Below are 144,179 nucleotides of genomic sequence, written 5' to 3'. Positions count from 1 at the left end.
GGTTCAGGAACAGCTTCTTCCCTGCTGTGATTAGACTGCCGCGTGGACCTCCCTACTTCAAATCTAATGTTGATCTTCCTTTGTCCACCTCCTGTGTAACCCTGCAAGCCTCACTCTATCCAAGCTGAAAAATGTGTTTCTGGAAAAGCGCAGCAGATCAGGCAGCATCCAAAGAGCAGGAGACTCGACGTTTCGGGCATCATGCTCCTTGGATGCTGCCTGACCTGCTGCGCTTTTCCAGCAACACATTTTTCAGCTCTGATCTTCAGCATCTGCAGTCCTCACTTTCACTCTATCTAAGGCTCTGTATGTCCTTGCTTGCTATGGTCTCCCTGAACTGCTCACAAAACAAAGCTTTTCACTGTATTTAGGTACAAGCGACCACAGTAAATCTAATCCAAATTGAATCAAAATATCCCTCAGACAACTAGACAAATAACAGATCATCTGGCCACGATCGCATGTGGGAGCTATGTACAAATCAACATTCAAGAGTTCTCAAGAGTTCTCACCATCCCCTCCCACCGCTGTCACGTTCCTCCGAAATCTGAGCAAACGTGCTTTGAGGTGGAGTGTGTTTGCGTCAGTGTCAGCGAACCCAGTCCCTTCGTCGTGTGGAGCGATGAGCTGAGATTGGTCTTTTGTTTCCACTAGCTCTGGAGTGTACACTTCGACCAGTCTTTGGAAGCCTCCACAGCACAATGCACTTTCGAACCCAACCCCACCCAGTGACGTGTTAAGAGTTATGGAGTCACAGAGTCACAAAAGCACGGAAACAGAAGTCCAACCAATCCATGCTGATCGTGTTCCCAAACTGAACTAGTCCCACCTGCCTGCGCTTGACCCACATCCCTCCAAATATTTCTTATTCATGAACGTTTCCAAGTGTCTTTTAACTGATGCACTCGCATCCACCACTTCCTCTGAAAGTTCATTCCACACACGAACCACCCTCTGTGTAAAAGAAAATTTGCCCCTCCTTTTAAACTTTTCACCTCACGCCTTACAAAATGGCTCCCTTATCTTGAAATCCCCCACTCGAGGGAAAAGACGCCTACCATTCACTTTCTCTGTAGGCCTCGTGATTTTAAAAGCCTCTATAAGTTCACCTCTCAAACTCCCACACTTCCGTGAAAGCAATCCCCGTCTCTCAAGCCTCTCCCCTTAACACAGACCTTTCACTCCTGGCAATATCCTTGATGAGGCATTTCTGAACCCTCGCCAGAGTCACAGGGTCAAAAAGCAGAGAAACAGACCGTTCAGCTGAACTCATCCATGCCGACTGGATTTCCTAACCTGAGCTAATCCCATTTGTAGAGTCATAGGGTCATACAGCACAGAAAGAAACCGTTTGGCCCAACCAGTCCATACTGACCAATTTCCCGAACTAAACTAGTCCTCACCAGCCCGCGTTTGGCCAGTCCCATGTGAGCAGGAAGATCAGCGTTTCAGGCCCATGTGATCTAACCTGACTAATTAGCCTACCATATGGAACCTTTCTCAAAGGCTTGACTGAAGTCCATGTAAACAATGCCTTCAGCTCTGCCCTCATCAAACATTTTTTGTCGCTTCCTCAAAAAACTCAATTACATTTGTGAGACACAATTTGCCCATAATCCCTCCAAACCCTTCCTATTCACATACCCACCCAGATGCCTTTTAAATGCTGTAATTGTACCAGCCTCCACCACTTCCTCTGGCAGCTCATTCCACCCACGTACCACCCTCTGCGTGAAAATGTCGCCCCTCAGGTCCCTTTTAAATCTTTCCCCTCTCAGCTTAAACCTAAGCCCTCTAGTTCTGGACTCCCCTACCCTGGGGAGAAAAGACCTCAGCTATTCACTCTACCTATGCTCTCATTGTTTTGTAAACCTCTCTATAATGTCACGCCTCAGCCTCCAGTTATATAGGGAGAAAAGTCCCAGCCAATCTAACCTCTCGTCATAACTCAAACCGTCCAGTCTTGGTAACATCTTTATAAATCTTTTCTGCCCCCTTTCCAATTTAATAACATCCTTCCTCTAGCAGAGCGACCAGAATTGCATGTGTTGCTCCAAACGTTGTCTGAATAATGTCATCTACAGCTGCAACATGGTGTCCTAACACCTGTACACAGTGCTCTGACTGATGAAGACCCATGGCTTTTTCCCCACCTTGTATACCAGGCAATGCAATCTCACAGGACCATTGGAAAACAACAGTGTGATTAGGCCATTAGCCCTTTGGGAGCCTGACTCTGTCACTCAATAGGAGTATGGCTAATCATCCAACGCAGCCCTGCTTTCGCCCACAGATTTGTTGATCCCTTTAGCCTAAAGAACAATATCCAACCCCTGCATTTGATTTTCTATCTTCTGTGACAGTTTCCAACATCTGTGGTTTCTGTGTCTGTATTCTGAGCCAATTTAAGCAAATGCGTTGGACCAATCACAAGGGAACTCTGACCGAACAACAAAGGCATCAAAGCACCAGTGGATGTGTTTTTCTTCGATTTCTCCGATCTTTCCATCACTGCCTCGAACGTTCTCTTTCCCCCGGAGGGAAAGGGTTTGCATTTATATAGTGCCTTTCCTGATCTGATTTGTTTCCCCCCCCCCCCCCATTAGTGTTGCAGCCTGGGAATGAGAGTAGTTGAAAATGTGTTGCTGGTTAAAGCACAGCAGGTCAGGCAGCATCCAAGGAAGAGGAAATTCGACGTTTCGGGCATAAGCCCTTCATCAGGAATGAGGAGAGGGTGCCAGGCAGGCTAAGATAAAAGGTAGGGAGGAGGGACTTGGGGAGGGGCGATGGAGATGTGATAGGTGGAAGGAGGTCAAGGATAGGCTGGAGTGGGGTGGGGGCGGAGAGGTCAGGAAGAAGATTGCAGGTTAGGAGGGCGGTGCTGAGTTGAGGGAACCGACTGAGACAAGGTGGGGGGAGGGGAAATGAGGAAACTGGAGAAATCTGAGTTCATTCCTTGTGGTTGGAGGGTTCCCAGGCGGAAGATGAGGCGCTCTTTCTCCAACCGTCGTGTTGTTATGTTTTGCCGGTGGAGGAGTCCAAGGACCTGCATGTCCTCGGTGGAGTGGGAGGGAGAGTTAAAGTGTTGAGCCACGGGGTGGTTGGGTTGGTTGGTCCAGGCGTCCCAGAGGTGTTCTCTGAAGCGTTCCGCAAGTAAGCGGCCCGTCTCCCCAATATAGAGGAGGCCACATCGGGTGCAGCGGATGCAATAGATGATGTGTGTGGAGGTACAGGTGAACTTGTGGCGGACATGGAAGGATCCCTTGGGGCCTTGGAGGGAAGTGAGTGAGGAGGTGTGGGTGCAAGTTTTACATTTCCTGCGGTTGCAGGGGAAGGTGCCGGGAGTAGAGGTTGGGTTGGTGGGGTGTGTGGACCTGACGAGGGAGTCATGAAGGGAGTGGTCTTTGCGGAACGCTGATAGGGGAGGGGAGGGAAATATATCCCTGGTGGTGGGGTCCGTTTGGAGGTGGCGGAACCAACCCAACCACCCCGTGGCTCAACACTTTAACTCTCCCTCCCACTCCACCGAGGACATGCAGGTCCTTGGACTCCTCCACCGGCAAAACATAACAACACGACGGTTGGAGGATGAGCGCCTCATCTTCCGCCTGGGAACCCTCCAACCACAAGGAATGAACTCAGATTTCTCCAGTTTCCTCATTTCCCCTCCCCCCACCTTGTCTCAGTCGGTTCCCTCAACTCAGCACCGCCCTCCTAACCTGCAATCCTCTTCCTGACCTCTCCGCCCCCACCCCACTCCGGCCTATCATCCTCACCTTGACCTCCTTCCACCTAGCACATCTCCATCGCCCCTCCCCCAAGTCCCTCCTCCCTACCTTTTATCTTAGCCTGCTGGACACACTTTCCTCATTCCTGATGAAGGGCTTATGCCCGAAACGTCGAATGTCCTGTTCCTTGGATGCTGCCTGACCTGCTGTGCTTTAACCAGCAACACATTTTCAACTGTGATCTTCAGCATCTGCAGACCTCATTTTTTACCCTGGGAATGAGGGTAACCCATCAGCGCACAGTGAGTTCTCACAGACGGCAACAGGGTGAAGAACTATGGCACTCTCACGGTGCTCAGGGAGCTGTCGAGCCCGCTGTATCCGCACTGTCTCCCGAAGGAATTACTTAGTGCCAATCTCCATCCAGTTCCCTGTAAACCTGCCCATTATGTTTATTCATTTAGTGTTGGCTTGGATACTTCAATTCAATCTGCCTCCACCATACCTCTGATTAGGCCAGACTCTAACTCATCACGGTGTGAGAGTGTTTCCTTTCCCATGTTCTGCGATATCCTTTAAATCCATGCCCTCTGCTTCGCAACCCTTTTACAAATATCTCCCCTCTCCAAATTAGATTAGATTCCCTCCAGTGTGGAAACAGGCCCTTCGGCCCAACCAACCCTCCAAAAAGTAACCCACCCAGCACGGCCAATTCACCTGCACATCTTTGGACTGTGGGAGGAAACCGGAGCACACCCACGCAGACACGGGGAGAACGTGCAAACTCCACACAGTCCGAGGCTGGAATCGAACCTGGGTCCCTGGGGCAGCAGTGCTAACCACTGAGCCCCCGTGTCGCCCCTCTCAGGCTTTGGAAAATCCTCTATCCAACCTCCACTCAGTCCTCTCTCTCTCTCCAAGAAATGCACCCCCGACCTAGAGCTATGGAGTCAGAGAGATGTACACCATAGAGGACCCTTTGGTCCAACTCATCCATATTCTGAATTAATCAAGTCCTATTTGCCAGCATTTGGCACAAATCCCTTCCTGTTCATATACCCGTTAGGGATACCTAGTGCTATTTTTGTCAGATTATTGTGGGAGAAGATTTAGATTAAATTACTTACAGTGTGGAAACAGGCCCTTCGGCCCAACAAGTCCACGCCGACCCGCTGAAGCGCAACCCACCCAGACCCATTCCCCTACATTTACCCCTGCACCTAACACTACGGGCAATTTAGCATGGCCAATTCACCTAACCTGCACATTTAGGGACTGTGGAAGGAAACTGGAGCACCCGGAGGAAACCCATGCAAACATGGGGAGTTAAGATCTGCCACCCTGCCTACCCAAAGTAGGACCACACGGAACATTGGAAAGAAAAACTTAGCCAAACTATACCAGAAACACCCAGAATGCCTCAGCAGTGACCAAACAGGCAGGCAAGTGAAACCAGACAGCACTCGCAGACAAAGGAATACACTTCCCAAAACGCACTAACAATACCTGGTCAACACAGCTGTCCCAAAGTCCCGAGGGCAATCTCATAACACAGCAATACCGAAGCCACACAAAGGACAGGTCAGACGGAGAGGCACCACCAAGGACCTCACTCCCAGGACAGGAAGCACCTTGCTGTTTCAAAAGAGACATTCCCACCTACCAGCAAAGAGACCTGGAATCTCCTGAACCCGTTGATGTTGCATTGTATCGGGCATCAGGTCATTTTCCCCATAATTGTTCTCCAATTACCATCATTGTAACTGGATTACTTAATTTTCCAAATACATTGTATCTTTCCCCATTTTAACTAACCTTATTGTACAAGATTCCTATCAAATCTGCCTTTATCCTCTCAGCTGGAGGAAGAGATCTCTTGACCTTCCTGCACAGCCTGTCAGTGCTGTGTCAGCCTCGTCAGTTTCTCTTCCAGCCATATGGCTTGTAATAAACAGCTTGTCAATTTCACCCAATCTGGTTTGTGTGGTTTCTGCTTTATTGGGCTAACTTCTCTGACAGCTATTAATCCAGAGACCCAGGGCAGATGGTGGAATTTGAATTCAATTAAACAAAATGTCTGGAAAAGTAAGAATCTACTGATGACCATGAAATCATTGTCGAAAAACCTTTCTGGTTCGCTAATGTCCTTCAGGGAAGGAAATCTGCCATCCTTAGCTGGTCTGGCCAACAGAGGTGGCATGGTGGCTCAGTGGTCAGCACTGCTGCCTCACAGCGCCAGGGACCCAGGTTCGATTCCAATGACTGTCTGTGTGGGGGTTTGCACATTCTCCCTGTGTCTCTGTGGGTTTCCTCCCACAGTCCAAAGATGCGCAGGTTAGCATGGATTGGCCGTGCTAAATTACCCCATAGTGTTCAGGGATGTGTAGGTTAGGGTGGATTGGCTGTGCTAAATTACCCCATAGTGTTCAGGGATGTGTAAGTTAGGGTGGATTGGCCATGCTAAATTGCCCCATAGTGTTCAGGGATGTGTAGGTTGGGGTGGATTGGCTGTGCTAAATTACCCCATAGTGTTCAGGGATGTGTAGGTGAGGGTGGATTGGCCATGCTAAATTACCCCATAGTGTTCAGGGATGTGCAGGTTAGGGTGGATTGGCCATGCTAAATAACCCATAGTGTTCAGGGATGTGTAGGTTAGGGTGGATTGGCCATGCTAAATAACCCATAGTGTTCAGGGATGTGTAGGTTAGGGTGGATTGGCCATGCTAAATTACCCCATAGTGTTCAGGGATGTGTAGGTGAGGGTGGATTGGCCATGCTAAATTACCCCATAGTGTTCAGGGATGTGTAGGTTAGGGTGGATTGGCCATGCTAAATTACCCCATAGTGTTCAGGGATGTGTAAGTTAGGGTGGATTGGCCATGCTAAATTACCCCATAGTGTTCAGGGATGTGTAGGTTGGGGTGGATTGGCTGTGCTAAATTACCCCATAGTGTTCAGGGATGTGTAGGTGAGGGTGGATTGGCCATGCTAAATTACCCCATAGTGTTCAGGGATGTGCAGGTTAGGGTGGATTGGCCATGCTAAATAACCCATAGTGTTCAGGGATGTGTAGGTTAGGGTGGATTGGCCATGCTAAATTACCCATAGTGTTCAGGGATGTGTAGGTTAGGGTGGATTGGCCATGCTAAATTACCCATAGTGTTGGGTGAATCATTCAAAGGGAAATGGGTCTGGGTGGGTTACTGTTCGGAGGGTCGATATGGACTGGTTGGGCCGAATGGCCTGTTTCCACTCTGTAGGGAATCTAATCCGATCTAAAAAAAATGACTTCAGACCCACAATGATGTGGTTAATTCTCAACTGTTCTCTGAAATTGCCTAAGAAGCCAATTGTGTATCAATTGTGACAAAATCTGAAAAAAAATCCAATGTCTTTTAAATGCAATAATGGACCAGCCTCCACCACTTCCTCTGGCAGCTCATTCCATACATATACCACCTTCTATGTGAAAAGTTGCCCCTTAGGTCCCTTTTATATCTTCCCCTCTCAGCTTTAACTTATGCCCTCTAGTTTTGGACTCCCCTACCCTGGGGAAAAGACCTTGTCTATTTACCCTATCCATGCCCCTCATGATTTTATAAACTTCTATAAGGTCACCCCTCAGCCTCCAACGCTCCAGGGAAAACAGCCCCAGCCTGTTCTGTCTCTCCCTGTAGCTCAAACCCTCCAACCCTGGCCACATCCTTGTAAATCTTTTCTGAACCCTTTCAAGTTTCACAACGTCTTTCCTATAGCAGGGAGACCAGAATTGAACACAGTATTCCGAAAGTGGTCTCACTAATGTCTTGGACATTCCCTCATAACTGGCGATTCTTTTTTTTTAGATTACTTACAGTTTGGAAACAGGCCCTTCGGCCCAACAAGTCCACACCAACCCGCCGAGGCACAACCCACCCATACCCCTACATTTACCCCTTACCTAACACTATGGGCAATTTAGCATGGCCAATTCACCTGGCCTGCACATCTTTGTGACTGTGGGAGGAAACCGGAGCACCCGGAGGAAACCCACGCAGACACGGGGAGAACGTGCAAACTCCACACAGCCAGTCGCCTGAGGCGGGAATTGAACCCGGGTCTCTGACGCTGTGAGGCAGCAGTGCTAACCACTGTGCCACCGCGCCGCCCACAATCCAATCTTATAGATCCATACAGCACAGAAACAGGCCCTTCAGCCCAAATAGCCCATGCTGACCAGACTTCCCAAACTGAATGAGTCCCATTTGCCTGTGTTTGGGTCATATCCCTTCAAACCCTTCCCATCCAAAATGCCTTTTAAATGCTGTAATTGTACCAGTCTCTGCCACTTCCTCTGGCAGCTCGTTCCATACGTGCACCACTCTCTGTGTCAAAAAGTTGCCCCTCAGGTCCTTTTCAAGTATTTCCCCTCTCACCTTAAACTAATGCCCTTTAGTTTTGGCCTCCCCTTTCCCTATCCCTGGAAACATTTGTGTAAACCTCTTTAGCACTCTCCCCAGTGCATTCACGTCGTTCCTACAGTGTGGCACACAGAACAGTACAGTGCACAGTACTCCAACTGAGGTCTACCGAGTGCCCTATTGAATTTTGTCATAATCTCCCTGCTTTTCTACTCTATGTCCCTTGTGGTTATTTTGATTGGAGATTAAATGTTGGTCGGTGGACTGGGGAGACGGTAATATGTATGTGATGATAATATGGCTTTAAGAGGTGCATTTTGTCCTGTTTTTTAAGGAAGAAAGGTTGAGACACAGGTACTAAACAGTCTGCTCCAATACCAATAGAGTAAACAGTTTGTGAGGCCCTGAGTGTTTTTTCAAGCTGGAACAATAGAAGCAGCCTGAATGGGTGAGGTCAATCTCTGCCAGAACCAGGCTGTTTAGTTTTAGTTTTCTGCCGTTGCTGGGGTCTTGAAGCTGGATGTGGAAGCTCCTATCCCTCTCTCTGTTACAGCTAAAAACTGGGGTTCTCCTCCTGCTGCAAGAATTGCATGTGAGACAATCTATCTTACTGAATTCGCCTTTGCCAAGGGCGTGTTTATGGAATGTTTCGATGTTTGAATAGTTCATTAGTAATAGTTACTGCATCTATTATTCCGTTAAGTATATTAGTAGAGGTACATTTAAGGGAGAAAGTGAGGACTGCAGGTGCAGGAGTTCAGAATCGAGGACTGTGGTGCTGGAAAAACACAGCCAGTCAGGCAGCATCCGAGGAGCAGGAGAGTCGACGCTTTGAGCATAAGCTCTTCATCACACCGCCCCCCTTTATTTTCATTCAAGGCCCTAAAGGAGCCTTCCATATCCGTCAGAGATTTACCTGCACTCCCACATACATCATCTACTATATGTGTTGCTCCCGATGTGGTCTCCTTTACACTGGGGAGACAGGAAGTCAACTTCAGAGAACATCTCCTGGACACACACACGAAGCAGCCCCACTGCCCCATGACTGAACACCCTTTCCATTCCGTCAAGGATATGGAGGTCCTAGGTCTTCTTCTCCGTCAAATGCTAACCACCTGATGCTGGGAGGAAGAACCCCTCATCTTCCACTTTGGGACCCTCCAACCATATGGGATCAATGTGGATTTCGCCAGTTTCTTCATCTCCCCTCCCCCCGCCTTATCCCAGATCCAAACTTCCAACTCGGAACCACCCTCATGACTTGTCCTACCTGTCCATCTTCCTTCCCACCTATCAGCTCCACCCTCCTCTCTGACCTATCACCTTCATGCACCTATCACACTCCCAGCTACCTTTCCCCCAGACCCACCCCCATCTCATTTATCTCTCAGCCTCCTTTGGGCTGCCCCCTTTATTCCTGCTGAAGAGCTTATGACCGAAACATTGACTCTCCTGCTCCTCAGATGTTGCCTGACCGGCTGTGTTTTTCCAGCACCTCACTCTTCGACAGGGATAGAGTTAAGCCAGTTCTTTTTATTTTGTCTGTATTTTAATTATAGTGAAGGAACAAAGTATGGCTTCAAGCCTTGTAGTTTGACCAACCATTTGTAAGCCTCCAAGTCTTGTGGTTTGACCAACCATAGAGTCATAGAGTCATATAGCACAGAAACAGACCCTTCAGCCCAACCAGTTCATGCCAAACATAATCCCAAACTAAACTAGCCCCACTTGCCCTGCTCCTGGCTCATATGCCCCTTAGCCAAATGTCTTTTGAACATTGTAAGTGTACCCACATCCACCACTTCTGCAGGAAGTTCATTCCACACCCGAACCACCCTCTGTGTAAAAAAGTTGCCCCACACGCCCTTCTTAATTCTCTCTCCTCTCACCTTAAAACACCTTGCGCTTACCTTTAAAATAAGAATACGTTGGCGTCTGGATTGTCTTCTTCTTCAAATATTTTGAGGGCGTGTCATTAGAGCTTTTCCATTATCCTCAGAGAATAGATAGAGCTTCGAAAGGTAATGCTGCGAGCAGGGCCACTTTATCTCGGTCTTACATTGGCATTTCAGTTCAAGGCTCCTGAGTGGGAATTGAACTTGCAACCGTCTGGCTGGGAGGGGCGATTGCTGTCCATTGGGTTGTCCAGTTAATGGCTGGGTTGCATTGTTCCAGGTGCCATTGGCCTTGCCGCTCACTTTCAAGAGAGAGAGAGACCTCCTGCCCAGCCAGCCGCCCAGCCCCAGACAAACACATGGAAGGAGGATGGAAGCCAACATCAGATGAAGGAAGATGGGATGGAATATCGATGTATTGTTAAGGGGGTTTCTCTTGAACTGCAGTCAACCAACTCTCCGTCCCGTGGTCAGTTAGTTTAGACCGCTGGTCCACAACACAATATAGGAGACAGTGAGATGCTGGAGATCAGAGCTGAGAGTGTGTGTTGCTGGAAAAGCGCAGCAGGTCAGGCAGCATCCGAGGAGCAGGAAAATCGATGTTGGGCTCCGAGCTGAAACGTTGATTCGCCCGTCCCTCGGATGCTGCCTGACCTGATGTGCTTTTCCAGCAACACACACTCTCAACCACAACCCAATGTGTCATCCACAGCATGGGCTCAGTTCCCACAGTAGGTAAGGTCACTCACCATCAGGCTATGTGAGACCAGGAGTATGGCAGCTTTCCCTTTGAATAGTCCTATGGCCTTTACTCAGTCTTCAGGCAGTGCAATAGAAGTCACATGCACAAGCCCAGCCTCATAGTTAGCATTATTCTTCTGGATAGGAAAGGTTTGGAGGGATATGAACCAGGAGCAGGTCGGTGGGACTAGTTTAGTTTGGGCTTATGGTCTGCATGGACTGGTTGGACCAAAGGGTCTGTCTCCGTGCTCTATGAGTCTACAAAGTCACCTTCAAATCGTTTGGAATGAGCTGCCAGTGGAAGTGGTGGACGCTGATACAATTACAGCATTGAAAAGGCATTTGGATGGGTACGTGGATAGGAAGGGTTTAGAGGGACACAGACCAAGTGCTAGCAAATGGGACGAGATTGGGTTAGGATTATCTGGTCGGCATGGACAAGTTGGACAAGGGTCTGTTTCCATGCCGAATATCTCCATGACTCTAAATAATCCTCATTCCTGTTTTCCCAATCTCAACACACAGAGACCGGAGTGGGACCATTCAGTGTGGCCGGCTTGGCGTAGACCCATTTTGGTGCCAACCCTTTTCGGCGCAGACCCATTTAGCGCAGACCTGTTTTGTTGTTATTCAGTAGTTGTTAAAGTAGCATTATTAAAATATAACATATTAATATACAAACTACTAAAATAAAATAAAATCCGTTAAAATGCCATCAACAATTTTGTATTTGCCTTACTTCTTTCATTTTTATTTTCTTTTTGACATTTTCACTGAAGAGGATAAACATTATTTTTCTTTTTATTGCTTTCATTAATGCTTGTAAGTAAGCCTGAATAGGAATAAATAAGAGCTGTGCCGAATTACCCACGCCAAAGTGGCTGCGCCCCACAGAGATGAATGAAACAAGTGGACTGCCACCTCTGGTGGAATAGTGTAATTACTGTGACGTGTTTACATAGGAAATTTACATTAAGCACAGAAATAGGGGCCTATAGTTGAAATCAAATGCAGAAATGCATGCTATGAGTCCTCTATCTGCTCCTGATAGAGCTGAGGTGAAGACTGAGTGTGATGTTTGGGTGTACGGAGTCCACATGATAGTGCTGTCAACATTGCACTTAACATGGGGAAATCCAGTCAAACGAGGAGAAAGTGAGGTCTGCAGATGCTGGAGTATCAGAGCTGAAAATGTGTTGCTGTAAAAGTGCAGCAGGTCAGGCAGCATCCAAGGAGCAGGAAATTCGACGTTTCGGGCATAAGCTCTTCATCAGGAATGAGGAAAGTGTGTCCAGCAGGCTAAGATAAAAGGTAGGGAGGAGGGACCTGGGGGAAGGGCGATGGAGATGCGATAGGTGGAAGGAGGTCAAGATGAGGGTGATAGGCTGGAGTGGGGTGGGGGTGGAGAGGTCAGGAAGAAGATTGCAGGTTAGGAAGGCAGTGCTGAGTTCAAGGGATTTGACTGAGACAAGGTGGGGGGAGGGGAAATGAGGAAACTGGAGAAATGTGAGTTCATCCCTTGTGGTTGGAGGGTTCCTAGGCGGAAGATGAGGCGCTCTTCCTCCAACCGTCGTGTTATTATGGTCTGGCGGTGGAGGAGTCCAAGGACCTGCATGTCCTTGGTGGAGTGGGAGGGCGAGTTAAAATCGGGATTCCTGATGAAGGGCTTATGCCCGAAATGTCGAATTTCCTGTTCCTTGGATGCTGCCTGACTTGCTGCGCTTTTCCAGCAACACATTTTCAGCTCGAAATCCCATCAAACAGCAATTCTCCCTGAGCCTGGCAGGCTGTTTGATCATGAAGATCATCATAACTGAATCTGGAGGGAAGTCCACATCTTCACTTGCCACTGAGAAACTTTTGTCGATGATTGCCTCAAGTTGGGCTCTTGTTCTCTCACAAACCAACAGTACGGAGTTTGTAAAAGCCACTTATTTTCCTTCCTTTGAGTTATAAGTTGAGTTAGAGGTTGGGCTGGTGCACAGCTGAATATCCAGAGCAGGTTTGCAATTTGAGGACCACGTGCTGCGTTCCGAAGCAGTGAGGGGAGGATTTGAGACTGAACTGCACCGAGAGCTTTTTCAGTCCAGGGAAGTTTGCCTGATGACAGTCCTCTGATTGGGTGGAGAGTTAAAAACTGGATGGGGCAACAGAGAAAGGAACATTGAGTCTGTAAACAGAGAGCAACCCATGTCACACTCGCGCTCTCCTGCTCTCTGTGTGAGAAAAAGACAGAAAACCAGCAATGTGAGGCAGCACGGGGGCTCAGTGGTTAGCACCGTTGCCTCACAGCGCCAGGGTCCCAGGTTCGATTCCAGCCTCAGGCAACTGTCTGTGTGGAGTTTGCACATTCTCCCCGTGTCTGCGTGGGTTTCCTCCGGGTGATCCGGTTTCCCCTCATAGTCCAAAGATGTGCAGGTTCATGTGGATTGACCGTGCTAAACTTGCCCATAGTCCCCAGGAATGTGCAGGTTAGGTGGACTGTCCATGGGAAATGCATGTTTAGAGGGATGGTGGAAGGAGGTGGGTCTGGATGGGATGCCCTTCAGAGGGTCGGTGTGCACTTGATGGGCTGAATGGCCTGCTTCCACAATGTAGAGATTCTATGAGTTAAGCTTGCATTTCAAACACTCCCAGGAGAGGGACAGCGTGGGATTAGATACAGAGTAAAGCTCCTTCGACACTGTCCCCCATCAAACACTCCCAGGACAGGGACAGCACAGGGTTAGATACAGAGTAAAGCTCCCTCTACACTGTTCCACCAATAAACAGTCCCAGTACAGGTACAGCACGGGATTAGATACAGAGTAAAGCTCTCTCTACACTGTTCCCCCATCAAACACTCACAGGATAGGAACAGCACAAGGTTAGATACAGAGTAAAGCTCTCTCTACACTAACCTCCATCAAACACTACCAGGACAGGGACAGCACGGGGTTAGATGCAAGGTGAAGATCCCCCTACACTTTTAAGCTAACAGTAAAGTTCCTTTGACACTGTGCTATGTGGGTTAGCCATAGGAAATGCAGAGTCACAGGGATGGGGTGGGGGGGTGGGGGGGGGGTGGAGGGGGAGGGGGTGTGTGTGTGTCGGGGGTGTGGGTCTGGGTAGGATGCCCTTTGGGGGCTTGGTTTGGCCTTAATGGGCCCATGGGCCTGCTCCCAATCTGTGGGGATTCTACCTTTCTCAGTTTGTCAAACATTTGATGCTGCAATGAATTCTAACTCTGCCTCCCAACTCTTTTGAAATGTGGCCCTTTAATTCTGAAATGTCGGTGAAAAATATCAGCGTTCTGGTTTTGAACTGATCAGGGCTGCTTTCAGACTGCTAATTTTCCTTTTGGGAACTGCTGAGGTGGTGCGCGTACCGTCAGTGGAATCGGTTGCACAACGCGATGATTTTGTGAAAAAGGACTGAATTCCTTTCCCAGACACAGTTTTCGATGTTGTGCTTGTGATCCTGAGCCAAGGTGCTGCCTTCCAGGCATCCTCTGTCTGTGTCTGAGTTAGCCAACACTTGGCACCCAGTGTCAGCTGAGGACCTGAGCCACAGGCTTCTGTGTCCAAGTCTGACTCCACCCATGCTTTGGATCAGATATTAAACCCAAGTCATGTCTGGACTGGTATAAAGCTCTTCTGCCGCTAATTCAGCAAAGGCTTGTGCTATTATCCTCAGGGCCCTGGGCAATATTTAGATTAGATTAGATTACCTACAGTGTGGAAACAGGCCCTTTGGCCCAACAAGTCCACACCGACCCACCGAAGCGCAACCCACCCATACCCCTACACTTACCCCTTCACCTAACACTACGGGCAATTTAGCATGACCAATTCGCCTAACCTGCACATCTTTGTGACTGTGGGAGGAAACCGGAGCACCCGGAGGAAACCCACGCAGACACGGGGAGAACGTGCAAACTCCACAAAGTCAGTCGCCTGAGGTGGGAATTGAACCCGGGTCTCTGGCGCTGTGAGGCAGCAGTGCTAACCACTGTGCCACCGTGCCGCCCTCAAAGTTTGGGAGAAGATTTGTAGCTCGGGTGCTCGTTGTTGTGGTTCTGTTCGCCGAGCTGGGAGTTTTTGTTGCAAACGTTTCGTCCCCTTTCTCGGTGACATCCTCAGTGCTTGGGAGCCTCCTGTGAAGCACTTCTGTGATCTTTCCTCCGGCATTTGTAGGACAAACAGGAAGACAGCTAACAACCCGCATCCATGAACACCAACTAGCCACGAAACGACAAGTAGTAGCCACACACGCAGATGACAAACAGCATGAATTCGACCGGGACAACACTACTATTATAGGGCAAGCCAAACAGAGAACAGCCAGGGAATTCCTAGAGGCATGGCACTCATCCACAGATTCTATCAATAAACACGTCGACCTGGACTCAACATACCGGCCACTGCAGCGGACAGCAACTGACAACCGGAAGCGGCAGAGACAAACCACTATAAATGCCGGAGGAAACATCACAGAAGCACATCACAGGAGGCTCCCAAGCACAGAGGATGTCACCTGGACAGGGGACGAAACGTTTGCAACAAAACCTCCCAGCTCGGCGAACAGAACCACAACGATATTTACTCTTCAATCAACATCGCACAGTTGAAAGTGAGCTCACTCCAACTCTGAAGAAGGCTCCCAAAAATCCAGCACGGTCATCAAAACCAAGCTGATCATGAAGGTCTGCCTTGTGTAAACAAATAGCGGCGTGGAAAATACAACAGGTTCATGAGTCAGAGGACAATGGGATCAATTATCGGACTGTGCATTCTTGGTGTTAAAGACTAGGCCAGACCCCCTCAAAACATTTCAAGAAGGTAGCCTAACGTTTCTAGTTGCTTTAAGCAGGTGTAAAGTGGATAGTCCAGGAGTGATGCAGCTGACCTAACCACTGAGTTTTAAATGAAACAGAAGACTACTGAATGAAACACAAGCAAACGCGAAGAGAACTTACAATAAACGACTGTTTGAAAACCTGACCGACGCCATGTCCCCTGCAAGTTAACAAAGAGCTTTTTCATTTTCCTGCACCATCTCATAAACACATCCCCTTGGCATAAAGGTCTTCCTCAGAGAGTAGTAAGGGTGTGGAACACGCTGCCTGCAACAGTAGCAGACTCGCCAACTTTAAGGGCATTTAAATGGTCGTTGGATAGGCATGTGGAGGAGAATGGAATAGTGTCGGTTAGATGGGCTTCAGATTGGTTTCACAGGGCGGTGCACCATCGAGGGCCGAAGGGCCTGTACTGTGCTGCAACATTCTATGTTCTATGTAACTTCAAACCCAGGTTTTTAGAGAGGTTACAGAGAGGATCAGCCAGGGATCATTGGCTGAACCATGGAACCTCTCTTATTGCCCCAGCAGCTTCCCGGGGTCCCCAGCTAAAAACTAAACCAAATTAGAAACATCCCTGAACTGAAAGAAGTGACCACTCCCCTTTCATTGTACACGCGTTTTTAAAAAAACAAATCTGAAAGTCCTTTTCCCTGATTGTTGTTTGAGACAGTGTCTGTCCGCCATAATCAAAGTGGCTTTATCACAGACACACTGGAACCTCTGGCTTTTACAACCCCTTTTGGAAAAAAAACACCAAGGACAACATAATCTTGTTAAAGGAGCATCACATTGGTTAGGCATGACTTACAGACTGGAAAGGCAAGCCACTGCAGATACTGGCAGTCTGAAACAAAGGCAGACCATACCGGAGAAACTCAGCATCCAGGGAGAGGGAAACAGAGTTAACGCTTTGAACGATGTCAACTTGTGAGTTTTTCTCCCAGAAGCCCATGCCAGCTGCTGGTCAGACATGCTTGATGCAGAGTGGAGTCTCTCATGCTAACATTTCAGTTCCAGGAAAAGTATTTTTCACAATGCAATCATATATATTGCCTGTCTCAAATCTCTCTCTAGATGAGTACAGCCTTCTAAGAATTGTAGGCAAACGTTAAATTTGAGATCAGTTCAAAACATTGGCTTGGTGTGTTGCAACTCAACACATTTGTATTGACTCATTTCCTTTGTTGATTTGTTCCACAATTGTGCTTCCATTGAGAAACCTTCATTAGCCCAATCACTTTCGATGCTTGCAAGGGCTGATCCATTTTCAAGGGAGGAATGACTTACAGAGTGTAAAGGCAAAATACTATAAATATTGGAAATCACCCATCAATGCTGGATAAACTCAGCAGGTCTGGTAGCATCCATAGGGAGAGGACCAGAGTTCATGCTTCGGCTACGGTATGACTCTTCCGCGGAACTTGTTACAACTTAATCAGGACGTTTGAACCAATAATCGTGCCCCCAATTTTTTCACAAGTGGTCCCAAAATGTATGCAATCCCCAATTAATCCTGTGCAGTGGCTCAGTGGTTAGCACTGCTGCCTCACAGCGCCAGGGGCCCGGGTTCGATTCCACTCTCGGGCGACTGTCTGTGTGGAGTTTGCACATTCTCCCTGTGTTTGCGTGGGTTTCCTCCGGGTGCTCCAGTTTCCTCCCACAATCCAAAGAGGTGCAGGTTAGGCCATGCTAAATTGTCCATAGTGTCCAGGGAGGGTTCAGAAAAGATTTACAAGGATTTGAGGGGCAACCTTTACACGCAGAGGATGGTGCGTGAACTGCCAGAGGAAGTGGTGGAGGCTGGTACAATTACAACATTTGAAAGGCACCTGGATGGGTATATGAATAGGAAGGGTTTGGAGGGATATGGGACGAGATTAATTTTGGATATCTGGTCGGCATGGACGAGTTGGACCGAAGGGTCTTGTTTCCGTGCTGTGACCCCATGACGAGTGACCCAGGAGCTGTCAGACACGGTTTGGGTGTAATGTCTGATCCACAGCCTGGCGAAGCGAGATTTGAATCTAGAACCCTGTGACTCAGAGATCAGACCCTCAGCTGTTTCTGGGGCGCTTGGTGCTGTTTCAGTGAGCTCAACACAGAGCATACCTAGCGTTTCACTGTGCTGGAAGTTCCCTTTCCCTCGAGTCTGAGTGAGTTCAGAACATAGTTTAAACTTAACGCATAAGTGGGGAGTGAAGATTTACTTGTAACTGTCACTCACTGATCCTACTTAAATGATTATGTGCTTGTCCGCACATCAAAAACTTAAACAGACTCTGGGAAGGGGAAGTGTTGCCTCACTTGTGTTTAACCAACCCTTTTCAAATAAACGTGATGAATTGCAAGGACTTTTAAAGAGGTGTAAATCTCTGTGAAGGGTGTTGCAAACATTTTGCTCACGAGTAAAAGGGTCACCCTCACCATATTCCTTCACCATGACACTACCATTGATGTGAAGTTGCCACCGTTCTGCTTTCATGATCCGTGACAATTAAGCAACTGATCGGGGTAACGGTTGGCCAGGAAGAAAATGACAAGACAGTTCCTAATCTTATATTTTGTGTGTGTTTGGAGCTATAAAGGTCTGAGACTGCTCCTGTGTGCTCAATTATAACCCCTCAAAGCCTGCCCACGGGCTCAGGGGGATTTTTTACTTGGCATCGCTGATCAGGTCAATATTTATGACACATTCCTAATTGCCCCGTTGCTATCCTATCTTCCTGCGACTCCACTTTCAAGGAACTATGAACCTGCACTCCCTTTGTTCATAACACTCCCCAGGACTTTACCATTCAGTGTAAAATTCCTGCCCTGATTTGCCTTTCCAAAATGCAGGGCCTCACATATATCTAAACTAAACTCCATCTGCCACTCCTCAGCCCATGTCAAACAGCCTTCTTGAACAGCTATGTGGTGCATAGATACCCGCAGAGTGCTGTCGGGGAGGGAGTTCCAGAACTTGGACCCAGCGATACTGAAGAGACGGCGATGTATATCCAAGTCAGGATGGTGAGTGGCTCAGAGGGGAAATTGCAAGGGGGTGGTGTTCCCATGTATCTGCTGCCCTAGACAGTAAGACTTGGAGGGCACTCAAAAAAAGTTTTGGTAGGCTACGATGTGGAAGAGCCGGTGTTCGACTGGGGTGGGCTAAGTTAAACACCAGGTTATAGTCCAACAGGTTTATTTGGAAGCACTAGCTTTCGGAGCACTGCTCCTCCATCAGCTCCTTCAATTCATCTGAGCTGGGATGTCACGATTTTTTATAAAACCTTAAGTTTTCTCGAGAATGTGATTTGAAAGAAGTTCTGGGTTTTACATATTAATGAACCGAAACCTGCAAACCATTCTAAAAGATGAAAAACTTAACAACAACCTTGGTTTTTTCAATATATCATTTCAGTTGCGTGACACTGTGATCTTTTGTTATAAATTCTGCGTATTAAATTAGACTCCCTACAGTGTGGAAACAGGCCCTTCAGCCCAACCAGTCCACACCGACCCATTACCCTCTGACTAATGTACCTAGCACTATGTACAATTCAGCATGGTCAATTCACCTAACTTGCACATCTGTGGACTGTGGGAGGAAACCAGAGCACCCGAAGGAAACCCACGCCAACACAGGGAGAACATGCAAGCTCCACACAGACAGCTTGCCTAAGGCTGGAATCGAACCTAGGACCCTGGCGCTGTGAGGCAGCAGTGCTAACCGCTGAGTCACCGTGACACCATCTGACGACCCTCTCCCAGAACCACCTGATGAAGGAGCAGCGCTCCGAAAGAGCGTGCTTTCAAATAAACCTGTTGAGACTATAACCTGGTGTTGTGTGATTTTTTTTAACTTGGTGAGTCACGTCAGAGTTTGGTTTGTAATCAGATATATTTCTGACCTTCAAGTGGTTTGAATTGCTCCCGGCCTCTGGCTCTGGATGTTGGACTTAGCAATTTGGATGTAATGTAGAGAAAGTAGACAGAGGTTTAGGGGCAAAATAATCTCTGCATTTATTTTGATACAAAAAGGGAACAATAATAGAAGAAGGAGGTAATTTGATAACTCAAGAAAATCGACACAATTGAAATACAGGTACAGGAAACAGTAGTACTTTAAAATACACTATTAATCAGATTACCACTATTAGAGTCACAAATACTTGCTATCACACAGAAAAGATGCCAGTATTTAAATACATTAGTGATCAGAATTCCTACCCATAGAGTCTCGATGAACTGATACCACCCACTCTCATTGCTGACCATGTTGGGGCCTCAGCACTCAGAACAGGGTTTTGAAGTTGGCCTGGCTGCTCTGGCTTGCCGTACCCAGAGTGTGGTTGAGGCCTTTGAGCCTATAGCCCTGCATCTCCCATGGCCAATTCACCTTAACCTGCACATCTTTAGACGTTACTGGGCAACTTGGCATGGCCAATTAATTTAACTTATTGTGGCTCAGTGGTTAGCACCGCTGTTGGAGGAAACCGGAGCAAACCCATGCAGGCGCGGGGAGAATGTGCAAACTCCACACGGACAGACAGTTGCCCGAGGGTAGAATTGAACCTGGGTCTTTGGTGCCGTGAGGTAGCAGTGCTAACCACTGAGTCATGATGAGTGAAATGAATTGGCCATCCCAAATTGTCCAAGGAGGTGTCAGCTTGATGGGTTAGCCGTGATAAAGGCGGGGATAGATTGGGGTCTGGGTGGGATGCTGCTCAGAGGGTAAGTGTGCACTCAATGGGCCAAATGGCCTCCTTCCACACTGTCGAGATTCTCAGGTGACTGAGTGAGGTGGGGATTAGTGTTTTGGCCATCATTGTGTCAAGAGAGACGCAGGATTGATCTGATCGAGACTGTGTGGGCCAAATCAAACAGACCCACTTGGTCCAACAGAGAGAAACGTTTATTATTTTACACACCAGACTTTTAACATCCAACCGCTTCGAGTGAGTAAGGTGGCACGAATGGCTGCTAATGAACCAAGAGCCAGTGCATCTTCATTCCTGACTATTGCTGGGACTGGGAAGGAAATTTGGATTGTTTTGGATCCCATTTTTCACTCCCAGATTACACTCCCACGTCACTCCAGTTTTCCTTGCTCCCCTCTTGACTATTGCCTGGATTTGGTCAAGTGACAGTTCTTCATGGGTGAGATACGGACAGTGTGAGGATGGCTGGGGTTGTGGGGTGGGGGGAAGGAGTCACTGAATGGGGTGGAGAGTAGTAATCCACCGATCCCCGGTAGTAATCCACTGATCACTGGTAGTAACCTACTGATCCTCGGAAGTAACCCACCGATCCCCGGTGGTAACACACTGATCACCGATAGTAACCCACTGATCTCCAGTAGTAACCAACTGATCCCCGGTAGTAACCCACTGATCCCCGGTAGTAACCCACTGATCCACAGTAGTAAGCCACCGATCACTAGTAGTAACCCACTGATACCTGGTAGTAACCCACTGATCCCCGGTAGTAACACACTGATCCCCAGAAGTAACCCACCAATCCCTAGTAGTAACCCACTGATCACCAGTAGTAACCCATCAATCCATGGTAGTAACCCATTGATCCCCAGTAGCAACCCACTGATCCCCAGTAGTAACCCACCAATCCCTGGTAATACCCCACTGATCACCAGTAGTAACCCACTGATCCTCAGTAGTAACCCACTGCTCACCTGTAGTCACCCACTGATCACCAGTAGTAACCCACCAATCCCCGGTAGAAACCCACCAATCCCAGTAGTAACCCACTGTTCACCAGTAGAAACCCACTGATCACCAGTAGTAACCCACCAATCCCCGGTAGTAACCCACTGATCACCAGTAGTAACCCATTGCTCACCAGTAGTAACCCACCAATCCCTGGTAGTAACCCACTGATCACCAGTAGTAATCCACTGATCCCCAGTAGTAACCCACTGCTCACCAGTAGTAACCCACCAATCCCTGGTAGTAACCCACTGATCACCAGTTGTAACCCACTGATCCCGGTAGTAACCCACCAATCCCTGGTAGTAACCCACTGATCACCAGTAGTAACCCACCAATCCCTGGTAGTAACCCACTGATCTCCGGTAGTAACCCACTGATCCCCAGTAGTAACCCACCAATCCCTGGTAGTAGCCCACTGATCACCAGTAGTAACCCACTGATCCCTGGTAGTAACCCATCAATCCCTGGTAGTAACCCACCAAGCCCAGTAGTAATCCACTGCTCACCAGTAGTAACCCACCAATCCCTAGTAGTAACCCACCAATCCCTGGTAATACCCCACTGATCACCAGTAGTAACCCACTGATCACCAGTTGTAACCCACTGATCCCCAGTAGTAACCCACCAATCCCTGGTAGTAACCCACTGATCTCCGGTAGTAACCCACTGATCCCCAGTAGTAACCCACCAATCCCTGGTAGTAGCCCACTGATCACCAGTAGTAACCCACTGATCCCCGGTAGTAACCCATCAATCCCTGGTAGTAACCCACTGATCACCAGTAGTAACTCACTGATCCCTGGTAGTAATCCACCAATCCCTGGTAGTAACCCACTAATCACCAGTAGTAACCCACTGATCACCAGTCGTAACCCACCAATCCCCGGTAGTAACCCACCAAGCCCAGTAGTAATCCACTGCTCACCAGTAGTAACCCACCAATCCCTAGTAGTAACCCACTGATCACCAGTAGTAACCCACCAATCCCCGGTAGTAACCCAACGATCCCAGTAGTAACCCACTGCTCACCAGTAGTAACCTACCGATCCCCGGTTGTAACCCACCGATCCCTGGTAGTAACCCACTGATCCTGGTAGTAACCCACTGATCCTCGGTAGTAACCAACCGATCCCCAGTAGTAACCCGCTGATCCCAGTAGTAACCCACCGATCCCCGGTAGTAACCCACTGATTCCCGGTAGTAACACACTGATCCCGGTAGTAACCCACCGATCCCCAGTAGTAACCTACCGATCCCCGGTAGTAACTCACTGATCCCCGGTAGTAACCCACTGATCCCGGTAGTAACCCACCGATCCCCGGTTGTAACCCACTGATCTCCGGTAGTAACCCACTGATCCCGGGAGTAACCCACCGATCCTTGGTAGTACCAACCGATCCCCAGTAGTAACCCACTGATCCCGGTAGTAACCCACTAATCCCCGGTAGTAATCCACTGATCCCCGGTAGTAACCCACCGATCCTCGGTAGTAAACTACCGATCCACAGTATTAACACACTGATCCCGGTAGTAACCCACCGATCCCCGGTAGTAACCCACTGATCCCGGTAGTAATCCACTGATCCCCGGATTGGTAGTAACCCACCGATCCCCGGTAGTAACCCACTGATCCCGATAGTAACCCACTGATCCCTGGTAGTAACCCACCGATCCCCGGTAGTAACCCACTGATCCCGGTAGTAACCCACCGATCCCCATTGGTAATGGCTCAGGTGGGTTTGAGGACGCCAGCAGATATGTTAGAACGGGAGCGTGGGAGAGCTCTCCCATGTCCTGGTCAATATTTCTCCCACTGTCAGCATCAATAAAACAGACGATCTGACCATTATCACTTTGCTGTCTGTGGGATCTTGCTGTGTTTCTTAGGTCGCAGCAGTGACTTCACTTCAAGAAATACCTCATTGGCTGTTGAGTGCTTTGGGATGCCCCAGGGTTGTGAAAGGTGCTGAGTAAATGCAAAAGTCTGTCCATCTTCCCTCCCTCGCTCCTTCCCATCCCAACTCCCTCCCATCCCTAGCTCCCTCTCATCCCAACTCCCTTCCATCCCTACCTCCCTCTCATCCCAACTCCCTCCCATCCCTACCTCCCTCTCATCCCTCCCATCCTCTCATCCCTACCTCCCACCCTTCCATCCTTATCTCTCTCCCATCTTTCCCATCCTCCCATCCCTACCTCCCTCCTATGCCTATCTCCTACTCTCCCATCCCTACCTCCCTCTCATCCCTCCTATCCTCTCATCCCCACCTCCCTTCCATCCCCACCTCCCATCCTTCTTCCCTCCTCCCATCCCTTCCATCCACCCAACCCTACCTCCCTCCCATTCCTCTGTTGCTCCCTTCCACTTTTGATTTCGATACAACCTTTTGGGGTTGGCTTCATGTTTACTGACAGCTCCCAGGGCGTTAGTCATAGGATGCCACTTTATCACAGATGCATTGTGGGTCCTGGGCTCAAATCCAGTCCATGTCAATAGCAGTCAGCGCTACTGTTTACCCTAATGTGCCTTACCCATGCATTTGACCTGACCCGCGCCAGGAGACATCAGGGGTAGGAAGTCAAGGAATGTCACAGAGGGTCAGCCATGATGGGACGGTGTAGAACACAATGGGAAGAGGTGTGGGTCATTGGAGCTACTCTGCTATTCAGTCTGATCATGGTCACAGATTCCCTTTCCACTCTGCTGCTAACCTTTGACCCCTCTGTAGGCCATGAATCAATCCGTCCTAACCTTGAGCAGGTGTTCAGCCCCCTCAGTTCGCTGTGGAAGAGAACTTAAACATTAAACGACTCTCTGAAAGAAGATTTTGCTTCTCATCCATTTTCACAGGGTGAGCATTAGCCTGAAATTCCTCCATAAGGGAAAATATCCTCTCAGCATTTACCCTGTCAGTCTCCTTCAGCATCTTGGAGGTTTCAATAAAGTCAGCTGTCATCCTTCTAGGTTGGAATGGATAAAGGTCCAACCTTCCTCACAAGAACACCCTTTCATCCCAGGGACTAGAGAATCTCCTTCAAACTGACTCGTAATGGATGAGATTCTTCCTTAAGATAAGGAGACCGAAACCATCTATAACACTCTCACCAATGCCCTGGACAACTGAAACATAATTCCTCTACTTTTAGCCTTTCCCACCCTTTCAATAAGCAGCAACAAGTCACATGCACTTATTTGCTGGAACTGCATGCTAACTTTTTGTGATGCATTACAAAGTCACCCAGATTCCTCTGTACCACAGTCTCTGTTCAACTCCATGGTATTCTGCTTTTTCCATCCTTTCAGTCCAAGTGGATAACCTCAACTTTTTCCCAAGTGTGCTCCGTTTGCCAAGTGTTTTCTCGCTTACTTAACCTGTTTCTCCTCCCTCTCCAGACGTCCTGCCTCCCCCCCTCCTCACAGCTACCTTCCTCCTCCAGCCCTCTTCTCATTGTCAGCACCGTTGGCTACACCCTATGGGCAAGTGTCGAGAGAGCGATGCTGGAAAAGCACAGCTGGTCAGGCAGGATCCGAGGAGCAGGAGAACCGACGTTTCAAGCAAGAGCCCTTCATCAGGAACGTCTGTTCTCCTGCTCCTCGGATGCTGCCTGACCTGCTGTGCTTTTCCAGCACCATACTCTCAACTCTGACCTCCAGCATCTGCAGTTCCCAGTTTCTCCTGGTTTGTTTGGGCTAGCCAATAATTATGGTTTGTGAACACTACAGGACTCATCAGTGACCTCTGTGACACTCCAAGTCACAGCTTGCCGACGTGAGAATGACCATCTCCCCAACCCTGTTTCCTCTAATTACTTAATTCTTCATTGATGCTAGTCTGTCACCCTCCAGTCTTCTCCAATGCAAAAACCTTTCATTTTAATGTGATAGTTTTTTTCAGATGGCACCTTATTTTAGATTAGATGTGGAAATAGGCCGTTCGGCCCAACCAGTCCACACCAACCCTCTGATGAGTAACCCACCCAGACCCACTTCCCTCTGACTGATGCACCTAAGACTATGGGTAATTTAACATGGCCAATTCACCTAACCTGCACATTTTTGGAGTGTGGGAGGAAACCGGAGCACACCCACGCATACACGGGGAGAATGTGCAAATTCCACACAGACAATTGCCCGAGGCTGGAATCAAACCTAGGACCCTGGTGCTGTGTGGCAGCGGCGCTAACCACTGAGCCATTGTGCCTCCAATACCCTTTTGATAATCCAAATGCACCATATCTACTGCTTCCCCATTGTCTATCCCACTCTTTATAAGACTTTGGCGAGGCCACACTTAGAGTATTGCGCTCAGTTCTGGTCGCCACATGATAGGAAGGATGTGGAGGTTTTGGAGAGAGGTTTACCAGGACGAGAGAGTATGAGCAATAAGGAGAGCTTAGAAACACTCAGGTTGTTTACTCTGGGGGCTGAGGGGAGACTTGATGGAAGTCTATAAAATTATAACATGCACAGATAGGGTTGACGGTCAGAATGTTTTTCCCAGAGTTGAAATGTCTAATACCAGGGGGTGCGCATTTAAGATGAGAGGGGGAAAACTCAAAGGAGGTGTGAGGGGTAAGTGTTTTTACCCAGAGAGTGGTAGGAGTCTGGAACGCGCTGCCAGGGGATGGTGGTGGTGATGGTGGCAGATACGATAGGGGTGTTTAAGGGACTTTTAGGTAAACCCACATGAATATGCAAGGAATGGGGGGGATATGGACCAAGACCAGGAGGAAGGGATTAGTTTAATTAGGCATCACACTTAACACATTGTCATCTGAAAAGTCTGTTCCCGTCTGCACCTCAAGGAGCTCTTAATAAGTCTTCCACCAAACCAGATTGACTCTGCCTGATTATATTATGAATTTCCAGATGTCCTGTTGCTATTTCTTTAATAATGCATTGCTGGATTTTTCGAATGGATGATACTTGTTTAACTGATGTGCAGTTCTGTTTTCTGTCTCCCATGTACTGATGGCTTGCCAATCCAATGGAATTTTACCTGAATCTAAGGAATCTTGGAAGATTGAAACCAATATCTTTGCAACCACTTTCCTTAAGACTCTGGGATATGAGGATCCGGTCTGGTGGGCATCTTACACTGTCAGAGTTACTATTTCCTTGGGGAATTGGAGACAGATGCTTTCTGGTGATTATCTTTGTTTGATGTGCCTTAATATCACCTGATTTCCAAGTGTTCTGGTTTAGTTGTTTATTCAGATGCTTGTGTTTTCCATCATGCAAACAGCTCAAAATATGTTTGCTCAAAGAATCTGTCATTTCCTTTGCTCCTGATGTTGTGAACCTAGAAAGGGAGGTCATGTTGCAGCTGTACAGGACATTGGTTAGGCCGCTTTTGGAATATCGTGTTCAGTTCTGGTCTCCCTCCTATCGAAAAGATGTTGTGAAACTTGAAAGGGTTCAGAAAAGATTTACAAAGATGTTGCCAGGGTTGGAGGGTTTGAGCTACAGGGAGAGGCTGAATTGGCTGGCACTGCTTTGCCTGGAGCATCAGAGGTAAAAACAATGACTGCAGATGCTGGAAACCAGATTCTGGATCAGTGGTGCTGGAAGAGCACAGCAGTTCAGGCAGCATCCCAACGAGCAGCGAAATCGACGTTTCGGGCAAAAGCTCTTCATCAGGAATAAAGGCAGTGAGCTGGGAGCATGGAGAGATAAGCTAGAGGAGGGTGGGGTGGGGAGAGAGTAGCATAGAGTACAATGGGTGAGTGGGGAGGAGATGAAGGTGATAGGTCAGGGAGGAGAGGGTGGAGTGGATAGGTGGAAAAGAAGATAGGCAGGTCGGACAAGTCCGGACAAGTCATGGAGACAGTGCTGAGCTGGAAGTTTGAAACTAGGATGAGGTGGGGGAAGGGGAAATCATCAGAGGCTGAGGGGTGACCTTATAGAGGTTTATAAAATCATTTTACAAAGACAAATTTAAAAAGTTCTGGGATTTACATATGAAAGAACTGAAACCAACATGGTCATTCTAAAAGATGAGAGACTTAACAAACAAACCAGGTCTTTTTCAATATATAATTTCAGTTACATCACACTGTAAACTTTTGCTATAAATTCTGTGCCTTACAATCATATACTCCACAACCACCTGACAAAGCTAGTGCTTCCAAATAAACCTGTTGGACTATGACTTTGTACACCCCAATCCAACACCAGCACCTCCAAATTATAAAATCATGAGGGGCATGGATAGGATAAATAGACAAAGTCTTTTTCCCTGGGGTGGAGGAGTCCAGAACTAGAGGGCATAGGTTTAGGGTGAGAGGGGAAAGATATAAAAGAGACTTACGGGGCAACTTTTTCACACAGAGGGTGGTACGTGTATGGAAAGAGCTGCCAGAGGTAGCGGTGGAGGCTGGTACAAATGCCTTTTGTCTGTCTTCCTCCTTCTGATTTTGATCTTTTTTCCCCTAAAGTTCCAAAACAATGTAACAGCTTAATAAAACGATAACTGCAATTTGAGGAAATCACCTCCAACACCTAAATTAAAAAGGGGCAGTTCTTACAGCTACATTTATTTCCTGGTGATCTTACAGAGGTTTATAACATCATGAAGGGTATAGATAAAGTGAATGGCAGATGTATTTTCCCTCAGGGGTTGGGGATTTCAAGACTAGAGGGCATACTTTTAAGGTGAGAGGAGAAAGATTTTAAAAAGACATGAGGGGCAATTTTTTTTAACACAGAGTGTGGTTCACATGTGGGATGAACTTCCTGAGGAAACGATGGGTGTGGGTACAGGTTCAATGTTTAAAAGACACTTAGATAAGTACATGAATAGGAAAGGTTTGGAGGGATATGGGCCAGGAGCAGGCAGGTGGGACTGGGCTAGTTTGGGATTAGGTTGGCATGGACTGGTTGGGCCGAAGGGTCTGTTTCCTTGTTGTATGACTCTCTTGATATGACTACGGCGTATTTTGACTTGTGCAGTGAATTGAAAAGGACGGGTAATTGGTAACACCACTGGACCCAGGCTAGTTCAGGGACATGGGTTCAATTCCCATCATGGCAGATGGTAAAATTTGAGCTCAGATCTAACATTGATTCTTGTTTTAAAAACTCCACCTGGGTCACTAATGCCCTTAAGGAAGGAAATCTGCCACCCTTACCTGGTCTGGCCTACTCCTGACCCGCAGCAATGTGGCCAACTTTTTACTGCCCCCTAGGCAATTAGGGATGGGCAATAGATGCTCATTCCTAACGGGTGGTGCAGTAAGAACAACATGTTGAAGGTGAACTCCAAACTAGTTTCAAAACAAACACTGGCTGATTCCTGACATGAAAAGGAGCCATGGATAAAATGGAGTTGAGATGCAGATTGGCTGTGGCCTGATTAAGTGATGGAGCATCCCCAAGTAGGCCGAATGGCCTCTCTGTGTTCCTTTGACCCCTTGAGTTTTCGAAGGCTATGAGCTGGTTGGCGATCTGACAGATATCCAAAGGTAGATGTCACCTTTGACCCTAGTGCCTTCCACATTGCGATAAACAAGAGATACAGGATAGTCACTCATAATTCCAATAGGAAATTCAGGATCAACCTCTGTTCAGGGAGTGGCTGAGGTGAATCACATGGGAGTTGGACACACACGCAGGACAGAGTATGGATTACAGGTTATGCCAATAGAGTGAGATGAAGATAAATGAGAGGAATTCCACATGACATGTAACAGCATTGGGCTGAATGGCCTCTCTCTGTGCTGTCTCCATTATAAGCTCATACGCCTCTGGTAAAGCACTTTATAAAAGCAACCAACACTTTTCCCAGCACCAACCGTTCTGAAAAAATAACCAAAAAAATCTGTGGAGGCCGGAAATCAGAAACAAAAACAGAAATTGCTGGGAAGACTCAGCAGGTCAGGCAGCACCTGTGGAGAAGAAAGCGAGGACTGCAGATGCTGGAGATCAGAGCTGAGAATGTGTTGCTGGAAAAGCGCAGCAGATCAGGCAGCATCCAAGGAGCAGGAGAGTCGACGTTTCGGGCATGAACCCTTCTTCAGCCCTGAAGAAGGGCTCATGTCCAAAACATCGATTCTCCTGCTCCTTGGATGCTGCCTGACCTGCTGCGCTTTTCCAGCAACACATTCTCAGCACCTGTGGAGAGAAAGCATCTCAGCTCCAGACACTCCTGTTTGGAAATTAAATGTTTCAAAAAAAACTGAGACAGAAGGTAGAATCCAATTTTGGCAGTGGAAAACGTTGAAGGAATATTCCAGAATCATTGGAATGACCTCCTGACCTGAACCTTCCTAACACTGACAGAACACTCACTCACTCAGTTGAGGAAGGGTCCCATCCCCATTCCATTGGACAGAGTCAGGGACTCAAAATGAAATGGAGCAAACGCTGGATGCAATGGCGCTGTCAGCAGATGGCAGAATCATGGTGCATGTGGCAATGTCACTGTGGGAGTGAAGCAGTAACTCAAGATTCTGGGTGATGGGTTCAAATCCCACCACAGCAATTTGACTAAATTTCTGAAAATTAGTTCCAAACAGTGAACATGATGGTAATAAAAATCGAATCCAGTTCACTAGTGCTTCTTAGCCAAGGAAATTTGCGGTCCTTACCTCGTCTTCCCTATTTGTGAGGCGAAAGTGAGGACTGCAGATAGCGGGAAATTTGAGTGGTGCTGAAAAAGCACAGCAGGTCGGGCAGCATCCGAGGAGCAGGAGAATCGGGCAAAAGCCATTCAGGCAAAATTCCTAATGAAGGGCTTTTGCCTGAAATGTCGATTTTCCTGCTTCACGGACACTGCCTGACCTACTTTCCTCTGTATGACCCCAGGCCCAGAGCAAAGTGGTTAATGCTCAAGGTTAGTGTCATGGCGCCAGGGACCCAGGTTCGATTCCCACCTCGGGCAACTGTCTGTGTGGAGTTTGCACGTTCTCCCCGAGTCTGTGTGGGTTTCCTCTGGTTTCCTCCCACAGTCCAAAGATGTGCAGGTTAGGGTGGATTGGCCATACTAAATTGCCCATAGTGTCCAGGGACGTGCAGGCTAACCATGGGCTGATAGGGTAGGGTGTGGGGTTGTGTCTGGATGGAGTGCTTTTCGGACCTGAAAGGGTTCAGAAAAGATTTACAAGAATGCCTCCAGAGTTGGAGGGTCTGAGCTACAGGAACAAGCTGAACAGGCTGGGAATGTTTTCCCTGGAGGATCAGAGGCTGAGTGGTGACCTTATAGAGGTTTATAAAATCACGAGGGGTGTGGCTAAGGTAAATAGACAAGATCTTTTCCCTGGGGTGGGGGAGTCCAGAACTAGAGGGCATAGGTTTAGGGTGAGAGGGGAAAGATATAAAAGAAAACTAAGGGGCAACATTTTTACGCAGAGGGTGGTGCGTGTATGGAATGAGCTGCCAGAGGAAGTGGTGGAGGCTGGTACAATAACAACATTTTAACGGTATCTGGAAGGGTATATGAATAGGAAGGGTTTAGAGGGATATTGGCCAAGTGCTGGCAAATGGGACTTGATTGGTTTAGGATATCTGGTCAGTGTGGATGATTTGGACTGAAGGGTCTGTCTGTATGCTGTACATCTCTAGGACTCGATGGGCCAAGTGGCCTCTTTCTGCACTGTGGCGATTCTGTGACAATCAGGAACCAAATGCTGGATTTCCGAGCAATACACACCCGTAAAGAAATAAAGTGTAAAGAAACTGAGACAGTGGATAAAATCCGATTTTGGCAGTGAAATATGTTGAAGGAATATTCCAGAATCATTGGATGTTCAAGTTTGGGTTATGCTCTTAGTAGTTGGTGACAGGAGGTTCCAGCTAGTCCGATCTTTGTCAGAATATCACAATGTTAGTGAGTTTTGAGAAGATTTGTTGCTCAGGTTGAGGTTCTGGATGTAGGTTTGCTCGCTGAGCTGGAAGGCTCGTTTTCAGACATTTCGTCACCATACTAGGTAACATCTTCAGTGAGCCTCCGGATGAAGCACTGGCGGTGTAGCCCACTTTCTATTTACATGTTTGGGTTTTCTTGGGTTGGTGATGTCATTTCCTGTAGTGACATCATTTCCTATGGTGATCCTAGAAGCATGGCATTCCAACCAGCACTCCATCAGCAAACACATTGACTTGGATCCCATTTATCACTGAGAAAAAGAACAGGAAATGACATCACCATAGGAAATAATGTCACTACAGGAAATGACATCACTGACCCAAGGAAACCCAAACATATAAATAGAAAGTGGGCCATGCCACCAGTGCTTCATCTGGAGACTCACTGAAGATGTTACCTAGTATGGTGACGAAACATCTGAAAATGAACCTTCCAGCTCAGTGAGCTAACCTATATTCATATCACAACGTGTTTTATAATCGAAATTTCTCAAACTTTCATTGCCAGCTGGGACTAATAAGGTGTTTCTGCCTCAATTCAGATGACCATTTGCTGAGCTTAAAGTGCGCCTCACTCTATCTAATCTACTGTATTCGATGCTCACAACGTGGTCTTGTCTACGCTGGTGAGTGGAAGTGTAGACAGGGCGACCGCTTTGCAGAGCACCTACGTGCTGTCAGCAGAAATGAGCCCTGGCTTCTCCCTGTCACTTTAACACACCACCCCGTTCCCCTGGCCAAAGCCTCTGTCCCAGGCATGCTGTTGTGCTCTGGTGAAGCTCAGCACAAGCTGAAAGAACAGCGCCTCATTTTACGCTGGGAGACTCTGCAGCAAAGGGCACGGTGGCTCAGTGGTTAGCACTGCTGCCTCACAGCACCAGGGACCCAGGTTTGATTCCAGCCTCGGGTGACTGTCTGTGTGGAATTTGCACATTCTCCCCGTGTCTGCCTGGGTTTCCTCCCACAATCCAAAGTTAGGTTGGATTGGCCATGCTAAATTGCCCATTGTGTTCAGGGACATATACGTTGAGTGCATTAGTCAGGGGTAAATATAGAATAATAGGGTAGAGGAATGGCTTTGGATGGGTTACTCTTCAGAGACTTGTTGGGCCGAAGGGCCTGTTTCCACCCAGTAGGGGTTCTATGATTCTAGCCTCTGGACTCAATATCGAATTCAACAACTTTAGGGACTTGAGGCATCTTCTCTCATGTCCTTATGCCAAACGGCCACACACCAGGTCTTGTTATCACATGGGCTGCAACCACACATAACCCATTATTAGTCACTAACATTCCCCATTAGGAGATATTCATTCCCCCAGGCTGACCTTTACCCTACTCCTTTGTCTGCTCAACTGTGTTTTACTCTCTCTCTGCCCTTCATCTCCACCCATCATTTACCCCTTCCCCCACTCCATCTTCAGTACACATACCCACCTTTTCCCAGCTACAATCAGTTCCGAAGAAGGGTCACTGGACCCAAAACATTGACTCTGTCTCTCTCTGCACAGATGCTGCCAGACTTGCAGAGTTTTCCCAGCAATTTCTGTTCTCGTTAAGGTCTGAGCTGCCCAGTGACCCTCAGCAACGCTGCTGTTCTTGATATTAGCCTAGACAGTGTACTGATGGGCTATGCAAGAGACAGGTACAATTGCAACATTTAAAGGGCATCTGGATGGGTACACGAATGGGAGGGATGGGGGCCAAGTGCTGGCAAATGGGGCGAGGTCAGATTGGATGAGTTGGGCCGAAGGGTCTGTCTCTGTGCTGTATGTCTCTATGACTCTGTTCAACTACAGAGTGCCTTGTGCTGTATTAGTCCAAGTATCCTCCTGAGATTGCCATCACTGAATCACAGGAAATTAGGAATTAGGAGCAGCCATTTGCCCATCAAGCCTACTACACCACTCACTTGCACTGTTCTAGCCTCCCCATGTTCCTGTACTATCTCCATTTCCCTTGTAATATCTAGATACCCATCCATCCATCTCTCTCTCTTGACCATGAATGAGTCGCCCCAGTCCCTCTGGGACACAGCACTCCACCACCCCCTTGAGTGTGGAAGTTCCTCCTCATCTCAGTCCAAAATGGCCGACCCCTAATTTCAAGATAATGTCCCCTCTACAAACTACCCGCCCGACCAAACGCTGGCCCCTTGTACCACCTCACCATCACTCAGCCAAAGGGAAACATTCAAAGTTTGTGCAAAGATTTGTAGCTCGGGTGCTTGTTGTAGTGGTTCTGTTCGCCGAGCTGGAAGTTTTTGTTGCAAACGTTTCATCCCCTGGCTAGGAGACATCATCAGTGCTCTGGAGCCTCCTGCGAAGCACTTCTTTGATGTTTCTTCCGGCATTTATAGTGGTCTGTCCTTGCCGCTTCCGGGTGTCAGTTTCAGCTGTCCGCTGTAGTGGTTGGTATATTGGGTCCAGGTCGATGTGTCTGTTGATGGAGTTTGTGGATGAATGCCATGCCTCTAGGAATTCCCTGGCTGTTCTCTGTCTGGCTTGCCCTATGATAGTGTTTTCCCAGTCGAATTCATGTTGCTTGTTGTCTGCGTGTGTGGCTACTAGGGATAGCTGGTCGTGTCGTTTCGTGGCTAGTTGGTGTTCATGTATGCGGATTGTTAGCTGTCTTCCTGTTTGTCCTATATAGTGTTTTGTGCAGTCCTTGCATGGTATTTTATAAACTACATTAGTTTTGCTCATGTTGGGTATTGGCTCCTTTGTTCTAGTAAGTTGTTGTCTGAGCGTGGCTGTTGGTTTGTGTGCTGTTATGAGTCCTAGGGGTCGCAGTAGTCTGGCTGTCAGTTCTGAAACGCTCCTGATGTATGGTAGTGTGGCTAGTCCTTTTGGTTGTGGCATGTCCTCGTTCCGTGGTCTATCTTTTAGGCATCTGTTGATAAAGTTGCGCGGGTATCCGTTTTTGGCGAATACCTTGTATAGGTGTTCCTCTTCCTCTTTTCGCAGTTCTGGTGTACTGCAGTGTGTTGTAGCTCTTTTGAATAGTGTCCTGATGCAGCTTCGTTTGTGTGTGTTGAGGTGGTTACTTTCATAGTTTAGGACTTGGTCTGTGTGTGTTGTTTTCCTGTGTACCCTTGTGGTGAATTCTCCGTTCGGTGTTCTCTGTACTATCACGTCTAGGAATGGGAGTTGGCTATCCTTTTCTACTTCTCTCGTGAATCGGATTCCTGTGAGTGTGGCGTTGATGATCCGGTGTGTTTTTTCTATTTCCGTGTTTTTGATGATTACGAAAGTGTCATCGACATATCTGACCCAGAGTTTGGGTTGAATTTGTGGTCGGGCTGTTTGTTCTAACCTTTGCATAACTGCCTCTGCTATGAGTCCCAAGATTGGTGATCCCATGGGTGTTCCGTTGATTTGTTCGTATATCTGATTGTTGAATGTAAAGTGTGTAGTGAGGCATAAGTCCAGTAGTTTAAGTATGCCGTCTTTGTTGATAGGTTCCGCCTCCTGTTTTCTGTTATGTATGTCCAGTAGGTTGGCTATTGTTTCTCTGGCTAGGGTTTTGTCAATCGAAGTGAACAGTGCCATCACGTCGAATGAGATCATGGTTTCTTCTTTGTCTATGTGTGTATTCCTGATGGCGTCCAAGAATTCCTGTGTTGATTGTATGGAGTGTTTGGATCCGCTGACCAGGTGTTTCAGTTTCTGTTGTAGTTCTTTGGCCAGTTTGTATGCTGGTGTCCCTGGTAGTGATACTATGGGTCTGAGTGGGATGTCTGGTTTGTGTACTTTGGGTAGTCCATAGAATCTGGGGGTGTTGTTGCTTTCCGGTTTCATTCTTCGTAGGTCCGCTTTGGTTATCTGTCCGTTTTTTTGTAGATTCCTTAGAGTGTTATTTATTCTATTGGTGAGTTGTGGTGTGTGGGGTCCGAATCCTTCATTTGGTAGGTGTTGGTGTCTGCTAGTAGATGTTGTGCTTTTTTGATGTAGTCTGATTTATCTAGGATGACAGTCATTCTGCCTTTATCTGCTGGTAGTATGATTATGACTGGGAAAACACTACTATCATAGGGCAAGCCAGACAGAGAACAGCCAGGGAATTCCTAGAGGCATGGCATTCATCCACAAACTCCATCAACAGACACATCGACCTGGACCCAATATACCAATCACTACAGCGGACAGCTGAAACTGACACCCGGAAGCGGCAAGGACAGACCACTATAAATGCCGGAAGAAACATCAAAGAAGCGCTTCGCAGGAGGCTCCAGAGTACTGATGATGTCTCCTAGCCAGGGGACGAAACGTTTGCAACAAAAACTTCCAGCTCGGCGAACAGAACCACTACAAAGGGAAACAGTTCCTGCATCTACTTGGTCAAACCCCATGAGGTTTTAGTACCTTCACAACATCAGGATGTGATGTAGAAATACAGAGGAAGCTCGATTATTCGCCATTCGATTATCTGAATTTCAGATTATCTGGCAAGATCGCAAGGTTCCGATGTTTGGCTAAACCATGTTATCCGAAATTCAATTAATCAAGTGAAATACTCCCTGCTCCTGTCCTTTAGATAATCGAGGTTCCTCTGTATAGGAAATAGGAACAGGAGGAGGCTATTCAGCCCATTCAGGCCTGTTTTCCCCATTTAATATGATCATGGCCGCTTATCTGACTTCATCCCCTGTTCTCCCCATACTATTTGATCCCTTTAGTCCCAAGAACTATATCTAATTCCTTACAATCATAGAATCTTACAGTATGAAAACAGCCCCGTCTGTGCCAATCACCATCGATTTACGCTAGGCCTCAACTGCTTCCTCTGGCAAAGAATTCCGCAGGCTCCCCCCCACTCTCTGGGTAAAGACAATTAGGTAAAAGGAGATTGAAGGGAGACCTAATTGAGGTTTACAAAACCATGAAGGGTGGATAGAGATAAGCTTTTTCCCAGGGTGAGGGATTCAATAACGAGAGCGTTCAAGGTGGAAAGTTTAAGGGGGATACACGCGGAAAGTACTTTACCCAGAGGTTGGTAGGTGCCTGGAACACGTTGCCAGCAGAGGTGGTAGAGGCAGGAACGGTAGATTCATTTAAGATGCATCTGGACAGATGGATGAGTAGGTGGGGAGCAGAGGGATACAGATCCTTAGGAATTGGGCATTAGGTTTAGACAGTGGATTTGGATCGGCTCAGGCTTGGAGGGCCGAAGGGCCTGTTCCTGGGCTGTACATTTTCTTTGTTCTCCTCATCCTCAGCCCTAAACGGCCAGCCCCTTATCCTTCAACCCTGATTCTGGATTCCTCAGTTATCTGAAACATCCTTCCTGCCTTTGCCTTGTCTCGTCCTGTTCGAATTTTATAGGGTTCCATGAGATTCTCCTGCCTCATTCCTCTTGTTGTAAGAACTTTGGATTCAATTATACAGTGAACAAAAGCCTCTCTTTGTACCTCTGTTCTGCCATCCCAGGAATCAGTCTGGTAAACCATCGCTGCCTTCCCTCCATCGCCAGAACATCCTTCCTCAGATAAGGAGATCAAAACTGGACACAATACTCCAGGTAACTAAAGCTGAAAATGTGTTGCTGGAAAAGCGCAGCAGGTCAGGCAGCATCCAAGGATTTCGGGCATGAGCCCTTCTTCAGGAATGAGGAGGGTGTGCCAAGCAGGCTAAGGTAAAAGGTAGGGAGGAGGGGCTTGGGGGAGGGGCGATAGGTGGAAGGAGGTTAAGGTGAGGGTGATAGGCCGGAGTGGGGTGGGGACGGAGAGGTCGGGAAGAAGATTGCAGGTTAGGAAGGCGGTGCTGAGTCCGAGGGTTGGGACTGAGATAAGTGGGGAGAAGGGAAATGAGGAAACTGGAGAAATCTGAGTTCATCCCTTGTGGTTGGAAGGTTCCTAGGCGGAAGATGAGGCGCTCTTTCTCCATTCTCACTCTTTCCAAATAATTAAGTCTGATGGTGATGGCTAGTGTGAGGTGACATAGCTTTAAATTGAGGGGTGATAGATAGAGGACAGAGGTAGTTTCTTTACTCAGGGAGTAGTAGGGGTGCGGAACACACTGCTTGCAACAGTAGTAGACTCGGCATGTTTAAGGGCATGTAAATGGACATTGGATAAACACATGGGGTGGCACGGTGGCTCAGTGGTTAGCACAGCTGCCTCACAGCGCCAGGGTCCCAGGTTCGATTCCAGCCTTGGGCGACTGTCTGTGTGGAGTTTGCACATGAATTCCAACGTCTGTGACCATCTTTCTCCTCATGAAAGTATAACTTGATTCGCCAAGCTTGAACTCTGCAAATGTCTCCTCATGATTGACACCATTTGGCTAATGGTTTCAATTGAGGTCACAAACAGATGGGGGGAGCTAATTGAACAGTTACCTGAGCACATACAGGAATTGCCCGCTTTTTGAAAGTTCGTTTTACGCCACTTAAGACCTACATTACTATCTGTTTTCGCTAACCGAAAGAAATCCAAAGAGGATTTTCACTTTTACAAAAATAATGTTTCCCATTCAAATTAATGCTCTGTGCCATTTCGGCCTACAAAAGGTTTTCAAAGGAAAGGACTACTTTCAGATAGCGGAGGGATACCTGTATTAAGATGGAGGAGTTAGGAGGTATATACCTGTACCGTTTCACTCAGTGAATCAATGTGCACCACGTGACTACTGGATCTAACTTCTGCCTCCTTCACAACCTGGTTATCAGGAGTAAAATGACACGTGCTGTTAAATAGATTCCATGTGAGAGTCTGAACTAGTGACAAATGGGTTGCTCCAAGTGCTAAGACTTGTCACAGAGAGAGGTGGGGAGACACACAGAACCCAAACAGCTGAAGGACGGACTGCACGCTGTAGACCATGGGACCAGAGTTGGAAGGACATTTGAGGGATTAGACAATGGCTCCCATGTGGTAGGAACATTGGATTCAATTATGCAACAATCTTATCTCTATGTTGGTCTCCAACAAACTGACATCTTGCTCCCTATTCTATTCATGGGAATTGGCTATCCCTCATCAAGGCCAGTCTTTCTTGCCCATTTCCTGCTTGGATTGAGAAGTTTAACAGGATGTTTTCGGTTGAGGCTGTGGGTCATGTGTAGGCCCAGACCGGGCTAGCACAACAGATTTCCCTCCCTAAAGGACACTGGTGAACCAGAACAACAATTGGTGATCAATTGAAAAAAAAATCCAATAACCTGAGGGGAGATTGAGCGAATATTTACTCTTTTCGGAGATTTTTAAAGCTAATGGCCACTGTTTAAAAACTCAGAGGTGACCCGCTAACCACAGAGGCAAGGAATTGGGTTTTCTCTCAGAAGATGATGAAAAGGCAGCTGAGGAAGGGTTTTTGAGGCCCTGTTATAGGAAGGATATTATTAAGCTGGAGAGGGTTCAGAAACGATTTACAAGGGGTTGGAGGGTTTGAGTTATAGGGAGAGGCTGAATGGGGCTGTTTTCCCCTGGAGCTTCGGAGGCTGAGGGGTGACCTTATGAAGGTCTATAAAGTCATGAGGGGCTTGGATAGGGTGAATAGCCAAGGTCTTTTCCCTTGGGTGGGGGAGTCCAAGACTAGGGGAGATATTTTGAAGATGAGAGGAGAAAGATTGAAAAAAGACATGAAGGGCAACTTTTTTAACACAGAGAGTGGAATGAACGTCCAGAGAAAGTGGTGGATGCAGGTACAGCTAAAAGCTTTAGATAAATAGGAAAGGTTTGGAGGGATATGGGCCCGGAGCAGGGAGGTGGGCCTAGTTTAGCTTGGGATTATGGTTGGCATGGACCGAAGGGTCTGTTTCCTTGCTGTATGACTTCATAAGGTGGGTTTGGGGTGGGAGGGCAGTGTGGTTATTGATGGCGTGGGGGGAATATGGGTTGATCATGGTCTTACTGGAAAGCAGACTGGGCCTGAGGGGCGTATTTCTACTCCTACCTCATATTGGTCTGGGATCTTTCACACCCTTCAGAGTGTGGGGGTGCTAGGTTTAAAGGGTCGGGGGGGGGGATAGGATTGGGAGAGTGCAGCACTGTCTCAGCACCACAGCGGGAACTCAATTCTAGATCATGTGTCGAAACAGGCCCTTCGGCCCAACAAGTCCACACTGACCCGCCACCCACCAATTCCCCTTTTACTTAACACTACTGACAATTTAGCCACCTGACCTGCACAGGTATGTGACTGTTGGAGGAAACTGGAGCACCGGAGGAAACCCACGCAGACACGGGGAGAACGTGCAAACTCCACACAGTCAGCCGCCTGAGTCGGGAATTGAACCCGGGTCTCTGGCGCTGTGAGGCAGCAGTGCTAACCACTGTGCTACCGTGCTGCCCATTATGAGCATCGGAGAGAGATGGGAACTTGAAAGCTTTCTGACTGTTTGCACTGAACTCATCCAACCCCACGCTTCCCAGATAACTGAGCCTGAATGACGATTACTTCCTTTTGTGTTCTCGTGTTGACTATCATGAGATTAGCTTTATAGCCCAGATTAATGAACTGAGTCTAAATTTCAACAGCTGGCGTGAGATTCCAACCCATGTCGCCACAGCATTAAACAGGGCTTCTGAGTTCCTTTCTTCTCACGTTGGTCATCTCCCTCCTCCATGGTGCCCCAATTTTAGCCCGTCGCCTCATCAGGATTTCATCCAAACCTAACCCCAGCTCTGGTGGCTGTGCTGTTCCCAAACTCTGGAATTACATCCCTGAACCCCGTTCACTTCCTTTGATGCAGTTCCTCTGAGGAACCTTTCCAAATATCTCCGACAACAACAAATCCAAAACAGGAGAGGTAGAGAGTGGGGATGGAGGATTCAGGCTCTCGTGGTTTTCAGTACAATTGTGGCTGACCTCAGGCCTGAATTCTACTTTCCTGCCCACTCCCTGCATCCTTCACTTCCTCAAGATCTCTCGTAGCTTTAAGTATTCAACCTGGACCCTCCTGGTTGGGGGGTGGGGGGGTATGAGAATTCCTAACATTCACAATCCCCTCTGAGTGAAGCCATTTTTTTCCGTCTCAGTGTTCAATGAGCGACCCCTTAACCTGAAATTGTGCTTCCTGGTGTTTTACGTTCCCCGCAACCGTTTTGGCTTGGCCGTTGGTTTTTAATCTGAGTTCCGTGAGGTGCCTTTCCCGATGGTGGGTGCGTCCAGACCTAAGGGACGCAGTCTGAGGATTTGGGGTGAACCATTTGGGATGGGGATGAGGAGGGATTTCTTCACCTGGAGCCTGTGGGATTGATTACCACAGAAAGTAACTGATGCCAAAACATTGAATGTGTTTAAGAGGCAGTCAGATATAGTACTTGGGGCTAAGGGGGTCAAAGGTTATGGGGAGAAAGCGGGATTAGGCTATTGAGTTGGACGATCAGTCATGATCATGATGAATGATGGGGCAGACTCAAAGGACTGAATGGCCTCCTCCTGTCTTCTATGTTTCTACTTGGCTGTCGTAAAGGTGAGGTCTCACTGCAAATGGTTGGAGGGTGCGCAATCCCTGAAGTAGTCACGATGATCGTGGAAGCTGGCCAAATGGCCTGAGCTGAGTTTGGGACAAGATGGCGTCTCCTGTTCTGCACCTTCAATAGAGTGAACGGGGTGCATTCTCCAGAAAAAAAAAACACAGCCCATCTGTGAAGATGTGTATTGGACTGGGGTGTACAAAGTTAAGAATCACATGACACCCGGTTATAGTCCACCAGGTTTATTTGGAAGCACTAGCTTTCAGAGCGCCGCTCCTTCATCAGCTGGTTGTGGAGACACTGTCAGGGACACTGTGAGTTTAGACACTGGGACAAACACTGAGTCCAGACACTGTCAGAGACACCGTGAACCAGTTAATGCCACAGACACTCCACAACCACCTGATGAAGGAGGAGCTCTCTGAAAGCTAGTGCTTCCAAATAAACCTGTTGGACTATAACGTGGTGTTGTGTGATTTTTAACCACATCGGCAGGAACAGCAAACTAACAGTGATCAGCTCACGCGCTACGTATAAGCTTAAAAAATGACTGTTTGCTCACACTTTCCATTCACTGTGAACTTGTTAACTCCCTTCAACAACAAGAAAAAACATGATGCTTAGGGTTTAAATGTTTGGAATGGTAAGCGATCTAATGCTGTAAGGTCACTTTCCTTGTTAAGCATTTTTCGAATAGAAAGTACAACAAATTCAGCAATTAACCAATATCGAGAAACATTTTTGACGTTGATTTAAATATAAATATTTCAAATTATTTCTTAACTTCTACTCTGACACAAGATAAACTGAAGACGTTTTATAGTTTAAACATCATTTTCTGCAAGAATTGGTACAATACTGATCACATCACAGCCACTGATCATAGTCACAGAAAGACCACAGAAATATTACAGACACTGAGAGATCAGGCACATGTGACAGTCGCTGAGGGACCAGACGGAGGGTACAACCAGACAATGACGTTTTCACTGAGAGCAGACACTAAGGGATCAGAGATATGTCACAGCTACTCAGAGATCATACACTGTCTGGGACGCTGTGAGACCATACACCGTCAGGGATGCTGTGTGATCAGACACTGTCAGGGACACAGTGAGACCAGACACTGTCTGGCACGCTGTGAGACTAGACACTGTCAGGGACGCTGTGCGACCAGACACTGTCAGGGACACAATGAGACCAGACACTATCTGGGAGGCTGTGAGACAAGACACTATATGGGAGACCGTGAGGCCAGATACTGTCTGAGATGCTGTGGGACCAGACACTGTCTGGGACGCTGTGAGACCAGACACTATATGGGAGACTGTGAGGCCAGATACTGTCTGAGATGCTGTGGGACCAGATACTGTCTGGGAGACTGAGTCCAGACACTGCCAGAAACAGTGTGAGTCTAGACAGTATAAGGGGCACTGTGAATCCATACACACAAACACACACACACACACACACACACACACACACACACACACACACAGACACAAATGCAAACACACAGAGACACAGACATAGACAAAACACACACACACACACACACAGACACAAACACACACAGACACAAACACGCGCGCGCGCGCACACACACACACACACACACACACACAGACATAGACAAAGACATACACACACACACACACACACACCCCTTGCCCGCAGCATGTTACAAAGAGAGTTCCATTCAAAATAAGCAGTCATCTCACTATTTCAGAATCTTGCTGAACATCATGACGCTGAATCTAAGACTCCAGAATGTTAAACTCATCCTATCTTACATCTCGATATACAATTATGTTTAATACAAAGGAGATGGCTGTGTTTATTGCAGGATAACTACCTCAGGTGCAGGAATAACTCAGACTTAGCTTTATGGAGTGCAGACCCCCCCCCCCCCCCCCCACTACCCAGTGGGAGGTATTGGTTGATGATTGAAGTGTTCCATTCACAAACTCCTCAGATACTGATAACTCTTTCCTGCTCACAGCGGGACCTAGACAATGTTGGGCTGAGTTAAGTCACACAAGTCTCACCACACGAATGGCATCTCCAACAAGACAGAATCTAACCATCTTGCCTTCGCATTCAAAGCCATGACCATTGTTAAATACCCCATGATCCTGTTGGGTGGGGAAGTGCCCAATGCCTGTCCATTGTCTGTACCCATTGATGGGATAATCGCTGTCTGCCTGGATTAGTGTGACACTCTACACAATCCAGTCAGAGTATCGCATTCAATGAGGAACCCAGCCAGCCACGCGCATTGGCGTGTACCATCTACAAGATATCCTCCGTTTACTGGCCAAGCCTCCTTTTCACCGCACTTTGTTGACCTCTTGACCTCTAACACCGAGAAGGACAAGGGGCAGCAGAGTCATGGGATCACCACCCTCTGCAAGTCCCCCACACACTGCAATGGCTTTACAAATATCACCCCCTTATGGTGACCAAATTCTGGGACTTCCTTCCTAGGGGCATTGTGGGTGTCCATCCGCTGTATGGACTGCTGTGGGTCAAGATGGAAGCTCCCCACCATCTTGAAGATTAAAAGAGGGGAGGCCAGCGAAGCTAACAGATGAATAAAGAAAACATTGTAAAATATCCGAGTACCATAATATTTTCCAGCATTGTGCTCAGGGCATCATTTTATAGACATTATTAACATCGCCTCCCCCACCTCGGTCCATTATAAATTAATTCAGTCTGTATGACAGTTAGCTCAAGAGTTTGATCCCCATTTCAGGTTGAGGTAGGCTTGGGTTGTACCATCTGGGAGGCTGAGAAACAGAGTTAAGGCATGAGGGTGATGGGGCGAAGGCCAGAATAAAGCCCCCTCCCCCATGCCCCCGTCATTTTCAAGGGTCAAAGGTTGCAGGGTCACGGCCAAACATGCAACAGAAGTTACTGGAGTCAGTCAATATTGGGTGAATGTCCTCTTCTCCACCCTTCACTGAGCCAGTCTCAACGTGGCCGGTAACCACCATGGTGCCTCAAGTGCCCATCACCGTCCCTCGCTCGCTGGGTGCCTCCTCATTCCCCTTCGTCAGGCCTTGAGGAAAATCTATCTCTCACTCTCTCTCTTTCCCAAGCCTTCCTCCCAGGGCCTTCGTCAACACAGCGAGATGCTCTGCTGTTTCAACGGCTCTTGGAAGGTGTTATTGCTGCTGCTGCGCAGCGACATCGAGAAACGGCAGCAGAGGATCCTCTGAATGCTCCGGAACACGGACTTGCGAAGGATGATGAAGAGCCAGGGATCAACGATGGGGTTCAAGGCGTAGAAACGGAAGGCCATGAGGTCCTTCTCTTCTATATTGTCGGGTCTGATCGCGTTGATGAATCCGCGAATCTGCAGGAACGAGAGGGAATAGAAAAAGACACACGATGACCATCAACATCCATAACTTTGCCATTAGAAGTCTGATTCTGAACAGCCAGAAGTCACACAACACCAGGTCATAGCCCAATAGGATTACAGATATCCCCCGTTTCTGGAAAGTTCACTTTATGTCACATTGCTTTTATGAGGGACCGACATTAGTATCTGTTTTGACTAACCAAAAGAAATCTGAAGAGGATGTTTGCTTTTAGGAGAAGAGGTGAAATTTTTCCCACAAAAATGAATGCTTCTTCGCTTGACGCCATTTCGGCCTACGAAAGGTTTCATAGGAACGCCCTACTTTTGGATGGCAGGGGGGAATACCTGCATTGAAAATCACAATCTTTGGGAGCACTGTCCCTTCGTCAGGTGAAGTGACATGTGATTTCAAATCAACCTGTTGGGACTATAACCTGGTGTTGTCTGACTCCTGACCTGGTCCAGTCCTGTTCAACTCTGGCACCTCCACAACATAATTCATACAGAGCATCACTGGGCGCGCCCAACATTTGCTGCTCATCCCAACTGTCCCTTGAACTGATTGATTCTGAACCGTCCCCTGAAATAGCCTAAAGAACATCCAAGTATGATGTTAATTGTTTATGAAATGGCAATGGTGGATTGATATTTGATATTTCCCATTTTTTAAATAGGTATTCATGTCTAACCTTAACGCCTTGGAGTATTAAGGTAGGGAGGTCTTGCTAAAATTTTGCAAGGCTTTAGTCAGACCACAACAGTTTGAATCCCTATGGAGTGGAAGAAGGCCATTCGGCCCATTGAATCAGGTGTCACATGTAGGCCAGACCAGGTAAGGATGGCAGATTTCCTTCCCGAAAGGGGATTTCATCGACCAGATGGATTTATAAACAACAATCAGCAACAGTTACATCAAAATGAAACAATATTTTAAATTCCAGATTTTGTTGAATTCAAATTTCACCATTGGGTACGGTGGGATTCAATCCTGGAGCTCTGCTTCACAATTAACCCTTTGCTACCTAGCTCTTCAATCACATGGCAATTGGTGAATGACATCAGAAAGAGAGGTCCACGATTCCAATCAAATCTCTCCAACATTTTTGAAATTTAATTGCAGTTTCATTGCTTGCTCTTATGAAAAAAAAGAGAAATTATGTCATTTGAGAAATTTAACTTTGTGCATGCTTATGTCCTGAGTCATGCAGGTAAAGGAAGTGATTAAGACTGCAAATGTTAAGTTGATTTTGATTACAAGAAGATGGGTGTAGTCAGGTAAAGGTATTTGATGTATCAAACAGACAGCAGCAGTAGCGCAGGGTGGCTCAGTGGTTAGTACTGCTACCTTACAGCATCAGGGACCCAGGTTCAATTCCAGCCTTGGGTGACTGTCTGTGTGGAGTGTGCATGTTGTCCCTGTGTCTGTGTGGGTTTCCTCCTACACTCTAAAGATCTATAGCTTAGACAGACGGACCACGCTACATTTCCGTGTAGTGTGCAGGCTAGGTGGGTGAGCCATGTCGGGTTACAGGGATGAGGTAGGTTTGACTGGGACACTCTGCAGAGGGGGGGGGGTGGGTGTGGAACTGATGGGCCAAATGGCCTGCTGTACAGATTCTATGATATCAAAGGAAGGAATCAAAAGTGCTGTGGTCTGACTAATGCCTTGTAGGGTTTTAGCTACGCCTCCCGACTATAATACTGCAAGGCGTAAAGGCTAAACACGAATATCTATAAAAACATGGGAAATATCAAATATCAATCCACCTTTGTCCTTTCATGAACGATTAACATCCACTTTAGGTTTGAGATTTCAATTGAAATGCTCATTAGCACACTGTGTTCCTGTCACTTGAGGAGATATGGTATCAGAGAGATTATTTTGCTGGAATAATCACACGGAAAATTGGTTTCAAATCCCACCCTCACTCTCGTGACTTTTATATTTACTTACTTAACATTTAAAACATAAATAAGACTGTTTTGGGTTAACAACCGAGTGAGAGTTTGTTTCTGTTTGAAAGAAACAGGTTCGATGGGATTGGTGATTTAAAGAACAGACAGTTACTGAGATGTGGAACTTTCTGGTGATGATAACTTGATCTGGAAAATTTGGGCTGCTTGGAATGATTAGTGGTTTTCACCTGATGTGACGGGGGTGGGGGGGGGGGGGGGGGGGGGGTGCGGGGGGAAGTGAACCTGATAGACACCTGGGAAACACTGTTCATATAATCCTTCACACCTCCTGGATGTGAGGCTTTGCCTAAGAGTTACATACGAAGTGTAGAATCCCGACAGCATGGACTGAGGTCACAAAAGTTACAAAATCGTTGACAAAGTACCTTGCAAGAACTGTAACAAACACTACATTGGACAAACAGGCAGAAAACTAGCCACCAGGATACATGAACATCAACTAGCCACAAAAAAATGACCCTCTCTCACTAATATCTTTACATACAGATGAGGAAGGACACCACTTCAACTGGGACAACACATCCATCCTAAGACAAGCCAAACAGAGACATGCACGAGAATTCCTAGAAGCATGGCATTCCATCTGGAACTCCATCAACAAACACATTGACTTGGATTCCATTTACCACCCCCTGAGAAAAAGATCAGGAAGTCACATCACCAAAGGTAATGAGATCACCTTAGGAAATGACATCACCAACCCAAGGAACCCTAAACACATAAATTTAAAAAAAAGGGCTCAACCACCAGTGCTTCATCCGGAGGCTCACTGATGATGTTACCTCATATGATGACGAAATGTCTGAAACAGAACCTTCCAGCTCAGCGAGCAAACCTACATCCGGAGAGATCTTTGTTTGATTGGTAGGATTTGACAAGTGAAGTATTGCTGGGATATCAATGACTTTGTTGAGGGGAGTGGAGGGCACAGCAGCTAAATTTGCAATGGTGACCAAGATAAGGAGGAAATAGTCTTGACGAAGACATGAGGAAGTTGTCGATGTATCCACAGGGTTAAGGGAGTGGGCAATAACCTGGCAGATGGCGTATAATGTGGGAAAGCATGTACTTTAAGACCAAGAATTGTTATGGCCAGGCCAGACCCTCCCACAAAGTATTTTAAGAAAGTAGCCTTAACCCTAACATTTTCTTAAAGGTAGATGTGAAGTTTCTGTTCTCAATGCAATGCGACTGGTCAAACTACCCGTAGTTAAAATATATCAAAGAAAGAGGAATTTAGAATAAATTTATTGGAAAACTTAACTGAATAATAGATACGGTAATTATTACTATTACTAATTATTACTATTGTTACTAATTAACCATTCCAATATTGTAAAATCCCATAAACACACCCCTTGACAAAAACAAAATGCAAATTCAGACAAAGATTCTTACATGCAGTTCTCTAATCCAGGAGGGGAAAAAAACTCAAGAGAAAATTCAGAGACTAGCAACCAGGAGACATTCACTGAAGATTCCAACTCCTCTGAGACCCCAATAGCTTCTGCTTAAAGCTAAACCAAAAAACTAAACAAAACTGGCCTGTGAAAGCTGACCACACCCATTCAGGCTGCATCTATTGTTCCAACTTAAAAAAAAAGGGACCTGTCCAGTCCAGTAGTTCTGGTAGACTGCTCAGTGTCTCTGTTTTACAACCGCTCTTCAAAATAATCAGGAGAAAATAATCTCTTCAAGTCTCAGCATCATTACAGCTTTTTTAAAAAAGCGAGGTGTTACTTCAGTAGAGAACAAGGGTAGAATTTCGTAGAGTAGACAGCTTTGGGACTACTGCTACATGAGTAAGCAGGTGTAGCACATAATGGAGGAGGCTAAGGCAATGTCACACTTTATTAATGAGTGGAATTAAACATTAAAGTAAGGAGATATCCCTTTATAACAGGCATCAGTGACACAACAGTGCAGACATTGTTTGTAGCAGATAGTAAGGACTGCAGATGCTGGGAATTAGAGTCAATAAAACGTGGAGTTGGAAAAACACAGGGTGGTCAGGCAGCATGAGAGGAGCAGGAGAGTTGACATTTCAGGTCAGGACCCTTCATCAAGACTAGGTGCAATTTTCCCTATATTGAAGGAAAGGTACCAATGCTTCAGAGGTGAGGTTGACTTACTCGATACCTGGAATAAGTGGGTTGTCTGAGGAGGAAAGGTTGGATAGACTGAGCTTGTTACCACTGGAGTTTAGAATCCTTGCAGTGTGGAAACAGGCCATTCAGCCCATCGAGTTCACACCACCCCTCCGAAGAGCATCCCGCCACACCCTGCATTTCCCATTGGCTAACTTACCCAGCCTGCACATCCGTGGACACTGTGAGCAATTTAGCATGACCAATCCACCCTGATCTGCTCAGCTTTGGATTGAGGGAGGAAGCCGGAGCACCCGGAGGAAAGCCGGGGGCAGACAGGGGGAGAACGTGCAAACTCCACACAGACAGCCACCCGAGGCTGGAATCGAACTCAGGCAGTAGTGCTAACCACTGAACCAACCCAAAGGAGAGTTAGGGATGGCTTAATTGATGTGCGTAAGATCCTGAGCGGACTTGACAAAGTTGGATATGATAGGAACGGTTCCTTCTGTCCAGGATTTTGGAGCACCGTTTTAAAATTCGGGTCCCTTCATTCAGGACAGCGAGGAGAAGCAGTAATTTTCTCTCCGAGGATTGTGGGTATTTGGAACACTCTGCCTCAGAAAATGGAGGAGGTTGGGAAGGGGTCACCGAATAGTTTTAAGACAGAGGTGATAAGAGTCTTGTCAGGCAGAGGATGGAATGGTTATTGGGGATAGATCAAAATGTGGATATCAAACCAGAAACATAATTGTGTGGTGCAGACAAATAGGCTCCTACTTCATATGCCTGCAAGCTCATAATTTTGTTGTTGTAGAGGTGTACAGCAGGGAAACAAATCCTTTCCTCCACTCGTCCATGCTGACCAGCTATCCTAAATTAATCTAGTCCCACCTGCCAGCACCCGGCCCATATCCCTCCAAACCCTTCCTATTCATATACCCATCCAGATACCTTTTAAGTGTTGCAATTGTACCAGCCTCAGCCACTTCCTCTGACAGCTCATTCCATACACGCACCACCCTCTGCATGGAAACGTTGCCCCTTAGCTCCCTTTTATATCTTTCCCCTCTCACCCTAAACCTATACCCTCTAGTTCTGGACTCCCCCACCCCAGGGAAAAGACCTGGCCTATTTATCCTATCGATGCCTCTCATGATTTTATAAAATATAGGTTGTGTTTAATGAGTTGGTTAATTTACCTGTTCTTTAAGTTGATCAGAAGTCACATCACCACATCAGGTTATAGTCCATTGGGTTTATTTAACAGGTGCTGCCCCTGTTGGAGTGTGGGACTTCACCTGACGAAGGGGAGGCGCTCCGAAAGCTTGTGATTTCAAATAAACCCGTTGGACCTGGTGTCGTGTGACCTTTGACCTTGTCCACCCCAGTCCAACCTAGGCACCTCCACCTCATGGCTTTAATTTGACGCATTAATTGCTGGTTAAGTAATATCTGATCGCTTTTGGCTTGTCTGTTACAGTATTTATGGGCATTTAAACGGGCATGGGATAGGCACATGGAGGATAGTGGGCTAGCGTAGGTTAGGTGGGCTTGGATCGGCGCAACATCGAGGGCCAAAGGGCCTGTACTGCGCTGTATTTTCCTATGTTCTATGTTCTTAAGATGAAGTGGAAAGTTTGCTATTTGATCCATTCCGTTAATCACTGGGAAGACTAGTTCTTTTTAAATGTGATAAGTCTCCTTAGGGATTTTAACAATGCACAGAGGGATTTCAGACAGACAAAGACGCGAACTTTTATTATTATGCAGAGATATTCCAATGCAATCTTTCCTCACTCCCCCTCAGTATGTTGTAATGCTTAACAGTTCCTGACTAGGCAGCCATATAATACATGGAGCTCAATCCTGCTCTTGTTATTTCATGGCAACTACAATAACAACGTGCATTTAGATAACACCGACAGCATCATAAACCTCACGAGGCACTATACCTGGATAAAATTTGACAGCGAGACGAGTTAAGTTCAGGCCATCTCTGACGGGTGGTGCTAAGGAGGTTTGAGGAAGGAAGAGGAGTTTAAAAAGGACCCGGATAACCGAAGGCACACAGGGTGATTGGGAGGTCGGAATTAAGGAAGCAGAGAGACCTTGGAGGAAGTTTGGAAAACAAGCTAAAGAACGGTTTGACCCAACATCTTTCCCAATGGCGATGTTTAATTTGCACGTTGTCTCCAGGATTTTCTTTACTGCTTTGTTGTAATTTGAACGCTTTATTGGAAGTTGGAAGGCTCAATTTCAGACAAGCCTTTTTTTCCCCCGCAGTACAATTGCAAACTCTTTATGGCTTTGATTGTAAGAGCTCTGTTTACTTTTCGAGACTAATAAAACTAGTTCAAAATCTTACGATTCAATTATCTTCAGTGGAACAAAACAGGCACGGAACCCAATTTCCCCTCATGTCCCTGCTTGTCAAAGATAATTCTAACCCAGAGTTTTTTGAAAAGCTACTGTCAAATATGATGAGGTCACCTCTCTGCGGTTTATTTCTGTGAATTTTGTGCGTTAATGAGATATGCTAATATTGATTAATGCGATTTTTTTGGCAACTTGTACATCACATGTCTGCTTTCGGCACTCCCTTGGATTACGCAGAGTACACTTCCAGGATAGGTATAGTATGGGACTAGACACAAAGTAAAGCTTCCCCATCTCTTTTAAAATGAAAGTAAAGCTCTCTCTACACTGTCCCCACTAAACAATCCCAGGAGGGTACATTGTGGGATTAGGTACAGAGTAAAGCTCCCTCTACACTGTCCCCCATCAAACACTCCCAGGGCAGGGGCAGTACAGGGTGAGATACAGAGTAAAGCTCCCCTTACACTGTCCCGTGAAACACTCCCAGGACAGGGACAGCACAGGGTTAGATACACAGTAAAGCTCTGCCTACACTGTCCCTGTGAAACATTCCCAGGATAGAGACAGCATGGGTTTGGATACAGAGTAATGCTCCCTCTACACTGTCCCCAGGAACTATCCCAGGACAGGGACAGCACTGGAATAGGTACAGAATAAAGCTCCCTCTACACTGACCCCCATCAAACACTCTCAGGACAGGGGCAACACTGGAATAAGTACAGAGTAAAGCTCCCTCTACACTGTCCCCATCAAACACTCTCACGGCAGGGACAGCATGGGGTTTGATACAGAGTAAAGCTCCCTCTACACTGTCCCCATCAAACACTGTCACGGCAGGGACAGCATGGGGTTAGATACAGGGTAAGGCTCTCTCTACACTGTCCCTGTGAAACACTCCCAGGACAGAGACAGCATGGGTTTAGATACAGAGTAAAGCTCTCTCTACACTGTCCCTGTGAAACACTCCCAGGACAGAGACAGCATGGGTTTGGATACACAGTAAAGCTCCCTCTACACTGTCCCTGTGAAACACTCCCAGGACAGAGACAGCATGGGTTTGGCTACACAGTAAAGCTCTCTCTACACTGTCCCTGTGAAACACTCCCAGGACAGAGACAGCATGGGTTTGGATACACAGTAAAGCTCCCTCTACACTGTCCCTGTGGAACACTCTTTTGCACTGTATCAGTTATTCTCAGAAGGGGATGATGTGTAAAACACTGCTGGTCCAGGAGTGTTGCTGCCTGGATGTGGAAGCTGTATTCTGTTCGGCAATAGTTTGCACAGGAAATATTAAAAGGAGTACACATGAATTCAACCCTGGGCTTATCTGCCCCATCGAGCTACTGGAACCTAACTCCAGAATTGTAATGCTCTGCTGAAGCTCTCTCTGCTCCTGTGAGTGTTGAAATCCTCTGTTCTCTAGTGTAGGAGAGACTAATATAAACATGCTCACTTCGCTTTGTTCACAAAACACATGCCATGGCATCTGATCAATATTATTCTGACCAAATAATTCAGGGTCCCTCTCTCTTTATTAGAACCAGATGGATCACCAAAACTGCTCTGGAAAACAAGCCCATTGTTTCCTAGTTCTGGAACTCCAGTCGTTCATATCAGGTCATTTTAACTCCAGCCCCTGCTCACTTTGTTAATTAACGCCCTTGCGGCCTGGTCAGAGGCATAGAGACCCCCCCCTGACTCTGCTCCTCTCGGTCTGCAGGCGAGTGTCAGTAACATTATGGAGACACAGGTCAAGGTGACACGCCTGGAGCTGATGCAAGTTTAAGTTTAACTGCGGACTTGAAAGCTAGTCTAAAGGGTGACCGTGACTCTGGACAACGTTGGGGAAGCTCAGTAAACAGTGGAGAGAGAGAAAAACAGCATGAATGTTTCAGACCTGCTGAGTTTCTCCAGCTCTCTGTCTGTGTGGCGGTTTCAGATTTCCAGCACCCGCAATATTTGGCCTTTGACTGAGAATACTTGACTGAGAATGAATCATTGTGAAAACCCACCTGGTTCTTCAATGCCCTTTAGGGAGGGAAATCTGCCAAACCATACCTGGTCTGGCCTCCATGTGACTCCAGTCCTGCAGAATGTTTTGGGACCATGTAGTATTTCAGGGCTCAACATCAAACTGAAAACCGAACACTTTCTTCTGTATCATTTACTCACCTCCGCACTATTCATAGGACCTGGGTGTCGCTGGTCAGGCCAGTATATTTAGCCCATCCCTAATTGCCCAGAGGGCAGTTAAGAATCAACCACATTGCTGCAGGTCTGGAGTCACGTGTAGGCCACATCAGGTAGATTCATAGATTCCCTACAGTGGAAACAGGCCCTTCGGCCCAACAAATCCACACCAGTCCTCTGAAGAATAACCCACCCAAATCCATTCCTCTACCCTATTACTTTACATTTCCCCCTGACTAATGCAGCTAATCTACACATCCCTGACAACTATGGGGCAATTTAGCATGGCTAATCCACCCTACACTGCACATCATTGGACTGTGGGAAGTAACCAGGGCACCCGCAGGAAATCCTTGCAGACAAGGTGGCGACTGTGGGTAAGGATGGCAGTCTCCTTCCCTAAAGGGGCATGAGTGAAGCAGCTGGGATGTCCCAATGACCAGGAGAAAGTGAGGACTGCAATACTGGAGATCAGAGTCCAAGAGTGTGGTGCGGGAAAAGCACAGCCGGCCAGGCAGCACCTGAGGGGCAGGACGATTAATGATTCAAGCAGAAGCCCTTCGTCATCAGACAGTGATGCCCACATCTCAAAGACGGGAGAAGAAAGGTTCTCAATAAACGGCAGGGTGAAAAATAACCAACTCATCTGCTCATACTGCCAGTGGATCCAGGCATTGCTTTGACATGGAATAACCTGACAGTCTTCAGCGGCTACTGAACAGAATGTTAGCTTTAATCTCTCAGCCAGCAGATGGAGTCCATGAGAAGACAGCACTCCTTCAGTACAGCAGTAGTGTCTGTGACAAGACAGCACACCTTCAGTACAGCAGTAGTGTCTCTGACAAGACAGCACTCCTTCAGTACAGCAGTAGTGTCCCTGACAAGACAGCCCTCCTTCAGTACAGCAGTAGGGTCTCTGACAAGACAGCACTCCTTCAGTACAGCAGTAGTGTCTCTGACAAGACAGCCCTCCTTCAGTACAGCAGTAGGGTCTCTGACAAGACAGCACTCCTTCAGTACAGCAGTAGTGTCTCTGACAAGACAGCACTCCTTCAGTATAGCAGTAGTGTCTCTGACAAGACAGCACTCCTTCAGTACAGCAGTAGAGTCTCTGACAAGACAGCACTCCTTCAGTACAACAGTAGTGTCTCTGACAAGACAGCACTCCTTCAGTATAGCAGTAGTGTCTCTGACAAGACAGCACTCCTTCAGTATAGCAGTAGTGTCTCTGACAAGACAGCCCTCCTTCAGTACAGCAGTAGGGTCTCTGACAAGACAGCACTCCTTCAGTACAACAGTAGTGTCTCTGACAAGACAGCACTCCTTCAGTACAGCAGTAGGGTCTCTGACAAGACAGCACTCCTTCAGTATAGCAGTAGTCTCCCTGAAAGACAGCACTCCTTCAGTACAGCAGTAGGGTCTCTGACAAGACAGCACTCCTTCAGTACAGCAGTAGGGTCTCTGACAAGACAGCACTCCTTCAGTACAGCAGTAGTCTCCCTGACAAGACAGCCCTCCTTCAGTACAGCAGTAGTGCCTCTGACAAGACAGCCCTCCTTGAGTATAGCAGTAGTCTCCCTGACAAGACAGCAATCCTTCAGTACAGCAGTAGTGTCTCTGACAAGACAGCACTCCTTCAGTACAGCAGTAGTGTCTCTAACATGACAGCACTCCTTCAGTACAGCAGTAGTGTCTCTAACATGACAGCCCTCCTTCAGTATAGCAGCAATGTCTCTGACAAGATGGCCCTCCTTCAGTACAGCAGTAGTGTCTGTGACGCGACAGCCCTCCTTCAGTACAGCAGTACTGTCTCTGACAAGACTGCACCCCTTCAGTACAGCAGTAGTGTCTCTGCCATGACAGACCTCCTTGAGTATAGCAGTAGAGTCTGTGACAAGACAGCACTCCTTCAGAATAACAGTTGTGTCCCTGACAACACCGACCTTCTTCAGTACAGCAGTAGAGTCCCTGACAAGACAGCACTCCTTCAGTACAGCAGTAGTGTCTCTGACAAGACAGTTCTTCTTCAGTACAGCAGTTGTGTCCCTGACAAGACAGCACTCCTTCAGTACAGCAGTAGTGTCTCTGACAAGACAGCACTCCTTCAGTACAGCAGTAGTGTCTCTGACAAGACAGCACTCCTTCAGTACAGCAGTAGTGTCTCTGACAAGACAGCACTCCTTCAGTACAGCAGTAGTGTCCCTGACAAGACAGCACTCCTTCAGTACAGCAGTAGGGTCTCTGACAAGACAGCACTCCTTCAGTATAGCAGTGGTGTCTCTGACAAGACAGCACTCCTTCAGTAAAGCAGTAGAGTCTCTGACAAGACAGCCCTCCTTCAGTACAGCAGTAGTGTCTCTGACAAGACAGCACTCCTTCAGTATAGCAGCAATGTCTCTGACAAGATGGCCCTCCTTCAGTATAGCATTAGTGTCTCTGACAAGACAGCACTCCTTCAGTACAGCAGTAGTGTCTCTGACAAGACAGCCCTCCTTCAGTACAGCAGTAGTGTCTCTGACAAGACAGCCCTCCTTCAGTATTGCATTAGTGTCTCTGACAAGATGGCCCTCCTTCAGTATAGCATTAGTGTCTCTGACAAGATAGCACTCCTTCAGTACAGCAGCAGTGTCCCTGACAAGACAGCCCTCCTTTAGTACAACAGTAGAATCTCTGACAAGACAGCCCTCCTTCAGTACAGCAGTAGTGTCTCTGACAAGATAGCACTCCTTCAGTATAGCAGTAGTGTCTCTGACAAGATAGCACTCCTTCAGTATAACAGTAGTGTCACTGACAAGACAGCCCTCCTACAGAATAACAGTCGTGTCTCTGACAAGACAGCACTCCTTGAGTATAGCAGTAGTGTTCCTGACAAGACTGCACTCATTCAGTTCAGCAGTAGTGTCTCTGACAGGACAGCACTGCTTCAGTATAACAGTAGTGTCTCTGACAATGCAGTACTCCTTCAGTATAGCAGTAGTGTTCCTGACAAGACTGCACTCCTTCAGTCTCATCGTGTTACTCTCAAGACCGCCCTCCTTCAATATAGTAATGTCTCTGACAAGACATCTCTCCTTCAGCATTACTGTAGTGTCAGCCTTCATTTGCTGCTGTAGATATAAGTATGACAGCAACACAGGCTAACATCTGGTGTCTTTACGTTTCTAACTCTAGCTGTGGCATACAGAGCAACTGTAGATTGATTCCAGGACAGCACAGTAGCTCAGTGGTTAGCACTGTTACCGCACAGTGGCAGCGATTGTGTTTGGTTCCGCTCTTGGTGACTGTCTGTCTGGAGTTTGCACATTCTCTCTGGGTCTGTGTGCATTTCCTCTGGGCGCACTGGTTTCGACCTGCTGTCCAAAGCAGAGTTGCAGGTAGATACGATATTGAAGATGATGTTTGGTATGCTTCCCTTTGTTGGTGTGAGTATGGGAGATCATGTTGCGGCTGTACAGGACATTGGCGACGTTACTTTTGGAATATTGCGTGCAATTCTGGTCTCCTTCCCACCGGAAGAATGTTGTGAAACGTGAAAGATTCACATATATGTTTCCAGGGTTGGAGGATTTGAGCTATAGGGAGAGGCTGGATAGGCTGGGGCTGTTTTCCCTGGAGTGTCGGAGGTTGAGGGGTGACCTGATAGAAGTTTATAAAATCATGAGGGGAATGGATTGGGTAAATAAACAAAGTCTCTTCTCTGGGGAGTCCAGAACTAGAGGGCATAGGTTTAAGGTGAGAGGGGAAAGATATAAAAGGGACTTAAGGGGCAACTCTTTCAAATAGCGGGAGGTGCGTGTATGGAATGAGCTGCCAGAGGAAGTGGTGGGGGCTGGTACAATTGCAACATTTAAGGGGCATCTGGATGGCTATATGAATGGGAAGGGTTTGGAGGGATATGGACCAACTGCTGGCAAATGGGACTAGATTGGGTTGGGATATCTGGTCAGCGTGGACGAGTTGGACAGAAGGGTCTGTTTCCGTGCTGTACATCTTTACGACTCAATGTGCTGATTAGAGTAGATTGGCCATGCTAAATTGCCCCAGGGATGTGCAGGCTCGATGGGTTAGCCATGGGAAATGCAGAGTATCCGGGGATTGGTGGGTCTGGGTGGGATGCTCTTTGGAGGGGCAGCCTGGACTCGATGGGTTGCTTCCACACTGTCGGCATTTGATACCGTTGTGTCAGGAGAGCGGTTATTATAATGGTTGAGTAAAGGGCTCAGGTGTAAGGGAATTATTTGTTGGAACAATCAATCCGGCATCTTGATTCCGTTTCTTCCACTCACGGAGAAGACCTGGGCGAGAGATCAGCCAAGCTGAACAAATGAGACCAGATCCCTACCCTCTCTGGTAAATCCCAGTCACTCTGGTGCTCAGACTTCGGAATTACTTTCCAAAGTCGCATTCGGCCAGTCTATCCATGACACTGTAACAGGACCAAGGCCCTCTTCTGAATCCTCTCCAGCTTAATAGTGTGGAGTTTGCACACTCTCCCTGTGTCTGCGTGGGTTCCCTCCGGGTGCTCCGGTTTCCTCCCACAGTCCAAAGATGTGCGGGTCAGGTGAATTGGCCATGCTAAATTGCCTGTAGTGTTAGGTAAGGGGTAAATGTAGGGTATGGGTGGGTTGCGCTTCGGCGGGTCGGTGTGGACTTGTTGGGCCGAAGGGCCTGTTTCCACACTGTAAGTAATCTAATCTAATAATATCCTTCCTATAACTGGGCGACCAGAACTGGACACAGTGTTTTACAGAAGTGGACTTGCTGTTGGAAGATTGGAAACGTAGTGCACCAACAGTAATGTGATCACAATCTGATTTTAAGCTCATTTGTGAGATTGATTGAGGGATTACTATGATCTTGCCTTTGCCTCCTTGCCTGAGGCGTAGTGGCTCTCAGTTTACACCGCCTCTAGCTGTCTCTCTCTAATGAGAGGTGAGGGCTGTATCTTTGACTTAAGTATTGGGTCGAACAGCAAAGGGGAGCGAGTGAAACGCAAAAGAACTGCAGGACAGAAACAAGGGCGGAAATTGCTGGAAAGGTCCAGCAGGTGGGGAGACATCAGAGTTAACGTTTCTGGTCCAAAGATCAAACAGAAGCACTTGGTAAAGAAAGCACAGCCTCTACTTTCTCAGGAAGGCTACGGGAATTCAGCATGTCGCCAAGGACTCTCACCAATCTCTATAGATGCACCATAGAAAGCATCCTGTCTGGATGCATCATGGTTTTTATACAGCAACTGCTCTGCCCGGGGCCGTACGAAGCTACAGAGAGATGTGAGCACAGCCCAGTCCATCATGCAAACTCCAATCGATTGATTCCATCCACACGTCCCTCAGGAAGGCAGCCAACATCATCAAAGACCCCTCCCGCCCCAGTTAGAATCTCTTCAACCCTCGTCTGTCAGGCAGGAGATACAAAAGCTTGAACACAGGGGCTATCAGATTCAAGAACAGCTTCTTCCCCACTGTTGTCAGATTTCTGAACGGACCTCTCAAATTTAACGTTGATCCCGTTCTTTGTGCACTATCTCTGCAGCGGTAACACCGAATTCCTCAATCTGTTCTATGACCCTAACGCACTTTGTATGGTATGATCTGCCTGTACTGCACGCAAAACACAACTTTTCACTGTACCGAGGTACACGGGACAATCATAAATCAAAAATCTGCTCCTCTTCAAAATACCACCAAGGAATAGATCCAGCCCAGCAGCTCACCCGAAAGGCAGCCCCACAGACAGAGCGGGCTTTCCTAAGAGCGACTGGGACTGGACCCAGGATCCTTCAATTCAGAAGCAAGAGGGCTCACTGCTGCCTCTGCTGGCAAGGAGATGTCAGTAAATGCCAGGAATTCCAGAAATTTGGCAGCTGCTGCTACATCCATGCTGCGGCTGTGCAGGACAGTGGTTAGGCCCTCTTTTTTGGAAAGCCGTGTTCCATTCTGGTCTCCTTCCTGTCGGAAGGATGTTGTGAGACTTGAAAGGGCTCGGAAAACATTTACAAGGAGGTTGCCAGGGTTGGAGGATTTGAGCTATAAGGAGAGGCTGAACAGGCTGGGGCAGTTTTCCCTGGAGTGTCGGAGGCTGAGGGGTGACCTTATAGAGGTTTACAAAATCTTGAGGGGCATGGATAGGATAAATAGACAAGATCTTTTCTCCAGGGTAGTGGAGTCCAGAACTAGAGGGTATAGGTTTAGGTTGACAGGGGAAAGCTATAAAAGGGACCTAAGGGGTAACTTATTCACACAGAGGGTGGTACGTGTATGGAATGAGCCGCCAGAGGAAGTGGTGGAGGCTGGTACAATTACAGCATTTAAAAGGCATCTGGATGGGTATATGAATAGGAAGGGTTTGGAGGGATATGGGACAAATGCTGACAAATGGGATTCGATTAATTTTGGATATCTGGTCAGCATGGACGAGTTGGACCGAAGGGTCTGTTTCCATCTCTATGACTATATGACTTGAGGGCAAAGTGAGGAGGTGAGATTCAGTGGAAGGGAGATTTCGGGACGGAGGCCAGGGTGGGGATCGTAGGGTTTTTGTTCATCCAATGTTGGCCAGACCATTTCCCAGTCAGGGCGCTAAGGTGTTTACTTTAAACTCAGCTTCGTCTTCCCACTTTGAGAGAATGAGGAGGGAGACAGCAAGTCAGTGTTATTGTATTTAAACAGGCAACCTCAGATACCAAGATAAGGTTTAGCTGGGTCATAGAGTCATAGAGATGTACAGCACAGAAACAGATCTTTCGGTCCAACCCGTCCATGCTGACCAGATATCCCAACCCAATCTAGTCCCACCTGCCAGCACCCGGCCCATATCCCTCCAAACCCTTCCTATTCATATACCCATCCAAATGCCTCTTAAATGTTGCAATTGTACCAGCCTCCACCACTTCCTCTGGCAGCTCATTCCATACGCGTACCACCCTCTGTGTGAATAAGTTACCCCTTAGGACTCTTTTATATCTTTCCCCTCTCACCCTAAACCCATGCCCTCTAGTTCTAGAATCCCCCACCCCTAGGGAAAAGACTTTGTCTATTCACTCTATCCATGCCCCTCATTATTGTGTAAACCTCTGTAAGGTCACCCCTCAGCCTCCGACGCCCAAAGGAAAACAGCCCCAGCCTGTTCAGCCTCTCCCTGTAGATCAGATCCTCCAACCCTGGCAACATCCTTGTAAATCTTTTCAGAACCCTTTCAAGTTACACAACATCCTTCCGATAGGAAGGAGACCAGAACTGCACGCAATATTCCAACAGTGGCCTAACCAATGTCCTGCACAGCTGCAACTTAGTCTCCCAACCCCTGTACTCAATACTCTGACCAATAAAGGAAAGCATACCAAACGCCGTCTTCACTATCTGAACTGTGTTGGAATGACCTAAAAATAAAGATCAATTTTGGGAACTGAGGCAGGTTCAAGGCCACAATGCATGATCTCATAGGCCACAAAAAGACTGGCAACTGAGAAGTGATTTAACAGATGATTTCATGCAAGGAATTCCAGGAATTTTAAGAGGAAGATCATGCTTTTGGGTCTTTCCAAAATTATAAGGTCCTGAGAGAAGGGAGTGAGGAGTTACAAAGCCCAAGACAGACTGACATTTATAATCGCAATCTGTCTCACAAGAGGATTTACTCATTCTCCCTCTCAGATAATCGGGACCATTCGAGATAAGGAACACGTTCAGATGTAACTTGCTGGCTAATTCTCCGCTTAAAAAAAAGTAACCCTTACTTTGCTGAACAACAGTTACAGAGTGAGCAATCCTTAACAAATACTGACTCCCGATATACAGTTACACAGAGGAGTAGATCAGAAGATACAGGAGCACAATTGAGCCATTTGGCTCATCGAGTCTTCACACATTCGATCATGTTCCTCAACCCCGTTCTTCTGCCTTCTCCCCTTAACCCTTGATCCCCTTTGTAGTTGAGACTCGATCTATTTCTGTCTTAAATGACCGGGCCTCTCCAGCCTTCTGTGGTAATGAGTTTGACAGAGTCACCACCCTCTGGCTGAAGAAATTCCTCCTCATTTCAGTTCTGGAGGGTTGTCCCTCCACTCTGAGGCTGGGCCGTTACATCTGATTCCAGCTTCTCCCGCTGAGACTGCAAGGTGAACTCTCTCATATTATGGTCACTGCTCCCTGAGGGGTTCCTTCACCTTCAGCTCCCTGGTCAAGTCTACTTCATGACACACCACCGGACCCAGAATTGCTTGTACCCTAGTGGGCTCTACCAAAGCTACTTTGAAAACCATCTTGCAGATAGCCCACAAATTCCTCTCCTATTGCTACCAACCTGAATTTCCCAGTGTACCTGCACATTGGAGACTCCATGATTATTGCAACAATACCTCGGATTGCCTTTTCAATCTCTTGATTTATTTTCAGCTCCTAATGCTAGGAGGAAGTGAGGACGGCAGATGCTGGAGATCAGAGCTTAAAAGTGTGTTGCTGGAAAAGCGCAGTAGCATCAAAGGAACAGGAGAATCGACGTTTCGGGCATAAGCCCTTCTTTCAGGAATCTGCTAGGAGGCCTGTACATAACCCTCATCAGGGTCACTTTTTGCCCTTGCGGTTTCAAAACTCTACCCGGACACTAATTCTACGCCTTCCGACCCTATTTCATTTCTTGCTATCAATGTTATTTCACTTCTGACTCACAAAGAACTCCAGGGGAAAGTGAGGACTGCAGATGCTGGAGATCAGAGTCAAGATTAGAGTGGTGCTGGAAAAGCACAGCAGGTCAGGCAGCATCCGAGGAGCAGGAAAAAATCGATGTTTCGGGCAAAAGCCCTTCATTCATTCCTGATGAAAGGCTCCTGCCCGAAACATCGATTCTCCTGTTCCTCGGATGCTGCCTGACCTGCTGTGCTTTTCCAGCACCACTCTGATCTTAACAAAGAACTCTGTCCATCTGCCTGTCCTTTCATCGAGATGTACAGCACGGAAACAGACCCTTGGGTCCAACTCGTCCATGCTGACCAGATATGCTAACCCAATCTCGTCCCATCAGCCAGCACTTGGCCCCTACCTCTCTAAACCCTTCCTATTCATGTATCCATCCAGATGCCTTTTAAATGCTGTAATTGTACCAGCCTCCACCACTTCCTCTGGCAGCTCATTCCACACACGCACCACCCTCTGCATGAAAAAGTTTCCCCTTGTGTTCGCATGGATATTTAGTTCCCAGACCGTTCCCCTTACAGTCATGCCTCTGTGATACCCACATTGTACCTGCCAGTTTCAATCTGCACTTCAGTCCATTTATCTTGTTCTGTGTACTCCGTGCAATTAAACAAACACGGCCAAGACTTGCGTTGACTACTGCACTTAGAACATAGAACAACACAGCACAGAACAGGCCCTTCGGCCCACGATGTTGTGCCGAACATTTGTCCTAGCTTAAGCACCTATCCATGTACCTATCCAATTGCCGCTTAAAGGTCACCAATGATTCTGACTCTGCCACTCCCACAGGCAGCACATTCCAGGCCCCCACCACTCTCTGGGTAAAGAACCTACCCCTGACAACCCCCTATACCTTCCACCCTTCACCTTAAATTTATGTCCCCTTGTAACACTCTGTTGTACCCAGGGAAAAAGTCTCTGACTGTCTACTCCATCTATTCCCCTGATCATCTTATAAACCTCTATCCAGTCACTCCTCATCCTTCACCGTTCCAATGAGAAAAGGCCTAGCACTCTCAACCTATCCTCGTACGACCTATTCTCCATTCCAGGCAACATCCTGGTAAATCTCCTCTGCACCCTCTCCAAAGCTTCCACATCTTTCCTAAAGTGAGGCGACCAGAACTGCACACAGTACTCCAAATGTGGCCTTACCAAGGTCCTGTACAGCTGCAACATCACCTCACGACCCTTGAATTCAATCCCTCTGCTAATGAACGCTAATACACCATAGGTCTTCTTACAAGCTCTATCCACCTGAGTGGCAACTTTCAAAGAGCTATGAACATAGACCCCAAGATCCCTCTGCTCCTCCACCTTACTAAGAACCCTACCGCTAACCCTGTATTCGGCATTCTTAACTGTCCTTCCAAAATGAACAACCTCACACTTGACAGGGTTGAACTCCATCTGCCACTCCTCAGCCCAGCTCTGCATCATATCTAAGTCCCTTTGCAGCTGACAACAGCCCTCCTCACTATCCACAACTCCACCTATCTTCGTGTAGCTGTACTTCTTGCAGCTGTCCGCTTATCTCCAGTGCCTGAAGTTAATTCCTGATCCTTTCCATCCTCTCTATTCCATCACTTTTTCTGGAGGCTTTAGTAACCTCTGCTCAGCCTTTCCTCCTGTGCTCTGCATCTCACCCTTTAAGTTAGTTTAAAGTCACTGTGACCTCAATTTGCACCGTCAGTTCATAAACCTTATTCTGAACGCCCCGTGCATGAAGATAGAAAGCATTCGATTCTATTTTCACTTTCCTGACCTTGCTGAGTAAGTTCACTCTGTTGCACAGTGATTAATTGTCAGAGTCAAAAAGGGTGGTGCTGGAAAAGCACAGCAGGTCAGGCAGCATCCGAGGAGCAGGAGAGACGACGTTTCGAGCATAAGCTCTTCATCAGGAATGAAGAGCTTATGCCCGAAACATCGAATCACCTGCTCCTCAGATGCTGCCTGACCGGCTGTGCTTTTCCAGCACCACCCTTTTTGACTCTGATCTCCAGCATCTGCAGTCCTCGCTTTCTCCAAGGATTAAATGTCCTGCTTACATTGGCTCAGAGCGTACGGTCTTGGTCTCTGTACCTAAGGAAGGGTGTCCTTGTCAGGAAGGGAGTGTCATTAAAGTGGAGCGGCCTGTGTCTTGGACCGGCAGGCTTAGACTCCCAGGAGAGATTCCAGAGGTGGGCCTGTGTTCTCGAGGGTTTTGAAGAACATCAGCTAATCGTATTGAAGCATGCAGGACTCGACACAGGTCGTCCCTGGGCTGGAGGATGTCTACAACACAGTCTCAAAACAAGGGGGAAGGCATTTCGGACTGAACTGAGGAGAAGAAAGATTCTTACTCAGCTAGAGTCGTGCAGCACGGAAACAGACCCTTCGGTTCAACTTGTCCATGATTTCCCAAACTGAACTAGCCCCATTTGCCTGCATTTGGCCTTTTTCTATTCATGTATCTGTTCCAAACGTCTTTTAAATTTACCTCGAGCATGCACGCACCACCCTCGGCCTGCCCCTCAGGTCCCTTTTATATCTTTCCCCTCTCACCCTAAACCTATGCCCTCTAGTTTTAGACTCCTCCAGGGAAATGACCTTGGCTATTCTCCCTATCCATGTCTCTCTTGATTTTATGTACCTCTGTAATCCATGGAATCCTCTGCCCCTGAGGGATGTGGATGCTTCAATTATTGAGTATAGTCAACGCTGAGATTTTGAGATATTAAAGATTTACAGATTCATGGAGATGGTGTGAAAAACTGGGGCTGAAGTAAATGATGAGCCAAGATGTCCAGGAATGAGTGTCAAATCAGATCAGGTGAAAGTGAGGACTGCAGATGCTGGAGATTAGAGTCAAGGTTAGAGTGGTGCTGGAAAAGCACAGCAGGTCAGGCAGCATCTGAGGAGCAGCAATCCTGATGAAGGGCTCCTGCATGAAACGTCGATTTTCCTGCTCCTTGGATGTTGCCTGACCTGCTGTGCTTTTCCAGCACCACTCTAATCCTGAGTCAAAACAGAGCAGCCACGCTCACATTGAATGGCAAACAGGCCTGAAGGGCCGAGTGGCCAGAGTTGAATGGTGGAAGAGTCTCAAGGGTTGAAATATTCTCCTCTTGCTCCTATATCCATGGACAGAGCGAATAATCTTTACCCCAACCATAACTCTGTAAATTTACACATTGAGAAATGGGAAGTATAATGATGGAATGATAATTTCACTGGGCTCATGATCCAAAGGCCTTAAGGGATGAGTCTGGGGGTTCTAGGTTCAAATCCCACCGTGGCATCTGGTAGAACTCAAAGGCAATTCATGAATCTCAGGAAATGTGAAACCATCATCAATTATTGTAAAAGGATATCTAGAGAGCTATTAATTTCAAGGGGCAACCAGGGATGGGCAAGACGTGGGTGGTATGGTGGCACAGTGGTTAGCACTGCTGCCTCACAGCACTAAGGACCCGGGCTCAATTCCCAGCCTCAGGCGACTGTCTGTGTGGAGTGTGCACATTCTCCCCGAGTCTGTGTGGGTTTCCTCCCACAGTCCAAAAATGTGCTGGATTGGCCATGCTGAATTGCTCCATAGAGTCCAGGGATGTGCAGGCGAAGTGGGTTAGCACGGTTTTAAGGGAGAGTGGTGGGTCTGCGGGAGGGTAGGTGTGCTTCGGAGGGTAGGTGTGGACCCGATGGTCTAAATGGTCTACTTCCACACTGTAGGGATTCTCTGATTAAATGCTGGCCTTGCTCATACCCCATGGAAGATTAAAGGTGAAAAACAAATCCTTATTGCATTGAATAAGAAAGAGTTGGATAGAGCTCTCAAAGATAGTGGAATCAAGGGTTATGGGGATAAGGCAGGAAGCGGATACTGATTAGGAATGATCAGCCATGATCATATTGAATGGCGGTGCAGGCTCGAAGGGCTGAATGGCCTACTCCTGCACCTATTGTCAATTGTCTAATAAACAGTGACTTTGTCCAGTTCTGTTTTAAGTCATCTTTAACCTGCTCTACATATGCAGAGAGTAACCAGCTGAAGAAACAGTGATGGTGGTTATATTGTAACAGTGACTACACTAACCCCAATCCTCATTTCAAGAGCACCTCATTGGCTGGAAAGCCCCTCGGAACACCTTGGGGAGAAAAAAAGGGACGTGACAGGCACTATATAAATGCAAGTTCTTTCCCTTGCTTTTAAATTCCTGTGGAGCAAAAGGAAAACACTAAAAGATAGCTGTTGCTTCCTGTTAATCCTTTAAATAAAACAAGGAAGTGGGATTTTGATTTCATCAATAATTGGACATAAATTGTCCTGGTGTCCGAGGGCAGATTAACTCCATTTTCTTAAGACACAAGTCAACTTTTTTGTCTCAATCTGCTTTTTTTTAAGCTGGTCCGAATCTTTTCTGCAGCTAAAGATGACATTAGGTCCATGGTAAATATTCCACTCAGTGTGATACTGCTGGACAGTTAGTTCAACTGAGTCTGTGTGTACTAGAGTTTATAGTAGAGACTATAAAATTCTCACAGGGTGGAACAGACTGGATGCAGGGAGCATTGTTCCCCTTGGTAAGGGAGTTTAGAAGCAGGGGACACAGTCTCAGGATATGGGGGAGACCATTTAGAACGGAGATGAAATTCTCTACCACAGAACGCTATGGAGGCTGAGTCATAGAGATGTACAGCACAGAAACAGACTCTTCGGCCCAACCCATCCATGCCGACCGGATATCCTAAATTAAACTAGTCCCATTCATCAGCACTTGGCCCATTTCCCTTCAAACTCTTTCTATTCACATACACATCCAGATGCCTTTTAAATTTTGGAACTGTACCATCCTCCACCACTTCCTCATTCCATACACGCACCACCCTCTGCTTGAAAACGTTGCCCCTCAGGTCACTTTTAAGTCTTTCCCCTCTCACCCTAAACCTGTGCCCTCTAGTTCTGGACTCCCCTACCCCAGGGAAAAGACCGTGTCTATTTATCCTATCCACATCCCTCATGATTTTACAAACCTCTATAAGGTCACCCGTCAGCCTCTGATGCTCCAGGGAAAACAGCCCCAGCCTGTTCAGCCTCTCCCTGTAGCTCAAACCCTCCAACCCCGGCAACATCCTTGTACATCTTTTCTGATCCCTTTCGAGTTTCACTGAATTTATTTTTATAAATGTTTAGATATAAAAGGCATCAAAGAGTGTGGAGAGAGAGTGGAAATGTGGCATTCAGACAAAGGAGCAGCTGCAAAAAAATTTGATAAGAATATTTGGATAAGTTCATGAATAGGAAAGGTTTGGAGGGACATGGGCCAGGAGCAGGTGGGTTGGACTAATTTAGTTTGGGAACATGGTCGGGATGGACTGATTGGGCCAAAGGGTCTGTTTCTGTGCTGGATGTATCTATGTCTATGATTCATCCCAACATGCCCTCCCACCTATTTCTGTATCATCAGCACATTTGGATACATTACATTCCATCCCTCCTCCCGATCATTAATGTAGATAGGAAATAACTGACCCCAAGGGACTAATTCTTGTGGCTGCCCACTAGTTTAACCTTTCACCTTAGAATCTCTACGCTGTGGAAGCAGGCCATTTGGCTCATCGAGACCATACCGACCCTCCGGGAAGCATTGCACCCAGACGCGCCCTATAACCCTGCATTTCCCATGGCTAACCCACCTACTCCACACATCCCTGCACTCTACGGGGCAATTTCCCCATGGCCAATCCAACCTGCACATCTTTGGACGGTGGGGGGAAACCCAAGCAACCTCACACCATATTTCCCATGGCTATTCCATCTAGCCTGGGCACTATGGGCAATTTAACATGGCCAATCCACCCTAACCTGCACATCTTTAGACCATGGGAAGAAATCCACGCAGCCACGGGGAGAATGTGCAAACTCCACACAGTTGCCCGAGAGTGGGATTGAACCTGGGTCCCTGGCGTTGTGAGGGCCACTGAACCACTGTGCCTCAAGAAACTTCAATCTCAACCTCCCCGCCTTCTCAACCTCAATCCTCAACCCATGCTTCACCCCCAAAACCATGACCTTCTACCTCATGCGATAAGCATTTGTGTGGCGCCAACTGAACGTTTTCTGGGCATCCAAACTCTCCCCTTCAACAGCTATGTTTGTTTCATCCTCAAAGAACTCTCTACCAAATTTGTCAAACAATTTCCCTTTGACAAAACCAAGCTGACTCTAATTACATTAAATATCATGCTTTTTCATCATTAATAATGGACTTTAGTATTTTCCCAAGGCCGATTGTTCAGCTAACTACCTATGTCGCTAAAGCTTCTAAATTTCTCAGATCTAGCTGATATAATATTCTTTCTTCTGGATTTACCATATCACAGGAATAAATGTAAATTCATATGATGAGAGAATAAAGGTCTGGAATAGGCAGCACACTTAATATTCCCAAGTGTAGTTAAGTTACAAATCCGCAAATAAATGTTTTTATGGTGCCGTGCTCATGAATGTTTAGTCAAGTATGTTTTGTTTAGCTTTACAATTTCAGTTTGTTTGTTCTGTATTGTTTGGCATTTATTGCTTGTTCCTTTACGTTGTCGCAAGTGATATTTAAAGAGCTTGTGCAATACTGTGTAAAGCTTCCACAATATTGTTTCTTATAAGAATCTGGATGAAAGCAACAGATAAAAACGTTTTACAAACACACACAGAATGTGCTGGAGAGACTCGGCAGACCTGACAGCATCTGTGGACTGAGAGAGAGAGAAACGGAGTTAATGTTTCAAGTCCAGTGACTCTTTTTCAGGACTGGCAGTTTTATGCTTTTGTTTGTTTCAAACTTTCAGCGTTTGTGCAGCTTTGCTTTATTTTTGCCAAATTCTTTGTTCCTGTTTGTCAATGTCCGCAAAGAGATAGGGCCGAGTGACCTTTCTTTGGGTTCAAAACATTAACTCTGTTTTCTCTCTCCCCAAGATGCTGCCAGACCGGCTCAGTTTCTCTAGTAATTTCAGTTTCTTGTTTATTTCAGATATCCAGCATCCTCAGTCATCGTCTGTTGATAGTTCCTTCAAATTCTCTCCACTCCTCCATGCAATTCTCTTACTGATGCTCTTCGGTGTGGACTCAGTGGGCTGAATGGCCTGTTTCCACACTGTCGGAATTCTATGAGTAATCTCAAACGGATAGGTTTGTCACTTGCACATACCTCAACAGTAGGATCAGTTAGCTCAGTTGGCTGCTCAGCTGATCTGCAACACGAGAGAGTGTGGGGACTGCAGCTGTTGGAGAGTCAGAGTTGAGAGTGTGGTGCTGGAAAAGCACAGCAGGTCAGGTAGCATCCGAGGAGGAGGAGAGTTGAAGTTTCGAGCATAAGCTCTTCGGCTGCTGCCCTGACCTGCTGCGCTTTTCCAGTGCCACACTTCTGAGCTGCCACTCAGTGGGGGTTCAATTCCCACCACCGGCTGAGTCACCATGAAGGACTCTCCTTCTCAATCTCCCCCCTCACCCGATGCGCAGTGACCCTCAGGTTAAACCCACCACGAGAGAGCAGTCCAGGAAGATGACTTCACTTTTTTAATAGTCCACGGAGAGGCTTGTTTTTATACCACCTCTCATAGTTTCTCAAATCACTTTACAGACAATGCAATCCTTGTCTGAAGTGCTGTAGTGCAGGAGATAGGGCAATCAATTGACACATAGAAAGCTCTCCGACGTGAGAAAGAAACGGGAATCCTGGAGGCTAGGTGGAGTGGGTTGGAAGGACGGTTATTCTGAACTTTTCATTCCTCCATTTTCTAATTTAGTCCTACAATCTGTAATGCTTGACTTTTTATTTCTAATTTTTTTTCTATGAACCCACCCTGAAGATTCTGTGCCTAGGTACCCTGTACCTGTGATGACACAATAAACGGCGACTTGTGAACTTTTATTGTACTCCTGTGAGCCCGTCGGACAACAAAGCTAATTCTAATTCTGCTTTTGTGATCAAAAGGTAAATATTGGACTGCCCTGTTCCTCTTCTGAATGGTACAGTCTTTTGGATCTAGATTGAGTGGACAGGGAAGTCTCAACTATGAGGAGAGATTATACAAATGAGGTCTGTTTCCTTGAGAATTTAGAAGGTTAAAGGGTGACCCGAAGATATTAATTTGGAAAACACGGGATAGATAGAGATAGGCTATTCCCATTGGTTAGAGCTTCCAGAACTAGGAGGGCCTAGTCAGAGAATGAGGGCCAGAGCATTCAGGAGAGAGGTTAGGAAACACTTCCAAGCACTGAGGGTGGGAGAGGTTTGGAGATCTCTTCCACAAGGCAGTAGATGCTGGATCAGTTACTAATTTTAAATCTCTGAGAGATAATTTTTTAGTTAAGTAAAGGTATTCAGAGTTCTGAGCCAAAAGGCAGGTATATAGAATTCAGCCACAGAAGAGCCACAATCTCACAGTATGGTGGAAGAGGGGCCAAATGGCCTACTCCTGTTCCTATGAGATGCCATAATAATGCACATTTAAAAAAAAAATCTTCCTCCTTTTCTGTTCATTGGTGAGGCTGCACTTGGAGTATTGTGTTCAGTTTTGGTCACCTTGCTATAGGAAGGATGTTATTAAACTGGAAAGACCATGTAAGAAATTTACAAGGATGTTGCCAGGACTCAAGGGACTGACTTCTAGGGAGAGGTTGGACAAGCTAGGATATTTTTCTTTAGAGCGTAGGAGACTGAGGGGGGACCTTATAGAGGTGTATAAGATCATGAGAGGCATGGATACGGTGAATGCACTCAAGTATTTTTCCCAGGGTTGGGGAATCGAGGACTACAGGGCATCAGTTTAAGGTGAGAGGGGAAAGAATAAAAGGGAACCTGAGGGGCAACTTTTTTACACAGAGTGGGGTACGGGTATGGAATGAGCTGCCAGAGGAAGTGGTTGAGGCGGGTACATTAACAACATTGTAAAGGCATTTGGACAAATACATGGATAGGAAAGGGTTAGAAGGATATGGGCCAAGTGCAAGGGTTAGCATGGACGGACATTTTGGTCAGCACGGACCAGTTTGGGCTGAAGGGCCTGTCTCAATGCTGTAGGGCTTTATGACTCCAGCCCTCGATTCCATACTTCCTCTCTCCTGGAGGGACATGAGGAACAGGAGCAGGAGGAGGCTGTCGAGATTAGGCTGCTGCTGGAAAAACACAGCAAGTCAGGCAGCATCTGAGGAGCAGGAAAAGCGACCTTTCGGGCAAAATCCCCTCGCACCTGCTGCGCCATTCGCGAAGATCATGGCTGATCTTTCTCATGGACTCAGCTCCACTTACCCCCCGGCTCAGCAGGAGTTGGTTTCTGGTGTGTCACTGGGTAGCCATGGATACCAAACCGTACTGACAACCCAAGGACGAAAGAGTTAACAGAAAGAAGAGAGTTTCTGTTTTCTGTCTCCATTGAGTGAGGCCTACAGTTCTGGAGGGACAGCAGGATATACCGAGGCGAATAATCTAGAGACGCGAGGGGCCGAATGGCCTAGTCTAGTTCCTATGTTTAATTTACCATGCACTTCAGACAGTGCGGCACTGCCTAGATTTGTTCACATCTCTCTGGGCATGGAGTCACCTGACCTAGAGGTCAAATTGCTCCCCACCGATCCACAGTTCAGTTCCATTTTTCCAAACTGTGAAAGTGTGTTGTAACCTGCCTGGGCTGTTTTCTCTGCTGACACGATCTCTACACGCTGTATGTAAAACCTCCCACAACTTGGAACAGGGAGGTGTTATATTTTAATACCTCGAAGCATTGCCCACATACTGTGAACCAGTCTCTACGTGCTCTTAACAAAAAAGGCAACATTATACCTTGCACAGCACAATACGCCAGGTTTTTTGCGCTGAGTGGATTCATGCAAAGATCCATAATCCAGGGTTGTGGCTGAGATAGTTTCTGGACCTTAAGGTGTTCCTTTGAAATGAAACGCAACAGCACGCACACACACGCGCGCGCACACACACACACACACACACACACCCCAAGGAAGATGAGTAGGCCTCAAGCCTGCACTGCTAGTTTCGAATAGTTTTTTTCACCAAAGCCTTGCCTTCCTGTAGTGCCTTTCCACAAAAACAAACTGCTCTCGAAATGCAGGTCCAAGAGGCAAGCAAAGGTGTAGGGTCCCTGTCTCTGAGGCAGACCCTCTTGGTTCAAGTCCCACCCCGGGGCTGCGTGACCAGGAATACCCTTCCATAACGTGGTCAAAGTTGAAAGCCACCTGACGAAGAGGCAGCACTCCTCAAGCTTGCAATCTCAAATAGACGCTGACAGACTATGACCTGATGCCGTGTGTGACTTCTGACTCTGTCCACCCTCGCTCCCAGTCCAAAACCGGCACCTCCGCCTCATATTGTGGCCAAATCAATTTGAAGGTTTTCCCAACACCTTGCCAACAGGAAGTGACACGGTGGCTCAGTGGTTAGCACTGTTGCCTCACAGCGCCAGGGACCCAGGTTCAGTTCTCGCCTCAGGTGACTGTATGGAGTTTGCACGTTCTCCCAGTGTCTGCGTGGGTTTCTTTCAGTCCAAAATGGTGCAGGTTAGGGTGAATTGGCCATGCTACATTGCCCATAGTGTTAGGTGCATTAGTCAGGGGTAAATATAAGGTAAGGGAATGGGTCTGAGTGGGCTACCCTTTGGAGGGTCAGTGTAGACTTGTTGGGCCGAAGGGCCTGTTTCCATGCTGTAGGTCATCTAATCAAGACTGGAAGATGTTCCCGTGGCAGCGAAGAAATTGGAACCTCTGACATTCCCAGCCGCAGTTTTGGACCAAGGCATATTTGCGGAGAGGTATACGTTGCTATGGCAACCTGGGCCCTGAGGCAGCCTGTTTGAGTGGGCCTGGATCAGCCTGGTGCCAACAACATGGGGGCCTGATTCCCATTCCAGCGAGACCGGATTTGGGAACTTGCCATGTCAGTGGGATGGGGAACAGAATGGAAGAAACATCAGAAGCACAGCGGTCAATTTGCTCACAGTATCGGGCAGGTCATTCATGTGATATGGATGTTACCACCTCGGCCAGTATTTATTGCCCATTCCTAATTGCCCAGAGGGAGTCACATGTGGGCCAGATTGGGTAAAGATGGCAGTTTCCTTCCTGGAAGAGGCATTAGTGAACCAGATGGGTTTTCCCAACAATAGGGTTCCTGGTTAATCATGGCTATCTTAATACCAGATTTTTCCTGAATTCATACTCCACCATCTGCCGTGGGTGGGATTCGAACCCAGAACATTCCCTGGGTCTCTGGATTAACAGTCCAGCGATAACACCACTAGGCCATTGCCTCCCCCTACAGCGAGCTCCTCCAGACAGCAATGCCGGTGGGATCGGATTCCCATTTTCAAGTTGAGGGACAAATGTAGGGCCATTGCTTTTCTGCAAAATACTTCTATAGGATCCTTTGGTGCCAAGAGAGAGGGCACGCCATTGTTTTTTCATTCTTCCAATGACGTGGGCATCGTTGGCCTGGCCGTCCCTAATTGCCCATGAACTCTCTGCCTTGCCCAGCCATTTCAGAGGGCAGTCTCTGGCCGGGCCCAGCATTTATCGCCCATCCCTAATTGCCCAGAAGGCAGTTGAGAGTCAACCACATTGCTGTGGGTCTGGAGTCACATGTAGGCCAGACTGGGTAAAGATGGCAGCTTCGTTCCTGAGAGGGGCATTAGTGATCCAGATGAGTTTCAAACTGAGAGCTTCACAGCTACATTTACTGAATCGTGTCATATCAGAGAACGCAACATTGCAGTTCCTGTTGTGCAGTGGTAGTGTCCCCGCCTCTGAGTCACGAGGCAACCAGGGTTCAAGTTCCACCAAGTTACCAGAGATGGGTCATAGGTCACATTGACCATTCACAAGTTCCCGAATCATAGAATCCCTATAGTGGGGAAGCAGGCTGTTCGGCCCATCCAGTCCACACTGACCCTCCGAAGAGCATGCCACTCAGGTCCACCCTCCTACCCTACCCCTGTAACCTTGCATTTCCCACGGCTAACCCAGACATCCATGGAAAAGACAGCGCTATTTAGCATGGCTGAATTACAATGACTTGAGGGGCATGCACAGTGTTAATAGCCAAGGTCTTCTCCCCCAGGGTAGGGGAGTCCAAAACCAGAGGGCGTAGGGTTAAGGTGAGAGAGCAAGGATTTAAAAGGGATAGAAGGGGCAACTTTTTCATGTAGAGGGTGGTGCCAGAGGAAGTGGTAGATGTTGTAATAGCAGTTACAACATTTAAAAGACATTTGGACAGGTATATGAATAGGAAGGGTTTAGAGGGATATGGACCAAGTGCTGGCAAATGGGATGAAATTAGGTTCGGATATTTGGTTGGCATGGACAGGTTGGACCGAAGGGTCTGCTTACATGCTGTATAACTCTATAACCACAACGAGAGTGATTAGCAACTTGCACACAGGAAATCTTGTTTCGTATCTCCAAACGTGAACTGAGTGATGTAGATTCCCTTGAAAGAGTGACATTTCAATTCCTGGAGAATGTGGGCGGCAGAATTACCATGTGGTGTAAATGCAACAAAGTTGTCAACTTTTCCGATTTCGACTGATAACATCATCTTCCTTTTGCATTTACAGAACGGGTGACTGTTTGGAGGGAGAAACACAGTCGAGTGAATCCAATATACAGCTAATACTCTTTATCTCTCCCCCAGGTGTACTGATCCTGGGAGTGATAGGTGGGACAGTGTTGAAAGAACATTACTTTCAGTTTAAAAGGGTAGAGAGAGCATTTCTGTGCATTAATCCCATGGTGTCCCTGTCCTGGGAGAGTTAGTTGAGGATAGTGTAGAGAGAGCTTTATTTTCAGTTTAAAAGAACTTCTTTCTATATCTAACCCTGTGCTGTCCCTGGCCTGGGACTGTTTGATGGGGGACAGTGTAGAGAGAGCTTTACTCTGTATCTAACCCCGTGCTGTCCCTGTCCTGGGAGTGTTTGATGAGGACAGTGTAGAGAGAGCTTTACTCTGTATCTAACCCTGTGCTGTCCCTGTCCTGGGAGTGTTTGATGAGGGACAGTGTAGAGAGAGCTTTGGGAAAGCAAATCTTAGCAGGACTTATACAGTTAATGGGAAGATCCTAAGGAGTGTTGCTGAACAAAGAAACCTTGGAGTGCAGGTTCATAGCTCCTTGAAAGTGGAGTCGCAGGTAGGTAGGATAGTGAAGAAGGTGTTTGGTATGCTTTCCTTTATTGGTCAGAGTATTGAATACAAGAGTTGGGAGGTCATGTTGCAGCTGTACAGGACATTGGTTAGGCCACTGTTGGAATATTGCATGCAATTCTGCTCTCCTTCCTATCGGAAAGATGTTGTGAAACTTGAAAGGGTTCAGAAAAGATTTACAAGGATGTTGCCAGGGTTGGCGGATCCGAGCTACAGGGAGAGGCTGAACAGGCTGGGGCTGTTTTCCCCGGAGCGTTGGAGGCTGAGGGGTGACCTTATGGAGGTTTACAAAATAATGAGGGGCATGGATAGGATAAATAGATAAAGTCTTTTCCCTGGGGTCGGCGAGTCCAGAACTAGACAGGGCGTAGGTTTAGGGTGAGAGGGAAAAAATATAAAAGAGATCTAAGGGGCAACGTTTGCCCACAGAGGGTGGTACGTGTATGGAATGAGCTGCCAGAGGAAGTGATGGAGGCTGGTACAATTGCAACATTTAAGAGGCATTTGGATGGGTATATGAAGAGGAAGGGTTTGGAGGGATATGGGACAAATGCTGGCAAATGGGATTCGATTAATTTTGGATATCTGGTCAGCATGGACGGGTTGGACCGAAGGGTCTGTTTCCATGCTGTACATCTCTATGACTCTACTCTGCATCTAACCCTTTGCTGTCCCTGTCCTGGGAGTGTTGGATGGGAGACAGTGTAGAGGAAGCTTTACTTTGTAGCTGACCTGTTCTGGTAAACAGTGAACCTGCTTTGTGCGAGAAACCCCATCTGAGAGCAACGTTCACTCTGGTGATTGGCACCCGTCCCACAGGGCAGTACTGTGGAGGATTGATATAGAGGGACGTTGGATAACAGGAATGAGAGAGCACGATGACATTACTCTGACTGAGCCCTTTCATCACATGGTGTTTTATTATCAGAATTCTGGTTCCATGCAATCAGCCTTGGCTCAAAATAATTACCCTGGAGATTTCCCAGCGGTTACACGGCCTTTGGTTGTTCTGCAACATGTACATTATCAGTTCCGAGATGTCCTCCCTACATTTTTATGCATTGGGTGACCTCTGACATGTTGGAAACCACAGCAAGAAACGGCTCATTGTTTCCATCAGGCTTTCAGTGGGGATTATCACACTGAAGCTCCAGACCTCAAGGAGGACGGACTGGCCCTGGAGCAGGTCCAGAGGAAGTTCCAAGAATGAAAAACTTAACGTATGAGCAACGTTTGAGGACTCTGGGTTTATACTTTATGGAGTTTAGAAGGATGAGGGGGGGGAAATCTGATTGAAACATACAGTGGCCTGGTCAGAGTGGATGTTGGGACGATGTTCTCATTAGTCGGATAGACTAGAACCCGAGGGCACAGAGTAAAGGGAAGACCTTTTAGAATGGGGATAAGGAGAGTATTCTTCAGCTAGAGGATGGTGAATTTACAGAATTCGTTGCCACAGAAGGCTGTGGGGACCATGTCATTGGTATATTTAAGACTGAAATAGGTAGGTTCTTGAATATCCAGGGAATCAAGGGTTATAGGGAGAAAGTGGGAGAAAAAGCTTGAGAAACATATCAGGTAAGCAAAAGTGAGGACTGCAGATACTGGAAATCCGAGTCTAGATCAGATTGGGGCTGGAAAATCACAGTAGGTCAGGCAGCATCCGAGGAGCAGGAAGATTGACGTTTCGGGCAAAAGCCCTTCATCAGGAATGAATGAAGGCTTTTGCCCGAAACGTTGATTTTCCTGCTGCTCGGATGCTGCCTGACCTGCTGTGCTTTTCCAGCCCCACTCTAATATAGACCTTGAGAAACCTATCAACCATGGCTGAATTTCTGCTGCTATGTTTTATGGGCTACACTGTTCCCCATCAAACACTCCCAAGACAGGGACAGCATGGAGTCAGATACAGAGTAATGCTCTCTCTACACTGTCCCCCCCATCAAACACTCCCAGTTAGGGGCAGCACAGGGTTAGATACAGAGTAAAGCTCTCTCTACATTGTCCCCCCATCAAACACTCCCAGGACAGGGACAGCACAAGGTTAGACACAGAGTAAAGCTTCCTCTACACTTCCAGGACAGGTTCTGCACAGTTTGATACAGAGTAAAGCTTCCTGTACTCCATTAAACTGAAAGTAAAGCTACCTCTACACTGTCCCCATCAAACACATGATCACTATTCCATTCTAAATCTAACTTCCACCGCTCCAGTGTATCTCTCTCCTTCCTGACACCAGGAATTAAACACCAACTGCTGATGAGCCTAATCCCATGTTTGATACAGGTTTGTCCTCAATTCATCTACTGGCAGCGCCCGCACCTCTAAACCAGGTGACCCAAAATTACAGGTAGTGTATCCTACAAAGGAAAAGACCGTTTTCCTGCAAATCATATATTATTACCCACGATCAATCATGCAAAAGGAAGAACGCGTGAGAATGTAGGGAAAAAGCGAGGGAATGGCAATTGGAGAGTTGACGCAGAGACAATGGCCTCTTTCTACGCCGAAAGCGGTTTTCAATTTGGGTGACGGTGCCCAGGCTCAGTGCCGGCCATCGCTGCGAGACTGGCACTGATCTTCTTACGCAAGGTAGGATCAAGAGGAGAGGGGGTTGGTAAACCACCGGGCATCCACGGGGTCAGGGTTCAAACACTTCCCATTGGCCAAGAGGGCAGGGACCAGTGAATGGTGACTGACAGTGACAGGTGACATTGGGAGAGCCGTTAACAGGGACCATGCAGTCAGAAGGGGCTGGCAGAGACAGGTCAACTCAGGCTTTGTGAAGGAAAGACGTTAGACAAGATGGACAAAGCATATAGTTGTCTACAGCGAGCTCTTTATTTCTCCCTGGAGCTTCTTGTTATCGTATAACTGGAGTAACTGCTCATCCAGTGTAAATACGGCCATTCCTTACCAACTGCCATAAACCTACCAGAAGGACTCGGGTTAAAAAAAAGTCTGGAATTAAGAGTCTAACATGAACCACGATATCATTCTCAATTGTTAGAAAAACCATCTCATTCACTAATGCCCTTTAGGGAAGGAAACTGCCCTCCTTACTTGGTCTGGCCTACATGTGACTCCAGACCCACAGTGACTCAGCTGCCCTCTGGGCAATTAGGGACGGGGCAATAAAATGCTGGCCTAGCCAGCAACATAGAATCCCAATAGATAGAAGCAGGCCATTCATCCCATCAAGTCTACTCTGAAGGACATCCTACCCATACCCTATAACCCTGCATTCCCTCATGGCTAATCCACCTGACCTTCACCTCCCTGGGCACTATGGATAATTCAGCATGGCTAATCCACCCTAACCTGCACATCCCTGGGCACTGTGGGGTAATTCAGCATGGCCAATTCACCCTAACCTGCACATCCCTGGGCACTGTGGGGTAATTCAGCATGGCCAATTCACCCTAACCTGCACATCCCTGGGCACTGTGGGGTAATTCAGCATGGCCAATTCACCCTAAACTGTACATCCCTGAACACGATGAGTAATGTTGCATGGCCAATCCACCAGATCGGCACATCTTTGGAGGAAACTGGAGCACCTGGAGGAAACCCACGCAGACACAGTGAGAATGTGCAAACTCCACACAGACAGTTGCCTGAGGCTGGAATTGAACCTGGGTCCTTGGTGCTGGGAGGCAGCAGTGCTAACCACTGAGCCACCATCAGCCCGTGAATGAATAAAAAAACCAGACGCACAGTCGAGTGTTTGGCTATGCACATGAAACAGGCTTCTCCCTCATCCAGTGGGACACAAACCTGAAGCTTCTGGCTCTGAGGCATGGACACTACCCAGTGTGTTGGAATACCTCCATCAGATAAGCAGTTGAGGACACGAGGAAAGCAGAGGGGACTGTGATGCGAGCAGAACTTGTTGACTTCCTCTTACAGGGAGCTAGTATACACATGGTGGAATGAATGGCCTCCTCCTATCCTGTGAGCATGATGAAACCTGCACCTTTAAGACCTAGTTCATGTCAGGTCCAGACTAATCTCTTAATGACTTTGATGAAATACTCTTTGATAAATGTCTCGAGAACAACCTGCAATGAATTATGTATAATCCAAACGGATCTAATTCCCATTCAGCCTTACTTTAGGAAAAACCTAACAGCTACTTTCAGGCTATTAAAGCGTAAGCTTTATGAATCTGTCAACAGCTGGGATGGTCTCAGGGCATAATCATTCACCCATTTTACAATCAAGGTCACATCTTGCAACTCAGGCAATAAACTGACTGTGAGACCGCCCCTTCCCCCCCCCCCCCCACACCTTCTCATTGGTGGGAATATTGGAAGATGTAGGATTGGTTTGCGAGTCACGTGGGGTGGGTTCAGTTAAGATGAGGGAGTGGAATGACATGGAATTACAAACCACTGTCTGGCTTGTATTAAATAACCTCCCCTTGCTTATTTAATTCATTTGGGGAACGCAGGAGTCGCTGGCTGGGCACAGCAGTTACTGCCCATCCCTAATTGCCCCCTTGAGAAGGTTGCTGCTAAGCTGCCTTTTTGAACGAGGGCTGTCCACCTGCTGTGGGGTTGAATCACAAGGTAAAAAATGAGGTCTGCAGATGCTGGAGATCACAGCTGAAAATGTGTTGCTGGTTAAAGCACAAGTTAGGCAGCATCTCAGGAATAGGGAATTATGCTGCCTAACCTGCTGTGCTTAACCAGCAACACATTTTCAGTTGAATCACAACACTATTAGATGAGATTCCCTACAGTGTGGAAACAGGCCCTTCAGCCCAACCATTCCACACTGACCCTCTGAAGAGTAACCCACCCAGACCCATTCCCCTCTGACTAATGCACCTAACACTACAGGCAATTTAAGCATGGCCAATTCACCTGACCTGCACATCTTTGTGACTATGGGAGGAAACACACAGACACGAAGAGAATGTGCAAACTCCACACAGTCACCCGAGGCTGGAATCGAACCTAGGACCTTGGCGCTGTGAGGCAGCAGTGCTAACCACTGAGCCACCGTGCCACTCCATTAACGTAACGATTTCGACCCACTGACACTGAAGGAACGGCTATGGATTTCCAAGTCAGGACAGCTGCCCTTGTCCTGCTAGATGGAAATGTTTATGGGTTTGGAAGGTGCTGTCTGAGGATCTTTGGGAAATTACTGCAGTGCATCTTGTAGATGGTACACCCTGCTGTTACTGAGTGGTGGGCGTGAGTGTTTGCGGATGTGGGCCTATCAAATGGGCAGCTTTGTCCTGAATGGTGTTGAGCTTCTGGAGTGTTGTTGGAGCTGCCCACACCCAGGGCTAGTGGGGATATGAAGAAATGTATTTTCCATACTGCCATATCAATAGCGGGACTCTTTCTTTGAAGGTGGTAGACTAATGGGTTTGGAAATGGGGGTCCTATCATAGGTCTTCGTCTTTTGTAGGGCTCTACTGATGAAAGGGTTCAGGTTGAGAAGGACCTTTCTTGGCAAGGGAGTTAGCGATGGACCAGTATCACTATACAACCAATCCATTCCAGTCCTACATCAATTCAATTCCAATCCTCAGGTGGGCACACTCTTGGGGTTTCACCATGTGACCACATAATGCCAACCTGCCATTGGGTGCCTGGCATAGTCATCCTCTACACTGCTGACATCAAACACTGCCAGGGCTAAATTCAAACCAAAGCTCTCTCTATTCTTCTCCACCAAAGGTAAAGCTCCTTCTACACTGTCCCCATCAAACACCTCCATGTCAGAGCCAGCATGGAGTTATATACAGAGTAAAGCTTCCTCTACTTTCCTTAATACTGAAAGTGAAGCTCCCTCCACACTGTCCCCAAACACTTCTAAGACAGAGACAGCATTAAGTTATTTACAGTGTAAAGCTCCCTTCACTTCTCTTATACTGGAAGTAAAGCTTTCTCTACACTGTCAGCATAGAGATAGCTTGGGGTTATATGTACAGTAAAGCTCCTCTGCACTGTCCCCACCAAACACTCCCAGGGCAGGTTGGGCAAGGAGTTAGATGCAGAGTTTAGCTTCCCCTACACTTTTAAATGTAATGTAAAGCTCTCTCTACTCTTTTAAACTGAAAGGAAAGCTCCCTTGACACTGTCTCCAACAATCACTTCCAGGATAGAGAGCACAGGGTTAAATACAGAAGAAAGCTCCCCCAGTATTTGAACTATGAGTAAACCTAAAGTTCCCTGGACACCATCCCCACTAAACACTCTGGGGAATATGGGCAGCGCAAAGCTCCCACGTTCTTTAATAGAAAGTGAGGTTCCCTTGACACCAGCTCCACCAAACACTCCGAGGATAGGGGCAGCAGGAGGCAGAATGAAGCTCCCTTTTTACTGTCCCATCAAGCACTCGCTGGACACATACAGCAATGGGTTTGCTACCTGGCCAGGTTTTAGGTTGGGAGGTAGGTGAGCACTTTGGTGATAGTGACCACAATTCTGTTATGTTTACTTTAGCGATGGAAAGTGATAGGTATATAACGCAGGGCAAGAGTTATTGCTGGGGGAAAGGCAATTATCATACAATTCAACAAGATTTAGGATGCTTTGGATGGGGAAATAAACTGCAGGGGATGAGCACAATTGAAATGTAGAGCTTATTCAAGGAATGGGTGGTACGGTGGCTCAGTGGTTAGCACTGCTGCCTCATAATACCAGGGTCCCTGGTTCAATTCCAGCCTTGGGCGTGTGGAGTTTGCACATTCTCGTCTGCGTGGGTTTCCTCCAGGTACCCCGGTTTCCTCCCACATTCCAAAGATGTGCAGGTTAAATGAATTGGCCATGCTAAATTGTCCGTAGTTGTCAGGTGCATTAGTCAGGGTGGGTTACTGTTCGGAGGGATGGTGCGGACTTGTAGGTAATCTAATCTAAATAAAAACGTCCTCTCTCAACGCTGTCCCCAAACTGTAGTACTTTGCAGGAATCTTAAACTCAACATGAGTCAATACCTTTGTGATGCTGTGGGAAACCACGTCTAAAACTAGCCCTGTTGGAACTGCGCAGCGTTGATATGTAGCAGTCCAGCAAAGTGAGTTAAAATGTCCAGATTGCAGCTCTCCCTTACTAGACAAAAGTGAGGACTACAGATGCTGGTAATCCGAGTCTAGATGAGAGTGGTGCTGGAAAAGCACAGCAGGTCAGGCAGCACCCGAGGAGCAGGAAAATCGACGTTTCGGGCAAAAGCCCTTCATCGAGAACATGAGAGGGGTTTGGTAGGAAAAAGCTTGGTGTGAAATGCATTACAATTTGATGTTTGCACAATCTACTGTACAAGGGTTTATCAGGACGTGGAGGAGCCCGGTGTTGAAGGAGCAGCACTCGGCGCTTCCAAATAAACCTGTTGGACTGTAACCTGATGTTGTGTGATTTTTAACAAGGTTCCTCACATTTTGTGCGGACTGCCATTTGTTAAAAAGCAAACCGTGCCCAAGATCTCACAGGGATCAGAACACTAGGTCCTTGCCATGTGAAAACACTCAGAGAAACTCACCAGATGGAGGCTGTTAAATATCAAACCGTTGCTAAGCAGGCCCATTGAAGTTAAAATGGTCTGTTTGCCTGAGCTTCCTGTGGGATTATGTCTTCTTAATTAGTTTATTTAAACATGGAGTGCTCCGTGAACTATTTGGAATGAACTCCTGAGGCTGCCACAGAATGGGCACACGAGAGGTTAACAGCGTAACACTGAGCTGTTGGGACGAACAGTGAGCAAATTCCTGAGGTCACTCCTTCCTTTCCCGGCCCAGAAATCAGCGGATTCCCAACAACTGCTGTAGGTTACAGGGTCAGCTATGCTTCAGATGGTGGAAGGATTGGGACCAGCAGGCATGGAAGCAGAGCGCTGTTAACCATGAGAGGGTTCAGAAAAGATTTACAAGGACGTCGGAGGGTTTGAGTGAGAGGGAGAGGCTGCATACATTGGGGCTTTCACTCTTGAAGGGTCTGAGGATGAGGGGGGTGACATTATAGAGGTTTGTAAGATCATGAGGGGCTTGGATAGGATGAACAGACAAGGTCTTTTCCCCAAGGTTGGGTAGACCAAGACGGGTGGCCATAGGTTTATGGAGAGAGGGGAGAGATTTAAAAGGGACCGAAGGGGTAACTTTTTCCTGCAGAGGGTGGTACGCGCGTGGAAGGAGCTGCCAGAGGAAGTGATGGAGGCTGGTACAATGACAATGTTTAAAAGGCATCTGGATGGGTATATGAATAGGAAGAGTTTAGAGGGATATGTGGCAAATGCTGGTGAATGAGACTCAGTCAGTTTAGGATATATCTGGTCAGCATGGAAAAGTTGGACTGAAGGGTCTGTTTCGTGCTCTATGCTTCTAAGTAGGCCATCCAGCCCGTTGAGCCTGCTAGCCATTCGATAATGTTTCTCCGCCCCATTCTCCACCCTTCTCCCCATAACCTTTGATCCCCCTTACTAATCAATCACTGCCTTAAATACACACAGTGACTCAGCGATAATCCTCCAATGGGAACATACCAATCTCTGCCTCAGACTTACTCAGAGTTGTGGTACGGTAGTCCAAAGGTTCACGGATCTTCAAGTCAAAAGAGAAATTCCCCTAATCTCAGACCTGTTATCAAATTACTGCTCGCAGGAGCTGCCTGTGTACACTGTTGGTTGCCACATTTAGAATCAGAGAACCCCCACAGTCCAAAAAGAGGCCATTCGGCCCATCGACCCTCCAAGAACATCCCAATCAGACTCAGGATCAAGTGAACAGTTGAAAACTGAGAGCGATTTGTGTCGGGGCAAGGATTCCAAGTGACAGAAAAATCAATTATTCTGGGTCGCAAATGTCCTCCCTTCCCTCATAGTCTGTGTACACTCCTCCAATCATACAAATATCTGAGATCTCTCTGCTCTCTCAACTCTGGCTCTGTGTGTTTCCCTGATTTGAATCCATCCAGCATCAGTGGCCAGGTCTGCAATGTCCTTGAATCTCTGATCTCTACATTAAGATACTCCACAAAACCTTCATCCCCTCCTCTGGCTTGCTGTCAAATGTTGCCTCATTATACTTCAGTGAGGTGCCTGGGGATGTTTTCCTCCTTTAAGGCGCTATGTAAATGCAAGCTGCTGCTCGCTGTTGTCCAGCGGGGATCAAACTGAATGACGGACAAGGCTGGAGGGGGGGGGAGCTGAATGGCCCTCCTCCTCTTTCAAGGTAGTGCTCACGATAAAATGAAACACATACAGAAGCCTTTCCCTTGGTCGGACACAGTGGCTCAGTGGTTAGCACTGCTGCCTCCCTGCGCCAGGGATCCAGGTTCGATCCCAGCCTCGGGTGACTGTCTGTGTGGAGTTTGCGTCTGTGTGGGTTTCCTCCCACAGTCACAAAGAGGTGTAGGTTAGGGCCGTGCTAAATTGCCCTTCGTGTTCAGAAGTGTAGGTTAGGTGCATTAGTGAGGGGTACATATAGAGTGGGGGAGGAACAGGCTTTGGTACGTGAGGGAAAAAGGACATGGTTTAAAAGGAGTTTATACAATAGGAGACAGCTGCACGAGTGGCTGTGACTGAAAATCTATGCAACAGGCACGGTGGCACAGTGGTTAGCACTGCTGCCTCACAGCGCCTGAGACCCGGGTTCAATTCCTGACTCAGGCGACTGACTGTGTGGAGTTTGCACGTTCTCCCCGTGTCTGCGTGGGTTTCCTCCGCATGCTCCGGTTTCCTCCCACAGTCCAAAGATGTGCGGGTCAGGTGAATTGGCCATGCTAAATTGCCCCGTAGTGTTAGGTAAGGGGTATATGTAGGGGTATGGGTGGGTAGCGCTTCGGCGGGTCGGTGTGGACTTGTTGGGCCGAAGGGCCTGTTTCCTCACTGTAAGTAATCTAATCTAATCTAAATGAGAACACAAAGACAGCCAGATACTTGGAATTGAAAAGAGTGGCTGAGTTGGAATTTTGCTCCATTAGGATTCTAACTGGATGAGGTCGATAATGTCGGATATGTTTCCCTGCCCCATTCTCCAACCTTCTCCCCGTAACCTTTGATCCCCTTAAGGCTGATAGACACGATTGAAAAAGGGATTAACATGATTCAATTCCCTACAGAGTGAAAACAGGCCCTTCAGCCCAACAAGCCCACACCAACCCTCTGAAGAGCAACCCACCCACAACCCATTCCCCTACATTTACGCCTGACTAGTGCACCTAACACTACGGGCAATTTAACAGGGCCAATCCACCTGGGACTGAGGGAGGAAACCCACGCAGACACAGGGAGAATGTGCAAACTCCACACAGACATTGCAGGAATTGAACTTGGGTCCCCTGGTGCTGTGAGGCAGCAGTGCTAACCACTGAGCCACCCATTTAGAATGGTCGATTCACCTCACCTGCACATTTTTGTGTCTGTAGAAACTGGAGCAAACCCACATAGACATGGGGAGAATTTGCCAACTCCACACAGACAGTTGCCCAAGGTGGGAATCGAACCCAGGACCCTGGCACTGTGAGGCAGCAGTGCTAACCACTGAGCCACTGTGTCATCCCAAACCTCTTGGGTTTGGAAGAAAACTTCATTCCTTCGGATTTCGGCTTCTGAAAGTCATCCACTTTTGTTCACAGGACATGGCAGAAGTTCAAGTAGACTGCAACGCTCTAACCGTGTCATTAATTATTGACAGACGCGGTGCAGACTATCAAAATATTTTTGTTGACAGGAAAAGGATAGTTAGCCCCAACAGAGGAAACAACAATGGAACATTAAAGCCAGAATTAAAACGTTTGCAGAGAAACATCAAAGTGCCACTCGTTAAAACAATCTCATGGGGCCAATTGTGCTCCTTGTCTGCTGTCTGGCCTCGCGATGATCAGTTTCATCAAGTCTTCACCACATTGTCTAGCTAACGCCAACTGTTCCAGCTCACCTGAGAATGCAACTTTTACACACAAGAAATGGTTGTGTGATTTACGCATGAAAGAAGTGAAACTATCAAGGTATTCAAACAAATGAAAGACTTAACAGACAATCAATTTTTCAATATATAATTTCAGTTACATTACACAAACTTTTTGCTATAAATTCTGTGCCTTGCAATTGTATCCTCCACAATCTCCTGATGAAGGAGCGTTGCTCCGAAAGCTAGTGCTTCCAATTAAACCCGTTGGACTATAACCTGATGTTGTGTGATTTTTAACTGTGAGAATGAGGGCCGTGTGCAATGAAGGGTTTGGGGAACAGTTACTGACGGGTTGTGTCAGGAGCAATTGCGTGATGGGTTCAGATCCGATGAAAGAAGGCACGAGGTGCAATCTCACTCAATCGTATTTGACTTATGCACAAAATAGCACAGGCTAGGCACCAATAGTTTCCCCACTGGACATCAGCAAACAGCAACTTGTATTTACATAGCGCCTTGAAGGTGTCAAACACCCCCAGGCGCCTCACTGAAGTAAAACAAGGCAAAATACAACGGCGAGCCATATGAGGGTGGTCAAAGCTTTAGCGGAGTATCTTAATGGAGACATGATTTGGAGATGCTGGTGTTGGACTGGGGTGTACAAAGTTAAAAATCACGCTCCAAAAGCTAGTGTGCTTCCAATTAAACCTGTTGGACTACAACCTGGTGTTGTGTGATTTTTAACTTAATGGAGACAGACCGAGAGGGAGAGAGACAGATGGGATGGAGGGGGGAGAGACCAGAGAAGTGACGAAGAGACAGACATAGATAGACAAAGAGACATAGAGAGAGATACACAGAGACAGAGAAGGGAGAGAGGGGGAGAGATAGATAGAAAGGGAGGGAGAGAGACAGACAGAGAGGGAAAGAGACAGACAGGGGTGTGGAGGGGAGACCAGAAAGAGACAGATAGAGAGATAGACAGATTGAGAGAAAGAAAGGGACAGGAAGGAAAGGAGAGATAGAGATAGAAAGAGAGCGACACATAGAGAGAAGACACTGAGAGAGAGAGACAGAGAGAGAGAGAGACAGACAGACAGAGACAGACAGAGAGAGAAAGGGAGAGAGAAAGAAAGAGAGAGACAGAGGGACACAGAGAGAGAGAGAGAGAGAGACAGAGAGAGAGAGAGAGAGAGAGAGAGACAGAAAGGAAGAGAGAAAGAAAGAGAGAGACAGAGAGACACAGAGAGAGAGACACAGAGAGAGAGAGAGACACAGAGAGAGAGAGAGAGAGAGAGAGAGAGAGAGAGAGAAAGGAAGAGAGAAAGAAAGAGAGAGAGAGATAGATAGAGAGGGAGACAGACATAGAGAGTGTGAGAGAGAGACAGAGAAAGAAAGAGAGAGAGACAAACAGAGATTAAAGGAGGGAATTACAGAGTTTAGGGCCAAAAATGTTGAAACCATTATCACGGATGTCAGATTGTTCAAAGTTAAGAATACCCCAACAGCCAGAATTGAGTGAGCAGAGAGATCTCAGAGATTGATGTGACCAGAGGAGTTTATAAAGATAACAAGCGGAGGAAGGAGATGGGACAATGTGAAAACCAGAGATTGATAGTTATTTTTGAACATGCATTCTTCCATTGGCATGTGGGCATATTAGCAAAGCAAGCAGTTATTTCCTGACCGCGATTACTCTTAAACTGAATACCCACTATTTCATCGGGCAGTTACAAGTCAACCACGTCACTGTGGGTCTGGAGTACGTGTAGGCCAGACGAGGTAAGGAGGGAAGATTTCCCCTCCCTAATGGGACATTTATGAACCAGATGGGCTTTTGATGCCAATGTCCTGGTCGCCATCATTGAAATCAGCTTTCAATTCCAGATTCATTCAGTGAATTTGAATTCTGCCAGTTCCCGTGATGGGATTTGAACCTGTGACCCCACTCTATTAGCCTGGGCCTCTGGATTACTGGCCCAGAGGCATTATCACTCTTACCACAGAGATGGGAACCAATGGAGGGTGAAGGGGAAACTTAGGAAATAAGGTAACAGCCTCTCGGAGCTGACGCTTACATTTGTTTTGCATTGCTATAATATTCCGTCATCTTCTTTCTGGCTATTTGACTGTGGAAGGCATCACAGACATGTTTGTCTCAAAGTAGTCACTGGATAAACCCCAATGAATGCCCCCCACTACGCCACCCCCTCCACCGCCCTGCCTGTCAGACGCAACGACAAAGGAAGCATTCATCACAAACCACTCAACACCCTCCTCACTCCTCCACCACCTCGCCCCCCCACCCCCACCCCACCACCTCAAGTCACTGCAATCCCTTTGACATTAACTCCAGGTCCCTCACCTTGGGAATTAGGGGCAGGCCATTCAGCCCATTGAGAATGCTCGGCCATTCCACAAAACTTAATAGGGCAAAGAGGGTGACTGAAGCAATGACCAGCCTTGTGTTCAATTCCAAAAGAATTGTTCGATTTTTCACCAGCACTTTTCCTATACAGTCATAGAGATGTATAGCACGGAACACACCTTTCGGTCCAACTTGTCCACACCGACCAGATATTCCAACCCAATCTAGCCCCATTTGCCAGCCCTTGGCCCACATCCCTCCAAACCCTTCCTATTCATATACCCATCCAGATGCCTTTTAAATGCTGTAATTGTACCAGCCTCCACCACTTCCTCTGGCAGCTCATTCCACACACGCACCACCCTCTGTGTGAAAACATTAGGTCCCTTCTATATCTTTCTCCTCTCACCCTAAACCTATGCCCTCTAATTCTGGACTCGCCGACCCCAGAGAAAAGACTTTGTCTATTTATCCTATCCATGCCCCTCATGATCTTATAGACCTCTATAACGTCACCCCTCAGCCTCCGACGCTTCAGGGAAAACAGCCCCAGCCTGTTCAGCCTCTCCCTGTAGCTCGAATCCTCCAACCCTGGCAACATCCTTGTGAATCTTTTCTGAACCTGTTCAAGTTTCACAACATCTTTCTGATAGGAAGGAGACCAGAATTGCATGGAATATTCCAACAGTGCCCTGACCAATGTCCTGTACAGCCGCAACATGACCTCCCAATTCCTGTACTCAATACTCTGACCAATAAAGGAAAGCATACCAAACGCCTTCTTCACTATCCTATCTACCTGTGACTCCATCTTCCAGTTGCTCACTCTTTTCAACATGACAAACATTACTTCTTGGAATCCTTTGCCCTCCTTGTGACACAGACCCTTACATTCCCTGTTCCCCGTAAAGTGAATTCATTCTACAATACTGCACAGAGATATAAATAAAAGTTTGTGAAATCTTACATCATTATCCTGTGAAATGTTTTATAGCAATGTAGTCCCACTGCAATTAACAGGCCAGTGAATGGAAAATTCTGCTGCTGTTTGGTGTCACTGGTTAAATTGATAATTGGAAAGGAGTTATTTTATGTCCTTGTAAGAGTCAAAACAATTCCTAATAAGTGTCTGTTTTATCACGCACTACTCCAGTGGCGAACATACCAACTGAAACTGGCAGACAATGCCGTCCATCTGAGAGTAATTTCTGACTAACACACACAGGAGAAGCATTACTGTTCCAGCTGTATCCCAAAACACAAACATCCCGGGAGCCAAGATTTGGTAAAGGTAGTGGGAGAGGAGCTCGAAAGCCCAGCGTTCCAACTATTCGCCTGCAGTTCCAGGACAATGGGGAGAGAGGGGTCAATATGAAGCGACGATTGGGCGGTGACCAACCAGTTCCCAATGTCAGCTTCATCTGGGCCACGCAGTTTACCAAACGTGGGAAGGTAAAGGCATGAAAAGGCAGACAGTGTAGAGGGAACTTTACTCTGTATCTAACACTGTGCTGTCCCTGTCCTGGGAGATTTTGATGGGGGACAGAGTAGAGGGCGCTTTACTCTGTATCTAACCCTGCGCTGTCCCTGTCCTGGGAGTGTTTGATAGGGACTGTGTAGAGAGAGCTTTACTCTGTATTTAACCCTGCGCTGTCCCTATCCTGGGAGTGTTTGATAGGGACAGTGTAGAGAGAGCTTTACTCTGTATTTAACCCTGCGCTGTCCATGTCCTGGGAGATTTTGATGGGGGACAGAGTAGAGGGCGCTTTACTCTGTTTCTAACCCTGCGCTGTCCCTGACATGGGAGCGTTTGATGGGGACAGTGTAGATGGAGCTTTACTCTGTTTCTAATCCTGTGCTGTCCCTGTCCTGGGAGTGTTTGATGAAGGATGGTGTAGAGAGAGATTTACTCTGTTTCTAACCCTGTGCTCTCCCTGTCCTGGGAGTGTTTGATGAGGGATGGTGTAGAGGGAGCTTTACTCTGTATCTAACCCCGTGCTCTCCCTGTCCTGGGAATGTTTGATGAGGGATGGTGTAGAGAGAGATTTACTCTGTATCTAACCCCGTGCTCTCCCTGTCCTGGGAATGTTTGATGAGAGGGACTTTTCTTCCTTTCTGAGGTACTCCGAGAACAAATGGGCATCTCTGACATTGGATGCCGAGCCCTTTCTGTTCTGGTTAAGGGTGGGTCCATTTCCTCACTAGTACAAAGTGTACCACCTCACCCATGCAACAGCAAGAAACATGGTCAATCAGATAAGGTGAAATCAGACACATCCTGCTGCCTCTTGCTGGCATTGCTATCACTTCGTTTGGGTTTTGACACGATGCTATCAGCTTTCAACATTCATGCTGATTCCAACTGCTGACGTGAGCTGGACAGGGGTGCAGTTGCAGCATTTTGCATTAATTGTCCCAGGATGGACCTTAAAAATTCAGCAAATTTTTGGTGTCAGCCACTGTTTACTGTGCTCCGGGATAAAATTGTTCCTGATCTGATGTATGTCAGGGGCAATTTTAATGGTTTGCAAAGTAACAATTGGGTCCTGGCTTATCTGCACATGATAGTGGCTTCAGATACTTGTTCACTTTCTTGCCCTCTGCTCTTTAGCGCAGCTACACTAACCGGAGATAAAGTTAAGATCTAGAAATTGCAAACAATAACAGAATGTGGTGCAGAAACTCAGCAGGTACAGCAGCATCTGTAGAGAGACAGACAGAGAGAGAGAGAGACAGAGGGAGAGAGAGTGAGTGAGAGAGAGAGAGACAGAGTGAGAGAGAGGGAGATAAAGACAAAGAGAGAGAGAGAGACAGAAAGAAAGAGAGAGACAGGCACAGAGAGAGAGAGACACAGAGACAGAGAGAGAGAGAGAAAAGAGACAGAGTGAGAGAGAGAGAGACAGGCACAGAGAGAGAGAGAGAGAGAGAGAAAGACAGAGAGAGAGACACAGAGAGAGAAAGACAAAGCGAGACAGAGTGTGAGAGAGAGAGAGAGCGAGAGAGAGAGACAGTGTGAGAAAGAGAAAGACAGAGGAGAGAGAGAGAGAGCGAGCGAGACACACACACACACAGAGAGAGAGAGAGAGAGACAGGCACACAGAGAGAGAGAGAGAGAGAGACAGAGACAGAGACATAGAGAGAGAGAGAGAGAGACAGGCACACAGAGAGAGAGAGAGAAAAAGACAGAGAGAGAGACACAGAGAGAGAGAAAGACAAAGCGAGACAGAGTGAGAAAGAGAGAGAGAGAGAGAGAAAGACACACACACATAGTTAAAACCTGAGTGTAGAACTCAGAACCATAGAGTCAGAATTCACGGTCACACCCGACCCGAAATTTTAACTCTGTTTTTCTCTCCATTGCCAGACCTGTTGAGTTTCTCCAGCACTTCCTGTGTTTCAGTATTGAATAGGACGTGGGTTTCTATAGCAACCGTTCCACTGAATGAATGAGCAGCGCTCCGAAAGCTGGTGCTTCCAATTAAACCTGTTGGACTATAACCTGGTGTTGTGTGATTTTTAACTTTGAATAATTTTAACATCAAACAAAATGAGATCACTAAAACACTGAAATATTTACTCCACGTGCTGTAGGATAAGGGAAAGTTAAAAGGTATTGAACCCCCTTTATAGCTTTGAACACGAATGGTTTGCTTGTTGATGACATTGCTGGGGGTGGTTTGTGGTCTGCGCGTCTTTGCCCCAGTATTTCGGACATTTACCGACCTCCCAATGTGATTTCAACACTATTTGTTAAACCAGGTCTGTTCTGGGCTCATTGGGTAATGAGGAGGTAATGGAGTGGAATAAACGAGTTCTGTTTTGGCTTCCGGTGACACCAACAATTACCCCGAGGGCAGCCACAAGACAGGCCCCTGAGGATCTCAGCGCTGGACAGCAGTGAAATGATCAGAATCTGTTCTAGTGTGTCGTTAAAGTTGTGAAAAAACACCGGGTGCTGATGGGCGTAAGATTATATAAAGAGTAAAGCTCACATTATACAGTCCCAATGAAACACCACAGGACAGAGGACAGCACCGGGATTAGATACAGAGTAACGCTCCCTCTGCATTGTTCGCATCAAACACTCCCAGGACAGGGACAACACAGGGTTAGATACAGATTAAAGCTCTCTCTACACTGTCCTCCCATCAAACACTCCTAGGACAGGGTCAGTGGGAGGTTAGATACAGAGTAAAGCTCTCTCTAAACAGTTCCCATCAAACACTCCCAGGAAAGGGACAGCACAGAGTTAGATACAGAGTAAAGCTCCCTCTACACTGTCCTCCCATCAAACACTCCCAGGACAGGGACAGTGGGGGGTTGGATACAGAGTGAAGCTCCCTCTTCATTGTCCCCCATCAAACATTCCCAGGACAGGGACAGCACGGGGTTAGATACAGAGTAAAGCTACCTCTACACTGTCCCCATCAAACACTCTCAGGACAGGGACAGCATTGGGTGAGATTACAGTAAAGCTTCCTCTACACTCCAGGAGCCCAATAAGATAGCTATGCTCCTAGAGGATTCTCACACAGGCAGCATACATGAACATCGTGATGGCAACTAATCTTGCATAACGGCTGAGAATTTTGTAGGGACAGCACCGATGGTCCTGTCGACAGACAGTACTCACACCAGTACCTGAACGTTCAATCACTTGCAGAGTTAATCCACAGCTCATCCACATCAATTCATTGTAAAGTGAAGTCATTCCAGATTACACTTGCCTTGTGGGAGATAGTCTGCTTTTATTGCACAAGGTGTGATCGAATATAACTTGCTTACACTCGAAGGCACTACAGGTGAATGATTACTCAACAATCTTTTATTACTGAGTGGCATTGTGTGCTTTTGACTGTGTTTTTAAACAAGAATACTGTGTGCAATTCTGATCTCCTTCCTATTGGAAGGATGTTGTGAAACTTGAAAGGGTTCAGAAAAGATTCACAAGGATGTTGCCGGGGTTGGAGGGTTTGACTACAGGGAAAGGCTAAATAGGCTGGGGCTGTTTTCCCTGGAGCTTCGGAGGCTGAGGGGTGACCTTATAGAGGTTTATAAAATCATGAGGGGCATGGATAGGGTAAATAGGCAAAGTCTTTTCCCCGGGGTGGGGGAGTCCAGAACTAGAGGGCATTGGTTTAGGGCGAGAGGGGAAAGATATAAAAAGGGACCTGAGGGGCAACTTTTTCACGCAGAGGGTGGTGTGTGTATGTAACGAGCTGCCAGAGGAAGTGGTGGAGGCTGGTACAATTGCAACATTTAAAAGGCATTTGGATGGGGACATGAATAGGAAGGGTTTGGAGGGATATGGGCCAAGTGCTGGCAAATGGGACTAGGTAAGGTTGGGATATCTGGTCAGCACGGACAGGTTGGACTGAAGGGTCTATTTCAGTGCTGTACATCTCGATGACTCTCAGTGGTGCACTGCTCTCTGCATTCCTCAGTCCACTGTGACTCACTGGCTGCTCGTCTCTCACCTCTGAGTCACCAACTCCCAGGTTCAAGTCCGACTTTTCAGACTTTAAACACAAACTTGAGATGACACACCCAAGTTTACAGACGCTCACTCGGGCTGTGATCTCAAAGGGACGCAAAGGATCCTGCGACATTATTTCGGAGAGGAGTAGGGGCTACATCCCTGAAGCCACGAGCTTTATTGATCCCTTGAACCTTACCATTAAAAACAAATCCAGTCAAAATCACACAGGCGTTTGTGGGGGCTTTCTGTGTGCTCCTGGATTTGCGCACCACAACACTGATTACTCTCCACTCTCATGGATGCAAAGTGCTCTGGGATGTTCTGCGGCTGCAAAAAGGTGCTACATAAATGCAAGCCTGAACCTGGAGCACTTGGTCGAATTGTAGCAGGGTAGAAAGAGGCCATTCAACCCATCAGGTTCCCACCCCTACCTTATAACCCCACATTTCCCGTGGCTAACCCACTTAGCCTGCACATCCCTGAACACTACAGGCAACTTAGCATGGCCAATCCAGCCTAACCTGGGCATCTTTGGACTGTGGGAGAGCCACGCAGACACAGGGAGAATGTGCAAACTCCACACAGGCAGTTACCTGAGGGTGGGAGTGAACCTGAGTCCCTGGCGCTGTGAGGCAGCAGTGCTAACCACTGAGCCACCCACGTAGATGCCATACCCCCAAGATCTAAGTCAGGCTGCTCCTTTCCCTTGTCCATGAAGTGAAGTCCATGTTGACACCAGGGAAGGTGATGGCCTCCCAGAGGTTAATCCAGAGACCCAGCTAATGTTCCGGGGACCTGGATTCAAGTCCCACCACGACAGATGGTGGAATTTGAACGCACTGGAAGAAAATCTTGGATTAAGAATCTAATGAATCCACTGTCAGAAAAGTCCATCTGCTTCATTAATGCCCCTTGAGGGAAGGAATCTGCCACCCTGACCAAGTGCCTACATGTGCCTAAAGACCCACAGCAATGTGGTTGACATTTAACTGCCCTCTAGGGCAATTAGGGATGGGCAATAAATGCTGCGTAGCCAGCAACGTCCTCATCCCACAATTAAATAAAAAATAACGTCGAGGAAATAAAGCTGCGATGAGTTACCTAACCCATTTCACACATTTCGAAAGTGACAATCAGATCAGATATGACCTCACGGTAGAGCAGAAAGGGACCCAATGGTCTCTGAATTTGCACGCACATTATTCCTGGGATGAGTTAATCAATATTTAACCAAGTGGGGAGGTCATGTGAATGTGCAAAGTTTTTTTTAAAAATTCATTTACAGCAGGATTATTGATTGTAAATCTCATCATTCTTCAGTAGTGTTGAGTTGTGCACTTGCAATGATTCCCTGCAGCATGGAAATAGGCCATTGGGCCCAACAAGTCCACACCAACCCTCCAAAGAGTAACCCACCCAGACCCATTCCCCTACCCGAATGCTCTACATTTACCCCTCACTAATGCATTTAAGCTACACATTCCTGAACACTATAGGCAATATAGCATGGCCAATTCACTCCAGTCTACATGTCTTTGGACTGTGGGAGGAAACCCATGCAGACACAGGGAGAACGTGCACACTCCACACAGTCGCCTGAGGCTGGAATCAAACTGGGTCCCTGGGAGCAGAGCGAACCACTGAGCCACCACACTGCCCACAAAGGTGGGCGTTTTTGACTGGCACTGACGTGATGGGCCGATCGGACTCTCTTCTGTGCTCCATATCTCTCAATGTTGGAGTTGCCCCCAATATATTCTCAGGTGAGTTTTAAAAAAATTTGACCTCTCGAAGTTGAGCTGCAGAGAGAGGTTGGGGGGAGGGGAGCAACGGCGGGGATAGTTCTCCGAGTTCAAGATCCCGGATCTGCCATCCTTCGGACCTCAACTTCCCTGGGATTGGATAGAGTGGGCAATGAGAGCCTTTTTCCTTGGATGGTGATGGCTAGCATGAGGGGACATAGCTTTAATTGAGGGGTGATAGATAAAGGACAGATGCCAGAGATAGCTTCTTTACTCAGAGAGTAGTAGGGAAATGGAATGCAGTGCCTGCAACAGTAGCACACTCGCCAACTTTAAGGGCATTTAAACAGTCATTAGATAAACATATGGACGAAAATTGAATTGTGTAGATTAAATGGGCTTCAGATTGCACCAATAACGGAGGCTGAAGGGCCTGTATTGTTCTGTGTTCAATGTCCCCAGGCTGAATGATTTTGGCCCATTTCCATAATAACTAATTCCGCTGGCAGTGGTTCTCTTCATTCACTCACGGGACGTGGGTGCTGTTGGCTGGGCCCAGCATTTATTGCCCATCCCTAGTTGCCCCCTTGTGAGGGTGAGCTGCCTTCTTGAAACCGCTGCAGTCTATGTGCTGTAGATAGACCCACAATGCCCTGAGAGAGGGAATGCCATGGTTTTGAGCCAGTGACACTGAAGGAACGGTGATATATTTCCAAGTCGGGATGGGGAGTGGCTTGGACGGGAACGTGAGGAGGTGGTGTTCCCATAGATCTGCTGCCCTTGTCCTTCTAGATGGAAGTGGTCGTGGGTTTGGAAGATGCTGTCTGAGGGTCTTGGATGAGTTACTGCAGAGCATCCTGTAGATGGTGCACACTGCTGCTATTGAGCATGGTGGGGGGTGGGGGGGGGGGGGCATGGTGTGGAGGAAGGGGATGCTTGGTGAGTTTCTGCAAGGTATCTCGTAGATGGTGCACCCTGCTGCTACTGGGCATTGATGGGGGGTGGGGGGAGGACGGAGGGGATGCTTGTGGACGTGGGGCCAATCAAGCTGGGGCTGCTTTGTCCTGGATGGTGTTGAGCTTCTTGAGTGTTGTTGGAGCTGCCCCCATCCAGGACAAATGGGAAATATTCCCTAACATGAGGTTCAAGTTCATTCGGAATTTTCCAGCTCTCCTCATCTCTGCTGGTAACTTGTCCCCTTTTACACAGGAGCGACATCTTCTGCACACTCCATCAATGACTCCGTTCTATGCAATGCTGGGGCTTGGTTAGCTCAGCTGGTAATATACTGTTGGCCATCTGTCATCTAGGTGCTGGTAATCCAAACAAACCTGAATACAAAAGTACAGATGGACAGACACCTGACAGAAGGCGTGAGATCGGTCACCAACGCTCGGCCTGGAACCAGTAGATGGTGGGTTTAAGGTCATCCCCAGAGGCCTGCACAGCTAGGACAAACCTGAGGGAGTGCCACACTGTCAGCAGTGGTGTTTTCTGAGTGAGAGGTTATACCCCATTCCCACCTGGTCCTCCACAGTCAATGTAAGTTAATCCACGGGGCTCTGGTAAATAACATCAGGGGAATTTTTCCCAGCTTCATTTCTCCCTTAATACTGTTCATGTCAGCTTACTGTGGGCACATTGACTCTCACCTGACAACAACAGCACGGTGGCTCAGTGGTTAGCACTGCTGCCTTACAGTACCAGGGACCTGGGCTCGATTCCACCCTTGGGTGACTGTCTGCGTGGATTTCCTTCCACACTGTCTAAAGTTGTGCAGGTTTGGGTGGATTGGCCTTACTAAATCGCTCCATAGTGTCCATGCTAGGTGCGTTAGCCACAGGGGTTGGGGGTGGGATGCTGTATGGAGGGTCGGTATGGGCTGAATGGCCTACTCTTGAACTGTAAGGTTTCTACGAACAGCCGCACCTTCTAAAGGCATGTCAGTGCCTGTAAAGCACTCAGGTGTCATGGAAGGTGATATATAAATACAGGAGATCCTTTGTTTCTTTAAGTTTAAAAACATCATCTGGAGTGTTTTTGCCCAGATTGGATGGAATTTCCCAAAGGTCTCCCCAGATTAGTTGCATCATTCTAATGACTCGCAGAGTCTGTGGTTATACCCTGTATGGATAGGGAAGGCAGTGGAGATGGCTCATAGTCTCTTCCAAATACCGAATCTGTTCTTGCAGTGTCAGCAGCCAAGAACAGTATAATACAGTTTTTGTTTCAATCTCAGGTTTACAGTGTCACAGTAGCTGAGTGGTTAGCACTGCTGCCTCACAGCGCCATGGACCTAGGTTCAATCCCAGCCTCGGACGACTGTCTGTGTGGAGTCTGCACATTTCCCCCGGTTTACTCCCACAGTCCAAAAGACGTTCAGGTTAGGGGGAACTGGCCATGCCGAATTGCCCACAGTGTTCAGGGATGTGCAGCTTAGGATGTGCTGGCTATGCTAAATTGCCCATAAGTGTTCAGGGGGTATGCAGGTTAGGGTGGATTAGCCATTGGAAATATGGGGTTAGAAGGATAGGGATGGTGTGTGATGTTCTTCAGAGAGTCAACATCGATTTAATGGGCCAAATGGTCTGCTTTCACTCTGTAGGGATTTTATGACGACACTGGGAAAGGATTTCCTTGAAATTGACCCAGTGACACTGAAGGAATGGTGATATATTTCCAAGTCAGGATGGTGAGTGGAGGGGAACTTGCAAGGGGTGGTGTTCCCATGTATCTGCTGCCCTTGTCCTTTTAGATGGAAGTGTTTTTTTTTTCCCCTTAAAGTATTCTAGAGACTACCTGTGTGCTAGCACATTGGCTCTTGTGGAGGCTAGATGGATTAGTCACAGTAAATGGTGGGGGGTGGGTCTGGGTGAGATGCTCTGTGGAGGGTCAGTATAGAATTGATGGGCCAAATGGCCTCTTTCCTCATTTATCCCTTTACACTCTATTTTCTGTGGTTAGGGAGCCAATGGCGATGGGTCATCAAGTTAAAAATTGAAGAAAAAGATTAAAAGAAATTTCTCTCCACAGATGGTTGACACAGGATTATAGGGAGGAAGCAAGGCACTGGAATCAGTCCGTATACTATCACACAAGCCAGCCTCCCAACCATTGACTCCATCTACAAGCGAGAAGTCAGCCAACACCATCCAAGACCCCTCCCACCCTGCTTATATAATCTCTTCCATGAGGCAGAAGGTACAAAAGCTTAAACATATAACATCAGATTCAAGAGCAGCTTCTTCCCCACTGTTATCAGGCTTCTGAATGGACCTTTCAAAATTTAATGTTGATCATGCTCTTTGTACACCTCCTCTGCAGCAGTAACACTGTATTCCTCGCTCTGTTCTATTACCCTAACGTATGTGCTGCCCGTACTGCTAGCAAAACAAAACTTTTCACTGTACCCAGGTACATGTGATAATAATAAATCAAATCAAAATAGAAACATAGAAAATAAGTGCAGAGGTAGGCCCCTTCAATAGTGATAAGGGAAGCTAACAGAGCACTGCAATAGGTCTGGGATTGATCCAATATTCTCTCTAAGGCAACTATTTACTGTAAGATTGTGCTGGAGTCAATCTTTACTCAGTCTCAGGCATATTTACAGAAACTTTACAAGCAGAAACCTAACCCATCTGTACAAAATTTCAATAAGTCTCTGTAAACGTAAAATTCCAGTTAACACCCAACAAGGGCAGCACAGTGGTTAGCACTGTTGCCTCCCAGCACTAGGGACCCGGGTTCAATTCCAGCCTCGGGCTGTGTGGAGTTTACATGTTCTCTCTGTGTCAGTGTAGGTTTCCTCTCTCAGTCCAAAGATGTGCAGGCTAGAGTGGTTAGGCCATAGGAAATGCAAGGGCCCAGGGATAGGATGAGTCTAGGTTGGATGCTCTTCAGAGGGTAGTATAGACTCAATGGGGCAAATAGCCTGCTTCCACACTGTGAGGATTCTACCTCTGCTGTGAATTTGCAACAGCAATCTCCCCTAATGGGGCAAATAGCCTGTTTCCACACTGTGAGGATTCTACCTCTGCTGTGAATTTGCAACAGCCATCTGCCCTAATCCTGCGATATCATCTTCATCACTTTGCATCCTCATCTGAGAGATTGGAGGATGAGTGACCATGATTGTTATTGAGTGGTACACAGCCAGATTGAGCAGAGAGACGAGACGTCAACCCATCGCCACACAACTGCAGCGAAATTCCACGTTATCTGATTAGAATGGGTCATAAAAGCTAATTAACTCAGCAGGCATGGTCTGTGAAACATCCATCTCTGATTCATGTAGCCTCATGTGGTTTAACCAACTCTCACGGCCTGCTGTTTGCGTTCAGTAATTGCAAGGGGGTCTTATCTTCAAGCAAAATCAGTTGAACAATTTCTCTGTGCAATAAGCAGAAAACAAATTACTTTGAAAGAAAACGGCGTGCAGGCAACAGCTTGGATTAAATCTGCCTTCACCGTTCCAATCTGCTTTTCTTTTTTTGGGGGGGGGGGGAAGAAAAAAACTGGGCAAGATTTGCTGTTCAGTGGATTGCAGTCACAGGGAGGAGATTCAGTCGGGTTGGGTGGGATCTCCCCCCTCTCTCCACCAATACTGTGGCCCAGAGTAAACATCTCAACAGATCAGACAGGACCCCAGCTGAACTGGATTGAAATTCGACCCTCCGGCATTGTGACCCTACGCTGGTAAGGCAGCTGGAACTATTATAGAGCCCAAATGTCTTCTGGGTTCAAGGTACCAGAGACTAGTTAAGCTACAATGCTGAGAGACTAATAGGAAGATCCTGTATCCTTTGGCCCCACCAGACTGCGCCGATTCCTAATCCTATTTCTGTCCCTTCGTTCCCCATCCCTTCATGCGTCTGTCAAGACACACCTTAAATGTTGCGAATATGTGCCTGCTTCCACCACTTCCATTGGCAGTGTGTTCCTTTGAGTCCCTGCAGTGTGGAAGCAGGCCATTCGGTCCATCACATTCACACCAACCCTCTGAAAGGCATCCAACCCACACCCATTCCTGTAAGCCAGCGGTCCCCATGGCACACCTATCCAACCTGTACATTCCTGGGTGCTATGGGGCAATTTAGCACGGCCAATCCACCCGAACCTGCACATCCCTGAACACTATGGGATAATTTAGCATGGCCAATCCACCCTAACCCGCACATCCCTGAACACTATGGGGTAATTTAGCATGGCCAATCCACCCTAACCTACACATCCCTGAAGACTATGGGATAATTTAGCATGACCAATCCACCCTAACCTACACATCCCTGAACACTATGGGGTAATTTAGCATGGCCAATCCACCTTAACCTACACATCCCTGAACACTATGGGGTAATTTAGCATGGCCAATCCACCCTAACCTACACATCCCTGAACACTATGGGGTAATTTAGCATGGCCAATCCACCCTAACCTGCAGATCCCTGAACACTATGGGGTAATTTAGCATGGCCAATCCACCCTAACCTGCAGATCCCTGAACACTATGGGGTAATTTAGCATGGCCAATCCACCCTAACCTGCAGATCCCTGAACACTATGGGGTAATTTAGCATGGCCAATCCACCCTAACCTACACATCCCTGAAGACTATGGGATAATTTAGCATGACCAATCCACCCTAACCTACACATCCCTGAACACTATGGGGTAATTTAGCATGGCCAATCCACCCTAACCTACACATCCCTGAAGACTATGGGGTAATTTAGCATGGCCAATCCACCCTAACCTACACATCCCTGAAGACTATGGGATAATTTAGCATGACCAATCCTCCCTAACCTACACATCCCTGAACACTATGGGGTAATTTAGCATGGCCAATCCACCCTAACCTACACATCCCTGAACACTATGGGGTAATTTAGCATGGCCAATCCACCCTAACCCATACATCTTTGGACTGTGGGAGGAAACCAGAGCACCTGGGGAGAATGAGCAAGCGCCACACAGACAGACAGTCGCCGGAGGTGAGAATCAAGCCTGGGTCCAGGCACCCTCCACCCTCGGTGTGAAAACTTGCCCCTGCCCTCTCACCTTGAACCAGTGCTCTCTTGTCATTGACCTTTCCACTCTGGGGAATAAGCCTCTGACCATCCATCCTATCTGTGCCTCTCAGTATTCTGTAGATCTCTATCAGGATTGTCCTGAAGAAATTGATGCTTTAAAACAAAAACCAGATAAATAAATAGCAGTAACACAGGGCAGGAAGCATTGAGCCTGGGTGCTCCTAAAACTCTGGTGTTTCTTACCTTTTATAAATCTCAGAGATGACACAAGTTTCTCCATGTTTAAAAGGCTTTACTCACTACAGCTGGACGTGTGTTCATGCACAGAGTGGTGCTGCTGCTGGAGGCAATCACAGAACCCCTACAGTCTGGAGGTAGACCATTTGGCCTATCACATCCATGCCGACCCTCCGAAGAGCATCCCGCCTAGACTCAAACATCTGACCCCGCATTTCCTATAGCTAGCCCACAGAGCCTGCGCACTCCAGCGTGGCCAATTAGATTAGATTCCCTACAGCGTGGAAACAGGCCCTTCGGCCCAACAAGTCCACACCAACCCTCCAAAGAGCAACCCACCCAGACCCTTCCACTACCCCTCATTTACCCCTGACACTATAGCCAATCCACCCTGACCTGCACATCTTTGGATTGTGGGAGGAAACTGGAGCAAACCCACACAGACACGGGGAGAATGTGCAAACTCCACACAGACAGTCACCAGAGGGCGGAATCGAACCCAGGACCCTGGTGCTGTGAGGCAGCAGCGCTAACCACTGTAGTGGTGGAAACACATGGGTATCTGTGCTATTGACAGAGCCTGGACGTTAAGCAGTCATGTGCTACGTTGGTCATCTGGAAAAGGGAAGTAACAGCCCAAGTCCATTCTTCAGGGGCAGTTGTGCCCAGACAGTTTTGAAAATTCAAACAACAATTCTACAGAAACGGGAATTTGTATAACATCACTGTGCTCCCTCTGTAATAATAAGGGGAAGTGACGACTCAGTGGTATGACCATTAGACTATTACTCTAGAAAGTCAGCTGGGGACCTGGGTTCGAATCCTCCCAGAGCAGATGGTGGAGATTGATTGTTAATTCGTTTATAAAGTCTGGAATTAAGAATGGACTAAAACCACGGTCAATTATTGGGTAAACCCCATCTGGTTCATGAATCTTCTTCACGGAAGGAAGTGTGCCACCCTCACCTGCTCTGATCAACACGTGGATCCAGTCGCAAAGTAACGTGCTTGCCCCTCAACTGCCTAGCAAGCCATTCAGTTCATTACAGTGGAAGGAGGCCATTTGACCCATCGGGTCCTCACCGGTCCTCCAAGAGCATCCCACCCATCCTCGACCCTATACCCGCATTTCCCAAGGCCAGCCTACACACTATAGCGCAATTTAGCACGGTCAATCTACCCTAACCTGCACATCTTTGACTGTGGGAGGAAACCGGAGCAAATCTAAACAGACACGGAGAAAACATGCAAACTCCACACAGACAGTCGCCCGAGGTTGGAATCGAAGCTGGGTCCCTGGCGCTGTGAGGCAGCAGGGCTAACCACTGAGTCATTATGCTGCCAACCCAACTTCCTTTCGAAAGTTAGTTTTAAATCTGCTTCCACTGTCATAACAGCTCAAGACACAGGGCTAAAACTAAAAAGTACACAAAGTTCAGAGAAGGCCGAATGCTGAATGGGTTAGTGGAGGCAGGCTGGGGTGCAGGAGGAAGGGAACTTCAAAAAGAGAGGAAGAGTCTCCAGTAAAGGTATGGCTACAGAGACCAAGAGCCCTTGCTGACATTGCTAGAGACATCGTTCACAACTGCAGGCTTCAGGAGTGCTCTACAGCCAAAGTACAGCTCTATGGGGGTGGCTCAGTGGTTAGCACTGCTACCTCACAGCGCAAGGGACCCGGGTTCGATTCCCGCTTTGGGTGACCGTCCGTGTCGAGTTTGCGCGTTTTCCCTGTGTCTGCGTGGGTTTCCTCTGGGTGCTCCAGTTTCCTCCCATAGCCCAAAGACATGTAGGTTAAGGTGGATTGGTCATGCTAAATTGCCCCACAGTACATTAGTCAGAGGGAAGTGGGTCTGGGTAGGTTACTCTTTGGAGGGTCGGGTTGGGCTGAAGGGCCTGTTTCCATACTGTTGGGAATCGAATCTAAACGTAAGGCGCAGCAGACATCCAAATTACTTGCCATGGCTAACACTCCGAGTGCTGACTTATGTCTTATGCCAGGGATTCAGCCAGAAACCCCAGGTTGGCACTCCCAGTGCAGTTCTGAGGGAGTGCTGCATTGCTACCAATACTATCTTTCAGATGGGATTTTACTTCAGCTATAAAAAGATGCAGTCGTAATACTTAGAAGAAAATTAGGAGGGGGTTGGTGTTTTCCATCCCCAACCCCACAGTGTCCTTATCAATATCTGCTCCTTAAATCAGCCAAATCTACTCATTACCACATTGCTGCAAATTTCCAGCTGCCAGTTTTGTTTGTTTTAGAATCTTACAGCACGGAAACAGACCCTTCGGTCCAACTCATCTGTACCAACCAGATATCCCAACCCAATCTAGTCCCACCTGCCAGCACCCGGTCCCTATCCCTCCAAACCCTTCCTATTCATATACCCATCCAGATGCCTTTTAAATGTTGCAATTGTACCAGCCTCCACCACTTCCTTTGGCAGCTCATCCCACCCACGCACCACCCTCTGGGTGAAAAAGTTGCCCCTCAGGCCCCTTTTAAATCTTTCCCCTCTCACCTTAAACCTAAGCCCTCTCGTATTGGACTCCCTGATACTGGGGAAAAGACCTTGGTTGTTCACCCTATCTGTGCCCCTCATTTTATAAACCTCTAAGATTACCCCTCAGCTTCCAACGCTCCAGGGAAAGTAGTCCCTGGAAATGATGGAGATGGATGCAATTACTACATTTAAAAGGCATCTGGATGGGTATATGAATGGGAAGGGTTTGAAGGGATATGGGCCAAATGCTGACAAATGGGACTAAAATAATTTAGGATATCTGGTCAGTATGGACGAGTTGAACCGAAAGGTCTGTTTCCATGCTGAACATCTCTATGACTGTTATAATACTTTCTCCTCAGTGCCACATGAATTAAAAATAAATGCTGTCACAGATTGTCAGCCATGTTGCAGTTAAAAAGAGGCACCAGTCCGACTTTTGGAGTCAAAGGTCACGGCAGTTTGTCACTGAGCCGTGACGCATGTTTTGACATGGAGAGAATTTATGCAGTATGCCCTAACGTCTCAATCATGCCTTATACAGCCTCACCTTTGAGGGACATGCTATCAGGAACATAGCTCCGAGATCATTCCCATCTGCTCTAAGTAGGGAGGGAACTTAGTAAAGTCAGTCGCTGATCTGGCCGAGCAGAAAGCTTTTGTTTTAGTGGATTATTCTCGGAATGTATATATCGGCGAGTCTGCTACAGAGTACTTGAAATCCCAGTCACTGGAGAGGCTGGAGGAACATCGCAGCAAGACCGGGGAAAGTACACTGGGATCTCTTGTAAATAGGAGCAAGAGTAGGCCATTCATCCCATCGAGTCTGCCCGCCCCCAATTCAACATGATAATGGATGAGCATCCAACTCAGTCTCCTGATCCCACTTTCTCCCCTTTGATCCCTTTAGCCCCAAGAACTCTATTAAACATCTCCTCAAAAACATTCAATGCTTTCCGTGGCAGAGAATTCCACAGGCTCCCCCACTCTGTGGGTAAAGACATTTCTCCTCAGCTCAGTCTTATCCCGTATCCTTAGACTGCGACCCCCTTGGTTCTGGACCCCTGGGTCATTGGGAATATCCTTGCTCCGTTTACCCTGTCTAATCCTGCCGGAATTTTATATGTCTTTATGAGAGTCCCCTTCCCTTTTCTTTCTTCCAAATGATTCCCAACAGAGAGTCTCTCTTTAAAGTCTCCACCCTAAAGAACGCGGGTGAATGAACTGAAAATGGTTTAAGACCTTCCAAGAGTCTGGAAGCATTAACCTAAAAATAAACCACTGCAATGCTGGGAATTTGGACAGAGACACATGGGCTTTTCAGTACACCCATCGATATTCAGAGGAAGTGTCAAAGAGTCATAGAGATGTACAGCACGGAGACAGACCCATCCATGTCGACCAGATATCTCAACCCAATCTAGTCCCACCTGCCAGCACCCGGCCCATAACCCTCCAAACCCTTCCTATTCACATACCCATCCAAATGTCTTTTAAATGTTGCAATTGCACCTGAAATGTTAACTCTGCTTTCTCTCCATAGGTGTTGCCAGGCCTGCTGAGCTTTTCCAGCAATTGGACTTGAAATGTTAAATCTGTTTCTCTCTCTCCACCGACAGGTTTCTTTCATTCTGGTTTTGTTTTTAAAAAAAAATTTTGTGGTTACTCTTCATTGATCCCAGATGCTTCTATGTCCAGATATGTTTTTTAAAAAAATCCCTATAACCTGATCTAAATTCCCAATTGGCCACATCAGGGATTTGCACATAGACGTTCGAGTCATTTAACTCCACTTGGTCCATTAGATATTCAACCTCATTGTCATTTCCCCCTGACAATATCACTTCATATCATCGATGGATTTCCAGCTATTAGTCTCTGCTCTTGAACATAATCAGTGACTCCGTTTCCCCAGCCCCAAAACGGAAGAGAATTCGACAGAGATCCCCATCCTCTGAGTCCTAAATGGACTACCCCATTGTCCTGAGACTGTGTCCCCCCCAGTCCCTGACCCCTATTGACCCCAGACATGTTCTGAAGAAAGGTCATATGTGACTCGAAACGTGAACTCTGCTTTCCCTCCGCAGACATTGCTCACAGACCCAGCAGCACGTTCTGTTCAGCAAGATGCAGGTTTGAATGAGATCACCTCTCATTCGCTGAAATTGCAAAGATGACAAACATGTCTTTCCAACCAACCAATCAAATCATCCTTCACGCAACAGCCCCAACATAAATGTGGTGAATCTATGGCAGGAAGATCTTACCCTGAAGTGAGGAGACCAAAGCTATGGACAATATTCCTGGTACAGTCTAACCAAGCTCAAATACAACTGAAGCTGGAATTCAAAAATCACAGGATCCCTGCAGCAGTGTGAGCAGCCCATCGAGTCCACATCTGCAGAGCATCCCACCCAAACCCAACCCCCTTTACTTACCCCTGTAACCCTGCGTTTCCACACTGCCAACCTGCCCACCCTGCACATCCCCTCGACATTACCCTGATGTGCACATCTTTGGACTGTGGGATGAAACCCACGCACGCAGACACAGGGAGAACATGCAAACTACACACAGACAGTCGTCCTGAGGGGTGGGATCGAACCTGGGTCCCTGGCACAGTGAGGCAGCAGTGCTAACCACTGAGCCACCGTGCCACATATTTCACTTTCCCCTGTCCCACTAAAACCCTCACAACACCCTCACTGTCCCCCTCCCCAAACCCTCACAAAACCATCACTGTCCCCTCACCAAACCCTCACAAAACCCTCACTGTCCCCAGACCCTCACTGTCCCCCCAAACCCTCACTGTCCCCCCAGACCCCTCACTGTCCCCCCAAACCCCTCACTGTCCCCCAAACCCCTCACTGTCCCCAGACCCTCACTGTCCCCCCAAACCCCTCACTGTCCCCCAAACCCCTCACTGTCCCCAGACCCTCACTGTCCCCAGACCCTCACTGTCCCCCAAACCCCTCACTGTCCCCAGACCCTCACTATCCCCCCAGACCCCTCACTGTCCCCAGACCCTCACTGTCCCCAGACCCTCACTGTCCCCCCAGACCCTCACTGTCCCCCCAAACCCCTCACTGTTCCCCAAACCCCTCACTGTTCCCCAAACCCCTCACTGTCCCCCCAGACCCTTACTGTCCCCCCAAACCCCTCACTGTCCCCCAAACCCCTCACTGTCCCCCAGACCCCTCACTGTCCCCCAGACCCCTCACTGTCCCCCAGACCCTCACTGTCCCCCCAGACCCCTCACTGTCCCCCCAGACCCCTCACTGTCCCCCAAACCCTCACTGTCCCCCAAACCCTCACTGTCCCCCCAAACCCCTCACTGTCCCCAGACCCTCACTGTCCCCCCAAAACCCTCACTGTCCCCAGACCCTCACTGTCCCCCAGACCCTCACTGTCCCCCCAGACCCTCACTGTCCCCCCAGACCCTCACTGTCCCCCCAAAACCCTCACTGTCCCCCCAAAACCCTCACTGTCCCCAAACCCTCACAAAACCCTCACTTGGAAAACCGGAGTCCACTCACCGTGAGCGGCAGGGAGCAGATGGAGAAGATGGCGGTCATGGAGACGAGCAGGATGAGGTGGTCGATCTCCTCCTCCCTCTGGCCGAAGATGCTCCTCCTGCGACCCTTCCTCTGGGAGGAGAGGACCGAGCCGCGGCGGCTCCTCTGGCTGCGGTGCATCTTGCAGAGGTTGACGATGACCGAGGCGTTGCACAGGATGACGGCGAGCACCAGGAGGGCGATGAGGCTGGCGTAGAGCAGCGAGAAGCCCACCACGGCCGAATCGCGGGACTCCATCCGCAGGAAGCACCAAGTCCCGGGGCAGTACTGTTTGTGCTGGCCAAAGCCGGTAACGGGCAGGAGGCTGAACAGACCAGCAAAGGCGTAGGCGACTGGCAGTGCCAACTTGGCCCGGCTCCTGCCCACGTGCTGGGGGTAGAGGTAAGGGTGGCTAATGGCCAGGCACCGCTCGGCAGCCATAGCGAACAGCAGCAGGGTGGACGCCAGGCCGAAAAAGGTCATGGCGCTGGAGAAGAAGTGGCAGAGACCGGGTCCCCCTGCCAGGCCCAGCAACGAGAGCCCCTGGGCATATGCCACAAAGACCACCGGGCTGAGGCAGCAAGTGCCCATCAGGTCAGTGATGGCCAGTCCAGTCACCAGGATACAGAAAACCGAGGACTTGGTCGTCAGCTCTTTCCTGTGTACCCCCAGCAGAGCCAGCGCCAACACGTTCCCCACCACCCCACCACTGAACATCATGATGCTGACCACAGGCTGACTGTCCACCTGGATCTGATGGGTACTCTCACAGGAGGTGTTGTTCATCCCCACGCCCGGCTCAGAGCCCAGAGAGTCCCTCAGACTCTCCGTAACACGGACAGAGAGAGGCAGAGGGGAAGAGAAAGAGAGAGAGAGAGACACACACACACACAATCTGAGACAGAGAGAGAGAGAGAGAGAGACACACACACAGGCACAGACACAGAGAGAGAGAGAGAGAGACAAGCAGGCAGATAGACAGGCAGAGAGACTCAGAGAGACACAGAGAGACAGGCAGAAAGAGAGAGAGAGACACACACAGACAGGCAGAGAGAGAGAGACACACACACACACAGACAGGCAGAGAGAGACACACACACACAGACAGGCAGAGAAAGAGAGAGAGACACACACAGAGACAGGGAGAGACAGGCAGAAAGAGAGACACAGACAGAGGGATAAACACACACACAGAGAAAGAGAGAGAGAAAAAGGAGGGGAACTCGAAAGTTGCTCAGAACCAAATTGAAGTTTCTCAGACCTGACTTCTCTCTCTCTCTGACTCCCTGTGTTTTTCCCTTCTGCTCAGTTTCTCACTCGGGAAGGGGTTTGGGGGGGAGGGGGGTGTAAGAGGGTACCCAGCCTGGCAGAGAGATGCCCAATGCCTCCTGAGTACACGGTGAGATTTCCCAGCACTGGCCGTCTACCGAGCGTCTCCTCCTATTTGTATCTGAGAGTGGGCGGAGGCGGGACCTACACTGAACAGCCGTTCGGCTAAGGCAGAGGGAATTAAAGAGACACTTTCAAGCTGTACTGACCTCGCAAAGTGGGTCTGCCTCCTCTCTGGCACAGTCTAAACACCCACCCGCCCCTCCCCTCCCCAGGCTGACTGGGAGCCTGCTCTCTCTGTTAAAGAGGAAGGTGTCCTCTCTCAACACATCTCCAACACATCAGGTCAGCAGGAGCGAGAAACACCAGGGCTTCCAATGAAAGCTAAATCCTGCTGGAAAACTGACAGGAAGGTAGAGAGGGCTGGAGAAACTCAGCAGGTCTGGCAGCACCTGTGGAGAGAGTGCATTGAGGAGAGTCATCCCAGACTCCAAACACTGCCCCCTCCCCCCGCAGCATCGGGGGACACAGATTCGACCCCACCCTCAGGCAACTGTCTGTATGGGGTTTGCACATTCTCCCCGTGTCTGCGTGGGTTTCCAGAGATGTGCAGGTCAGGGTGGATTGGCGATGCTAAATTGCCCCCATAGCATCCAGGAATGTGTAGGTTAAGGGCATTAGTCAGGGGTAAATGTAGAGTAAATAGGATTACTCTGCGGAGGGTCGGTGTGGACTATTTGGGCCAAAGGGCCTGTTTCCTCACTGTAAGGATTCTAGAACCTACTATTGTTTCTCTAGCACCTCTTTTGACACCTCTACCTGTCATGTTCCCTGCAAGAATCCCTGTAGCGTGGAAGCAGACCATTTAGCCCACTGACCCTCTGCAGAGCATCCCACCCAATCCCTGAATTTCCCATGGCTAACCCATCGAGCCTGCACATCCCTGAACGCTGTGAGCGATTGAGCACAGCTAATCCACCCCTGACCTGCACATCTTTGGGACTGTGGGAGGAAACTGGAGCACCCGGAGGAAACCCACGCAGACACGGGGAGAATGTGTGCAAACTCCACACAGACAGTCGCCCGAGGCTGGGATCGAACCCAGGCCCCTGGTGCTGTGAGGCAGCAGTGCTAACCACCGTGCTGCCTACTATTTTGATTTGGAGATATATTTGAGGAAGGGTCATCGGACCTGAAGCATTAACTCTTGATTTCATTCCCCAGCTGCTGCCAGACTCTTTTCCAGCAATTCCGGGTTTTGTTTCCGATTTCCAGCATCCGCAGTTTTCATTTGGAAATCCATCGCCCGTTCCTCCAGTGTCGATGGGTCAGACCCTCCCTGACAGCCCTGTGTGTGGGTGTTCCTACACATGAAGCAGGTGGTAGTTCAGAAAGCAGCACCCCCCCCCCCCCACCTTTCTTTCTCAAGGGGCAACTTAGGGACAGGCAATAAATTCTAGCTCAGCCCGCAACATCCATGCCCCACAAACAAAGCAGACATTTAAATGTGAAAAGAACAATGCTTTTAAATACATTTTTGATCAAACATGTCACTGGGTGGGTCAGCATTTATATTCCTAATTGCCCCTAGACAAACTGCCTCCTTGAGGACCGTAAATGGACAGCACTCTTGCCTCAGAAACACAAAACTCTGAGTTCGAGTCTCACTCCTGCAATAATTAGCAATGTCACTGCACTGAGGAGTCATAGAGATGTACAGCACTGAAATAGACCCTTCAGTCCAACTCGTCCATGCTAACCAGATATCCTAACCTAATCTAGTCCCAATTGTCAGCACTTGGCCCATATCCCTCTAAACCCTTCCTATTCATATACCCATCCAGATGCCTTTAAAATGGTGTCATTGTACCAGCCTCCACCACTTCCTCTGGCAACTCATTCCATACACGTACCACCCTCTGTGTGGAAAAAATTGCTCCTTATGTCCCTTTTATATCTTTCCCCTCTAGTTCTGGACTCCCCCACTCCAGGGAAAAGACTGTGGCACTGTTACCAGGAATGGGAGATATTTCCCATGGTGCCCTGGCCTACGTTCATCCCTCAGCCAGCACCACAATCATCACAGACACTGTCAGACATTCTTACATTGCTGTTCATGGGAGCTTGCTGTGCGCACATTGGCTGTTGCGGTTCCTACCCTGCAGCAGTGACCACGTTTCCAAAAGCCACCAGTGGCTGCAAAGAGCTTAGGACATCTAGCGCTTGCAAGAGGCGCTATCTAAATGCAAGTCTGCTTCTTTTCATTTCAGAGGGCGGTTAAGAGCTGACCACATTGCTGTGTGGTCACGTGTCAGCTCAGACCAGGTAAGAACGCCAGATTCCCTTCCTGAAACGACGTTAGTGACTTTACAAAAAGTTATAAGGCAGGAGAGTGGCTGCAATTTTACACAGAGGCCAGTATCCTGTCACCAAGGCCCCCTTTATTTACCTGTGCACAGCGCACTAACTCTCCCCAGCCAGCTGAGAGTCAGTCCTCTGCACTGAGGAATTCTAAATCCCTGTTTACACCTTTTCTTTCTCACCAGGAAAAAAAACACCCCCGTGCAGCTAATGAACCAATGACAAGCAAAGGAGGAGAAAGTGAGGACTGCAGACGCTGGAGATCAGAGTGGAGAGCGTGATGGTGGAAAAGCACAGCAGGTCAGGCAGCATCCGAGGAGCAGGAGAGTCGACGTTTCTTCCTGAGGAAGAGCATATGCTCGAAACGTCGACCCTTCTGCTTCTCGGACGCTGCCTTTCTGGCTGTGCTTTTCCAGCATCACACTTTTTGACTCTGACAAGCAAAGGCCAGAACAAGCAATGGAGGGGAGGAGTAGGGGGTGGAGTCAAATTAGAATTGGGGACAGGGAGGTAGGGCAGAATAAAGCACCCCATTCCCCGCGATGGCCACCCTCTCCCTGAAGAGACCAAAAGTATTGGTGGACACCCCCATGGCCTCCATCCACAGGGACACCCGGGCCCAGGCGTAACCGTGGAAGAGGGGCAAGCATTTGGCCCTAATGGCCCCCTCTACAGACCACTGCCTGGACCTGTTTATGGCCAGGCTGACCAGGCCCAGGAGCAGACCCACGAGGAGGTCCTCTGACCTGCCCTCCCCCCTCCGCACTGGGTGCCCAAAGGTCAGGAGCGTGGGACTGAAGTGCAACCAAAAACAAAGAAGAAGATTTTTAAGGAAATCAAAAAGGGAGTGCAGACATCAGCAACCCATATATATATATATATGGTCCACGGACCCCATAGAACAAACAGCTGGGCTGGGAGTCCAAGAAACACCCCAGATTACCCAGGGAAAGAGGGAGGACTCCCACATACAGAGCCCTCTACTGGGGATCCCCACTGCCTGGTGGCAAATGGGAATCCTCTGTTTCTATTGGTCAGCCCGGGCTGACAGCCCCAGTCAAGGATCTCCTCATCCAGGGGACCCACTTGGTTCCAAGTAGGAAACAGGCAAACTGTGGGAATGAATTCATTGCAAATTAATGTGGAACTTCCAGAATATAGCTTGGGCATATCAGAAGCTGCTATATCGCGCTCCAGTAAACACCATAGCAATTGGGCAATTTAAATGTTAAATAATAATTTGCGTGGACATGCTATCCAATCCCAAAGTGTCCCACACACCATGACTCACTCCAGCTTGCACTGACTCTGTTAGAGTTGAACATAAAACATAGCCGTGATCTCACCAGTCCATGGAAACCACCCTGTCCCCTACACCTGCAAGTATCTTTCTGTTGCATGCCTGTCTGATTTGTTATTGACATTCATTTTTGGTCTCTGTTTCCACCACTCCCTGTAGGCAGCGAGTTTTTAGATCATTAGTACTTTATAAAAAAGTTGTACGCATTCATAGGCGGCACGGTGGCACAGCAGTTAGCACTGCTGCCTCACAGCACCAGAGACCTGGGTTCAATTCCTGCCTCAGGTGACTGACTGTGTGGAGTTTGCACGTTCTCCCCATATCTGCGTGGGTTTCCTCCCACTGTCCAAAGATGTGCTGGTCAGGTGAATTGGCCATACTAAATTGCCCGTAGTGTTAGGTAAGGGGCAGAGGTATGGGTGGGTTGCACTTCGGTGGGGTTGCTGCGGACTTGTTGGGCTGAAGGGCCTGTTTCCATACTGTAAGTAATCTAATTTATATAGTTTGGTGGATTGAGCAGGCATGTGGATTTAATTCAATCGAGAGAAATATGAAGTGATTAATTTAAGTTGAATTAACTAATTCTAAAAGGGAGTGCAGGGGCCTGAAGGAACTGGCTATGTCGGTTCCCAAATTGTAGAAGGCAGAGGACATTGGTGAGGCCTCTTTGGGAATACTGTGTCCAGTTCTGGTCATCCTGTTGTAGGAAGGATATTATTAAGCTGTGGGGGATTAACAAGAGAAAACATTTCCCAGGAATGGAGGGTTTGGGTTGTAAGGAGTGACTGGATAGACTGGGGTGAAAGTGAGGACTGCAGATACTGGAGTTTAGAGTCTAGATTAGAGTGGTGCTGGAAAAGGCCAGGTCAGGCAGCATTCAAGGAGCAGGAAAATCGACATTTCGGGCAAAAGCCCTTCATCAGGAATGAGGCGGGGAGCCTCAGGGGTGGAGAGATCTGGAGTGTTGGAGGCTGAGGGGTGGTGACCTTACAGAGATTTATAAAATCATGAGGGGCATGGATAGGGCAAATGGCAGGTGTCATTTCCCTGGGGTGGCACATTTTTAAGTTAGAAGGAAAAAAATTTTACAAAGAATGAGGGGCAATTTTTATTTTCGATTCACGTATGGAATGAATTTCCAGAGGCAGTGGTAGATTCGGGTACCGTTGCAACATTTAAAAGACATTTGGATAAATTCATGAAGGGAAAAGGTTTGGAGGGATATGGGCCAGGAGCAGGCTGGTGGGACTAGTTTAGTTTGGGATTATGGTCAGCATGAACTGGTTGGACCGAAGGGTCTGTTTCTGTGCTGGATAACTCTATGTTGTTTTGAGCAAATGTTTAATAAAGGATAAAGCATCCTAGATTTTATGAATAAAGGTAGAAAGTCAAGTCATCATAGTCCTATTCTCCAAATGGAGAGAGAGGGAGACAGAGATGACTGTTGCTGCCTTACCCTGAGGGTGGACATGGTGGTTCAGTGGTTAGCCCTGCTGCCTCACAGCACCAGGGACCTAGCCTCGATTCCCAACTCGGGCTGTGTGGAGTTTGCACATTCTCCCCTGTGTCTGCATGGGTTTCCTCCCACAGTCCAAAAGTGTGCAGGTTAGGGTGGATTGGCCATGATAAATTACCCCATAGTGTTCAGGGATGTGCAGGTTAGGGTGGATTGGCCATGATAAATTACCCCATAGTGTTCAGGGATGTGTAGGTTAGAGTGGATTGGCCGTGCTAAATTGCCCCATAGTGTTCAGGGATGTGTAGGTTAGGGTGGATTGGCCATGTTAAATTGCCCCATAGTGTTCAGGGATGTGTAGGTTAGAGTGGATTGGCCATGCTAAATTACCCCATAGTGTTCAGGGATGTGTAGGTTAGGGTGGATTGGCCATGTTAAATTGCCCCACAGTGTCCAGGGATGTGCAGTTTAGGGTGGATTGGCCATGCTAAATTGCCCCATAATGTTCAGGGATGTGTAGGTTAGGGTGGATTGGCCATGTTAAATTGCCCCATAGTGTTCAGGGATGTGTAGGTTAGAGTGGATTGACCATGCTAAATTGCCCCATAGTTTTCAGGGATGTGTAGGTGCATTAGTCAGGGGTAAATATAAAATAGTAGGCAACTGGGTCTGGCTGGGATACTCATCAGAGAGTGGATGTGGACTTGTTGGGCTGAATAGCCTGTTCCCACGCTGTAAGGATTCTATGATTCTCACCACACCTCAGGCAACAGTTGCAAAAGGAGAGTCCTTTTCATGATAATCTCAGCCGGCGGGGGAATTGAACCAGCGCTGCTGGCGTTGCAAACCAACTGACCAACATACAAAATAAGGACATAATGGTAAATTTGGAAGAACTGCTGATTTGACCTCAGATGGAGCATTACATCCAGGTCAGTAGTCTAGAGAGGATGTGAAATGATGAGGCAGAGGGCAGGAATGAGGAAGTTCAGTTCTGTGGATGGAGTGCAGACATAAGCTGTTTGACTTGGAAGAGAAGATTAAGAGGCAATACGGGAATCAAGACAGAGTGGATTGGAAGAAATGGTTCCTATTGGCAGGAGAATGGAGGACCAGAGGGGGCTGATCGAAGGATGGTTAGCAAAGGGGATGACAGCAAGGCGAGGAAAAGCATCTTTGTGGCCCTACCCGGTGGGTGTGGCTGAGGAGGTGGATTCACATCGCGGCTTTCAGAGGAGAGCTGGGGCTGCTCTGTTTGCGAACAAAGACAGAATCCTACGGAAGCAAACACTGAGGAAACGCAGCAGGTCGGGCAGCCTCTGTGGAGAGAGAGAGAGAGAGAGAAAAACACAGTTGACCACCCTGACAAAGACTTCTCCTGGATGTGAAACGTCAACTCTATCTCTCTCTCTCTCTCTCTCCACAGAAGTGCCAGACCTGCTGGGTTTCAGCTTTGATCTAAAGGTGTTCTATCCTTGGCTTGTCATCTGATGATTTTGCACCCTGCATTCGGCCTTTTCCTTTTTGCCAGTGGTCATCTACCTGTGCAGCCCATTCTCAGGGAGACAAGCAACGCGACGAATCCCAGGGCTCCTGAGCAGGAACCAAACACACCCTCCGCCAGCATGATTTCTGAAGCGCAAACTTGCTATCCAACCAACCAAACTAACTTGAAGCAAAGGCAGAAATGTCGGACGCTATGAGGGATTCACCGAGTTGCTCTTATAGAGAGCCAGGAGAGACTTAATAGGTCAAATAGACTCAACTAGACTCACCATACAAAATACACAGTTGCTTCAAGAGCAGGTCAGAGGCTGGGAACACTTCAGTGAGTAACTACCTCCTGACTCTCCCCAAAGCCTGTCCACCATGTACGAGGCACAAGTCAGGGGTGTGAGGGAATACTCCCCACTTGCCCCTGGATGGGGGCAGCTCCAACAACACTCAAGGAGCTCGACACCTTCAGTGTCACTGGGTCAAAATCCTGGAATTCCCTCCTTCAGGGCATTGTGGGTCAACCCACAGCACATGGACTGCAGCGGTTCAAGAAGGCAGCTCACCCCCACCTTCTCAAGGGGGTAACTAGGGACAGGGCAATAAATGCTGGGCCCAGCCAGTGACTGCCACATCCCACAAATGGCTAAATAAACAAAAATAGCCTCCTTCGGCTGAAACTATGAAACATGAAGCACACTCAGTCATATTCTGTTACTTAGCCTTCAATGTTACTGAGATATTCAAATGGCTGTTTGTGTGCTGAACAGGATGGTAATATTTCTGATCAAATGACTGAATGGAATTTATGGAATGATAGTTGAATGGCAGTAAGTTAAGAGTCTGGAATTTCTTGTTCCATTATCAACAGACTCGGAAAATTCCCCTCCAGCACTCTTCCCTGGACATGGTTACACTGAAGAAACAGGCCAGCAGTTGAAGACAATGTGGGTTTCCTCCAGGTGCTCTAGTTTTCTCCCACAATCCAAAGATACATGGGTTAGGGTAGATTGGAGGAGAAAGTGAGGTCTGCAGATGCTGGAGATCAGAGCTGAAAATGTGTTGCTGGAAAAGCGCAGCAGGTCAGGCAGCATCCAAGAAACAGGAGAAGCCATTCCTGAAGAAGGGCTTATGCCCGAAACATCGACTCTCCTGCTCCTTGGATGCTGCCTGACCTGCTGCGCTTTTCCAGCAACACATTTTCAGCTTAGGGTAGATTGGCCATGCTACATTGTCCCATGGTGCCCAGAGATGTGCAGGCTGGGTGGGTTAGCCCTGGGGAAACGCTGGGTCACAGTGATAAGGGTCGGGTCTGGGTGGGATGCTCTTCGGAGGGTCGGCGTGCACTCAATGGGCCGAATGGCACAGCAGGGATTCGATGATTCCTTTCGATTCCTTTCTCCAGACACGAGACGGAAAAACAGAGAAATGCCATTGAAGTAACACAGAACTTTGCACAGTGCGCTGTGCAGAGAGCCGAGTGCTGGTCTCAATTTGTCAAGCAAGGATTTAGGAGCTTGGCAAATGGTGTTTTGAAGAAAGGAAAGATTTTGCGAGGATGAGCCCAGATTATAACTGCGAGCGACAACTGAACGGTTGGAGCACAGCATTGATATAGTGAAGGCTGATAGGTGACCTAAAGGAGGCACTTAAACTTGGGAAGGAGAGGGTAGATCGGCTGGATCTTCCCTCATTGGGGCGTAGGAGACTGAGAGGGACCTGATAAAATAAGGAGGGCTGTAGATAGAATTAATGGTAGGTGTCTTTTCCCTAGGATGGGAGATTTCACTCAAGGGGCATATTTTTAAGATGAGAGGTGAGAGATTTAAAAAGACATGAGGGGCAAATCTTGAACGCAGAGCATGGTTTGTGGGTGGAATGAATGTCCAGTGGATGTGGGCATACATACAACGTTTAAAAGCCACTTGGATCAGGTCATAAATGGGAAAGGTTTGGAGGGATATGGGCCAGGAGCAGGCAGGTGGGACTAGTTTAATGTGGGATTATGGTCAGCATGGACTGATTGGGCCAAAGGGTCTCTTTAGGTGCTGGAGAAACCAGAGGAGGCTACTTACCCATCTCCTGTCGGGGTGTTCCAAACTGAGGGGGTACAAAGACACACACTAGGAGGTGGAGTAGACCATTCAGCCCCTTGAGCTATTTCCAACATTCACCATGGCTCAACAGATTGAATCTGCATTCCTGTCAAACCCTGATAACCTTTCGCTCCCTTTTGTTTAACAAGAGTCTGTCCCTCTGCCTTAAAATATTCAAGGACTCTGGTCCCACCAGCTTTTCAGGAAGACAGTTCACAACCCTTTGAAAGAAAACATTTTGCCTTGTCTCTACTTAAAACATAGACACACCCGATTAGATTCTGTTTTTAAAAGAGAATCCCTACAGTGTGGAAACAGGCCCTTCGGCCCAACAAGTCCACACTAACCCTCCAAAGAGTATCCCACCCAGACTCATTCCCCAACATTTTTCCATGACTAATACACCTAACCTACACATCCCTGAACACTATGGGGTAATTTAGCATGGCCAATCCACCCTAATCTACACATCCCTGAACACTATGGGAGAATTTAGCATGGCCAACTGCATACCTTTGAACTGTGGGAGGAAACCAGGAAATCCCCGCAGACACAGGGAGAACGTGCAAACTCCACACTCACCTGAGGCTGGGATTGAACGCAGGTCCCTGGCGCTGTGAGGTAGCAGTGCTAACCAATGAGCCACCACACCACACAATTTGATTCGAGATTCTCCTGTCAGAATAAACATCCTCACTACATCCGCCTTGTCAAGACCTCTCTGGATTGTGAATATTTCAATCAACTTACCTCTTACCATTCTAAACATCAGAGAATACAAGCCCAGCCCTGTCCCCTTAAGACAAAGCTAGAAATCATACAACACCAGGTTATAGTCCAACAGGTTTATTTGGAAGCACTAGCGACGCTCCTTCACCAGGTTGTTGTGGAGACCCGGATTGGTTGTTAAGTCTCTAGTCTTTGAGAATGATGAGGTTGGTTTCAGTTCTTTCACATATAATTTGCAAAATGTTTTTTAAAACTGACATTCTCACTTGAATCCAGTCCAACACTGACCTGTACACCCAGTGCAACACTGACCAGTACACCCAGTGCAACACCGACCAGTACACCCAGTCCAACACCGGCCAGTACACCCAGTCCAACACTGACCAGTACACCCAGTCCAACACTGACCAGTACACCCAGTCCAACACCGGCCAGTACACCCAGTCCAACACCGACCAGTACACCCAATCCAACACCGACCAGTACACCCAGTCCAACACTGACCCGTACACCCAGTCCCACACCGACCAGTACACCCAGTCCAACACTGACCAGTACACCCAGTCCAACACTGACCAGTACACCCAGTCCAACACCGGCCAGTACACCCAATCCAACACCGACCAGTACACCCAGTCCAACACTGACCCGTACACCCAGTCCCACACCGACCAGTACACCCAGTCCAACACTGACCAGTACACCCAGTCCAACACCGGCCAGTACACCCAGTCCACCACCGACCAGTACACCCAGTCCAACACCGACCAGTACACCCAGTCCAACACTGACCAGTACACCCAGTCCAACACCGACCAGTACACCCAGTCCCACACCGGCCAGTACACCCAGTCCAACACTGACCAGTACACCTAGTCCAACACTGACCAGTACACCCAGTCCAACACCGGCCAGTACACCCAGTCCAACACCGACCAGTACACCCAGTCCAACACCGGCCAGTACACCCAGTCCAACACTGACCCGTACACCCAGTCCAACACTGACCAGTACACCCAGTCCAACACTGACCAGTACACCCTGTCCAACACCGGCCAGTACACCCAGTCTAACGCTGACCAGTACACCCAGTCCAACACCGACCAGTACACCCAGTCCAACACCAGCCAGTACACGCAGTCCAACACCAGCCAGTACACCCAGTCCAACACTGACCCGTACACCCAGTCCAACACTGACCAGTACACCCAGTCCAACACCAGCCAGTACACCCAGTCCAACACTGACCCGTACACCCAGTCCCACACCGACCAGTACACCCAGTCCAACACTGACCCGTACACCCAGTCCAACACCGGCCAGTACACCCAGTCTAACGCTGACCAGTACACCCAGTCCAACACTGACCCGTACACCCAGTCCAACACCGACCAGTACACCCAGTCCAACACCAGCCAGTACACCCAGTCCAACACTGACCAGTACACCCAGTCCAACACTGACCAGTACACCCAGTCCAACACCGGCCAGTACACCCAGTCCCACACCAACCAGTACACCCAGTCCAACACTGACCAGTACACCCAGTGCAACACCGACTAGTACACCCAGTGCTACACCGACCAGTACACTCAGTCCAACACTGACCAGTACACCCAGTCCAACACTGACCAGTACACCCAGTCCCACACCGACCAGTACACCCAGTCCAACACTGACCAGTACACCCAGTCCCACACCAACCAATACACCCAGTCCAACACTGACCAGTAAACCCATTGCAACACCGACTAGTACACCCAGTCCAACACTGACCAGTACACCCAGTCCAACACCGACCAGTACACCCAGTCCAACACCGGCCAGTACACCCAGTCTAACACCGACCAGTACACCCAGTCCAACACCGACCAGTACACCCAGTCTAACGCTGACCAGTACACCCAGTCCAACACCGGCCAGTACACCCAGTCCAACACCGGCCAGTACACCCAGTCCAACACCGACCAGTACACCCAGTCCAACACCGGCCAGTACACCCAGTCTAACACTGACCAGTACACCCAGTCCAACAGCGACCAGTACACCCAGTCCAACACCGACCAGTACACCCAGTCCAACACTGGCCAGTACACCCAGTCTAACACTGACCAGTACACCCAGTCCAACACCGGCCAGTACACCCAGTCTAACACTGACCAATACACCCAGTCCAACACTGACCAGTACACCCAGTCCAACACCGACCAGTACACCCAGTCCAACACCGGCCAGTACACCCAGTCCAACACTGACCAGTACACCCAGTCCAACACCGACCAGTACACCCAGTCCAACACTGACCAGTACACCAAGTCCAACACGGGCCAGTACACCCAGTCCAACACCGGCCAGTACACCCAGTCCAACACTGACCAATACACCCAATCTAACACTGACCAATACACCCAGTCCAACACTGACCAGTACACCCAGTCCAACACTGACCAGTACACCCAGTCCAACACCAGCCAGTACACCCAGTCCAACACCGGCCAGTACACCCAGTCCAACACTGACCAGTACACCCAGTCCAACACCGACCAATACACCCAGTCCAACACTGACCAGTACACCAAGTCCAACACCGGCCAGTACACCCAGTCAAACACTGACCAGTACACTCAGTCCAACACTGACCAGTACACCCAGTCCAACACCAGCCAGTACACCCAGTCCAACACCGGCCAGTACACCCAGTCCCACACCGACCAGTACGCCCAGTCCAACACCGACCAGTACACCCAGTCCAACACTGACCAGTACATCCAGTCCAACACTGACCAGTACACCCAGTCCCACACCGGCCAGTACAGCCAGTCCAACACCAACCAGTACATCCAGTCCAACACCGGCCAGTACACCCAGGCCAACACCGGCCAGTACATCCAGTCCAACACTGACCAGTACACCCAGTCCAACACTGGCCAGTACATCCAGTCCAACACTGACCAGTACACCCAGTCCAACACTGACCAGTACACCAAGTCCAACACCGGCCAGTACATCCAGTCCAACACTGACCAGTACACCCAGTCCGACACTGACCAGTACACCAAGTCCAATACAGGCCAGTACACCCAGTCCAACACTGACCAGTACACCCAGTCCAACACTGACCAGTACACCAAGTCCAACACCGGCCAGTACATCCAGTCCAACACTGACCAGTACACCAAGTCCAACACCGACCAGTACACCCAGTCCTACACTGACCAGTACACCAAGTCCAACACCGGCCAGTACACCCAGTCCAACACTGACCAGTACACCAAGTCCAACACCTGCCAGTACACCCAGTCAAACACTGACCAGTACACCCAGTCCAACACTGACCCGTACACCCAGTCCCACACCGACCAGTACACCCAGTCCAACGCTGACCAGTACACCCAGTCCCACACCAACCAGTACACCCAGTCCAACACTGACCAGTACACCCAGTCCAACACCGGCCAATACACCCAGTCCAACACCGGCCAGTACACCCAGTCTAACGCTGACCAGTACACCCAGTCTAACACCGACCAGTACACCCAGTCCAACACCAGCCAGTACACCCAGTCCAACACTGACCAGTACACGCAATCCAACACCAGCCAGTACACCCAGTCCAACACTGACCAGTACACCTAGTCCAACACCGACTAGTACACCCAGTCCAACACCGACCAGTACACCCAGTCCAACACTGACCAGTACACCTAGTCCAACACCGGCATCTCCAACTCTGGTCGGTCCTGGGTCTACCTCTAAAGCATCTCCATCCTTCTTTAAATAAGGTGTCCAATACTGGATATTGCATTCCAGATATGGTCTCACTGATGTCCTGTATAACCAACACATAACCTTCCTCCTATTGTCCTCAGTCTCCCCCACATTAGAACATAGAACATTACAGCACAGTACAGGCCGTTCGGCCCTTGATGTTGGCCAATCTGTGGAACCAATCTGAAGCCCATCCAACCTACACTATTCCATTCTCATCCATATGCCTATCCAATGACCTGGGCGGCACGGTGGCACAGTGGTTAGCACTGCTGCCTCACGGTGCCAGAGACCCGGGATCAATTCCTGCCTCAGGCAACCATCTGTGTGGAGTTTGCACGTTCTCCCCGTGTCTGTGTGGGTTTCCTCTGGGTGCTCCAGTTTCCTCCCACAGTCCAAAAATGGCCATGCTAAATTGCCCGTAGTGTTAGGTGTAGGGGAAATGTGTCGCTCTTCAGAGGGTTGGTGTGGACTTTTTGAGCCGAAGGGCCTGTTTCCACACTGTAAGTAATCTAATCTAAATACCCTTAAAGTTGTTGCAGACAGTGTGTTCCACACCCCTACTCCTCTCTGAGTAAAGAAACTACCTCGGGCATCTGTCCCATATTTAGATTCGCTTCCCTCCAGTGTGGAAACAGGCCCGACCAGTCCACACTGACCCTCTGAAGAGTAACCCACCCAAGCCCATTTCCCTCTGACTGATGCACCTAGCACTACAGGCAATTTAGCATGGCCAATTCACCTGACCTGCACATCTTTTCAATTGTGGGAGGAGACCAGAGCACCCAGAGGAAACCCACGCAGACGCAGTGAGAATGTGCAAACTCCAGACAGACAGTCACCCAAGGCTGGAATTGAACCTGGGACCCTGGTGCTGTGAGGCAACAGTGCTAACCATTGAGCCACCGTGCTGCCCCATAGCATTCCATTAGCTTTCTTAATGACTTAAGACCTAGGAGCAGAAGTAGGCCATTTGCCCCATATTCTGCTTCCCCATTCCGTGAGGTCATGGCTGATTCAACAACATCCAGATAGGTACATGGATAAAAAAAACCATAATTGCTGGAAAAACTTAGCAGGTCTGACAGTTTCTATGGAGAGAAATCAGGGTTAACGTTTCAGGTCGAGTGATCCTTCCTCAGAACTGGATCAGAACGAGGGTCACTGGATCTGAAACGTTAACTCTGATTTCTCTCCCTGCAGATGCTGCCAGACCTGCTGAGCTTTTCCAGCCATTTCTGTCTTCATTTCTGATTTGCAGCCTCCGCAGTTGTTTTGGTTTTTATTGGGTACATGGGTAGGGAGGGTTTAGAAAGATGTGGGCCAAATGCTGGCAAATGGGACTCACTTAATTGAGGATATCTGGTCGGCATGGACGAGTTAGGCCAAAGGCTCTGTTTCTGTTTCTGACCCTAACCTCCACTTTTCTGTCTTTTCCTCATAACCTTTCATTCCCCTACAAATCAGTCAAGAATTCCACAGACTCATTATCCTCTGAGAGAAGAAATTCTTCTTCACCTTAAATGTTTTAATGAGTGACCCCTTATTCTGAAATGATGTCCCTAGGGTCTCCCACACAAGGGGAAATAACCTCTCCACATCGCCCCCCAGTCAAGCCTCCGAATGATCTCAACTGTTTCAATAACGTCGCCTCTGATTCTTCTCAACTTCGATGAATTTGGAGTTCAGTCTGCTTAACTTCTCCTCGTAACAGTGGTTAGCACTGCTGCCTCACAGTGCCTGAGACCCGGGTTCAATTCCTGACTCAGGCGACTGACTGTGTGGAGTTTGCACGTTCTCTGCGTGGGCTTCCTCCGGGTGCTCTGGTTTCCTCCCACAGTCCAAAGATGTGCGAATTGGCCATGCTAAATTGCTCGTAGTGTTAGGTAAGGGGTATATGTAGGGGTATGGGTGGGTTGCGCTTCGGAGAGTCGGTGTGGACTTGTTGGGCTGAAGGGCCTGTTTCCACACTGTAAGTAATCTAATAACAAAGCCAGGATCAGCTCAGTAATCCTTCTCTTGTTTGACACCATTATATCTTTCCCAAGATAAAGGAAATAAAACTGTACATTCCAGCTGTGTATGAATAGGGCATTGTATAGTTATAGCGAGACTTGTCTATGTTTGTACTTCATTCATTTTTGATAAAGGCCAATATTCCATCTGTCTTCCCTAACACCTGCTACTAATCTTCCATGACTTCTGCACTAGGACACCCAGATCTCCCTGCTCCTCTGAACTCTGCAATCTCTCACCATTCAGAAAACGATTCTACATCCTAAGGTTCTAAAATATGCTTCCCGTTATTCTTCCTCACAAAATGGTCCTTCCATATTTTCCCACATAATTAGATTAGATTAGATTCCCTACAGTGTGGAAACAGGCCCTTCGGCCCAACCAGTCCACACCGACCCGCCAAAGAGTGACCCACCCAGACCCATCTCCCTCTGACTAATGCATCCAACACTATAGGCAACTTAGCACGGCCAATTCACATCTTTGGACTGTGGGAGTAAACCGGAGCACCCGGTTTTAGCTTCATTTAGAGTCATAGAGTTCTACGGATTCTACGATTTCCAGTTAACAATGGAAAGTTGGGTCCATCCCTCGGAATTTTTCTCACAGATTATTCTGTATCTTTTCCATGCATTCAGGAATATTCCCACAAATGTCTGCCACTGTGTGTCTTTTGACCTAACCTTTAATCTAATTTGCCAATTAATTTTACCAACTTGTGTCATGCCCTCAAAATTCCCTTTATTTAAACTAAGTAGTCTTGGACCCTTCTTCTCCCCCTCAAACTCAATGTGACGTTTATTCATATTGTGGTAAATGTAAAACATCACTAGTATGGAAAACTCAAAAGAAACTTCTTTATCCAAGGAGAGTTGACAATGTTCCATTTACTGTCACAGGGATTAATTGAGGTGAATGCTAATTTGAAGCTGGATAAACACCAGAGATAAAGTAACAAAGGCAGGGACTATAGAATTATACAATGTGTATATAATAGGGGATGCAATGGCTGAGTGGTATTATTGGTAGACTATTAATCAAAAACTCAGCTAACATTCTGAGGATCCGGTTCAAATCCAATCATAGCAGATGGTGGAATTTGAATTCAGTTAAGAATCTGGAATTAAAAGTCTAATGGTGACCGTGAATCTATTGTTGGAAAAGCCCATCTTGTTCACTCGTGCCCTTTAAGGAAGGGAAATTTCCATCCTTACGTGGTTTGGCCTACATGTTGTTCCAGACCTACGCAATGTGGTTGACTCTGAACTGCTGTCTGGGTAGTTAGGGAATGGGGCAATAAATGCTGGTGTAGCCTGTGATGCCCTCATCCTGTGAGTGGAAGTAGGACCTTGGGTGGTGTTGAGAGTGTGTTGCTGGAAAAGCACAGCAGGTCAGGCAGCATCCGAGGAACAGGAATATCGACATTTCAGACCAAAGCCCTCCATCAGGAATCCTGATAAAGGGCTCCGGCACAGAACATTGATTTTTCTGCTCCTCGGATGCTGCCTGACCTGCTGTGCTTTTCCAGCAACACACTCTCAACTCTGATCTCCAGCATCTGCAGATCTTACTGTCTCCTTGGGTAGTGCTGTAGAATAGAGAGACCGAAGGGGTCAGGTACATAATTCTTTGAAGTTTGCATCACAGGTAGACATGAGCTGAAAATGTGTTGCTGGAAAAGCGCAGCAGGTCAGGCAGCATCCAAGGAGCAGGAGAATTGACGTTTCGGGCATGAGCCTGAAACGTCGATTCTCCTGCTCCTTGGATGCTGCCTGACCTGCTGCGCTTTTCCAGCAACACATCTTCAGCTCTGATCTCCAGCATCTGCAGTCCTCACTTTCTCCTATCACAGGTAGACAGGCTGGTTAAGAAGCTGTTTAGCACGCTTGCTTTCATTGCTTAGACCTTTGAGTAGGGGAGTTGGGACGTCATGGAATACTGTGTCCAGTTCTGCTCACCCTATTAAAGGAAGGAAATTATTAAACTGGAGAGGGTTCAGAAGAGATTTACCAGGAAGTTGCTGGGAATGGAGGGTTAGAGCTATAGGGAGAAGCCAGATAAGCTGGGACTATTTTCACTGGAATGTAGGATGTTGAGAGGTGACCTTACAGAGGTTTATAAAAATCACGAGGGATATAGACAAGGTGAATGGCAGGTGGTTTTTCCCTCAGGTGGTGGAGGGAGGGGGGGTGTTCAAGACCAGGGAGCATATTTTTTAGGTGAGACGAGAAAGATTTAAAAAGACATGAGGGGCAGCTTTTTCACACAGAGAGTGGTTCACGTGTGGAATGAACTTCCTGAGGAAGTGGTGGATGTGGGTACAGTTACAGCATTTAAAAGACACTTGGATAAGTTCATAAATGGGAAAGGTTTGGAGGGATATGAGCTAGGCATAGGCAGGTGGGACTAATGCACGATTTTTGAGATTTGTAGATGAGGTTGAGGTTCTGGATGTAGGTTTGCTCAATGAGCTGGAAGGTTCATTTTCAGACGTTTCGTCACCGGGCTAGGTAATGTCATCAGTCAGCCACCGGTGAGATGTTGGTGTTCTGTCCTTATTGCTATTTGTTGGTGTCTTAAGGTGGGTGATATCATTTCTGATTCTTTTTCTTCGAGGTTGGCAAATGGATGACAATAGACAATAAGGTGCAGGAGTAGGCCATTCTGTCCTTCGAGCCAGCACCACCATTCATTATGATCATGGCTGATCATCCTCAATCAGTATCCTGTTCCTGCCTTATCCCCATAACCTTTGATTCCACTATCCTTAAGAGCTCTATCTATCTCTTTCTTGAAAGTATCCAGAGACTTGGCCTCCACAGCCTTCTGGGGCAGAGCATTCCTTATACCCACCACTCTCTGGGTGAAGAAGTTTCTCCTCAACTCTGTTCTAAACGGCCTATCCCTTATTTTTAAACTGTATCCTCTGGTTCTGGACTCACCCATCAGCGGAAACATGCTTCCTGCCAACTGAGTGTCCAATCCTTTAATAATCTGATATGTCTCAATCCGATCCCCTCTCATCCTTCTGCTGATGGAGCCCCAGTTTGAATTTCAGACCTCTAGGAATTCCCATGTGTGTCGCTGCTTAGCCTGTCCTAGTCTGGGATTATGGTCAGCACGGACGTTTTCTGTCCTGCAATGACTCTATAAGAGACGTTGATGGTGTTCAGTGCAGAAGGCTGGGCGTTGATTGACATTGAGCTGACACATCTGTGTGGTTGATGTAATTCCGTACAAATCACATCTGCAGATCCTGAACAGCTCCAGGCACTTTCTAAAAGTGGTCGTACATGAGATAAAGCATGTCAGGGCTCATTAGCAGCATATTAAATACCAAGCAAGAAAATCAATGTTCAGTCTGGACACAACTGTGGTCGACTCTACGTATGACTGGTAACACTGGAGATTCTGGGAAGAGTTCAAATCAAGGCCAGCGAAATTATCTTTAAAATCTCACAATAGTCTGCAACGGACGAGTGAATTGGAACGTTTTAATCTAGATCAGTGTAGACTTTCTGGTGATTCGATCGAGGTATTTAACCGAACAAAGAGGTAAAATCCAGCTGATGTGGTTAATTAAAGTCTAAGGAGTCGGGGCATAATTATAGATGAAGATAATGCAGAAGCTGCCTGGGGTGACCAGGAGCTCTTAAACTCAGAGATTTCTTAGTCCTTCTGCCAACCAGGAATGGTTTCTCAGGAGTGTCTGGGTCCCTCTTGATTCTTGTAGATGGCAGCTCTAATCAAAGTGCATGACAGAAATAACTCAGCCCGGGGACCACTCTGCTATAAACACCTCCTCTAAGGCTTTGTGTTCTACCTAAGGGGCTGTCCACACAATTCAAGGAGTTTTGTTTGAGACATCTACAGTACAGCAAAGGCCCCTTGGCCCATTGGATCCATTCCCATCGAAACCAAGCACCTAACTAATTTCAAAAGTGAAAGAATCTGGATGCTGGAAATCAGAACTTGCTGGAAAAACTCGGTAGCATCTGCAGAGAGAGAAAACAGAGTCAATGTTTCACATCCAGGGACCCTTCTTCAGAACTGAGGCTGAGGGGTGACCTTATAGAGGTTTATAAAATCATGAGGGACATGGATAGGGTGGACAGACAAGGACTTTTCCCTGGGGGTGGGGGAGTCCAGAACTAGAAGGCGTAGGTTTAGGGTGAGAGGCGAAAGATTTAAAAGGGACCTAAGGGGCAACTTTTTCACTCAGAGGGTGGTGTGTGTATGGAATGAGCTGCCAGAGAAAGTGGTGGAGGCTGGTACAATGACAGCATTAAAAAGGCATCTGGGTGGGTATATGAATAGGAAGGGTTTAGAGAGATAGGAGCCAAATGCTGGCAAATGGCACTAGATTAGGTTGGGATGTCCGGTCAGCATGGACTGGTTGGACCAAAGGGTCTGTTTCTGTGCTGCACAACTCAATGACTTGATTCAAAAAGTGAAGTAGGGTTACTGGACCCGATGCGTTAACTCTAATTTCTTTCCCCACAGATGCTTCAAGACCTGCTGAATCTTTCCAGCAATCTCTGATACTGGACCTAACTATTCTGATGCAGCAGAATGTCAGATACCCTGAGGACAGGGAGCGTGCACTCAATGTACATCCCAGAGACTTTTTTAATGATAGAATCTCCAGTGCGGAAGTGGACCATTCGACCCATCGAGTCCACACCGACCCTCCAAAGAGCATCCCATCTCTGCAACCCTGCATTTCCCATGGCTGATCCACCCAGCCTGCACATCCCTGGACACTTTCGGTGGATTAACCATGGGAAATGTTGGGTTACAGGGACGGGATGCTCTTCAGAGGGTTGTCGTGGACCCGATGGGCCAAATGGCCTGTTTCCACACTGGGGGGATACTATGAACTATATACTATGGGTCTATTTCTGTGGCTATGAAATGGCATTAATTTGCCTGTAACTCTCCGTTCTTTGGCAAAACCCTTGGCTAATTGTGGATTAGCGCAACATATGTGTGGCCACTCACTCCGTTGTCTGTACTAGCTCTTTCAAAGAGGAGTCTATTGAGTCCCCTGCTCCCTCCCACATCCCCGAATGTTTTTCACGCTCCAGTATTGACCCAGTTACTACCCGTCCTCCTCAGCACCTTCCAAATTCTAAGTGCTCATCACACACCAAAAGCTTTACCTCAGATAGTTTCAAAACTCCGGTGGACCCAAACTGGGACCACCTAGCTCAGAGGTATGGATGCTACCGCCATACCATGGCAGTTTTCTCTCAGACCTTTATGAATCAGCCCAATGGCGGGATGTTAATGACACGTCCTCTGGAGGAAGCTGGATGTGAACGTGGACCTCCTGGCTCAGGAGAAGGGACTCCACCCACCGTGCCACTGCCGTGGGAGGGGGTGTGGCATTCAACTGAATCCCTCTCTGCTCACTTAGGGAGGTGGGCTGGCTCCTTTCACAGAAGTGGAGTTGGAACCAGAGATAAGGTGCTCCACCACCTGTGACGCCCGCCTCTCTCTCCAGAGGGAGATGCCACTTCACTGCAACATTGCACAGTAGATGGTATGGTGGTTCAGTGGTTAGCACTGCTGCCTCACAACGCCAGGGACACGGGTTCAATTCCAGCCTCGGGCGACCTTCTAAGTGGAATTTGCACATTCTCCCTGTGGCTGCGTGGGTTTCCTCCGGGTGCTCCAGTTTCCTCCCATAGTCCAAGGATGTGCAGGTCAGGTGAATTGGCCATGCTAAATTGCCCCATAGTGCTCAGGGATGTGTAGGTTAGGGTGGATTGGCCATGCTAAATTACCCCATAGTGTCCAGGGATGTGTATGTTAGGGTGGATTGGCCATGCTAAATTACCCCATAGTGTTCAGGGATGTGCAGGTTAGGGTGGATTGGCCATGCTAAATTGCCCCATAGTGTCCAGGGATGTGCAGGTTAGGGTGAATTGGCCATGCTAAATTACCCCATAGTGTTCAGGGATGTGCAGGTTATGGTGGATTGGCCATGCTAAATTACCCCATAGTGTCCAGGGATGTGTGGGTTAGGTATATTAGTCAGGGGGAAATGTAGAGTAATAGGTGAAGGGTTTGGCTGGGTTACTCTTCAGGGGTCTGTGTGGACTTGTTGGGCCGACGGGATTCTATGAGCTCTGGGTAAGGCAGCATTGAAAGGGTTAAGAGCTCCTGACAATCTGTTTAATAAATGGGCTCAATGGCTTTAAGTAAAAACGTCATTATTCCAATCTCTGCCCATATTGATTGCAATATCAATTGTGTAATTTACAAGATATTCCCAGGACGGTTGCTGCTGTCACTTCCATTCAACTAAGTGTATTTAATAGGTCACAGCGGAGACATTGCTAAATCCACTTTGACACCAGATCGTTTCCAGTCCTCGTTTAATCTTCATTTTTGATTTCTACAGCCCTCAGGCACCTTCCTTTATGACGACTTTCTGTGTTTTTATTATGATTCCCCCTTTCACTCATGAATAAAGGATTAAAGTTGGTGAGTATTTTAACACTTCACTTGCAACTCCCACTTGAGGAAACATTTCCACAGAGGGTTTCCTTGTCCTGTAGAGATGATCGGGAGAAGGAAACCCCTTTAGCCTTTTATACAGAGATGAGAGAGAGGTTGTTTCCTCCTTGTGGGAGAGTCTGGGACCGGGGACACGGTCTCAGAATAAAGGGTCGCTCTTTTAAGAGAGAGATGAGGAGGAATCTCTTCTCTCAGATGACAATAGATAATAGGCCCTTCGAGCCAGCACCACCATTCATTATGATCAAGGCTGATCATCAGCACTCAGTATCCTGTTCCTGCCTTATCCCCATAAAATCGACAAGAAGGGGAGTGAATCTGCGGCATTCTTTACTACAGGGGGCTGTAGAGGCTGGGCTGTTAAATAAATTCACGGGGTGGGGTAGATTTTTAAAAGGGGAGGGAATCGAGGGGTTATGAGGAGACGACAAGAAGATGGAGTTGAGGATGTTGAGATTGAAGGGTGGAGCAAATGGGCTGAATGGCTTTCTCCTGATCCTATGTCTTCTCATCTTATCTCTGTGATTAGATTAGATTACTTACAGTGTGGAAACAGGCCCTTCGGCCCAACAAGTCCACACCGACCCGCTGAAGCGCAACCCACCCATACCCCCACACTTACCCCTTACCTAACACTACGGGCAATTTAGCATGGCCAATTCACCTGACCCGCACATCTTTGGACTGTGGGAGGAAACCGGAGCACCCGGAGGAAACCCACGCAGACACGGGGAGAACGTGCAAACTCCACACAGTCAGTCGCCTGAGGCAGGAATTGAACCCAGGTCCCTGGCGCTGTGAGGCAGCAGTGCTAACCACTTGAAGACTTGTTATGGACCAATCGAAACATATGCCGAGGGTAGCCTAGGCCCTAACTTCTTCTTACCTTAAGCCTTAAGTGCAGGTGATTCTACCCTAGCGCGGTCATTGTGTTCCCGAGAGATAGAGTCATAGACAAGTACAGCACGGAAGCAGACTCTTCAGCCCAACTCCTCCATGATATCCCAACCCAATCTGAGTTATAGTATCGTGGGCGGCACGGTGGCACAGTGGTTAGCACTGCTGCCTCACAGCGCCTGAGACCCGGGTTCAATTCCCGACTCAGGCGACTGACTGTGTGGAGTTTGCACGTTCTCCCCATGTCTGCGTGGGTTTCCTCCGGGTGCTCCGGTTTCCTCCCACAGTCCAAAGATGTGTGGGTCAGGTGAATTGGCCATGCTAAATTGCCCGTAGTGTTAGGTAAGGGGTAAATGTAGGGGTATGGGTGGGTTTCGCTTCGGCGGGTCGGTGTGGACTTGTTGGGCCGAAGGGCCAGTTTCCACACTGTAAGTAATGTAATCTAATCTAATCTATATTTATGGCACTGTTCCCTAAGAGGTCTCACACTGCTAGATTTCCAATTATTTCCTTTCTCATTACATGATACCTAGGCTGGATGGCCTTTTTCCAATTGAATTCCTCTTCTGCAGCATCTTTCTCATTTTATTTATCCATTGAGTAATCGCGCAATAGAAGTAATGGGGCCTAGGGGGGAGAAACAGGGTTAGGGACTCTGGTCGAGTGAACCTGTCCATGTCTGGTCAGTTGCAGAAATGCCAAGTTGTTACAAGCGAACTTTCCCAATGTACTGTTGTATTCGCGGCTCCTTTGGGGGTGGAGTTTATCCAGAACTGGGCTGTCTGCCGTTAAACTTTGCAAAATGTCCGGAAGTTCTTTCTCGGCAGGAGCCAGACCTTCTTCTTTATCGCGGGATTGGTGACAGGACTGGGATCCTCTGAGGTTGTGTTCGGTCTCGGGTTCCAGAGAGAGAGAGAGAACGAGGGGCTGAGACACTCAGATCTTCCACCCCTCCCTCCTTCCCCCTTTCAAACAGAGCCTGGGTGAACTTGGATCAGGCATAACTTGGGAATGGGGTGGGAGTGGGGAGAGATGAGGATCATCAATGGTCAGTCCTTAGTTTCACACCTCTCCCTGCCCCACTCCCACACATGTACACTCTCTCGTGTCAAATTGCTGTGTGTTGGAGCTTCAGAAAGCCAACAACTGAGCCTCTGCTAAACACAAGGCCCTGTGTAAACTCCCACACTCACTGGACATCGCTGTCTTCGCACCTTCTTTAGCTCCGAATCTCTCTCTTCCCACTCCTTGGCCTTCATTCCTCCATGCTAGCGTGCACATGTGCGCACACACTCAGATATGCATACACACACACACAAACAGACACACACCCATGCACATGCACGCACACACATGCACACACACACATGCACTCACACGTGCACATACATGCATGCACACACACACATGCACATATGCACACACACACATGCACATATGCACACACATGCACATACACATGCATGCACACATATGCACATGCACACACACACATACACACACAAGCACATGCATACACACACACAACAATCCGTTTCATTCGATGCTCTGACAGAATAAATCACAGCCAGCTGATAATGCAGGGGATGGAACCGTGAAACAGCAAATGGGAGGTCACTTTATTTCAATAAAAGGTCTACAATTCACAAAATCGTGTTACAGCCAACTTGTGTTTCCAAACCACGCTTTATTGGGGAGCTACCATTGCCAGGCACTGCTTTGTGGATGTAATTCGATCGGTCAAACCGACAGATTTGAAGCAAAACACACTTTATTCATGTATCGCAGTTAAAACACAACAAAAGAAAGAAGAATTAACTCAATTGGAAAACTTAACAGAATTATCGATTGTCGAACAACTAAAGAGTAACTGTTCCACTATAGTAACATCCCACAAACACACCCTTAGCAGAGGCAAATTCAGTAAAATAGATGGTCTCGCAGGAAGCCAAAATGGAAAACATCAGGAGAAAACGCTGAAAGAGAGTAGCAGGGAGAGATGTACCACAGCACGACCCCAGCAACTGTTACTGAAAAGCTAAAACTAAAAATCCTGGCTTGGTGGGGGGCTTGACCTCACCCGTTTAGGCTGCTTTTATTGTTCCAACCTTGAAAATAAAAAAAAACACATGGCCTCACAATTCAAATAGACAACTCTGCACCTCTAACTTCAAACCTGTCATCAAACAAAATCAGGACAATATACACATCCCAAAGCCATAATATTGTCACAGGAGGAGGAGAGTTAGGGCAGGAGGTACATTATCAACCCCTGCCCTGGGTATCCAGATGAAATGTCTTGATTTGAAAGTTTTCATTCTTGTTTTCAGATCTCTCCATGGATCCACCACCTCCTTAATCTCCTCCAGCCCCAGAACTATCCAAGACTTCAGTATTCCTCTCATTCTGGCTGCTTTTCGTCAGTCCACCATTAAATCTACACCTTCAGCTGCCTGGACTCTGAGGTCTGGAATTCCCTTCTTAAACCTTTCCACATCTCTCTCTCTCTCTGTCTCTCTGTCTCACATCCCTCTCTGCCCCCCCCCCTCTTTGTCTCACAACCCTCTCTGCCTCTCTCTCTCTGTCTCACATCCCTCTCTGCACCCCTCTCTGTCTCACATCCCTCTCTGGCCTCCCCTCTGTCTCTCTGTCTCACATCCCTCTCTGCACCCCCCCTCTCTGTCTCACATCCCTCTCTGCACCCCTCTCTGTCTCACATCCCTCTCTGTCTCACATCCCTCTCTGTCTCACATCCCTCTCTGCACCCCTCTCTGTCTCACATCCCTCTCTGGCCTCCCCTCTGTCTCTCTGTCTCACATCCCTCTCTGCCCCCCCCCCCCCCTCTCTGTCTCACATCCCTCTCTGCCCCCGTCTCTCTCTCTCTCTGTCTCACATCTCTCTCTGCCTCTCCCTCTCTGTCTCACATCCTCTTTGGCTCTCTGTCTCTCTCTCTCTCACACACACTATTACCAAGATATCAGTCACCTGACCTGGCTCCGTGTCGTATTTGTTCTACCACACTCTATTGGACCACACAATAGGGGCTATATAAACACAGGTTGATGTTGCTGTTGTTGAAAAGATTTTCATTTGTGGGCTGTGCATCTTCATTGTCTGTCCTCAATGTCTTGCGAGAAAACGGTGGGGAACAGGTTTCCCTGAAACTCTGCAGCCCTGAGGACTTTACGGTCAAGGACTGAGCAGGGCGGGCGCTGTTGTGAAAAGGAAGAAGGCTGTAAATTTAGCTAGCGCCCTTCACAATGACACGGCGTCACGAATACTTCACAAGCAGCGACGTCCTTGTGAGGCACAGCTGCAGGTACAATCCAGGAAACTTGGAAGCCAGCCAGCGCACAGCAAGATGTTTCCACAAGTAGGAGAGACTAGGACCCCAGGGCACAGCCGCAGAGTGAAGGGTCAACCCTTCAGAACTGAGATGAGGAGGAATTTCTTCAGCTGGAGGGTAATGACTCTGTGGAACTCATTGCCACAGAAGGCTGTGGAGGCCAAGTCACTGAGTGTCTTTAAGACAGAGATGGTTAGGATATTGATGAGTGAAGGGTCAAGGGTCACAGGGAGAAGACAGGAGAATGGGGTTGAGAAACACATCAGCTATGGTGGAATGGAGGACAGACCCGATGGGCTGAATGGCCTCATTCTGCTGATGGTTTCGGATCCTGCAGACAGCGATGTGACAATGACTATAAAGTCAGAGAGTCATCCAGTATGGAAACAGACCCTTCGGCCCAACCAGTCCATGCTGGCCATAATCCCAAACTAAACTAGTCCCACCAGCCTGCTCCTGGCCCATCTCCCTCCAAACCTTTCCCATTCATGTACTTATCCAAATCTCTCTTAAATATTGTCACTGTACCCGCATCCAGCACTTCCTCAGGAAGTTCATTCCACACGCGGACTCCGTGTAAAAACATTACCTCTCATGTCCTTTTTAGGTTTTGCTCCTCTCATTCCTAGTGCCCCCTGGTTTTGAACTGCCCCCCCCCCAGGGAAAAGACATCTGCCATTCACCTTATCTGCATCCCTCACGGTTTTATAAACCCCTATAAGGTCACTCCTCAACCTCCAGCGAAAGAATTTCCGGCCTACCCAACCTCTCCTGATAACTCAACGGATAACATACCCGGCAACGTCCTGGTAAATCTCTTCTGAACCCTCTCCAGCTTAACAATATCCTTCCTATAACAGGGCGACCAGAACTGGACACAGTATTCCAGAGGAGGCCTGACCAATGTCCTGAATTATAGAATTCCCAGAGTGTGGAAACAGTCCATTAGGCCCAACAAGCCCACACCAATCCTCCAAAGGATAATTCATCACTCTACATCTAACCTACACATCCCGGAACACTATGGGGCAATTTATCATGGCCAATCCACCCTAACCTGCACATCGTTGGATTGTGGGAGGAAGCCCATGCAGATATGGGGAGAATGTACAAACTCCACACAGACCGTCACCCAAGGCCGGAATCGAACCCAGATCCCTGGTGCTATGAGGCAGCAGTGCTAACCACTAAGCCACCCAATCCTGCTACTGCTTATATGATTTAGTATTTTTAAACATGGAGCAGAACTCAGGGAAAGACTCCCTTACTTCCCTGGGGTAAGGGTACCGGGATGGGGGAGGAGTTTATTTTTTAAGTCCACCTGAAAGCGACGAAACAGCTTCCACTTAAAAGACGGTACTTCAGGCAACGCTGCACTGTTTCAGGGGCTTTTGTACCCAGCTGCTAAAGTGGGGCTTGAACCCACAACCTATTGCCTCAGCGGCTAGGATGCCAACCCTCAGACAAACAGACACATCGACCAAGGCAGCGGTGACTTGGTAAATAAAATCCCAGGTAAGGGCAACTGGACTGTTTCTGTCTCAAATTCTTTTCCAAGCAGCGTGTTTCTTTTCCTGCTATGGGCTGCCTCTTTATCAGTCTGGATCAGCGAGACCAAAATAAGCAGAATTATTCGAAGTTCAAACCTCAGGGAACACAGTGACAGGAGTAGGCCATTCAGCCCCTCCAGTCCATTCCACCATTCAATGAGATGGGGGTGACACAGTGGCTCAGTGGTTAGCACTGCTGCGTCACAGCGCTAGGGGCCTGGTTTCAATTTCACCCTCAGGTGACTGTCTGTGTGGAGTTTGCACATTCTCCCCGTGTCTGCGTGGGTTTCCTCCGGGTGCTCTGGTTTCCTCCCACAGTCCAAAGATGTGCAGGTTAGGGTGAATTGGCCATGCCAAATTATCCCATTGTGTCCAGGGATGTGCAGGTTAGGGTGAATTGGACGTGCTAAATTACCCCATAGTGTCCAGGGATATGCAGGTTAGGGTGGATTGGCCATGCTAAATTACCCCATAGTGTCCAGGGATGTGCAGGTTAGGGTGAATTGGCTGTGCTAAATTTCCTGTAGTGTTAGGTGAAGGGGTAAATGTAGGGGAATGGGTCTGGATGGGTTGCTCTTCAGAGGGTCGGTGTGGAATGGTTGGGCCAAAGGGCCTGTTTCTACACTATAGGGAATCGAATCGAATCTAATCAAAACTCTCCTGAACGGTCTGGTCCACATTCTCAGACTATGCTCCTAGTTCTGGAATCCCCGACAGGGGATAGTGCCATTGTGTGGCAGCTAATTCCTGTGAAAAAGTATTCATTCATGGAATGAGGGTATAACTGGCTAGGGCTGTATTTATTACCCATCCCAGAGGTGGCTAAAAGTATACCACATTGCTGGAGTCACATGTAGGCCGGACTAGATAAAGATGGCACTTTGGATATTAGTGATGCTGATGGTGCTTTTTCCCAATCAAGGGGCAATGGATTCACGGTCACCATTAGACTCTTAATTCCAGATTTTTATTGAAATCAAATTCTCAACATCTACTGTGACCCTGAGTATTACCTGAGTCTTGTGGATTAACTTGGAGACAATGAGGACTGCAGATGCTGGAGGTCAGAGTTGAGAGTGTGGTGCTTGAAAAGCACAGTCAGCCAGGCAGCATCCGAGGAACAGGAATTCCAGATGACGGGCTTATACTCAAAATGTCGATTCTCCTGCTCCTTGGATGCTGCGCTTTTCCAGCAGTCCAGTGATCGTACCACAAGGTTATCACCTCCCCCTAATTCCAAGATCTTTCCCAGGGCTGGAGCACATTGGTAGGATGGGACGAGGAGAGTCCCAACGGGGGTCTGTACTATTACAATTTCCATCAATGACTTCGCTGAAGGGCAAGGCCATGATGGATAAACTCTCAGACAAAAGAAACACAGATAGCAAAGGTCAGGGGTTACGTGCAGATACAGATAGGCTGGGCAGGCATCAGGCTGGATGGATTACAGTGAGGAAAGTTGTTCGATTTAGCAGGGGGTGTCAGAAAAAAGCAGAGGACTTTGCAAACGGAGAACAACTGCAGGTTTTCAAAGTGAGAGGTTTTAGATTAGACTTACAGTGTGGAAACAGGCCCTTCGGCCCAACAAGTCCACACCGCCCCGCCGAAGCGCAACCCACCCATACATTTATCCCTTAGCTAACACTATGGGCAATTTAGCATGGCCAATTCACCTGACCCACACATCTTTGGACTGTGGGAGGAAACCCACGCAGACACGGGGAGAACGTGCAAACTCCACACAGTCTGTCACCTGAGTCGGGAATTGAACCCGGGTCTCAGGCGCTGTGAGGCAGCAGTGCTAACCACTGTGCCACCGTGCCGCCCACTGGTGTGTGAGTCACAGAAAGTGAGTTTACGGCTCCACCCCATCATAAAGAAGGCTAGTAGGAAGCTGTCATTAACTGCAAGAGGAATGGAACATAAATGGTCAGCTTTACAAGGCGTTGGTAAGACCCCAACTTGAATACTGTGCGTGGTTTTGTCTCTTTGGTTATTGTCTCGACAAAGTAGAAAGGATGTTTGCTCTTGTGGGTGAGCCCATAATTAGAGGGCAGAGTTGTAAAATTTGAGGTCACCCTGTCAGGACAAAGACAAAGAGTTTTTTTTCTACAGAAGGTCATTGAACTTGGGAGCTCTGTATCTTAGAAAACAGAGGAGGGTGGTTAGTTGAATATTGTTAAAGGGGAAGGGTGATATAATTGCACAGAGGCCAGTATCCTTTGGTTACGTGCACACAGAACATGAACTCTGACCAGCCAGCTCAGAGCCAGTCCCTAGACTGAGGGATTCTCTCAATCCCCTGTCTATCCAAGATGGAGGATGGGAAAAATTTCTGGCTGCAACAGCTGCTCCTTTTTTGAGGTATTTTAGTTGTTGGAGGTGATTTCCTCAAATTCCAGGAGCAGCAATTCCTGTTTTGTACGCTGTTGCATTGTTTTGGAACTTTGGAAAAAAAGAAGTCAAAACGACAGCAGTTTAAAGGGGAGAGGAATAGACAAAGAAAGCACATGGTGAGGTCAGTGCAGGACAGAGGGAGAAAGAAACTGACAGAGCAGTGAACCTGCACAGTTACTGCCTTTGCTGTTTGAATTCATGTATCGCTGGACATCAGAGTGCGTCTGGGAAAATTAACAAACAGTGAAATTCACAACTGATCTTGGAGGAACCTGTTTGGGCGAAGTTCACAGCACAGAAACCGATAAGTGTATTGTATTGTTTTAAAGTGTGACCTACAGAAAGTCAGCAGTCGTCAGTAGAGTGGGTTCTTTCTTGATTATATGCTTTTTGAGATATGTCTCTTGATTAAACTTAAAATATAAGCCATACGTATTAATTTAACCTGGGGAAATGTTTCATAGAGGAGTAAGATGGTGTTATTTTCTGAGTCTATAGATTGCAAAGGAGCAAAAATGGCCTTTAGTAGAGTGATATGTACTTCCTGTCAGATGTGGGCGTTTAAAGAGAGTTTAAGGGTTACTGCAGATTATATCTGCAATAAATGCTGTTGGTTGCGAATCTTATCAGATTGAATAGATTGGTTGGAGAGACAGTTAGAAGCAATGAGGAATTTGCAACAGCAACAGCATGTGATGGATGGCAGTTATAGGAAAAGGGGGAATGTCTCAGATACAGTCACATAGATGGGTTAACTCCAGGAAGGGTAAGAGAGGTAGGCAGCTAGTACAGAAGTCTTCTGTGGCTATACCCATTTCAAACAGGTATGCTGTTTTGGAAAATGTTGGGGGTGATGGATTCTCAGGGGAACGTAGCACGACACCCAAGTTCCTGGTATTGAGACTGGCTCTAATTCAATGAGGGGTACGTCGGGTTCCAAGAGATCAATTGTGTTAGGGGACTCTCTATCCCGAGGTACAGACAGACATTTCTGTAGCCTGCAGAATGGTGTGTTGTTTCCCTGGTGCCAGGATCAAGGATGTCTCAGAGAGGGTGCAGAATGTTCTCAAGGGGGAGAGGGACCAGCAGGAGGTCATTGTCCACTTTAGAACCAACCACATAGGAAGGGAAAAGGTTGAGATTCTGAAGGGAGATTACAGAGAGTTAGGCAGGAATTTAAAAAGGAGGTCCTCGAGAGTAGTAATATCTGGATTACTCCCAGTGCTATGAGCTAGTGACGGCAGGAATAGGAGGAGAGAGCAGATGAATGCATAGCTGAGGAGCTGGTATACGGCTGAAAATGTGTTGTTGGTTAAAGCGCAGCAGGTCAGGCAGCATCCAAGGAACAGGAAATTCGACGTTTCGGGCATAAGCCCTTCATCCTGATGAAGGGCTTATGCCTGAAACGTCGAATTTCCTGTTCCTTGGATGCTGCCTGACCTGCTGCACTTTAACCAGCAACACATTTTCCGCTCTGATCTCCAGCATCTGCAGTCCTCACTTTTTACTCGAGCTGGTATATGGGCAAAGGATTCACATTTTTGGACCATTGGAATCTCTTTTGGGGTAGAAGTGACCTATACAAGAAGGACGGATTGCACCTAAATTAGAAGGCGACTAATATACTGGCAGGGAAATTTGCTAGAGCTGTTCAGGAGGATTTAAACTAGTAAGGTGACAGGGTGGGTGGGGGGTGGAGAGGGTAGATCCAGGGAGATCGTGAGGAAAGAAATCAATCTGAGACTGGTACAGTTGAGAACAGAAGCGAGTCAAACAGTCAGGGCAGGCAGGGACAAGGTAGGACTATTAAATTAAACTGCATTTATTTCAATGCAAGGGGCCTAACAGGGAAGGCAGATGGTTAGGAACATGGGACTGGGATATCATAGCAATTACAGACACATGACTCAGGGATGGACAGAACTGGGAGTTTAATGTTCTAGGGTACAAATGCTACAGGAAGGATAGAAAGGGAGGCAAAAGAGGAGGGGGAGTGGCATTTTTGATAAGGGATAGCATTACAGCTGTGCTGAGGGAGAATATTCCTGTAAATACATCCAGGGAAGTTATTTGGGTGGAACTGAGAAATAAGAAAGGGATGATCACCTTATTGGGATTGTATTATAGACCCCCTAATAGTCAGAGGGAAATTGATAAACAAATTTGTAAGATCTCAGCTATCTGTAAGAATAATAAGGTGGTCATGATAGGGGATTTTAACTTTCCAAACATTGACTGGGACTGCCATAGTGTTAAGGGTTTAGATGGAGAGGAATTTGTTAAGTGTGTACAAGAAAATTTTCTGATTCAGTATGTGGATGTACCTACTAGAGAAGGTGCAAAACTTGACCTACTCCTGGGAAATAAGGCAGGGCAGGTGACTGAGGTGTCAGTGGGGGAGCACTTTGGGGCCAGCGATCATAATTCTATTCGTTTTAAAATAATGATGGAAAAGGATAGACCAGATCTAAAAGTTGAAGTCCTAAATTGGAGAAAGGCTAGTTTTGACGGTATTATGCAAAAAACTTTCAAAAGCTGATTGGGGGCAGATGTTCGCAGGGAAAGGGACGGCTGGAAAATGGGAAGCCTTCAGAAATGAGATAACGAGAATCCAGAGAAAGTATATTCCTGTCAGGGTGAAAGGGAAGGCTGGTAGGTATAGGGAATGCTGGACGACTAAAGAAATTGAGGTTTTAGTTAAGAAAAAGAAGGAATCATATGTCACGTGCAGACAGGATAGATCGAGTGAATCCTTAGAAGAGTATAAAGGCAGTAGGAGTATACTTAAGAGGGAACCCAGGAGGGCAAAAAGGGGACATGAGATAGCTTTGGCAAATAGAATTAAGGAGAATCCAGTGGGTTTTTACAAATACATTAAGGACAAAAGGGTAACTAGGGAGAGAATAGGGGCCCTCAAAGATTAGCAATGCGGCCTTTGTGTGGAGCCACAGAAAGTGGGAGAGATATTAAATGAACATTTTGCATCAGTATTTACTGTGGAAAAGGACATGGAAGATATAGACTGTAGGGAAATAGATGGTGACATCTTAAAAAATGTCCATAATACAGAGGAGGCAGTGCTGGATGTTAAATGATAATACCTGTATATTCAACTATGGAGAACCATTGTGAACGCCCAGACAGCCAGACGCATAGCAATGAGGAAACCCTTCCAAACAATAAACTTTTAAATTACAAGATTGGAAACTGCTGAACCCAGGATGTCTACCCATTGTTCAGCACAGCAGGAGCTGGACAGGTATCTCGGGGCAGCCAATAGGGACACTAATCCCTTCACAGACAGGTGAACCGACCAATGAGAGAACCGAACGAGGGGAACCTGACCGGGAACTCGAGGAAGCGCGAAGTATAACTGCTCCAGGTCCGTAGAGGGAGACAAAACGCCTTCTCCAACGAATTGCATGCCTTTGAATTTGTTGTATAGTTTGCCAGTCTTGATTCCGTAATAAACAGTGTTTTTGCTCCAAACTCTAGCCGGTGTGATCTCTCCTTCCAAAGAACACGTGGAGACGAGACCCTACGGGTCCGTCCCAACAGATGGTGAGCCTGAACGTGGGAAGGGAAAGAGACGACCGCAAGTTGGCCACGTTGGCGGACCGGAGGGCAGACAAACTTTCGGCCGAACTTTTAAAAGGTGAGGAAGTGCCTGTTAAAGCAAAGACTTCCAGTAGGTAAATTTTTTTTCAGTTAGTCAGTCTTTGTCTGCTCCCTGATCCTCACCAACACAAACAGTACTTTTAAATCAGTTTGGCAGCAACGTTGCAGAGTCCATACTGGTAAGCTATTTTCTCACTTCTTCACTAATACCTGCCTGTTTTCGCGGTACTGAAGTGACTAATTGATCCGTGGCTAGCCTTAAGTTAATGCGTGGATTTCGGATCCTGGACGCAGTTTTTTGAGTTGAGTTTTACGCGTGGATTTCGGATCCTGGACGCGGTTTTTGAGTTAAGTTTATGCGTGGATTTCGGATCCTGGACGCAGCTTTCTGAGTTAAGGTAAAAGCGTGGCTTACGGAGCCTGGACGCTTTTTGAAATTAATTAATACAGCGCTGACCGCACTTGACTGATTGGATCCTTTCTCTTTTTATTAAGCACTTTAACTCTGACAACTATCGATAGACACACTCGCTACTAGCATCCTAAGGGGACAGAGGGCGGATCTCATCTCCTGGATAGGGTTTACCTGCACAGGCGTTTGCCTTAGACCGGTTGTTAAGAGCAGAGATCTGCCACGCGAAGGTCAGGCTTTTGAAAAACGCACTGTTTTTAAAGCGGTACCCACCAGGTGAGATCCGTCATGGGGGACTTGAACTTTGGACCACCAAAAATGACCTAATTTCGACCATTACGCCCCGGAGTGCCCTGGTGGCACCTCACGGTTGGCACAGACGTAACTTGGCATGCCCATTTATTACTGGACAGTGTAGCAGTGCACAAGACAGCACTGGATCAAGTGTTTAACCAAGCGCCCGCCCAAAAAGACCTGATATTGACGAGACTAAAAGAGACCTTCACAGATACGGCGCTAATGACCAAAATTTTAAACGGTCTCCTACTCGCCGCAATATTCAGTGTAGCAAACGATAGCCCTAGGAGAACCCCCTACTGATTGCGCGCCATCAAGTGCCAATGAATCCCTCGGGTGGAAAACGATATTGCTACACATACTCAACCCTCAGTGGCAAGGTGGCCACTGTACCCCCACCACAGCCCCAGCCATTTCGGACGCCCCCGACCGAGATTTGCTACGATTTCACACAGACTGTCAGTTTCTGCGAGGATGTAATGCCTCGAAACATGTCACTAAAACTGGGGACAAGGGACTGCGACAGGCTGAGACGAGAGTACGGACACACCGACAGTATGCGTGGGTTGGCATGAATGTGGGTGAAAACCAGTGTGGGGCCGGCCCAGTGAGAGAGGGAGTGAGTGAGTGAGTGCAGTGATTTTTAACGGACGTGGCGAACGGAGGTGTCGCAGCAAATGTTTCATCCCAGGTCTCGGTGTACAGTGGACCGGCGCCGACAGCCTGAGTGACGGAGAGGGACCGTGGGAAGCCGCCCAGCAGCCGAAAGCAGTTTTACTGCTGTCGGAGTACGTGAGTGCTGTTCTCTACACTTAGCGGTTTGGGATTGATCACTTAATGGTCTGGGATTTTTCTCCATAGTCTCGTCTTGATTTTTATGATTAAATACTGCTTGTCCCCCCACTATCACTTTTAATTACTCTTATACTTGGGAAGGAATACCTGGATGTAAGGAGGGGGCGCAGGAAGGGATGGTGGAGCTTTTTATTTTAATAACACTACGGTTGTGGAATCCTAAGACGGAAAATCCCGGGGTGTCCCGTGCTCACCCTAGTTTTGGCGGGTCACCCTTCTCTGGGCGGGTCACCTTAGTTCTTGGCGGGCTTTCTTGCTTTTGGCGCAAAGGCTCAGGTTGGGCAGGGCCAGCTGACGTTTGGCGCGAACGCTCAGTTGGGGCGGTGCCCGTTCGCTTTTGGCGCGAATGCTCACTCTTGGCAGGATTGCACAGTCTAGAAGGGGCTGCTCGCCTGCGGACGTTCCGCCACCCTATTAGCTCAACTACCGCGCCACCACTACACCGATGGGTCTCTCAAGCGTCATTGCCC

The 144,179-nt window shown here is 47.8% G+C and overlaps 1 protein-coding gene across 1 annotated transcript; it reads right to left on the bottom strand.

The window, feature by feature from the left end:
• Positions 1-42,506: 42,506 nt before the first annotated feature.
• On the bottom strand, positions 42,507-108,642 carry ptgir (prostaglandin I2 receptor). Its single transcript, XM_060855991.1, has 2 exons — positions 107,246-108,642; positions 42,507-43,962 (listed from the first exon to the last, which is right to left on the bottom strand). The coding sequence occupies exons 1-2, from the start codon at positions 108,047-108,049 to the stop codon at positions 43,726-43,728; spliced, it is 1,041 nt and encodes a 346-aa protein (XP_060711974.1). The 5' UTR covers positions 108,050-108,642; the 3' UTR covers positions 42,507-43,725.
• Between the last annotated feature and the right edge of the window lie 35,537 nt (positions 108,643-144,179).

The sequence above is a fragment of the Hemiscyllium ocellatum genome, chromosome 47, assembly GCF_020745735.1.
Source record: "Hemiscyllium ocellatum isolate sHemOce1 chromosome 47, sHemOce1.pat.X.cur, whole genome shotgun sequence".
Lineage (NCBI taxonomy): Eukaryota > Metazoa > Chordata > Chondrichthyes > Orectolobiformes > Hemiscylliidae > Hemiscyllium > Hemiscyllium ocellatum.
The sequence above is the reverse complement of the archived record's forward strand: the minus strand, read 5'-3'. Positions and strand labels throughout refer to the sequence as shown.

Excerpts from the sequence above, each read along its gene's own strand:
- ptgir (XM_060855991.1), bottom strand. The coding sequence starts at position 108,049 with ATGAACAACACCTCCTGTGAGAGTACCCATCAGATCCAGGTGGACAGT. Across the intron at positions 43,963-107,245 it reads TCTGCTCCCTGCCGCTCACG|ATTCGCGGATTCATCAACGC; the intron begins GTGAGTGGACTC and ends TCGTTCCTGCAG.